At 38.7% G+C, this 144179-nt stretch overlaps 2 protein-coding genes, 1 long non-coding RNA gene and 1 other non-coding gene across 7 annotated transcripts; 2 read left to right on the plus strand and 2 right to left on the minus strand.

Annotated features, from left to right (window-relative positions):
• Positions 1 to 41732: 41732 nt before the first annotated feature.
• Positions 41733 to 41804, minus strand: TRNAD-GUC (transfer RNA aspartic acid (anticodon GUC)). The gene has a single exon. It is a non-coding gene; the product is annotated as a tRNA-Asp (tRNA).
• A 765-nt stretch (positions 41805 to 42569) lies between these two features.
• On the plus strand, positions 42570 to 77829 carry LOC104245106 (uncharacterized). Of its 2 annotated transcripts, XM_009800675.2 has the most exons (9): positions 42570 to 42997; positions 45227 to 45273; positions 46109 to 46211; positions 46451 to 46537; positions 47202 to 47285; positions 48007 to 48060; positions 77327 to 77407; positions 77494 to 77539; positions 77630 to 77829. In XM_009800675.2, exons 1-9 carry the CDS (start codon positions 42707 to 42709, stop codon positions 77686 to 77688), a joined length of 852 nt encoding a protein of 283 aa, XP_009798977.1. In that variant the 5' UTR covers positions 42570 to 42706; the 3' UTR covers positions 77689 to 77829. The 2 variants fall into 2 exon arrangements, with proteins under 2 accessions (XP_009798977.1, XP_070012638.1); XM_070156537.1 differs by lacking the exons at positions 77327 to 77407; positions 77494 to 77539; positions 77630 to 77829 and adding an exon at positions 53273 to 53420 and having other exon boundaries at positions 42607 to 42997.
• Positions 77830 to 79696: 1867 nt separating this feature from the next.
• Positions 79697 to 81241, plus strand: LOC138876952 (uncharacterized). 2 transcript variants are annotated; one of them, XR_011402268.1, is made up of 2 exons: positions 79697 to 80251; positions 80818 to 81241. It is a non-coding gene; the product is annotated as an uncharacterized lncRNA (long non-coding RNA). The 2 variants fall into 2 exon arrangements; XR_011402267.1 differs by having other exon boundaries at positions 80839 to 81241.
• A 26893-nt stretch (positions 81242 to 108134) lies between these two features.
• Positions 108135 to 113757, minus strand: LOC104245996 (14-3-3-like protein E). Of its 2 annotated transcripts, XM_009801716.2 has the most exons (5): positions 113583 to 113757; positions 110844 to 111340; positions 110626 to 110748; positions 108879 to 108995; positions 108135 to 108456 (listed from the first exon to the last, which is right to left on the minus strand). In XM_009801716.2, the coding sequence occupies exons 2-5, from the start codon at positions 111321 to 111323 to the stop codon at positions 108394 to 108396; spliced, it is 783 nt and encodes a 260-aa protein (XP_009800018.1). In that variant the 5' UTR covers positions 111324 to 111340; positions 113583 to 113757; the 3' UTR covers positions 108135 to 108393. The 2 variants fall into 2 exon arrangements, with proteins under 2 accessions (XP_009800018.1, XP_070012190.1); XM_070156089.1 differs by lacking the exon at positions 108135 to 108456 and having other exon boundaries at positions 108567 to 108995; positions 113583 to 113702.
• Between the last annotated feature and the right edge of the window lie 30422 nt (positions 113758 to 144179).

Consider the following 144179-nt stretch of genomic DNA (forward strand, 5'->3'; position numbering starts at 1 on the left):
ACCACCTGCTACCCAGCATCGTCCAAAACCACCGGCGTACACCACCAAACAGGTCCGTCAGTAGCCCCCCCCCCCCCCCCCCCCCGCATCGACTTTACTGCTGTCGACGTCGTTCCGTCTTTCGCGAGCAGTTGTGGGTTGCCGCGATCCCGCCTTGCCGAGTTTTCTGTTTTCCGTCGAGGTCGACTTTGGGTCGTCGAGGTCCGATACGTCGAGGTGCTTGGCCGAGGTTTCATCATTATTCCTCGTCGAGTGAGGTCCGGTTCGAGTTCCGTAGGAAGCACTGTTCGTCGTTCTAGGATTGTCGAGGTTCGAAGGTTGGTGTTCTTCGTCCTTTGTTTCATTTCATTCATTTTGCATATTATGGTTCAAGGCAATAAATGAAAATATTCGATATTTATGAATGTCAACAATGCAATTTTTGTTGTTGTGTTAAAAATGGTATTTTATGTTTAGTTACTGCATGCTTAAAGTAAATGTGAGCATATGAACGAGGTTATTCTATTTTTCATTTTTACCATGGATATTATTACCTGTTAGAATCGTTGTTTTTTTTTGTTTAATCTCGGATGGCTTCACTAGTAGGAAATCGTAGTTGTTTTAAGTTTGCCCTTAAATAGTAAAAATGAGACGAGCCTCGCAAAAAAAAAAAGAAAAAAAAAGAAAAAATGCACAAGCCGCGGGGCCCTCCAAATGTATATATTAGATACTTAGATTCCGGGACGGGCCGTTTAGCAAATTCCACGGCCCTACCCCAAAAATAATAATGCGCTAGTTGCTTTAGGCGCGCCTTTAATAATGTTATCTCCCTAAACTCGGGTGCACATTTATGTGACCCAAATCCAAATCTCAACAAAAATCGAAATGTGTCTCTAATCACGGGTACATTGACTGTGACGTGGTCTGAGATGCATTTCCATGACGTTGCAAATTCATTTTTAAAATAATAAATGGGACGAGCCTCGACAAACAAAAAATGCAAATTGCGGGGCCCTCAGTAAATACTTGTTTTAAATTTACTTAGAATACAGGAGGGCCGCTTAGCGAATTTCGTGGCCTTCCCAAAATAATAACACGATAGTCTCTTTAGGCACGTGTTTAATAATTACTTTCTTAAACTCGGGTGTGCATTTCATGCGACCCAAATCCAAATCCTAAAACATCAAATAAAATATGTTTCGGATTGTGGGTGCATTTCATGTGACACAGTCCAAAGATATGTTTTAAGCGATGTTCACATTCCTAAAAAATAATGATAATAAAGCGGTAAAAGATAAAATTTGCACATGGTTCATAATTGTATTAAAAATCAGATAAATAAGCCGAATATAACAGTTGAGCGACCGTGCTAGAACCACGGAACTCGGGAATGCCTAACACCTTCTCCCGGGTTAACAGAATTCCTTATCCAGATTTCTGGTACGCAGACTGTAATATAGAGTCATTCTTTTCCTCGATTCGGGATTAAAATTGGTGACTTGGGACACCCTAAATCTCCCAAGTGGCGACTCTGAAATAATTAAACCAATCCCGTCTCGATTGTCCTTTAATTGGAAAAAAACTCCCCTGCGCCCCCGCGGGTGCGGAAAAAGGAGGTGTGACAGCTCTGGCGACTCTGCTGGGGATGATACACCCAGAACCACTGGTTCAGGGTTAAGAATTCGAGCTTAGAATAATTGTTATTATTTGGCTTTATTTATTATCTAATTATTACATGTTTTGAGCCTAATGTGCTAAATGCTGCTTTTACCGCTTTGATATTATTTGAACTGTATATAAACTGTGCCGAAACCTTTCTCTTCTTACCTCCGGGGATGTGCTTACTGGTTGAGACTCCCTATTCTGTTAGTGTCATACCCTAAATAAAAGAGGCTCGGAAAGTTTCTAAGCCGGCTGGCCTTTTGGTTCCCGGAAAGGAGCTCCTTCCTCAGCTCGAGTTGTCCGCTCGGGTACACTGTCTAGAACACCGACCCAGGTTTTTGAACCTAGTATAACAAAGCCACATGCCGGATCCCTAGTAGGAACGTTTATTTGCATCATGTGCATTTGACTTAGGGGACTCAACATAGGGGTTGGGTCCGTCTAGGACAAGCAACCTGAAAATAATAGACAATCTTTCGGCATCCTATGTGCTACATGTTGTATTTAGTCAAGGGCGTATGGGTCATTTGGTCATTTCCAGCATGATGTTATTTTAATCAAAGCATGGGGAACATTTGTGGAATCCAAGAAGCCTTGGAATTCCCTATGTCCCCCACGCTTGCTTTTTGGGAAAGCACATGGGGAACATTTGTGGAATCCAAGAAGTCTTGGAATTCCCATATGTCCCCCACGCTTCATATGTTGGGAAAAGCGCATGGGGAGCATTTGCGGAATCCAAGAAGTCTTGAAAATCATTATGTCTCCCATGCCACATTTTTGAAAGAAATAATAAATATAAAAAAATAAAAATACAAATAAAAACAAAGCATGAAAATTCAAAAGATTTTGTATGTTGTCATCATTTTCCACATATAAGAAAATCGTGAAAAAAGGAGAAAATAACAGCATAGAAGTCCGAGTAGAGTCGAAACTCTGCCGAAATTTTTGAAAATGAAAAAATGTCTTATTAGTTTGTTATATTAAAAGCAAAGGAAAAATAGAGAAAAAATCATCATTGTTCTGTCTTGTTTTTAAAAAATATAGAAAAGAAAATAGTTTGTTTTGCCATAAAAATGAAAATAAAAAAAAGGGTTTTGTTTTAAAATGGGTTTTTATTTATTTATCTGTTTATGAAAATGTCAAAATAAAAATAGAATAATAAAATAAAAAGAGTTGGGCGTTGAAAGTAGTTTTACTATTTGTTGCAAATATATATATATATATATATATATATATATATATATATATATATATATATATATATATATATATATATAATCCAAAAAGTTTTTCTTTATTTCCAAAATATGTATATATATATCTTTATCTGTTGCAAGAACATTTGTCTTACCAAAAGTTTTTAGAATCCCAATTTTCAAAACAAATAATCCAAAAATATTTTCCATTATTGACTTCTTTAGAAAGTCTTTCTAGTTGTTTCTTTAAAAAATAAAATAAAAAAAATAAAAAAATATATATATATATATATAATATATAAAAAAAACAAATCCGAAAATATTTTGATTCTTCTTTCAAAAATTGAAAAGAAAATTCAAAATTCAAAAAAAAAACATTTTAGAAGCATTTCTTATATTAAAAGTAAAATTCCGAAAAATATTTTCTTCTTTTCTTTAGAATAAAAAAAAACGAAAATTCAAAAAAAATATTAGTCTTTCTTTTAAAAAGAAAAACAATCAAAAAATAATATTTCCTTGCTTCTTTTAAAGTAGTTCTTTTAAACGAAAATTCAAAAAAAAGTTAGTTCATCTGCTTATTATTATTTGCCTACTTATTCTTATTTGCCCGAACTACGTGGGATTGATCCTCACCGGATGTGAGATATGTAGGCAACCCTCATCGGGTCCAACCCCACCTTTTTAAAAAAAAATGTTTTGTGTTTTTCGCTAATTTGTTTGTTTGTTATGAATGAAAAATAATAGTTTATTTGATTGTTGTGAAAAAATAATAATAAAAAAAATTGGCAAGGGTCTTCTCGAAAAATAGTTCATTTGCCCGAACTACGTGGGTTTGATTCTCACCGGATGTGAGATACGTAGGCAACCCTCATCGGGTCCAACCCCACCTTTTGCTAAAATAGCTAAAAATCAAAAATTTTAATCTTGTCATAAATAAGTCGGGTGATGTCCAACCCACCTTTTGCTAAAATAGCCAAAAAACAAATAAATAAAAAATATATGTCAAATTTTAATTTTGTCATAAAGAAGTCAGGTGACGCTGTTTTATCAAGACATAGCCGAATGTTCCCGAAAGGGACGCCGGAAGGCTGACTTTGCATAAACAGCCACCTTTGGGTCATTTTTAAGATTTGGTCCAGTTGACCCACACAGCCTTAAAAATCTTCGTCCCCGAGACGTTGAAGGGTCGTGTTTGCAATATTGAGTTTCCTAATTTGAAAAACGATGAAAAGAGTCATAAATAAGCCAGGTGATTCTGCTTTGTCATAAATAGCCGAATGTTCCCGAAGGACGCCGGAAGGCTGACTTTGCATAAACAGCCACCTTTGGGTCATGATTAGGATTGTTGGTCCAGTTGACCCACACAGCCTTAAAAAGCTTCGTCCCCGAGACGTCGAAAGGCCGTGTTTATAATACAAGGTTTTTATCATAATTTGAAAAAAAACAAAGAGTCAACGGTCGGGTGAATGCCGTTTGGATGTTTAGTCAAAAAAATATGAAAAAATAAAATAAGCCGAGCCAGTTTCGGCCGCGTCTTAAACCGTTCTTGCCGAAATAGCCTTAGAGTATCTTTCAGTTGTCGAAAGGCTATTTTCGTAAAAGAATGGACAAGTTTGTAAAGTGTCATAAATAATCCTCCCCGGCCTCAAAATTCATGTGAAATTTGGAAGGGGCCACATTTGCAAAAAATAACCATTTGGTTGCATTTGTCGAACAGAGAAAGGGAGCTGGAATTTTGTTTTTGAGTCTACCAATCTTTTGATTAGAACATGCGGGTTGTTTGATTTTCAAGTTTGCGGGTCATCTTTAAATCCTTTGAAACCCAGTTCGTTTTAATATGAAAGTGAAAAGAAAAAATGTTCATTATTGTTTATTTTATTGGTCCGAACTACGCAAGGTCTGATTCACGCAGGGACGTGATACGTAGGCAATCTCCATAAGATTCGACCACCACTAAAATAAAAAATAAAAAAATATAGTAATAAATAAATAAAAGAGAGTGTGGAAGATTTTCAGGGGGCACAATTGTCTAACTGCTTAGGTACATTGTATCTCTGATATATGATTGTCTGTCCAATGCCCTAACACTAACGTGATGGCTTCCCTTTGATGTGTCCATATATAGAAAGTGGTTGGTTGTGGTAACTCCTCCCTGCAAAGCAAAATCAAAGGACAATGGCTCAGAACCGCAGAACCGAGTGGGTCGGTACTGATGACCGACAACAATTGATCGAACGGAACAGCGGGTTGGTAGAAGAAGTGAGAATGCTGAGACAGCATGTGGCAGACATGTATCAGGCATGGATAACGGGAAAAGCACCACCCCCTCCACCGCCAAGTCTCTTGAGCTCGGTCATTTCCCAAGCACCCAACACCATAATGGAAGATCCCCCATACTCTCCATCCCAACCCACTTATGGCAGCCTTCCCAGCTACCCGAGTAGCTCCATCACTCCTCAATGCTTCTCCGCTCCCCAACACCACTTCTTTCCCCGCCATACTTCACTTTCCAGGCACCCGGCTCCACAAAATGCCTACCCACCTACACAAGCCTACCAAAAGCCACCTGGATCAGGTTTCCGGCCCTGTCAACATGCAAGAATGAAGAGGTTGCTGAAACGAGGAAAGGCTCTCGCCCCCATCGGGGTATCTTATGCCAGTCTGTTTGAAAGGCTAAGGCATGCTGGTTCGATTGAGCCACTCCCCGCATGTACTATAAATCCGCTTGCAAGGAGCTTTGATCCGGCAGCACGATGCGCCTACCACTCCAATGTCATAGGGCACAACATTGAGAGCTGTCATAGCTGGAGAAGGGAAGTAGAGAAAATGATCCGAGAAGGGCGGGTTGCGATTAATAACAGTGACATGGAGCACTCGAACCTCCTCGAGAATTTGCCGACGGAGGTTGATGAGGTTGAAGCTGGTAATGGTCTCGGCAGTATTGATGCAAAGCTCAGTGGCTAAAATGCCAATTTTGATAAAGTGGGAGGACGTTTTGTTCCTGGGTCAGCAAGAGAGAAGCTTGTGGTGGCTCATTTTGTTGTCATTTCTGTTGTTCGGATTATTAGGGTTATGAGTCGGATGTTGTCTTGTCCAGTTTGTTTTTAGGATTTTGTTCTGGATTGTTTTGTTTGTTTTGTTATTTAAACCATTTCACCGGTAGTCTAATACAAAGTCCGGTCTTTTATTATTTCCAGTCATCTTTTGTTTAGTCCTTTTACCATTTTTTGTTCGATGCCGATTCTAGGGACATAACATGCGCACCCAGTTTGGGCCTAATCTTAAAAGTTAATCCAAACCCTGGAGAGGTGATCAGAACAGTTAAAGAAAAATAAGAACGGTTGAGATCATACAGAGCTCGAGTCATGTGGAACTGGGGCAAGTTAAACACAAAGAAAACCGTTAAAAGGCAAAGATTCGCCGAATTGGCATGAGGGTCGTTCATAATAATGAGAATGGGAGTGTCGCCAACGGTGCTTTAGAAGTGACAAATGAACAAACAGATGTTGAATATAATTGTCAAGTCCAGCACCATCAGAAGAGACTACAAATTTAAATCGTGTTGTTTGCATTTGGCATATTTTGAAGACTGGAATGACGAAGGCATTTTGTTCTGCTACCCAAACACTTTATCATTCGTTACCCCTTTTGAGTCTTATTTATTTTCTTTCATACCCCTCGTTCGGAATTAGTAGCAACGAATAGAATACGCAAGCATGGCAGGTAAGAGAAAAGAAAGAAAAGAAAATAACAAAACGGAAAAAGAAGAATAAAAGAAAAAAAAAGAGAAAGAAAAAAAAACGACAAAAAGAAAGGAGAAATGAGAAAAGAAAAAGAGAAAAGAAAACTCATAACAAATAAAAAAAAAGAAAGTCAAATGAAACAGAGGAATTGGGAACTACGTTTGACCTGATTCCTCAAAGAGGATACGTAGGCGCTTCACGGCTCGGTCATAGTTTTGAAAAATGAAAAAAAAAAACAATTAAGATATCCCCAAGCAAGAAACTGGGGCAGAGGTTGCAGTCGTTGTAAATAAATCTAATTCTGAAGGTTGTCACTAATAACCCAAAACTAATGCATTTTTGAGCGTTTAATACCCTTTTTTTAGCCCTATCCAAAAACCCACATTACGGTCCAAAGAAAGACCTTCTGATCAGTTTTCAAAAATGCCAAATCAGACAAATGAAGAGTCTTACCGGCGAACATAACATTCTGTTCCACAGCAGAAAGGACTCTAATCTCCAACAGAAAGAGTCATACCAGCAACAATCCAAATCCCCAGCTAGAGAGAGATATAAAACGAGAGAGTCTTATTGGTGAAACCTTCACAGGCACCATAAGGCGATGAAAGCTGAGAGAAAAACCCAAAAATGAGAGAGACTTGATAGTGAAAACCCTTCGGGCACTACAAGTCGAATAAGATTGAGAATCAGATGGGGAATCGCCAATTGAAGATCTTGAAAGATGATTGACGGTAGAGGATAGGCCACATACGCATGTCATGGCCATTAGAGTCGGTATCTGCATTTGATAGGGTTTTTATTTATAGTTTCTTTTGTTAAAGAGTCATGTTTTTTTCCTTTGTCTTTTTATTCTGTTCCCTTTTATCTTTTTCCTTTCATAGAAAAATCCCCAATAGAGTCTGTCTGGTCAGAACAAGTATGAAATGACTTCAAATAGGCCATCAGCTTTCCAAAATGAGATCTGACTAGTACATCCAAGTGGTATAGTCAGCAGGGAACAAACGCGAGGCCAGTGTCAAAAGATATCCCCAGCAAAGGGAATTGACAAAAGGATTGACGAGCGTCAAGAGAGATATCCTTGCCAAAACCAAGGTTATAAACCTCAAAGGCCAAGGCCCATGAACAGAGCAAGGAGAGCAGCGAGCATGATTTGGCGAAATCCATACTAGACTGAAAGGTCGGGGAAAATGCCAGTTTCCAAGCTATGCCACAAAAGAAGAGGGATATCCCCCAGCAGGAAGGGATTATCCCCAGCACATAATATCATCCCAACAAGTTGTTGAATGCAGAGCAAGGAAGGAGAAAGGGAAAGTCATCCCAGTAGGAGTATCACAACCAACCACCATGTTTTAAACTAACAAATTTTGTTTGATTTGAAACAGGTAAAGGAAATGGCATTGATGCAGAAACGCATGCCACAAGGGATATTATCAAACTGGGGCAGAAAATTTTCCTTCCATTTAGAAAATTTTCTGGAAGTCAGGTACCCCCAGCTGATAACATTTTACCCCCAACAGGTAAGTAAATAATTCCTCAACAGTGTTATCCCTAGCAGTTGCGAGGGGTCCAACACAAGGTTGGAAAGTCGGTATCCTCAGCGGTTAGACTTCAAAGGAGGAAGCTAATAATAATAATAAGGAATTAAAAAAAAAGAATAATAATAAAAATGGGGAAGGTAGAAAAGGAAAATTCATCCCAATCCCCAGCAAGTATTCGAGGTAAGACATTTTCAAGTCTTAAAGATATTTTGGGTTCATCCGCCCTCAAATAGGATCTGTTGTGTTCATCCGCCCTCAAATAGGATCTGTCGGGTTCATCCGCCCTCAAATAGGATATGTTGGGTTCATCCGCCCTCAAATAGGATATGTCGGGTTCATCCGCCCTCAAATAGGATATGTCGGGTTCATCCGCCCTCAAATAGGATATGTTGGGTTCATCCGCCCTCAAATAGGATATGTTGGGTTCATCCGCCCTCAAATAGGATATGTCGGGTTCATCCGCCCTCAAATAGGATATGTTGGGTTCATCCGCCCTCAAATAGGATATGTTGGGTTCATCCGCCCTCAAATAGGATATTTGGGTTCATCCGCCCTCAAATAGGATCTGTTGGGTTCATCCGCCCTCAAATAGGATATGTCGGGTTCATCCGCCCTCAAATAGGATCTGTCGGGTTCATCCGCCCTCAAATAGGATATGTTGGGTTCATCCGCCCTCAAATAGGATATGTCGGGTTCATCCGCCCTCAAATAGGATCTGTTGGGTTCATCCGCCCTCAAATAGGATATGTCGGGTTCATCCGCCCTCAAATAGGATATGTTGGGTTCATCCGCCCTCAAATAGGATATGTTGGGTTCATCCGCCCTCAAATAGGATATGTTGGTTTCAGTCTTTACTTTTAAGTGTTGAAGTTGGGAGCCCGCCCAGATAATAGAGGCATACATTCAGTCTTTTATTTTAAGTTTTGAAATTGGGAGCCCGCCCAGATAATAGAGGCATACATTCAGTCTTTTTATTTCAAGTGTTGAAGTTGGGAGCCCGCCCAGATAACAGAGGCATACATTCAGTCTTTTATTTCAAGTATTGAAATTGGGAGCCCGCCCAGATAACAGAGGCATACATTCCACGTCTTTACCTATAGGAGATGTATTTCCTCCTAAAATTTATTTTTACCCATAGGAGACGCACTTCCTAAATCCATTGTACCAGTAGGAGACGCACTTCCTAAAAAGTTTCACCAGTAGGAGACGCACTTCCTAAGTTGATTTCACCGATAGGAGACGCACTTGCTAAGTTAAGTTTTACCAATAGGAGACGCACTTCCTTGATCCATCGTACCAATAGGAGACGCACTTCCTAAAAAGTTTCACCCAGTAGGAGACGCACTTCCTAAGAACAGTTATCCCCAATAGGAGACACACTTCCTAAGTTTATTGTACCCATAGGAGACGCACTTCCTAAGTTTATTGTACCCACAGGAGACGCACTTCCTCAAAGTTAAGTTTTACCCATAGGAGATGCATTTCCTCCTAAGTTGTTTTTGAAGAAAAAAAACAAGAAAAGACCTAGTCTGATGAACCTTCTCCTAGGATCAAAATCTTAGTCCGACGAATTTTTCTCCTAAGATAGAGACCTAGTCTAACGAACCTTCTCCTAGGATCAAAATCTTAGTCTGATGAATCTTTCTCCTAAGATAACCAAAAACAAAAAAAAACCTAGTCTGATGAACCTTCTCCTAGGATCAAAATCTTAGTCTGACGAATTTTTCTCCTAAGATAGAGACCTAGTCTGACGAACCTTCTCCTAGGATCAAAATCTTAGTCTGATGAATCTTTCTCCTAAGATAACCAAAAACAAAAAATGACCTAGTCTGATGAACCTTCTCCTAGGATCAAAATCTTAGTCTGACGAATTTTCTCCTAAGATAGAGACCTAGTCTGACGAACCTTCTCCTAGGATCAAAATCTTAGTCTGATGAATCTTTCTCCTAAGATACCAAAAAGAAAAACCTAGTCTGACGAACCTTCTCCTAGGATCAAAATCTTAGTCTGATGAATCTTTCTCCTAAGATACCAAAAAAAAAGGGAAAAGAAAAAAAAAACGTTTGAAAAAAAGGAGTCATTTTCCTAAAACCAGGCGCCCACCTGTATAACGAGAGGAATACATTTTGTTGAATCCAGGCGCCCACCTGTATAACGAGAGGAATACATTTCAGTCTTTACTTTCAGGTGTTGAAATTGGGAGCCCGCCCATAATAACAGAGGCATACATTCAGTTTTTACTTTCAAGTATCGAAATTGGGAGCCCGCCCATAATAACAGAGGCATACATTCAGTTTTTACTTTCAAGTGTTGAAGTTGGGAGCCCGCCCATAAAACAGAGGAATACATTTCAGTCCTTACATTTCAAGCATTGAAGTTAGGCGCCCACCTGTATAACAAGGGAATACATCCCAATCTAGTGTTTAGTTCACTCTCAGCACTGCATCAGTAGTATCAGTGGGCTACAATTTTGCTAACGACTCACAAACATCCCCAGTGCAAACTGGGTTAGGAAATTTTGTTTATTTTGTTTGTTTTGATTGTCAGGGACCCGCCTGTAGAACGGAGTTTGTGGTATGTCAAAGATCGAAGAAGTCAGGAGTCCGCCTGTCGAAGATCAAGCAGTGACCCACTGGAAAGCAGAAGAATTACAACAGAAATCCCCAGCATTCAATCCAAGTTAGAAGCTCGCCTCAAGAACGCGAATCAATAGTCTGGGATGATCAACAGAAGCTGGTCACAAAAACAAAAAAAAAACAAGAAAAAAAAGAAGAAGAACAAGAAAAGAGAAAAACAAAAAAGAGAAAAATACGGAAGTGGAGAACAGATGTGGTCTGCTCAAGAACTAACACCTACAACTAGCAAGTATCAAGGTTCAAATCCAAAGTCTGTATGAAGCACCATTCAAGACTCAAGACCAAGTTTCAGAAGACTTAAGAGATAGGAATCCTTGTAACTAGTAGCTGATAGGCTTAGTTAGTCTTTTTCAGTTTTCATTTTTGTTGTAATGACAGGACCGCGGACCGGAACCTCAACGGAACGGCACCTCGATCGGCTCTTCACCTCGGTACACTCTACTCATTCCCGAACTACACGTGGCCTGATTCCTGTATAACCAAGGATATGTAGGCAGCTCAGATACCAGGGCTCGGTCACATTCCCTCCCTTTCCTTAAGTGTAGTCCGTCCAAGTAATGGTCGGGTCAAAAACACGTCTAGTCGTTCTTTGTCGGAAAACTCTTCGTGTTTCCAGTCAAAGAGGGGCAGCTGTAAGCACGTGATTTTTGACCCTCCCCGAGAATTTTCACATTTTTAGCGTGAATATGTGAAATTGGGTCTAGTATAGCTATTTTAACTATTTTTACTTTATTTCGTTGCAAAAAGAAAATTTCAAAAATATATATATATATAAATTTTAGTTTATGTATCTCTCATAAACTTGAAAAATACAAAAATTGCACTTTATTTTTGTACTTTATATAATTTCGAAAATTACAAAAAAAATAAAATAAAATATAGTTCTATTAAGGTTTTATAGTCATTATAATTTTGAAAAATACAAAAAATATTACTTCATATTTTTGTCTTTATTAAAGAACGAAAATTACAAAAAAAATATAGTTTTATTAATATTCTATAGTCATTTTAACTTTGAAAAATACAAAAAAACATTACTTCATATTTTATCTTAATATTTAAAAAAACGAAAATTACAAAAATAGTTTTATTAATATTTTGTAGCTATTTTAAATCTTGAAAAAATATTTAAAAAATATATAGTTTTGTTTGAATACTAGTCTTATTTTTGGTAGTTATTTTGCTTACATAGGACTAGTTAAGCAACGTTTTCCTATTTCTCGGGTCCGGGCAAAAGAATAATATTCGGGTTCAAACTACCCGGTTTTAGGCCTAATTTTCGGACCTAGCCCATAATAAACCGTGTCCAGGACACATGGGGAACCCCACCACGCGTGGGGGACACAAACCTTGAACCCCACCACGCGTGGGGCTCATTTTTCTTGGCCAAAGGGATCAAATACACGGACAAAACATTAAAGGAGGGAGGACTTGGAATTTTTTGGGGAAAAAGACTGTTCACGCTTCTTCTTCTTAAAGAAGAAGAAGCAGAAACCCTAAAGCCATCGTCAAACAACCACCCTCCTCCTCGCAGTGACCGACCCCTCTCCGTCAACCGCCATAACCATCCCATACCTCCAACCAGCAACCCCCGTCAGCGGCACCCCTCCCGTCGTAGCTAAAACTCAGTCGCAACACCTTCCCCGGCACCCCTCCCGTCGCAACTGCTTCCACCTCCAGTTACCAGCCTCACCATCGACCACCGTCCAAACTACTTGCCCAGCTCCGTCAAACCAGTCCGGCGTCCCTCCATTAAACCCGGTGTATACTTCTCGTCACCTTCCCCCAGCCTCACGTCCAAAACCACCAACAAAACCTTCGCGTCCAAAACCACCGGCAGCCCCCACGTACCAGCTCCGTCGAGTTGTTGCTCGCTGCATCGTCACTGCCCCCTTGACACCGTCCAAACACCAGCTCACGACCATCCCTCCTCCTCCTAGTTTCATCGTAGACCCCATTGCTACGTTGGTCGAGCAGCAGCCATTGTCGTTGTTGTTCGTTTTCAGCACATCCGTCAAACAGCAGCCCACGACCACCTGCTACCCAGCATCGTCCAAAACCACCGGCGTACACCACCAAACAGGTCCGTCAGTAGCCCCCCCCCCCCCGCGTCGACTTTACTGATGTCGACGTCGTTCCGTCTTTCGCGAGCAGTTGTGGGTTGCCGCGATCCCGCCTTGCCGAGTTTTCTGTTTTCCGTCGAGGTCGACTTTGGGTCGTCGAGGTCCGGTACGTCGAGGTGCTTGGCCGAGGTTTCATCATTATTCCTCGTCGAGTGAGGTCCGGTTCGAGTTCCGTAGGAAGCACTGTTCGTCGTTCTAGGATTGTCGAGGTTCGAAGGTTGGTGTTCTTCGTCCTTTGTTTCATTTCATTCATTTTGCATATTATGGTTCAAGGCAATAAATGAAAATATTCGATATTTATGAATGTCAACAATGCAATTTTTGTTGTTGTGTTAAAAATGGTATTTTATGTTTAGTTACTGCATGCTTAAAGTAAATGTGAGCATATGAACGAGGTTATTCTATTTTTCATTTTTACCATGGATATTATTACCTGTTAGAATCGTTGTTTTTTTTGTTTAATCTCGGATGGCTTCACTAGTAGGAAATCATAGTTGTTTTAAGTTTGCCCTTAAATAGTAAAAATGAGACGAGCCTCGCAAAAAAAAAAATGCACAAGCCGCGGGGCCCTCCAAATGTATATATTAGATACTTAGATTCCGGGACGGGCCGTTTAGCAAATTCCACGGCCCTACCCCAAAAATAATAATGCGCTAGTTGCTTTAGGCGCGCCTTTAATAATGTTATCTCCCTAAACTCGGGTGCACATTTATGTGACCCAAATCCAAATCTCAACAAAAATCGAAATGTGTCTCTAATCACGGGTACATTGACTGTGACGTGGTTCTGAGATGCATTTCCATGACGTTGCAAATTCATTTTTAAAATAATAAATGGGACGAGCCTCGACAAACAAAAAATGCAAATTGCGGGGCCCTCAGTAAATACTTGTTTTAAATTTACTTAGAATACAGGAGGGCCGCTTAGCGAATTTCGTGGCCTTCCCAAAATAATAACACGATAGTCTCTTTAGGCGCGTGTTTAATAATCTAATTTCTTAAAACTTGGGTGTGCATTTCATGCGACTCAAATCCAAATCTCCAAACATCAAATAAAATGCGTTCCGGATTGTGGGTGCATTTCATGTGACGCAGTCCAAAGACGTATTTTAAGTGATGTTCACGTTCTTGTAAAAACAATGATAATAAAGCGGTAAAAGATAAAATTTGCACATGGTTCATAATTGTATTAAAAACCAGATAAATAAGCCGAATATAACAGTTGAGCGACCGTGCTAGAACCACGGAACTCGGGAATGCCTAACACCTTCTCCCGGGTTAACAGAACTCCTTACCCAGATTTCTGGTACGCAAACTGTAATATAGAGTCATTCTTTTCCTTGATTCGGGATTAAAATTGGTGACTTGGGACACCCTAAATCTCCCAAGTGGCGACTCTGAAATAATTAAACCAATCCCGTCTCGATTGTCCTTTAATTGGAAAAAAACTCCCCTGCGCCCCCGCGGGTGCGGAAAAAGGAGGTGTGACAATCGTATCAGGGAGCGTAAGTATGATGACCCTCATTTGCTTGTCCTCAAGGACAAGGTTCATCATGGTGATGCCAGAGATGTGACTATTGGTGATGATGGGGTATTGAAGATGCAGTGTCGGATTTGTGTACCCAATGTTGATGGACTTCGGGAGTTGATTCTGGAGGAGGCTCATAGTTTGCGATATTCCATTCATCCGGGTTCCGCAAAGATGTATCAGGATTTGAGGCAGCACTATTGGTGGAAGCGATATAGTTCGATTTGTAGCTCAGCGCCTCAACTGTCAGCAGGTGAAGTATGAGCACTAGAGACCGGGTGGGTTGCTTCAGCAGATAGAGATTCCGAAGTGGAAGTGGGAGCGGATCACCATAGACTTTGTATTTGGGCTCCCACAGACTTTGAGAAAGTTCGATGCTATCTGGGTGATTGTGGATCGGCTGACCAAGACCTCGCACTTCAGTCCTGTGTGTACTACCTATTCTTCGGAGCGTATAGTAACTATACTAAATATCCGGGAGATTGTTCGTCTACATGGTATTCCAGTTTCCATCATTTCAGATAGAGGTACTCAATTCACATCATGGTTCTGGAGAGCGTTCAGCATGAGTTGGGTATTCAGGTGGAGTTGAGTACAGCATTTCACCCTTAGACAGAAAGACAATCCGAGCGCACTATTCAGATTCTTGAGGATATACTCCGTACGTGTGTGATTGAGTTTGGAGGGTCTTGGGATCAGTTCTTGACATTGGAGGAATTTGCCTACAATAACAGCTATCAGTCTAGCATTCAGATGGCACCGTATGAGGCTTTATATGGTAGGCGGTGTAGATCCCCGGTGGGTTGGTTCGAGTCGGGCGAGGCTAGATTGTTGGGCAGAGACTTGGTTCAGGATGCTTTGGATAAGGTCAAGGTGATTCAGGATAGACTCCATACAGCCCAGTTCCAACAGAAGAGTTACGCAGACCGGAAGGTTCGTGATGTTTCCTATATGGTTGGAGAGCGGGTTCTCTTTTGAGTTTCACCTATGAAGGGTGTTATGAGATTCAGGAAGAAAGGAAAGTTGAGTCCAAGGTTTATTGGTCCTTTTGAGATATTGCGGCATGTTGGGGAGGTTGCTTATGAGCTTGCCCTACTTCCCATCTTGGCAGGAGTTCATCCAGTATTTCATGTTTCGATGCTCCGGAGGTATCACGGTGATCCGTCGCACGTGTTGGATTTCAGTTAAGTCCAGTTGCACAAGGATCTATCTTATGTTTAGGAGCCAGTGGCAATATTGGACAGGCAGGTTAGAAAGTTAAGGTTGAAGAACATTGCATCAGTAAAGGTTCAGTGGCGGGGTCATCAGGTTAAGGAGGCAACCTCGGAGACCAAGCAGGATATGCACAACCATTACCCTCATCTTTTCACTACTTCAGTATGTCTCTATGCTCGTTCGAGGACGAACGAATGTTGAAGTGTAGGAGGATGTGATGACCCGGCCGGTCATCTTAAGAATTAATGCCTCGATCCCCTATTAACTGCTTTCCCCGTATTTATTTATGCTTTTGATTTGCCGGGATGTTCGATTTTGAGTTTCGGAGAGTTTTGGGACACTTAGTCTCTAAAAGAGAGCTTAAGTTTGGGAAATTTGACCGTAGTCGAAATAGTGTAAAGATGGCCTCGGAATGAAATTTCGATAGTTCCGTTAGCTCCGTTGGGTGATTTCGGGGTTAGGGGCATGATCGGATGGTATTTTGGAGGTCCATAGCTAATTTAGGCTTGAAATGCCGAAAGGTCGGATTTTGAAGTTTCCGGTTCGATAATCCGAGGGTCGAAATGGAATTCCGGAAGTTGTAGTAGCTCCGTAGTATTAAATGTGATGTGTGTGCACAATTTTAGGTCATTCAGATGAGGGTTGATAGACTTTTTGATTGAAAGCGTATTTTTAGAATTTTGGAGTTCTTAGGCTTGAATCCGTGGTTGATTCGTCGTTTCGAGGTTGTTTTAGGTGTTTTAAGGATTGGTATAAGTTTGGACAGTGGTATTAGAGTGCTTTTGGTTGAGGTCCCGAGGACCTCAGGATGATTTCGGATGGTTCTCGGAAGAATTGGAAGAGGTTTGATGCAGCTGAAGGTGTTGATATCTGTCATAACCGCCCCTGCGATTGGGTCCCGCAGGTTCAGATCCGCAGAAGCGGAATTGGGGAGGATCAGCAGGGTCCACAGATGCGGGAGACTTACGTAGAAATGGTACCGCATCTACGAATGGGTAATCGCAGGTGTGGAAGCTGGTCTTTAAGTGAAAGGTCGCAGATGCGACCATGTCCAAGCGGGACCGCAGATGCGGTCCCAGGGCCGCAAATGCGGAAATCACTAGGCAGAACATATAAATTCTTTCCTCCGCGAAATTTAGCCATTTTTCATCTTTTCAAAACGGGAAGAAGCTTGGGGAGCACTTTTCAAGAGGGATTTTCAGAGGAGTTCATTGGGGTAAGATCTTTGGTCCCAAAACTCGTTATTGGAATGATTTTTATCAATTTAAGCATGAAAAATTAAGGAAAATCAGTGGTAATTGGGAGTCTAGGGCTTGTATAATGAAACCTTTGAGTGATGATTTGAGGGACAAATTGAGGTTCGATTTTGGAACTTTTGATATGATTAAACTCGTAAGAGTTCGAGGTCTCTGGAAATATAAATTTTACCCGAATTCGAGACATGGGCCCGAGGGGCGTTTTGGTCATTTTACATAATTTCGCGTATTAGCTTAGAATTTAATTGTAGAATCAGTTAATTGAAGTGTTATTTACATTATGCAATTGAATTGAATAGATTTGGGCCATTTGGAGTTGAGTACTCGTGGCAAGAGCGTGGTTTCGGGTTGATTTTGAGTCGGTTCGAGGTAAGTGGCTTGCCTAACCTTGTGTGGGGGACCTTCCCCTTAGGATATGATATATTTGATGATTGAAATGCCTTGTACGTGAGGTGACGAGTGCGTACTTGAGCTAATTGTTGAAAATCCGATTTTTTTTAAGTATTTCAATTGAGTTCCTTTCTCCTGTTTTATTCTACTTGCGAATTTAGCCTGTTGTTAGTTTAGAAAAACATGTTTAGTTGACTTAATTGCCTATTTGCTTAAACTGCCTTAATTGCATTACGTGAAGTATGTTAGGCTAGAATTATTTGTTTACTTAGTACGAAATTTAGCATTTATTGAGTATTCTTGTGTTGCTGCTGTGTGTTTTTAATTTGGGACTACGAGACGGCATCCCGGGAGATCCCCTATACGTATTTAAAATCTGGACTGAGGTACGGGATACCAAGAGATCCCTGACACGTATATTGAGGATACCAAGAGATCCTCGGGATACAAGAGATCTCTAGCATATATTGAGGATACCAAGAGATCCTCGGGATACCAAGAGATCCCTTTGTATATATAGAGGATACCAAGAGATCCCCGGTTACCATCCTTGTTATGAGTAGTACTTCCTTGTGCTTTGCCTTTATCTCTGTTTCGGTTATTGTACCCTTATTATCATGTATAGATTCTTACTGTAGATTCTCAATTGAACTACTTATCTTATTCGGTTATCTTTATATTTATTTAATCTCAGTAGGGCCCTAACCTTCCTCGTCATTACCCGACCGAGGTTAGGCTTGGCACTTACTAAGTACCATTGTGGTGTACTCATGCCCTTTCTGCGCATGTTTTTCATGTGCAGATCCAGGAACCTTTGCTCAGACTCACTATCCTTGAGGCGAGGCGCTCTGCAGAGACTTCAAGGTATATCTGTCGCGTCCGCAGACCGAGGAGTCCCTTTCTATTCCTGCTTGTTAGTATTTAGCCTTCTGTATTTTTTTCTGTTCTATTTAGACATTCCGGAGTTAGAGCCATGTAGTACTTCTTAGCTTGTGATTCATGGGTTTTCGGGTCTTGGATTTATGTTTTGGTATTGAGAATTAACTATGGTGTATGTCGAGCGACACATTTAAACACTGTTATTACTTTATTACTGTTTTAAATTGTTTTACTTCCGCAAATTTTGGTTTTCTTCCGTAATTTAGGCTTACCTAGTCGTAGAGACTAGGTGCCGTTATAATGGTTCACCGAGGGCGAACGGGGTCGTGACATATCAATTAATCTGTTATAATTGATTAATCAACTTATAACCTAGTGATGAATGAATGTAATTCATTAACTCTGTTATAATACAAATAATGAATACTATTATATTAATTAATAGAATAATATTATATTGGTTTATCAATTCATTAATTATTCATACGTAGTAATGTATAAGATCGATCATCAATTACAATATAGTTTATGCGTGTGTATGAAATTACTCATATACTTAAATATAACTTAAAAAATTCCTTTACATACATGCTATTATAATCTATTAAAAGTAATTACCTAGTTAATATAATTTTTTTAAAGATTATGCTTATATTTTATAATTATTTATAATAATTATAGTTAAATAAAATAAATATTTATAGCTAATAAGAATTTTTTATAGATTATAATATTTAAAAACCAAAAAAGAAAAAAAAAATTAGAAATAGCGACCAACGTTGGTCAAACGGTCAAAACTTAATTACCTACCAAAAATAGCAACCAACGTTGGCCGCTTTTTCTAATAACATATTCTAAAATGAGCCCCCCCCCCCCACCACCACCACCATTTCTCTTATTTTCTTCCCCAAAATTTCTCCAACTTTCTCTCAACACCTTCCCCTCCCCGTCTTTATTTTCCTCACACAAATCCCATTCCCCCACCCCGCGCCACCACTGCGACCGTCGGACTGCCGTCGCCCACGCCACCACTATCGCCCCCTCTCTCTCCTTCTCCACCTAAAAAAAACCTAGGTTTGAATTATAACCTTGAATCTTTGTTATTTCTAGTTTTTGTTTCAATTATTTCAATATTGTAGTTTATTGTTTCAATTAGTGTTACAATTCTTTGAACATTGTATTTTATTGAGGATTAGGGTTTAGGTCTTATTTTAATTAGTTTTATTAATTAATTTTATTAACTAATTAGTTTAAGTAGTGTTTAATTTAGTTTAGTTAGATTTAAATTATTCTTTGTATTGTCTTGATAGTTTAGTTAGAATCTAGGGTTTAGGATATGAATTGAAATTTTAGGATATGAATTAAACTTTTAGGATATGTTGGACTTTTAGTTTATGTATTGGAATTTTAGTATATGAATTGGACTTGTAGTTTATTAATTTGTTCTTGTTTTATTTGTATAGATGGAACATCGTACTTGGATGTACAATAGAAATTATCCTATTCGGTGGGGATTGCGGGAGGATTTTGTAGTAGGGGTTGATGACTTTATTAGACATGCAATGTCACTTCCACCATACCGAAATGAAGGAGTAATTAGGTGCCTTTGTGTTAGGTGCGACTGTATGAATTTTGAAAAATCGGAGGAAGTTAAGATTCATCTTTATAGAAAGAGGTTTATAGAGAATTACTTTGTGCGGACTAATCATGGAGAGATCGATGGTAGCCATGGGATATTTCATAACATGGTTGTGGGTGAAAGTAGTAGGTCGGTGGATAATAGAAATCGTGATTCTAGAATTCATGATATGGTTGCGGATGCTTTTGGGATGCACTTAGGGGTGAGCCCAATGAAAATGTTGAGCAAACTCCTAATGATAACGCAAAATATTTTTATGAACAGTTAGAGGAAGCTAGTCGTCCACTACGTAAAGGAAGTCCGCACTCTGAGCTATCTGTTGCAGTTAGATTACTAAGTATCAAATCTGATTGGAATATTTCTCAAGCATCCATGGACTCTTTCATTGACCTTATGAGTGAACTAGTTGACCCTAATATCAAATTACCTGGTGATTTCTATAAGGCAAAGAGATTAGTTTCTAAGTTAGGACTTTCGTCAATGAGAATTGATTGTTGTGAAGATGGTTGCATGTTATATTATAATGATGATGCAACTTTAAACAGTTGTAAATTTTGCAAAATGCCTCGTTTCAAGAGACTTTCCAGCGGGAATATGGTCGCTATCATGTCGATGCATTATTTACCTCTTATACCTAGGTTAAAGAGGTTATATGCGTCGATGAGTTCTGCTCCTCATATGAGATGGCACTTTGAAAATAGAAGACCACCTAGTGTTATGTGTCATCCTTCAGATGGAGAAGCTTGGAAGCACTTTGATAGGACATATCTAGATTTTGCTAGTGAACCAAGGAACATTCGGTTAGGTCTATGTGTGTATGACTTCACGCCTTTTTCTATATCTACGACACCATATTCACGTTGGCCTGTCTTTCTTACACCTTATAATCTACCACCCGAGTTGTGCATGACTAGTCCATATATATTCTTAAATTGTATTATCCCCAGTCCACATAATCCGAAAAGTTTGATTGATGTATATTTGAAACCTTTGATTGATGAGCTAAAACAATTGTGGTACGATGGTGTTGAAACATATGACATATCAACCAAGCAGAATTTCAATTTGCATGCTAATTTAATGTAGACAATTAACGATTTTCCTTCGTATGGAATGTTGTCTAGATGGATGACTGCTGGGAAGCTAGCTTGTCCTTACTACATGGAAAATAGTAAAGTGTTCACTTTGAAACATGGCTGAAAGCAATCATGGTTTGATTGTCATCATCAATTCTTGCCTCCTAATCATGAGTTTAGGAGGATGAAAAAAGCATTCAAAAAGAATAAAATGGAATATGATTCTCCACCTCCGATACTTTTAGGTGCGGAAATTTGGGAGAGGTCCAGAACTTCAGTAAAGTTACTGAAGCTCCACCTTATAGATTCCCCGGATACGGTGTTACTCATAATTGGACGAAACATAGTATATTTTGGGAGTTGCCTTATTAGAAGGATAGTCTTTTCCGTCACAACCTTGATGTCATGCATATTGAGAAGAATTATTTTGACAATTTGTTCAACACAGTGATGGATGTTAAAGGTAAGACAAAGGATAATCCGAAGGCTAGAATGGACTTACAAGAATATTGCAGGCAGCCTGAATTATACTTCCAGACAGAAAACAGTGGTAAGATATTCAATCCAAAGCAAGTTACACATTCACTTTGGAGGAAAGACGGCAAATTTGTGATTGAGTAACGAAATTGAAGATGCCCGAGGGTTATGCGTCGAATCTTGGAAAAAAAGTTAATATGGAGGTAGGGAAGTTGAGCCATTTGAAAAGTCATGACTGTCATATTTTCATGGAGACCTTAGTGCCTATTGCATTTGTGGTTTGCCTGAAAGAATCTGGAAACCCATCACAGAGATTAGGTTATTTTTCAAAGACTTGTGTTCTTCCACATTAAGGGAAGAAAACCTACTCCGGATGGATTAGAACATTCGTGTAACTTCTACTAAGATGGAAAAGATATTTCCATGTGGTTTTTTTGATGTTATGAAACACCTTCCAATCCACCTTGTACACGAGGCACAACTTGGAGGGCATGTTCAATGCAGATGGATGTATCCCTTTGAGAGGTAATATTATAAGTTTGATGTAATTTTCTGTTTTATTTGAATGTTCTTGGCTAACCTGAAATTATGTAGGACAATTGGAAAATGCAAATAATTTGTTAAGCAGAGGAATAGGATTGAAGGATCTATATGCGAAGCTTATCTTGCAAAGGAAACTGCTCATTTTTGTTCTTGTTATTTTGAGAGTAATGTGCCATGTGATAGGAATAGGCCGAATAGGCACATAGTTGAATGTGTGAATGATCTATTATATCTGCCTATGTCATATTCAATCAACCAGGCCGATGTTCTAAGGATGTTAGAAAGAGAAGTTTGAGTGATATGGAGTACAAGTCAACTACACTTCATGTGTTGCTAAATTGTCCCGAAGTTGTACCATTTCTCAAGTAAGTATTGATTTAGTAGTTATCAAAATATATAATTTACTGTGACTACATCTCAATGCAACTACTAAAAATATTTGATGTGTCACAGCCACTTCGTGGGTCAATTTGGCCATGATGCTGTATATACGAGATTTGATACGTGGTTCAAACAATTTGTAAGTTTATCCTTATAATATTCTAACACTATGTAGGTAAACAATATTTGGAAGTTATGCTAAATTATGAATTTTTTTAAAAATATGTAGGTAAATGATCCAAATAATGGTGTAAATCAATTTTTGAAAGATATATCTTGGGGACCTGGGCTTCATGTCACAACAATGTCTAAGTACGTTGTGAATGGTTATAAGTTTCATACAGAGGATTGCTCTAAAAATAAAAATAGCAACAACAGCGGGGTGTGGGTTCAAGGTGGTGATGGCAACCAAGTTGGAGATATTAATTATTATGGTGTTCTCAAAGAAATAATAGAACTAGAATATACATGTTGGCCATTTAAGAAATTGATACTCTTTAGATGCAAGTGGTTTGACCCAAATCCAACAAGAGGTACAAGAGTACACAATCAATACAACATAATTGAGGTTAATCATACGAGGGAGTATGATCGCTATGCTCCTTATCCATTGCGGCGGAATAAGTCCGATTGGCAAGTTGTAATAAAAACTAAGCCTGTAGGTAGGGTGGAAGTCGAGAATGTGTTAGATGTTGCATATCAAAATGATATCTCCAGTGCTTACCAAATAGTGGACGAACTTTTAGAAAATGATTTGGAACATCCTAAACACATATTGGAAGAAGTTGATATAAATAAAGTAACAATTATAGAAAATGAGGAAGAAGAATCAACTGATGAAGCTCAAACTAGTGAGGAAGAAGAATTCTCGGACGAGGAACAATACGTCGATGAGCTTTAAAAAGTTGGTTTCTTTAATAACTCTCGTTTTATAGCTAGTTTCTTATATATTTCAATATAAATATGTATTATATTATGCAGATGACAGGAAAGGGTCGAGGTAACAATGACCCTACTAGTTCTCGGGGTCGAGAAAAGGCTAGGAAGGGAAGGAGGAGGGTAGAAGATAATACTCAATCTTTTCCACCCTCTTCAGAGATGCCTATGCCTATGTCTTATCCTCCACCCCAGGGCTATCCTGAGCTGCCACAACATCAAGAGCCCTACACCTTCATACAGACACCAGGTCTTTCATCACAGGGCCATAGGACTATACGCCCGACATACAATCTAGCTGCCTCACGACCACGTGAATCGCAACCATCTGCATCGCATTGATCACATCCATCCATGTCACATTCAAATGGATCACATCCATCCATGTCACAGCCACTCGGGTCACAATCACTTGGGTCACAGACATCAGTATCATAGCCACTTGCGGTCTATCAAGCTATGTCGTAGTCACAGGGATCACAACCATCTTCATCAGCGACTCCATCTATTTTAGGCCTTCGCCTGCGAGATAATAGCTCTGACCCCCCTACACCTTCCACACATGCCTCTGATATACATGCTTCGGACGGTGATACTGATGATGACGAGGAGGTGCATTATGATCAATATAGCAGGATCATCATAGTCCCTGAGGGTGATGGGTAAGAGTTATTTGTTATTTTTACGTTTATTGTTTTGTACAATTTGTACTAAGATATTAATGTGTTTTTTTTGTTAAATTGCAGGTTCATCCCGAGTAATATTACTACAAGGATAATCACCAAAGCCACCAGAAAGCTTTATGATAGCCCTTATGCGACTTGGAGTGAATTCCCATTCTCACTGAAAGAGCAAATTTTCAATAAATTTAAGGTATAAATGTTCTTTTAAGCAGTATAATTTTTTATATATATGATATTTCCATATAATATTTAACTTTTGAAATACAGAGCAAGTGTGTATGGGAACACCGCTATAGCGTGGAAGTGGCTGCAAATTTTCATCACAAAGCTCGCAAGCGGTTGTCACATAGTTTCTCTGAAGCTAAAAAGTTAAACTAGAAGCCTGACTGGTTGCTTCAGAATTTATGGGAGGATTTGCAAAGGCAATGGCTTACCACAAATTTCTTAGAGAAGATCGAAAAAGGAAAGAAAGCTCGTGCATCTGAGAAGGGAGGCTTCTTGCACACTAGAGGTGCGATCAACCTAGAGACAATAAAAAGAAGATTGGTACGTAATTGTTTAATTTATTTTAATTTTCAAAGTATATCTATTCTATTTATTAACTAAAATTTATGAGTTTTCAGGAAAAGAAGTTGGGGCGTCCAATGAAATAAGATGAGCTATTCCAGGAGACTCATATTGTAAAAAAAAAAAAAGAAATGGATCAAGAAAGGTGGGTCGAGGGCCGAGCCTCGACTATACATGTAAGTTTTTACTTTTCATTAAGTATTTTGATTTACTTTTATATAAATTTTGAAATACTAATTCAATGTAATTTTTCTTATAGGGTCACTTCACAGCTGACGTGGAGGAATTCATACGCAGTCAGCCACCTAATGAGTCGGGCGACCTAATCCAACCTTTGCACGAGGATGCTGAAAGAATGTGGATGGAGGCTGCTTGCGGTCCAAAATGGGGGAAGGTATACGGGCTTCTTACTAAGAAATTCCATCGCTATAAGTGCGGAATGCAAGGAATAGGGACTTCGTCGCAAGGCGAGAATCTTGATGGGGAGAGCCTCTCTGCTATGCGGGAGATTGTGACAAAGCTCACATCCGAGCTAGAAGCGGCCAAGGAAAGAGAAAGGCTTAGAGATGCTCGGTACATTGGCATGCAAGCTCAGTACCAAGGCATGCAAGAGCAGCTCAAATCTCTCCTAGCTTCTGGAGGTTTTCCGATTCCCCGATCTCGTGAGTCATCGCCAAAGGCTCGACATGAACATGAGCGTTCCATCCCCTCTCCCCGTGCTCCTTCCTCCCGTCCTTCCCGTGATCGTTCTTCCCATCCTCGACAAGTAGACCCTTCTTTATACCGTCTTGTTGATGAAAGTTCATCGGACGGTGATGATAATCATATTGTACAAAACACTCCTTGACTTTTATATACTTTGAACTAGACAAATAGAACCGATTTTGAACTAGGTGTAATAAGCGTTAACTTAGTTTTGTTAGTTTAATTAGTTAGTTCTATTGAACTTTAATTTGTTGGTTTTAATGTATTTTTTGAATTGTGTTGTTGTCGTTGTTGTGTTGTTGTTGTTGTTGTTGTTGTTGTGTTGTTGTTATTGGGTTGTTGTAGTGATTTTGATATTGAAATTTTAGTTTATGAATTGAATTATATTGTTATTTAGGGATTTTGGTATGCTGGCAGGTGGTATAGCTGCCAAAACAGGCATTTTATGCCAAAATTATTACCCATAAAAGCGACCAAAGTTGGTCGCTAACCTATTAAAAAAATTCTGGCGATTAGCGACCAAGGTTGGTCGCTTATTTCTAAAAAAAAAATTAAAAGATTAAAAATTGGCGACCAAGGTTGGTCGCTAATGAACCCAGATTTTATTTTTTTAAAAAAAAACTGGAGATTAGCAACCAAGGTTGGTCGCTAATTTATAAAAAAAATTAAAAACTTAAAAATAAGCGACCAAAGTTGGTCGCTTATGAACCCAGATTGTTAAATATATATTTTTAAAAATAATATATATTTTAATTTACAGACCAACGTTGGTCGCTAATTTTTGATATATAATAACTTAAAAATATCGTAATTTAAATGTACAAACCAACGTTGGTCGCTAAATTTATATTATTAAAATATTATACCGACCAAAGTTGGTCGGTATTTTGTTTACAATGAACATTTGGTCATTTTACCTAAGCGATCAAAGTTGGTTGCTAAGGTAAAGGGACCACCAATATAGCTATCAAGCCTATTTGAGCGCATTTTGGTCGGCATATTGAGATAAGCGACCAACGTTGATCGCTATATGTGGTCGCTTTTTATCGAATTTCTAGGAGTGTTATTTGCAAATATGAAAATTGCATCAATTTTCCAGACCCTACTTATGGAATATTGTCGTATGAAAATTACATCTCAAATATTAAGAAGCAAATATAATTAACATTTTAAAGAAGGAATCATACTTTTAATATTAATTATACAAGTAAAATCAATATTTTCACTAGGGAACAATATTTTTTTGTATGCTAAAAATAAATTTGCAAAAGTAAAATAAATTCTTTAACAAGGTAACTCCACCGATCATAATAAGAAAAAAAAAATATCTTCAATAGATAAATTATATCCCATAAGTAAATGCTGAATTAGATAAACTCAAAGATCTCAAAACTTAAAATCATAAATCTAATGCTTGTGAAATGTTCATCATAATTATTACTAAAGAGATTTAAATTGTATTTAACAATCATAGAATAACACGAATTTTTATGTTATAATAATAATAAACAATTATAAATTAATTTTGATCTCAATCTAAATATCAAGACCCAAGTTTTTTGATTTTGAAAGAAGAAAACTAAAAGATTTGAGATTAAGAGAAATGCCTATATTATGAATTTTTTAAATTTTGGAGGCTCTTTATTGAGTGTTCTTACTAAATATCACAGATAAAGTAATAAAATAAAGAAAAAAATAAAAATAACAAACGACAAATAGAAAATTGGGAGGTAGCCAAAAAGGAAAATGACTAGGAGAAAAGAAAAAAAAAAGCACAACGAAAAGGGAAAGTCAAACAAGGTTAAAGATAAATTCGAACTTGAATTTTACACACAAGAAAAGTTTTCAAAAAGGTCTACCAGTCATAGCACATTTGTCTAGTTTGCGGATGGGAGTGGCAGGATCATATATTTAACCTAGTTTAAATTTTTTTATACATAAATATATACTCCCTCTGTTCTAATTTATGTGAACATATTTGACTGGGCACGGAGTTTAAGAAAAAATAAAAACTTTTAAAATTTGTAGTCCTAAACAAGTCAAAAGGGGGTCTAGAGTATTTGTGTGGTTATAAAAACTTATCATTAATGGTAGAATTGTAAGTTTAAACTAAATTATTTTCAAATTTAGAAAGGGGTCATTCTTTTTTGAATGGATCAAAAAAGAAATAGGTTCACATAAATTGAAACGGAGGGAGTAATAATTTTACCAACCGATCGAGTGGGTGCCATACCACCCCCACCCATAAGGGTGAATCCGCCCCTAGTTATAGTTTATTGGTCGTTTAGCTATGTTCATTCGAACATGGTGATGTAGAGTTGAATGTTTGTTTATTTCGATAAACACGCAGATATATAGGTATAGATTGAGGTTGAGAAAAAAAGAAGCGTAAGTGTTTGACCAAAAAGTTTGAACCATTTTTGTTAAACCAATTTAATAAAGAGATGAGGGGTGAATTCAAGTTAAATGTAATAAATTCTAGATCCGAAATTAATCAACCTAGGCGGTACGAGTCTGAGTTCAAGTTGACAAATGCTGAGTTAATGCTCCATGATTAACAATCAATATAAGGATGGAAACATGCAATAAATATGATAAATGACATTAAATGTAATAAGAAAGAATTTATCACCCAAAGGTTGGATGAGATGGATGATTCCTTCCTCTGAGTACAACATGTGACAGCAAACAAGTGAAGTGGATTACGTGTTTTTGGATCTTGTAAACTACAGAGGAATGTATGTGATGGAACCAAACAAAAGAGACAAAACAAGCTTTTTGTATATTCCTGATAGTCAACTCTTTACAAGATGTTTTTTCACAAAAGTTCCAAATACCCCTTTTTGTTTCCTCTCTCTTCCTATTTATAAGGGATATTCCTAGAAAACCCTAGAAAAGTACAATGTGGGGAATATTCAACATAATATTCCTATTCACAGTCACAGGAACATTCTACCAATTGTAGCCATTGATCTGTACTCGACCTCGGCACTGGTCTCCCCCTTTGAGTGACTCCTCGCCATTAGATTGTACTTGATTTCAACCTCGGCCTCAGCTCATTAATTTTCATTTGCTACGCTAGACCTAATTTTGACCCATACAGTTAGTCCCTCCGCTTATTAAGATTGTCCTCTTGGGAGTCCTTGATGAGCGAATTTTATCTGTATCTAATCACAAAATGTTCTGCAATAGCGGATGGGCTAAATTGGTTGAGGTCACGTTGGTGACGGGTCGACTCAAAGGTTGTGGTTAGCGTGGCTAACACAGGATGACGTCATGACCATGCTCGTCATCGTTACCCATCTTCCCGATGCAATGCATCATTTCCAACGCCTTTATTGCTTCGATTTTAGTGTTAGTGACAGTTTCTTGCATCGATTTCAGCGCCATAGTGCCTTATAAATAGGGGAAGGGAGATTCAAAAATGAGACTTTTGAATTTCATACTTATCTGGTACTTTGCTTGTTCTTCTGATTCTTCTCTAACCTTTTCTTCGATTCTACTATACACACGTTTATTGCATAAATGACAAATCCCCCTCACACTTCTAATATAGTTTCTGATGCCACCTCTTTATCGGTAGCTATGCCTTCCGGTAGCGGCGAACCTACGATTGCGGAAGATGACAGTTTTCCTACCGTGGAGGAGATAATTCCTTGGACCCGTCGGTCAGAAATGACTTTCATAAAAAACCTTCCCCTGCTCCTGAGCAGGTGCTATCACTCATGGGGTCGAAGCAAATATTTGACCTTCGGTCTAAATTTTGCATTCCTGCCCATGTCGACTTTGTTCCGGCGGGGAATGATTCAATACAAGTCCACCGACCTGGGTATTGTGCCTTTTACCAATACCTGTTCTTGGTGGGTTACTCTCTTCCTCTACCCCCACTTGCTGAGGAATTTTGTCTCTTTTATAGCGTCTGCCCGGCACAGCTTTCCCCATACCTATATAAAGCCTTTTTTATGTTGGCGAAGTTCGCAGAGTTGGCCGGTTGTGAGGTCTCCATTCGTCATTTGATGCACCTCTTCACGCCTAGTTTCTATAGAGACACGCTGATTCATCTCCGCTATCATGGGACCAAAGGGTTGGTGACGGGGATGGATGATAAGGCGAACCGCCGGTTTGATGCAACTACTTCTTTGTCAGGACCGAGCATGTAGTGGCGGACCCAGTCGGGTTCCCTGAGTGATGGAACTTTAATAGTAAGGGCCTCTTACCGTTCGTAATGTGTTTGTTTATCCCTCCTCTTTTGTTTCTGACTTGCTCGTGCCTTTCTACTTTCGGTTGGTAAACGTCCACCTCCCCTAGTTCCTGACATTGGAGACTGGGTGGCTCGCGTCTTACCTCATACTGTGGGGATCCATGATTGGTTGTCATTTAACAGGAGGTTCGGCCCCAAGTCTTCGACTAGCGAGTCTGATTTCCTTTTCTATGACCCTTTTGTTCTGATTGTAGCTTATTACTGTCTTGTTGGCATTTTTTAAAAACAAAATTTCTTTTCGTGTCAGGTCGGTGGGCTTCCAAGAAGACGAAGGCTCAGGTTCCCATGTTTCTCCAAGCGATCGCATTGGCTTGAATGCAATTTGTACTAGATAAGTCTATAAGAGAGAATCAAACTCTAGCTCTGCCGTTGGGTGATTCCACCCCACAGGTAGCCGTCACATCGACTGAGACCTCTGATCACCACATCCTGCATCTAATTGACGATTTGTCTCATGACGAGGGGGAGACGGTATCAAGGAAAAGGCAGAGGGTGGAGACTGGAAGGGTTGATGTTGCTGATATTGAGTCGGAAAGGCCCATTGATTTGAGCACGGAGGCGGCACCTTTACTGGGCATTGAGGCTGCTCCTAAGACGGCTATCGTCACAGGAGGAGGGCCATCAAAGGTTGAAGGGACCTATGTCAGAGGGGAACCTGCACGAATATTCAGGGTCGGCCCATCATTCGCGGACGAGAGGGATAGAGCCGTCTTCGTGGAGGATGAAGAATCGGGCTCTGATACCGATGCTAAGGAGGTGCGGGCTTTTGAGGAAAGGTACACCCGAGTGGAGATAAGGATAGAGGGGCCTGATCGGCACATAGTCAATCCCCTGGATTACGATCTCTTAGTCAACTCGGAATGGGTGGTACCGTCCTTTGCTCCTCTATGTGCCAATTCTGAGAATAGGATGCTACAGTCGCTGAGGGATGTAGATTTGTCGTTGGGTATATCTGGCATGGCCTTGCGAGTGAGTTTGCTTTTCCCATTTTAGGTTAATTCATTTCGTATGTGTAATTTGCTTCCGCTGACCTATCTTTTTTTACATGTCAGACCCTCATCATGGAGATTGAGCGTGACTGGCGGGAAGAGTGAAGGATGACCCTCTTCAAGAAGATGGTGTCCAAGTATACAAGGTATCGTTCTAAGCATTGAATTCTAGTTGACTTTCTTAACCAGGATAGCCAATTCCATGCGCTCTGTGATGGGCTCAAGTAGAAATATGAGGAGTTGAGGGAGAAAGACGAAGAGCTTATAAGGGTCATCGACAGATGTAGTGTGCTCGAGGAGGCGTTGAAGGCTAATAAGGATGAGCTCGAGGTGAGCAAGGGAATTACGGCCAAAAATGTTGACCTTTAGGCGCAGGAGATGTCTTTAAAGGCCGAGCTTGAGCAGAGTAAAACAATGGTTGTCAATTTGCAGGATGAGTTGAGCACTAGGGTTGAAGATTTGGGTCGAGCCGAGAAAGAAAGAATGATCGTTGTGGTAGAGGCGACAGCCCTAGGGGACACCCTTCATGTTTGCATGTTTGAGCGAGCTACTGAGGTAGAAAGTTCGGCACTTAAGGAAGCAATATTTGAGAAACGGATTGGGGATTTGAAGGCAGAGCTGTCTCAGCTGAATGAGCAGGTTGTCACTCTAAGGGTCGAGAAGGCGCAGGTGCAGGCTCAGCCGCCCACTTCTCATACTTCTATTGCTCCCGGTGTGTCATAGGAGTTGTATGAAATATGGGTTCATGTTGAGGCTCAACTTGACATATATGGGTCTCTAAAGATGGTAGGGAAGATTTCGAGGTTGAATTTGAGTATGTTCGTGTTAAGGTGCGTGCAGCTCGTGATGCCTGTGGTTATGATCCCAGTACGCCCAGATGAGACAATGACGAAGACGTCTTGGATAGGTTTGCCTCCGACCCTTGGTACGACGATGAGTATGTTGGTGATGGGGGGGATGATGCAGTATGAAGTCTTTGTACTTAGTTTTAGCTTTTTGGTGTTTTGCTGTTTTTGTGGGGGCATCTTTCCATCCCTTTGTAAAAAATGTATTGGAATGGAATGATTGAAATGAAATAGTTTTCTTTTGTTGTGTATTTCTGGATGTTCTTTCTCCTCTCTTTTTTTGTTGCGAGTTCTTTTGTGAGAAAGTCCCTGACTTTTCGGTTCACTTCGAGCGAGGTCGTCGACTCGAATGAGGTCGAAGGTAAGTTAATTCGAGCGAGGTCGAATTTATATTGATTCGAACGAGGTCTAATGTAAGTTAATTCGAGCGAGGTCGAATGTATATTGATTCGAACGAGGTTGCATGCAAGTTAATACGAGTGAGGTCGAATGTAAGTTAATTCGAGCGAGGTCAAATAAAAGTTAATTCGAGCGAGGTCGAATGCATATTGATTCAAACGAGGTTGAATGTATATTGATTCGAACGAGGTCGAATGTAAGTTCATTTGAGCGAGGTCGAATGCATATTGATTCGAACGAGGTCGAATGTATATTGATTCGAACGAAGTCGAATGTATATTGCCTTTGTATTGGTGTGACGTGCAAATTTGGTAGATGTGTAAGAAATACTGCTTTGTTTATTCATTGGAGAATATTACATTCCTTTTCGGTCTGTACATACATTCAAGGAGTCCCAGTCTATCTAGCTCCTTCATCTCCCAGCCAAGAGAAATAATCGATAGGCGGGGTGATGAATAAAATACCTAAACTCCGAGATGCCCCCTTCGTAGCCTCATTAAAAGCCTCCCTGAGAAAACCCAATTGGGACAAAACTCAGGTGAGGGAAAAAGATTACGACTTGGAGGACGTCCATCTTCAGAAGTTGAAGTATTTGAGGTGCGCGACGTTCCAATTATTTGGTAGTAGTTTTCCCTCCATTGTTTCTAGTTGGAATGACCCTTTGTTTGTTGTTGCTATGATTTTGTATGGTCCGTCCCAATTAGTTCCCAATTTACCTTCTCATGGGTCTTTGCTCGCTTGTGTTTTGGCTTTGAGCACATAATCCCCTACCTTGAGTGGTCTAACTTTGGCTTTTTTGTTGTAGTACATTTCTGCTTGTTGTTTTTGAGCTATCATTCTTATGTAGGCCATGTCTCTTCGCTTATCTGTTTCGTCGAGGTCTTGCTTTCTACTTTTACCGTTACTTGGTCCGTTCTCGTTGGAGTATCTTAAACTTGGCTCCCCGACTTCGACTGGTATCACTGCGTCAGTCTCGTAGACTAGTGAATATGGCATTTCTCCTGTGCATGTTTTTGGCGTGGTGCGGTATGCCCATAGCACTTCCGGTAGCATTTCTGGCCATAGTCACTTGGCGTCCTCAAGCATCTTCTTCATGATGTTCAGTATTGTTTTGTTGGAGGATTCCTCCTGACCATTGTCGGCGGGGTGATATAGCATGGAGAGTATTCGCTTGATGTGCCATTTCTCGAAGAATTCGACGGTCTTTTTCTGGTGAACTGGGGTCCGTTATCACAACTGATTTCTTTGGGAATGCCGAAGCGACATATGATATTTCTCCATATGAATGTGATAACTTCCTGTTTGCGTATTTGGGCGAATGAACCTGTTTCTACCCACTTGGAAAAATAGTCAGTTAAAACCAAAAGAAATCGTATATTACCTCATCCCACTGGAAGGGGCCCAACGATGTTCATCCCTCACTTGATGAATGGCCAAGGTGATGTGATGGAGTGGAGGTACTCGCCCGCCTGGTGGATCATTAGAGCATATTTTGGCATTGTTCACACCTTCGAACGTAGTCGGCAGCTTCCTTTTTCATGCTGGGCCAGTAATAGCTGGCTCGTATGAGGCATCTAACGAGGGCTCAATTACCTATATGTGCTCCACAATGGCCTTCGTGTACTTCTTCGAGGACGCGCCTAGTTTGGTTTGGCCCTAGGCATTTTGCCAAGGGACCGTCGAATGTTCTTTTGTATAGCTCATGGTTGATGATGTTGTATCGGGCCACCTGGATTCGGAGCTTCTTGGCTTCTTTTTTGTCGGGTGGGAGCAGCCCGTCCTGCAAATATGACATAATGTGGTTGCGCCAGTCCCAAGTCAAGTTTATAGTACGTACCTCAACTTGGTCTATCAACGAACGGAGGAGGGTGACCATGTTTTCTTTTCCGCTTATGTTCTTGGTGGCCGATGCTAATTTGGAAAGGTCGCCAGCTTTGATTTTTTGTGCTTGAGGTATCTGGTTGAGTTGGCACTCGTCAAACTCGGGCAGTAGCTTATTAATTTCTGCCTACTATTTTTGTAGCCTTTATTCTTTTATTTGGAAAGTCCCTGTGACTTGGTTGACGACGAGTTGTGAGTCACATCCGAGGATGACTCGCCATGCTCCATACTTGAGAGCTAGTTTCAATCCTACAATTATGGCCTCATACTCGGCCTCATTGTTAGCCATGTCAGGACACCGTATAGACTGGCGAATGACTTCACCTGTTGGGACCTCGAGCATGAGTCCGAGTCCGGACCTTACCGCGTTGGAGGCACCATCGTTGTATAGGACCCATAGGTCGGGTAACTTGGGAGAGGTACGGGCGGCTTCCTGCTCGACCTCAGGTGATATTTTGGCGCTGAAGTCGGCGACAAAGTTGGCAAGTACTTGCGACTTTATCGTTGTTCGCGGCTGATATGTTATATCGTGCTCGCTTAATTCGATGGCCCACTTGGCCAGTCTACCTGACAGCTTGGGTTTATGTAAGATGCTTCTTAGCGGGAAAGTCGTGACCACCGAGATGGGGTGGCACTGAAAATAGGGTCTCAGCTTCGTGAAGTAACGACTAATGCTAGGGCTAGTTTTTCGAGGTGGGGGTACCTCATTTTGGCATTGACCAAGGTTTTGCTAATGTAATAGATTGGAGATTGCATACCTTTGTTTTCACGGACCAAGACTGCACTTACTGCAACGTCGGACATGGCCAGGTACATTAAGAGACATTCGTCTGGTTCTGCCTTTGCGAGTAATGGGGTGAGGACAAATATGCCTTTAGTTCTCTTAGGGCATTGAAGCATTAGGAATTTCACTGGAGACCATTGTCCTTTTTGAGAATGTTGAAGAATTTGTGGCATCTGTCAGAGGATTGTGAGTTGAACCTCGACAAGGTGGCTATACAACCAGTCAGCTTCTGCACTAGTTTCTTGTTGGTCAAAATTTCAGGTATTCCCTCTATAGCCTTGATTTTGTCGGGATTGACCTCGACGCCTCTCTGCGACACCAAACAACTGAGGAACTTTCCAGAGGTCACACCAAAAGCACACTTCTCAGGGTTCAGCTTGATGCTGCATCGTCTGAGTACGTCGAAGGCTTCCTCAGGTGGTCGATGTGGTCCTCTTTTCTTTTGGATTTGACTAACATGTCGTCTATATAGACTTCCATCGTTTTGCCGAGCTGCTCTTTGAACATTTTGGTGACCAACCTTTGGTAGGTCGCCCCTACATTTTTCAACCCTAACGCCATGACTCTGTAGCAATACATCCCTTGGTGGGTGATGAAGGCGGTTTTTTATTGGTCTTCCTCCTCCATAAAATTTGGTTGTATCCTGAATAGGCGTTCAAGAAGCTTAATAGCTTGTGTCCTGCTGTTGCATCGATGAGTTGATCGATGTGAGGCAACGAGAAGGAGACTTTCGGGTAGGCCTTGTTTAGGTCCTTGAAGTCTACGTACATGCGCCATTTCCTGTTTTTCTTTTTTACCATGACTACGTTAGCGACCCATTGGGGGTATTCTGACTCTCGAATGGAACCGTTGGCGCGCAATTTTTCCACCTCTTCGTGGATGGCCTCGTTGATTGCAGCATTGAACTTTCTTCTGATTTGTCGTACCAGTGGGTAGAGTGGATCAACATTCAACTTGTGTGTTGCAATATATTTCGGGATACCTGGCATATCTTCATGGGAGAAAGCAAACAGATCAGCGTTGTCAGTTAAAAATTTATGGAATTTACCTGGTTTTGTGAGTTTGTGGCCGATGTAGGCTTTTTTACTGTGGTCACTTTCGTTCAGCTGGATGGGATCGAGATATTCCACCGTTGACCCTGTGGCTTCCACGATGTCGGGGTCTCTGATGAGGTCTTTTTGTTGGTTGGACTCGGCCCCCGACTTTGGTAATTGCTACTCTCCTGACTGTTGAGTGTATGTGCAATATTGGGCGATGCGGTAGCATTCTTGAGCTGTGCGCTATTCACTACGGATGCTGAATATTCCCCATGGGGTAGGGAACTTGATGATCTGATATAAATTGAACGGGATTGCCCTCATGGCGTGTATCCAGGGTCATCCTATAATGGCGTTGTAGGCTGTGTCTTGGTTCATGACATGGAATGTTGTTTCCAGGGTGATGCTTCCGGCCAGAACGGGCAATATTATCTCTTCGAATGTTCATTCAACTGCATTGTTAAAACCTGTTAATGTTATACAGCATGGTACTATCTTATCCTCGAGTTTCATTTTCATGAAAACTCGGGGGTGGATAATACATGCGCTGCTCCCATCGTCTACCATGATTCTTTTTACATCTGTATCTGAATTCGTAAGGTAATAACAAGAGCGTCGAAATAAGGAAAGGTCAAACCGTGGGTATCTAACTTATTGAAGATGATACTATCTTCGAGGTCATCATACCGTTCATGGATGATCGACCGCTTCAATTTGTGTGTGATGGTGAACTTCATATGGTTGATTGTCGCTTCATCGCCTCCGTCGATGATCATTTGGATGGTGCGGGCGGGGGAGTGTGGCTTTGGGGGGCCTTGATGTGGTTCTTGTCCACGGGCAAAATTGCTTCTCCCTTGGTCGCTCATCAACTCCCTTAAATGTCCTTGGTGGAGCATGTTCACTACTTCTTGCCATAGGGCCATGTAATCTTCAGTCTTGTGGCACCGTTCCTGATGGAACTCGCAGAGGGCATTCGACTTTCTAGAATTTGGGTCCGACTTCATCTTTTGTGGCAATTTCACCTTGGGATCGAGCTTCTCCATGGCGTAAACTATTTCTGAAGGAGACACACAAAAGTTATGAGCAGATAATAGTGGACTTATATCTCTTTCATTTCAGTGAGTTCCCATTTGTGGTCGGGAAGCCCCTTCGGCTAGGCGGGGGATGGCGGGATGGTCGCTCTATTGTATGGTTGGTGCCTTTCCCGATTGAGGCGTAGGCCTGCTTGATCTCTTCGGCTGTCATTCTGACGATCTTTCCTTGATTCCATTTGGACTGTTGTTAGCCATTAGGTCGGACCATTGAGGTCATCTTCATTTGCCCTGACCTCAGCACAGTAAGCGTTGTGAATTTCTTCCCAAGTAGTAGGAGGGTATTTCATGAGTTTGCCCTTCACCCGTTCCTGTTTAACCCGTTTTGAAAGGCCACTACTGCCATCCCTTCTGACACATTCGAGAGGCTCATTCTCACTCTGTTGAATCGGGCGAGGAAGTCCCTGAGCCTTTCGCCGGGCGATTGTTTGACGGTGAATATGTCATTCACTCTCGCTTCTGCTTTCTTGGCCCCGACATGGGCGGTGACGAACTTGTCGGCCATTTCTTCAAACCTCATTATGGAACATGCTGGTAATTGTGAGTACCATGTTAAGGCTCTTCCTATTAGGGTTTTGCCAAACTTCTTCAGCAGCACCGGCGGCACCTACTCTTTTGAGAGGTCGTTGCCTTTTACCGTCATGACGTAATGAATGATATGGCCTTCAGGGTCCGTTGTGCTATCGTATATTTTCAGATATGGTGGCATTTTGAAAGTTTTGGGTATGGCATGTGGGGTTGCCTCCTCATTGTATGGCTATTCCAAGAACCGGCTGACGTCCCATTTTGGCAGGAGTTTCGGGGCGCCTGGTATCTTATCAACTCTTTCTTGGTGCTCCATCATCTGGTCGCGGAGCGCTTTATTCTCATTCTCCTTTTTTTCCATTTTCTTTAGAACAGCTACGAGGGCGTTCTTGCCTACATCAACAACGGTGTGAGGGTTACCTTTTGGGGGAGGAGCGTGTTGGTCGTTGATGGTTATTGGGTTGTCAACTCGCATGGTGCTCCTACTCGCCGCTTGAGCGGGTTTGTCGAGTATACTACTTAGGGTGCTTGTGATCCATGCTTCCAAAAACTTTCTTACTGCGGGCGATGCTTTTTCCGTCGTGGACGTGGATGCCCTCTTCTCATGTGAAACGGTTACACTCCCATGAGGAGGGGGTGAATCACTTTGCCTGGGTGAGGCGCTCGGCGTCGTATCCTCCTCGCCTTCCCTGTCCATCTCGTTAATGGTGCCTAGGATATTTGTAGTGACACACATCATTATTTTCAGTCTTTCCTCTCCTTTTCTTGCTATTGTTAGCTTGTGCAAACAAGAAAAAAGGGAGCTTTTCTTGTTGTTTTTTTAGATCTAGAAGAAACTAAACCTTTTAACTAGGACCTCCCCACAGACAGCGGCAAATTGTTTGACCAAAAAGTTTGAACCCTTTTTGTTAAACCAATTTAATAAAGAGATGAGGGGTGAATCCAAGTTAAAAGTAATAAATTCTAGATAAGAAATTAATCAACCTAGGCGGTACGAGTCCAAGTTCAAATTCACAAATACTGAGTTAATGCTCCATGACTAACAGTCAATACGAGGATGGAAACATGCAATAAATGTGATAAATGACACTAAATGTAATAAGAAAGAATTTGTCACCCAAAGGTTGGATGAGATGGATGATTCCTTCCTCTGACTACAACACGTGACAACAGACAAGTAAAGTGGATTATGTGTTCTTGGATCTTGTGAGCTAGAGAGGAATGTAATGTGATGGAACCAAACAAGATAGATAAAACAAGCTTTTTGTATATTCCTGATAGTCAACTCTTTACAAGATGTTTTTTTACAAAGGTTGACCCCCCCCCCCTTTTGTTTCCTCTCTCTTCTTATTTATAAAGGATATTCCTAGAAAACCTTAGAAAAGTACAATATGAGGGAATATTCTATTCACAGTCATAGGAACATTCTAACAATTGTAGTCGTTGCTCTGTACTCGACCTCAGCACTGTCCTCCCCCTTTGAGCGACTCCTCGCCACTAGACCGTACTTGGTTTTGACCTCGGCCTCAGCTCATCCATTTGCATTCGCTACACTAGACCTAATTTTGACCCATACAATAAGCTATTTCAGGTGGTGCCCTTTCACTTAGTTCCCTACCAAAAGAGAATAAGATGAAAACCTTTTCATACACGCAGTTCCTCAGCAGTCTGCCTGTTACCACAGGCTTCACATTTGAGTCAATTACTCAGATGGTCACTCAACTATCCGAAATTATTTATCAAAGTAATCTTTCTTTCGTTCGTAACAACAAAGTCACTTAACAGTGCCAATAATATTCAGAAGGGCACTCAACTAGATTTCTCAAATTTTTGATCACCAAATACCTATTTTACCCTCTAAATTATCAACTTTATCTTCTTCTTTTTTTTTTAGCTTTTTTATATAATAATTTTTCTCTTATTAATTTATATTATGGACTTACCTTAGGATAAATAAATTTTATTTATAAATTAAAAAAAATTAATATAGTATTGATGCATATACAATGTTGGAATAATAAAATATTGAGCATAGTAGAAGGTTAATTAGAATAATTTTTTCGTAATAATAATTTTGTTATTAACAAAAAAATTCAAAAAATTATTTACACAATTGAGAATGAAAGAAAAAAAAGTTTTAAAATATACGTTCGACGCACGTACTATAAAAAATAATTATTTAAAATAAAGGTAATTTTGTAATATATATTACATATTCTTGAATATTATGTAGAGTTATATTATTATTATTATTATTTCGACATTATACATACTAAAAAAATATTTTTTAAAATAAAATATTTTGTTCTATAGTAAGCCCTGTTGATTAAAAAGAGAAAAAATCATAATATTAAAAAAGCAACAAAAAAAAACAGAAGATAAAAGTTGATAATTTAGAGGGTGAAATAGGTATTTGGCGATCAAAAGTTTGATAAATCTAGTTGAGTGACCTTCTGAGTATTATGAGCATAGTTAAATGACTTTGTTGTTACAGACGAAAGAAAGATGACTTTGTTAAATAATTTCGGGAAGTTAATTGACTATCTGAGTAATGGACTCCTTCACATTTGCATTTTCACTAGCCTCTCTTTGCTTCTCTTTTACTTTGAACAAACTTATCATTGTTCCTGACATAAATTTCAAAAACAAACAAGGATACTCTGTCAGAAAAAATCAGGAGTTTACTTCTCCAACAATACAAATATACATTTGAAATTTAAAAACAAAGATGACTAAAAAAAAATCCTGTCCTTTTACAACAATTTTATCCATTTTTGCTATCAGCTCTATGTCTCAAAACACAAGGTGGCACTAGTGATCATTAATTTAAATATGACGTCAACTTAATCAAAAATCATTCCCATTCCACATGAAAAAAGCTGGCTTTGAGAAATCAGAGAGCCGAAAAAGTTGATACTTTGTTTGATATCAGATGAATGGATGGAAAAGGAAGATAACATTCATAGTTTTCATCTTTTCTTTTTTGTTATGCAAAATGGAGAAGGAGATATAGTATAATTCAGGAAAAAATATTTCTCTCCTATGGTCTAATTTATTCTCTCCAGAAACAAGGGCAAAAGATTCTCTCTTACTTTCAGAAATATGGGGGGTGGTAGGGTCCTTTCCGTTCAAATAACCCCAAGATGACATCCTTAATAAGCAAATAATTTGCCAATAATTCCTCGACTTAGTAGTTTAACAAGTTCAGGGAAAATATTAAATAAGTCTCCGATTCAAAGCTTTAACTAATTTATTACATTGATATATATTCTCCTTGCTAGCATGTACTAGAATGTGTCATTCTGCACCAACTAGTGATGAATAACTATTACCCACAATTAGGAGTGTACATAGGTCGGGTTGGTTCGGATTTTTCAATTACCAAACCAAATCAATTGTCTCGAATTTTTAAATTTATAAATCAAACCAAACCAATAAAAGTCGGATTTTTCAATCACGGTTTTTCTCGGATTTTTCGGTTTTCTCGGATTTTTCGGGGTTTTTTTCGACAAAATCTTCATAGCATAAAATTTATAATTTGTACTCAAATATTTCTTAGGTCCTAGTAGGATAAAACTATATAAGATGTTACCCAATAAAATAATACAAGATAAAAGAAGATAGCCACGATTATACAAAAATACTCTACAAATCGCATAAGATAAATATTGTTAATTAATAAGCCATAATAAAAATAAACATAATCTAAAAGTACTAAGGCATGTTAAAATAAGTACGACTAATAAGTACTAAGTATTAATTACATGACAAAATAATATTAAAAGTGAGTTATGCATTTTCACTATCTAAATCAATGCAAAACTAATAAAATAAATATCCAGTACTATTGTTATTTCTAGTATTAATTGAATTTTTTTTTGTTAGCATTAGTATTAATTTGATTTTGCTTTGGGCTTTATTTGAGTTACTAATTTTTTGGGCTATAAAACATATTTGACCATTCAAAAGTTCTAACAAGCTTGAAATAATACATTAAAAGAGAGAACTATTAAAGAGTTTAAATTATATTTATAAATTACATTACAATAATTATTTTTATGTATAAAATATTTTTAAAACTGGTATACATATAATGTCGGGTTGGTTTGGTTTGGTTTCGGTTTGACTTTTTTTAGTTAAAACCAAACCAAACCAATTATGGTCGGATTTTTTTTCCAACATCTAACCAAATCAAACCAAACCATAATCGGATTTTTTTTTCTCGATTTAACTCGGATTAACGGGTTGGTGCGGTTTATCGATTTCCTTTGCACGCCCCTACCCACAACTTTGATGAAAATGTGGTAATCTTCTGATTTTTTTTTATTGTGTATTTGTGTTGGCATGTAAATGTTCAAAGACTCTATTGCACCTACACTTTTTTTTTTGGTTGCTAATTCAAAGCCATTTATTTAAGAGAGAAACTTAAAAAAGTATTATTACAACCGAAGCCAATTCTAAACGAAACAGTCTCCAAATAGTCTTTGGCGAAATTGTAAACAAACGAAAGTAGATATACTTCAAGTTCGTATAGGTCCCTAATTTGCTCCTTTGTTGAAAAGGTAGATCCATCCAATTTGGGTAAAAAAGTAGACAATTTCACAAGAGTGGCAAATAATCTCGACAATAATTGAGATACGTTATGCTGGCAAAAATAATGAAACATCCAAGAGAAAAAATAGCATGACAATTGTTTTAAGTAACACATGAACAAGATGCGAAAGTAGAAATAAAAAGTAATTGCTGGAAAAGGCTCACCAAAATAAAATCGCCGTTGCCGGGGATCGAACCCGGGTCACCCGCGTGACAGGCGGGAATACTTACCACTATACTACAACGACTTGTTATTTTAGACGGTCATACACATTTTATTAAACCTTATAAATGCAGAATTCGTTAATGAATACATGGAGAAATAAGCTTGATAATATTTTTCAAATGTACAAAAAGGTTTTAACAATTGAATAAAGCTAGTTAAAGTTGAAATCATTAGCTTGCTCCTATTAGTTTACTAACTTGGTGCATATGTGTTAGAGTCAGCGCTACACAGATTAACTATTAATCTGCAATAATTTGCAAATGGTGAAATTTTTCTTTTAGAGATTTAATTAGGTAAAATTTTACATGTCCAAACATAATTTCAAATTTCAAATATCATTTTTCAACTTAATTCCAAATACTATGTTTTTTCAAAAATTATACTCTAATCCATAATAACTTAATAAGTGACCTTTTAGCCTTTTTATTTTGGTCCAAAATAAGTTTCTTTTTACATAATCAAAGAAGAAATTAAATTTATTTTTTCAAAATTTATTTACATATCCTAATGTGTCAATGCAACGATTAATTAAGGGTAGTAATATATCTTTTTCTTTAGGAGTTTATATTTTCTTAAGTAGTGTGTCAAAAATTAAAAAATCAGTTATTATAGACCGGAGGAATTAATTTCCTTAATCTTGGCTCACGTCTGCCAACCCTCTAATTAATTACAAGAGCCTTTTCATAGATTTTGTGGTCATAACTCACACTACTTCTACTACTACAACTAGTACCAAAAAAATTAAAGTGTGGTTATAAAAGAAATAGTAGTATATATTTTAAAGAAAGAGGAAAAATAAACTAGAAGTAGAAACAATGCCACATCATCATCATCCAAACATTTGGCGCTAGCTTTTTCTCTAGTACCAGTTACAGCCTCTTCTCCTCCAACTCATTATATCCTCTACCCAAAACTGTAGCAGCCATGGGAACTGGAGGAACCCTCTCATGTTCTCAGAGTTTTAGTTTTGTAGCCTGTAATTACACTCAAAAAATTCATGCCCAAAATAATAGAACTTTGGCATTGAAATCAGTACTTGTAAACAAATTGACCAGTTTTACTAATCAAGATTCAGTTTTGAGAAAACCCCAGAATCTTCCTGTTCTTCGACTTAAGGTTGTTACTAGAGCTGCTGATTCCTCACAGCCATCTTCCTCTGCTATTACTTCCTCCGACAAATCTATAGTCCCTGATGAAGAGTTTTCACTTGCCAAGGTACCTTCCTTTCTTTTCTTTGAATTTAACTTTTACTCCATCCATTTCATAGTTTGATTCGGCATAAACTTTAATAAATAAGAGAAGACTTATGAGATACATAATCTTAAATAATTCACAACATTTGTGTGGCCTTAAAAATTCTGAAATTTGTGGTCTTAAAACTGTGATAGCATTTGTGTGACTATAAATTCTTCCTATTAAGGAAATAATGAACGGTATTAATCTTTTGAAATAGACTAATAAAGAAATAGTGTTAATCTTTTTTTTTTGATTTGCACCGGGTGTCCGAGTCTCTAAGAGAGCCGACTAATCCCGGGGTGCACAGGCCCTCGGCAAGGAGTTTTCCGCAGGTGCACTACGGTTAATTCAGGTTTTACCCAGTCCAATGGCTCTCAGAAATTGTTTGCACCCAGTGAGTTTCGAACTTGAGACCTTAAAAGGGAGCAAACCCCAAGGCTCAAGTCAATTGCCACCGGGCAAACCCCCGAAGGTTATAGTGTTAATTTTTTTTTTAACTGAGAGAGTATATGCTAACACTGTAAAACGCATATTTAAAACTATTAAGCTATTTTAACCTGTTGTTATTTTTTATTTTACTAATTCCGGACGTTTACCTATAGTTATCTTTTAATTAGGTAATTTGACAGTGTTAAAATTACTGTTAGTTAAATGAAGTTAATTTAGTTTAATTGTTTTCATAAAAGACCTAAATGTAGCAAAATGATCATTGAAGATTCATATAGCGAGCCCATCTAGTTTGTGATCAAAACATGGTTGTTGATATTGTAATATATTTATTTTCAGACAAATTTAGCCCGCTTAGTTAACCGGAGACCGAATTTAAATGTGGAATAAAAAAGGTCATTTGTGCAAATGTCCATTTCAATTTATCTGATGTTCTTTCTATAATGGGAGGTTCCAAATGTTTGTTACTGTTTCACTAATAATAATATTACTTTATACAACTTCAAATGATTCACTATTCAAATTTTATTTTCTGTTGTGATGTTTTCTCTATCAAACTGACAATTATCCTGTTAATATTTTCTTCCACTACGACTAAGATATATATCTTAAGTCACATTAACAGCTGAATTTCGTTCTGTCATGTATTCTATAATAATGAAATTATGAAATGGAGGGAGCATATTAATTGTTAATAAAACATTAAGAAGGAATATGCTAGAGAGTAGCGATGGGAAATTGGAAACGTAATGTGAAAGACTTAGTTGGTCTCTGGATTTTTGTTTTAGAAATCTAAAACATTATCTTTGCTTTAGAAATTTAAGATGATTTTTTGGCTTGACTGATATTCATGTATTTAAATTGTAGTTTTCACATCCTTTACCTACATTACAATTGTTGTGTTTATAGTTTTTTACACTAATATAATTCATGTATTTAAATTGTAGTTTTCACATCCTTTACCTACATTACTATTGTTGTGTTTATAGTTTTTTACACTAATATAAATTACTTTCTTTTGTTCATGATGGATTTTTCTTTACTAAAATGCACAATTTAGTTCTACATTTTGACTTAAAGCTCATCTGAACTTGGACTATTGTTCACATTTCGCCGTCATTAAGAAAGATTGTGTGTCATTCCATACTCAATATTTTGGGTCTTATAATATTGGATTATTGGTTGATGTACTGAGATATTCCAATTTGACTAAAACCACCAGGGGCGGTTGCACGTATATTAAAGCGGGGTCACGTGACACCTCTTCGTCAAGTTTTTTTTACCAAATGTCATATAACTAATACAAAAATTTTGTCAACTGAGGGATATATAATAAAGAGTGACACCAGTTAACACAACTTGCTTCTTCGTCCGGTGGTCTAGCGCCAAATTCATGTTTTCTAGGTCTGGTGTTCGATTCTCTTTAATAACTATTTTTGGCATACTTTGAAGCTTATTTGTTTGATAAAAAGTAGGTTGAGCAGGATTTGTACTGCTGACCTCCTCTAAACCAAAATTTTCTTGTAACCGGCGGAGCAATGCCCATTCAGACTTATGGAACGGAAAAAATAAATAATATAGGAATTAGGCTATTTGTTCCCTTCTTAAAATATGACACCGCTTACAAAAAGTTTTGTGTACGCTAAAATGGACATACCACCTAAATATGCTTATAGGCTATTAATATCTTCTACTTCCTTTTGAAACTACTGGTCCGGAAGGAAATTATCAATAATGTTCTGTGGATGCTGTAATTTGCAGGTTTCTTTTGGTGTTATTGGACTTGGTCTTGGTGTTTCACTTCTCTCGTGAGTATAATTAATTGATCAAGCTTTATACTATTGATTTCCTGGTTGTCTTAATTGACAAAGAAATACTTCTATGGTAAGGGAGGGGGTGCAAGTCAATCTCTACTGTCCATACTCCATAGTTCGCCTCCCAAATTTTTTTACATTCACTGACAAATCTTTTAACAGATATAGTTTGCATATTTGTGCATATCACACAGTAATAATGAAGAAGGAGAGTCAAATTCTTTTTTTTTTAAATCAAAAATATATAATGAATGTCGAAATTTTGGTTAATAATGATTTTAAATAACAAAAACATATAATAACTATGTGTTATTCTTTCTTGGTGTCATGTTATTGAGTTGCTTTATTCTTCGCCGTCTTCTGATATCTACAATTTAAATCAATGATGCATTAGCCCGATGGTGTCCTGGGAAGGGCCGCATCCAAAGGGGTGTGATGTAGACAACCTAACCTAATGCAAGCATTAGTGGTTTCTTCCACGGGTTCAAACCCGTGACCTATGGTAATGTCTCAAAATCATTTTGAAGGATAACTGTTAAGTAGTTTAGGATTATATTAAAAGAGAGAATTTTATTCTAATATACTCTTCTCATAATTTTCTTAAATCAATAGCTCTACTTTTATCATATAGGGTTTTATTCTTGTCCTGTCCTTCTGATTCTTCAGAGCCCCATACTATTTAGTTTTATTTGTTTTTCTCTCCCCTTATAGTTTCATAGCAAAGAAAAGAGATTATTGGAGGTCACTTTTCCTTTCTTGCTTTCTCATTTTAGACACATTAAATTTGGCATAACCCTAGACTCTTCTATTGTTCAATTACACTCTACAGGTATGGATTTGGGGCATATTTTAACATCCTTCCTGGTTCCGAGTGGTCGGCATTGATGTTGACATATGGTTTCCCACTTACTATAATTGGCATGGCTCTTAAGGTGATCTACTTCTCCTTTTCTTGACCAGTTTGCTTGTATGGAGTTATAGAGCCTAGGTTTTTAGTATTGAATAACCGTGTTTCGAATTCAATGTCCTATCGACGATTATTTAATTCACTGATGGAAATATTTCTGTTATCAATACGTGAATGTGGGGACACACCTTTAGTGGGTCACCTTGATGATTCTGTTATAGAAATCTATTTCGTAGGGAAAACTTACTCTCCTTTACTTTTCAGTATGCAGAGCTCAAACCTGTGCCATGCATAACGTACTCAGATGCTCAACTACTAAGGGAAAAATGTGCTACTCCAATCCTTAAGCAGGTAATGTTCTTGTTGACTACCAGAAAGCCCTGCTGTTACTCTATGGTTTTCTTAAAGCATGTTAATCCATACCAAGAAGCTCCAATCTTTTTTCCAGAAAGCGTGTCATTTTACTATGGTTAATCTGCCAAAAGTTTGTGCTCAGAAGTCAAAGATAATAGTCTCTTCTCAAGTTAAGCATCCTCCATTCCTTTTTCGACAACCCGACAGTAGTGTTTAGTATTGTGCAAAATACAAAATTTATCAAACCTTAGGCTACACAAGAGTCCATCTTTACTTCTCTTAAATACAATATTTTCTTCTCTTCTATTACTAGAAGACCAAAGTAACTATAGTCCTTTATGTTCCCTGAATTAACACCAAATGATATATATGTGCTATACTTATGTTAATAACAATGAACAGCAAACTTGGACATGCATATTGAGATACTGTGAGTAACCTGTTGCATATCACTGGTCAAGTCAAGCTTTTATAATTCCTGATATGATTCTTGTACCAAGATAAATATGAAGACAAAATTGCATTGGATCCTAATATTGGTGATTTGCTACTGATACTTCATCTTATTGTAGTCTCAGATCTCAATTCAGCTATTTCATATCTGGTATCAGACATTCTTCACACTACTGACTAACTAGTGATAGGAATTTCTTTATGTAAGGTCAGGAGCGATGTGATAAGATACCGTTACGGGGATGAGCAGCATTTGGATGAGGCACTGAAGCGTATTTTCCAATTTGGACTGGTATTTCCCCTTATCTTTGTGTTGTGGAAACTGAGCTTTTATATTCGGATAAGCTTGTCTGTCTTTCTTGGCATGGAGATTTAACTTGAGGACTGAGAAATTCTCTGGAGAGGCCTTTGCTTTCATCGCTGTGGATTTCATCAAGAATGGAAGTAACCCCCCCCCCCCCCCCAAAAAAAAAAAAAGGAAGAAAAAAAGAAGAATGGAAATGGAAAACCGTTAAAAGGATGGAGAGATTAACTGAGAAGAAAACAGGAAGAATTTTCTGCTGAAAAGATAAACAAATAAATATGATAGGGCACTTTCTAATTACTTGAGCTTTTGGATGATGTGAGCTTTATAACTCAATAGAAAATAATAACAAAATGGGGTCTTAGATTGATGTTTCATCTCCACCTCAAAACATGATAGGGTCCTTCTTTCCGTTGGTTTATGCATGAGCTTGTCTTCCATCTACTTTTACCTTATAGCAAGTTCATATCACCCTCTCAATCACCGATTTATGCCCCAATTCTGACAGAGATGTACTTTTTAAGTGGAATAGACGCACAATATCTTTGGGAACTAGAATGAAATCACTTATTAAAAACTTGTATTATGTCTTTAAGTTATTCAATCCATTGACCTTAGGTCTCAGACATCAAGTGTTTCTCTTGATAAAATTTTCTGACTACTCCTTCTCTTTTCTCTTTTCTCTTACTCTTTTCTCTTTTCATTGCAGGGTGGAGGAATACCACGTAGAAGTGCTCCCGTCTTACAAATGATTCGAGAAGAAGTATGCTCCTTCAACTTGATTATGATTCTAATTAAGAATTTGCTTCCTCTTATGAAATGATATGCTGAATAGCTCCTTTATCTATGTTGCTTACGTTCTGCTTTCTCTTTTTGAATATTGCTTTTGTCCCCTATTAGACTATCTATATTCTCTAAATTTTATGAATTATCCTCCCTCCCTAAAATATGAAGTCGTGGATACCTTGGCAGATTCTTTTATTTTTATTTTATTTTGATAACCATGAAATCCCCAAGGGCCAACTAACACGGTTTAATAAGTGGATAATGAGTCTGCCTCTCTACCCTTCTCCACTTAAATACCAGGCTTTTATTTGTGATACAGTTTGGACTTGTGACGTGCAGCTAACCCACACATCACTCATTTTATTCTTACCACTAGACCAAAGCTCCAAGGGCTCAGTTGCTACTTGGCTTTCGCTAAATATATTTGTGGATTTTGGTCACTGTCCTGAGGAGCCATTGTTGCGGAAGCCAAATGTATATAGTGTGAATAAGTCACAACTACTATACCAAAAATTATGACAGCCACCAAATAATAAATAAGACAATAAAACAACAATAAAGGAAACACCAGAATTTACGAGGTTCGGCTAATTTTGCCTACTCCTCGGACACAACCAATATTTTATTCCACTCCAAAAATACAAGTGAAATAATACTAAAGAGAGAAGATACAAATGCCTTAAACAGATGAGAAGGCAAATGAGAGGTGTGTCTCAATCCTAAACATTAGGCCTTCTTTTATAGGGGAAAAATCCCCTCCAAACTTAACTCCCAACCAATGTGGGACTTTGGCATTTTGCCAAACTTCAACAAATCTCCACCTTGGCAAAATTCCACATTTTCAATTCTCTCTCAATAACAAATTTTGGTTGTGTCTTCATCTTCAATCTTCAGTGTTCAACAATGTTGATCAAATCCAAACAATGTTGAAACTTGACCGCAGTCACCACCTTTGTCAGCATATCAGCAGGATTCTCTGTAGTATGAATTTTCTTCACCGTGACTCCACCTTCTTCTATGATTTCTCGTACGAAATGATACCGAACATCAATGTGCTTCGTCCTTGCATGATAAACTTGGTTCTTCGCTAATTGAATAGCACTTTGACTATCACAAAAAATTGTGATACCTTTTTGTTCAACACCAAGCTCCTTTAGCAATCCTTGAAGCCAAATTGCCTCTTTCACAGCATCTGTAATAGCCATGTACTCTGCCTCTGTTGTAGACAAAGCAACTGTTGACTGCAAAGTAGACTTCCAACTAACTGGTGCCTTTGCAAAAGTAAACACATAACCAGTAGTTGATCTTCGTTTGTCCATATCACCCGCAAAATCTGAGTCACAATATCCAACTACAGACTGATTGTCTTCCTGCTCAAAAACTAACCCGACATCTACAGTATTATGAATATACCGTAGAATCCACTTCACAGCTTGCCAATGCTCCTTCCCTGGATTGTGCATATATCTGCTAATAACTCCAACAGCTTGTGAAATGTCAGGCCTTGTGCAAACCATTGCATACATCAAGCTACCAACAACATTTGTGTATGGTACCTTTGACATATACTCTCGTTCAGCTTCATCCATTGGCGACATAGTAGTACTTAGCTTAAAATGGGAAGCAAGTGGAGTACTAACTGGCTTAGTCTTGTCATCTATGCCAAAACGTTGAAGTACTCTCTTCAAATATTCCTTTTGAGATAAACAGAGTTTCTTTGAACGTCTATCTCTAATTATCTCCATGCCAAGAATTTTCTTTGCCTCACCCAAATCCTTCATCTCGAACTCCTTCTTCAGTTGAATCTTCAACTTATCAATTTCTTCCAAATTCTTGGAAGCTATCAACATATCATCAACATATAGGAGAAGATATACAAAGGAACCATCTTTAAGCTTGTGCAAATACACACAATGATCGTATTTGCTTCTCTTGTACCCTTGCCGCAACATAAACTCGTCAAATCGCTTGTACCATTGTCTAGAAGATTGTTTCAATCCGTACAACGATTTTTCAAGTTTGCACACCATATTTTCTTTTCCAGCAACTTTGAATCCTTCTGGCTGAGTCATGTAGATTTCCTCCTCCAAGTTTCCATGTAAAAACGCAGTTTTTACATCCATCTGAACTAGTTCCAAATCCAATTGTGCTACCAAAGCCAACATAATTCTAATGGAGGAATGTTTTACAACTGGAGAAAACACTTCATTGTAATCAATTCCCTCCTTTTGAGCATATCCTTTGGCCACCAATCTTGCTTTGTAGCGAACATCTAATTGGTTAGGAAATCCTTCTTTCTTTGCAAATACCCATTTGCACCCAATTGCTTTCTTTCCCTTCGGGAGATTGGCCAATCTCCATGTATGATTCTGATGAAGGGACTGTATTTCATCATTCATGGCAATCCTCCACTTATCTTCTTCTGAACTTTGGACAGCGTCTTTGTAAGTAGTAGGAACATCATCAGCTACAATTGAGGTTGCACAAGCAACCGTCTCTATGAGACGAACATGTTTCGTTATTGTTCTTTTTGGCCTGCTGGTTGCTATTGATTCAAGTTGTTGTTGAGATTCCTGAGTTGGAATCTCCTCTACTGGCTCTCCTTCCAGAGGGTAATCTTCATTTGTTTCCTCCTCTGCTTCTTGTGTAGGAAAAATAAATTTTCCCTCAAACTCCACCTGCTTAGAAGCACCTTCATTTTGTTTGGTATCTTCTGTTACCTTATTTACCATAGCAAATTCATCAAAGGTAACATCTCTGCTGAACATTACTTTCTTTGTCATAGGACACCATAAGCGATATCCTTTGACTCCAGAAGTAATTCCCATAAAAATAGCCTTCTTTGCCCTTGGATCCAATTTTGACTCCGTCACATGATAATATGCAGTTGAGCCAAACACGTGCAAAGAGTTATAATCTACAGCAGGTTTTCCGTACCATTTTTCAAATGGTGTTTTGCCATCAATAGCAGCAGATGGTAGACGATTAATGAGGTGGCATGCATATGTAATTGCCTCAGCCCAAAATTCTTTGCCCAAGCCAGCATTGGACAACATACACCGTACCTTCTCCAGCAAGGTCCGGTTCATACGTTCTGCCACTCCATTCTGTTGTGGTGTATGTCTAACAGTGAAGTGTCGGATGATGCCATCATTTTCACAGACCTTATTGAAATGATCATTTTTGTATTCACCTCCATTGTCTGTGCGAATACACTTGATTCTCCTGCCTGTCTGATTCTCCACCATCATCTTCCATTTGAGAAAAATTCTCAACACTTCATCTTTGCTCTTCATTGTATACACCCATACTCTTCGGGAAAAATCATCAACAAAGGTTACAAAATAGTGCTTCCCACCCAATGAAGGTGTTTTGGAAGGACCCCAAACATCAGAGTGTACATAATCCAAAATGCCTTTAGTATTATGGATCGCTGTACCAAATTTAACCCTTGTCTGTTTCCCTTTAACACAATGCTCACAAAACTCCAAGTTGCAAGCCTTTACTCCTTTTAACAATCCTTGATCTGATAGAGTTTTCAAGGATTTTCCTCCAGCATGTCCCAAGCGCATGTGCCATAGCTTGGTTGCTTCTGCCTCTTTGTCGTCACTGGATGTTACTGTCGCTGTCCCAATAACTGTACTGCCACGCCCCGAGGGGTTAGATGCGCGGGTGGAGTTTTTCCAATTTAAGTGACAATATTCGAAATGGGATTATTTATTTAATTCAGAGTCGCCACTTGGGAAAAGTTTGGCTTTTGGTGTCCCAAGTCACCGGTTTATCTTGAATCCCAAATCGAGGAAAATATTCGACTTTTCCAAATGAAGTCTGCGAACCAGAAATTCTAAGTAAGGAATTCTGTTGACCCGAGGGAAGGTGTTAGGCACCCTCGAATCCCGTGGTTCTAGCACGGTCGCTTAAATTGTTATAATGGCTAAATATCTGATTTAAATACATGTTATGACTTGCGTGCTCCCATTAAGTTTAAACCGCTTTTATCATTATCATTTATTTTTATAGAATTGCAACGTCGTGAAGATGCGTCTCGAACCACGTCACAATCAATGCACCCGTGATCGTCAACACATTTTGACTTCGCTGAGATTTGGATTTGGGTCACATCAATGTGCACCCGAATTTAAGAATATATTTTAACTTAAAGTCGCGCCTAAAGAGTCTAAACGCGTTATTATCTTTGGGGAAGGTAGTGGAATTCTCTAAACAGTCCCTCCCAAATTCTAAGTATTTATCGTGATCAATTATTGAGGGCCCCGCAGTTTGCATTTTTATTCGGCGAGGCTCGTCTCATTATTTAAGAAGGGTACCCTACAATGACTACATTTCTACTACATTTATCTTTAAAGAGAAGGATGATGCCGAATTTTGCGGGTTTGGACAAATACGGACTGAATCCTTATTATGTTTGCCGAAACTAAACTTGTTTGATTACCTGATTGATTGTTCATAAGGTGGGGGTTACCGCATGCTTTGTCTTCATCGAGTGGATAACTTATTAATTCGTTAAATGAGATTGCAAACAAACTAACAACATATATTGAGTTATGTTTAATGACCTCCAAGTTCTATTTTTTAACACTTTAACCTATTTGAAATTGATAAACGAAATCGACTGTTTTACCAGGGGAATTACTACTAAGTGAACTCAAAAAATGGTTATTAGTTTTTCTCAACAATCATCACATTATTTCGAGACAAACAATCTATACCGAAACTCAGTATCGAACCTGCATTGGGCGAATGAACTGACAGGAGAACTGGCATTCATAGCCAGACTCTTAATGTGACTGCATGGGAGTTTGTTTGGGATACATTTATCCCGGACCCAGTACCACAATTTTGTTGATTCAGTGGTCTAGGCAAAATACATACAAGTGCCTATGACTCTATGTTATACAGTCATAACTAAACCAAACAAGTGTTATACTGAACTGAATGTATACTAAATCAAAACATGTTGTCTATGTCATACTGTCATTACTATTGAACAATGCTATCTGACAATCCATCTCAAACAGAATGTATGCTAGTTTATACAAAGTATTTGCAGTTTGCAGTAAAATATACAATCCCAAATATCATTCGACCTATTTTTAACACCAATGTTATAACATGAACAACTGTTCTTTTCTCTATTTCTGCTTCAACTTCAAACTTTCAACCATACAAAGTTTCAGAGGTTGTGTACCTGGAAATATTTGACAATTGGAGGAAAGGGGGAAGTCAGCAGAGTATGATGACAACAAAATGCAGCAGCAATCACAGCACTATCAGTAGCAGCAGGGCAGAATAGCAGCAGACAAAGCAATACAGCAAGAAACAAGCTCGAGTGCAGTGATGCAACTATGGCCAATAGAAAACAATAGCCAAATAACAGCAGCACCCAGTGGAGTAGAATCAGAATTCCAGATAGATCAAAACAGTAGTAAACCAATGAAAGCACTCAACTAATAGACACAACTGGGATTTCAGAGGATCAGAATTGGTTTGAACAAATTGAAACAACTGAAAACCCAATAACAATAGGAGGAAGAAAGTTTCTGATTATTGGTTGTATCCCTTCTATCCCTTAATCTCCCTCTATCTATGTGTATCTATTTTGTATGTATTTCAGCTCTCCTTTTCAAACTCCTCACAGTATGTCTATATTCTTTTCCCTTATCTATTCAGCTCTCTTTCCCCAGAAATTCCTCACTGTGTGTGTTTATTTTCTTTTACAGCCCTCAAGGTCCAGTCCTCTCTCCCCCTTCTGTATATCTCCCCCCTCCTTTTATAAACCTCCCAACTATCTCTTTTAACAGCCTCTTTTCAGAATACCCCAGTCCCCGCCCATGTGCCTTCCATTTTCAGTTCCACTTTAGCTAATTAAGTATTAAACAAAACCCCCCCCCATGATATTCCCTGGCAGTCTTACCTTTTCATTTTATTATCTAAAAGCAAGTATGGGCAGTAGAATATATCTGACAGCATATACTGTCAGATTGTTTTAAAACTCAAAAAGCTTCTTAATGCAGAAAAACAGGTTGTGCACAAGGCACATGAGGTGCACTAGTGCACATGCTGTGCACGAGTGCCCATGCCTTCCGATTCAGAATTTAAACATAAACAATCCTTTTTACATTGACTGATCCAAATCAACAGCTATAAGTAAACAAAACTGGTTCTGAATTGATTTCAACAAATGTTCAAACAGAAGCAAATCGATTTGCTATGCTCAGACAGTTGAAATTAATTGACGACACATGTCGACTCGACTATATTAGTATTAACATACACAATCGTAGCCAAAAATCAGACATTTAAACAGTATTGATACATGGTTTGTACTATACTGACTAAGCAGGAATACACTCGAGGAGTCAAACTAGTCAGTCCAAACTCGAAAATCAGCTACTTGCACAAACAAATACATAATGCCTTATCAGAATAGGAGGGGGGAATTTAGACAAACAAACAGAGGTTCAGGCGAATTAGTTGAAGCACAGTTGATAGAGGTCAAAGACATAAACAGAAAACGAACAGACTCTTACAACAAACAAACAGACCAAAAACAACTAAGAAAAGAAAGAAAACTCACCTTTAAACCGCAAAAGATCGACACCTTAACTCGGACTTGGTCAGGCCTTTCTTAAGGCTGAATGGACTTTAAACGAAGTGTTTCTCAGACGAGAAACACTTTGATTAAAGTCCATTAGACCTTAAACTCTTCGGTTGAACCAGTGACGGGGGAACACCAAATTTCCAAAACTCAGATCTGGGATTCATGCCTCCCTGATCAGATTCGGACCGAACCAAGTATGGTTTGGTCACGATGGGGGTCTGGGGAGTGTCTGGTATGAAACTGGGTTTAAACTGAGTAGATCGAGTTTTGACTCGAATCTTCAAATGAAGATTCGAGGACCTGGGGGTGATTCGAACTAAACGGTTAACAGGTCTATGTTCAGGGTGGTGAGGGGGTTCTATGGTGTTCATGGCGAGGTCATCGGCGTTCATGCCGCCGGGATTAATGGCGAGGGATAAGGGGGCGGCTAGGGTTTTGTGGGGAAGGAGGTGAAGACGGAAGCTGGGGTATTGGATAGGGGGGCAGGGTGCGGTATGAGGCTTATATATGGAATGGGGGATTGATTACAACCGTCGGATGCGACGAGATGGACGGCTTGGATCTGAAGGCTTAAATGAAACGTCGTCGTTTGGCTCGGTAGGGGTCAGAATTGGTTCGGGTAACGGGTCGGGTAGTGGAATTACGGGTGAAAGATCTGGACCGTTGGATCGGCTTGATTTAAACGGTTGTGATGGGTTGGCATCGAAACGACGTAGCTTTGGTGTTAAGCTACGTCGTTTCATGGCCTGGGGGTGGGCTGTTTGGACTGGTGGCTTGGGCTGTCCGTTTGGGCTGAGTTCGTTGGGCCAATTTTAACAAATTGGCCCAAGTCCGGAAGGCCCTTTTCTTTCTTTTTTTTTTTTATTTTTTTTTATTTCTTTTCTTATTTATTTTAAAACAAAACTAAGCCAAAGAATCAAATTAAAATTAAATACACACTCAAATACAATTATTTGCACACATACTAAAACATTTCAAAACCGGTAAAGTCAAACCAAACAAAATCACGGACGAAAAATGCCTATTCACGATTTTCTATTTAACGACCGAATTACGGTTTGAATTACGCAGGACACATATATATTTTTTGAATTTTATTTTAATAAAGTAAATAAATAAGAATGGGCCAAAATCACAAATAAATCCACAAGGTGCCGCACAGAAATCCGAAATTGTACAGCGGGGCCAATTATATATTTTTTTTTTTTTTTTTTTTATTTCTTTTTGGAGCGATTGTCGTGTGAAGCAAAAATCACGTGCTCACAGCTGCCCCTCTTTGTTCGGAAACACGAAGGGTTTTCGTGCAAAGATCAAGTGAGCGTGTATGAGCGATTTTTGCCTATAGACCACTCCGTATGAAGCATTTTTGAAAGATCTGACCGAATCTTGCTTCAAAGATTTCCTACATATCCTGGGCTAAACAGGAATCAGGTCAATGTAGTTCGAGAAGTTTTGGTAGCTGGGGCTACCATGAGACTGCAATGCTTGCCGTTGCTGCTGCTGCTGTTGTCACTGCTATGTCACTGACCGCCTTATTACAACCAAGCGAAAATTGGAAACTGAACTAACTACTTTTATGCATGTCAACTGCTAGTTACAAGATTCCTATCTATGATTCTTTTACGACTTGATCTTGGGTCTTAGCTGATTCTGCTTGTAGACTCTGATCTGAATCTTGATGCTTGCGAGTTGCGGCGACTTGTTTTTTAATCTCCGGGATACCGAATAAAATGTGACCGGCAGAGGTCAGGACCTTAGTCAAATGTTGGAGTCGATCTGCTTCCCCTTTACTCTGATATCTCGGGATATCTCTTTTTGTCTTTTTCTTCTTTGATTCCGAACTGGGATTTATCTCGTGGGTCATTTCGATCCATGTGGCTCGAGGTCAGACCTGCGGGAGAAAAGAAACAAACAAACGAAATTTTCTGCCCCAGTTTCACTAGGAAAATTTCGTTACTTATTCACCAGGAAGTTCATAAAATTGATGAAAGAGGATATGCGTGCTCAGTTCAGGGTTGGAGCCCTGATATCGACTAGCTGGGGAAAGGTTCAGTGTAGGGTTTAAAACCCTAACGCCGAACAAAAGAAGAATTCAGTTTAGGGTTTAAAAACCCTAATGCTGCCTAAAAGGAAAAAAGTTCAGTTTAGGGTTTAAAACCCTAATGCTGACTAAAAGAAAAATTCAGTTTTAGGGTTTAAAACCCTGATGCTGATTGGCTGGAAAAGCTCAGTTTAGAGTTTAGAACTCTAATGCTGGCTGAAAGGAAAAAGTTCAGTTTAGGGTTTAAAACCCTAATGCTGATTGCATGGAAAAGCTCAGTTTAGAGTTTAAAACTCTAATGCTGGCTAAAAGGAAAAAGTTCAGTTTAGGGTTTAAAACCCTAATGCTGACTAAAAGGAAAATTCAGTTTAGGGTTTAAAACCCTAATGCTGATTGCATGAAAAAGCTCAGTTTAGAGTTTAAAACTCTAATGCTGGCTGAAAGGAAAAAGTTCAGTTTAGGGTTTAAAACCCTAATGCTGACTAAAGGAAAATTCAGTTTAGGGTTTAAAACCCTAATGCTGATTGCATGGAAGAGCTCAGTTTAGAGTTTAAAACTCTAATGCTGGCTGAAAGGAAAAGTTCAGTTTAGGGTTTAAAACCCTAATGCTGACTAAAAGGAAAATTCAGTTTAGGGTTTAAAACCCTAATGCTGATTGCATGAAAAAGCTCAGTTTAGAGTTTAAAACTCTAATGCTGGCTGAAAAGTTCAGTTTAGGGTTTAAAACCCTAATGCTGTCTAAAAGGAAAATTCAGTTTAGGGTTTAAAACCCTAATGCTGATTGCATGAAAAAGCTCAGTTTAGAGTTTAAAACTCTAATGCTGGCTGAAAAGTTCAGTTTAGGGTTTAAAACCCTAATGCTGACTAAAAGGAAAATTCAGTTTAGGGTTTAAAACCCTAATGCTGATTGCATGAAAAAGCTCAGTTTAGAGTTTAAAACTCTAATGCTGGCTGAAAAGTTCAGTTTAGGGTTTAAAACCCTAATGCTGACTAAAGGAAAATTCAGTTTAGGGTTTAAAACCCTAATGCTGACTAAAGGAAAATTCAGTTTAGGGTTTAAAACCCTAATGCTGATTGCATGGAAAAGCTCAGTTTAGAGTTTAAAACTCTAATGCTGGCTAAAAGGAAAAAGTTCAGTTTAGGGTTTAAAACCCTAATGCTGACTAAAGGAAAATTCAGTTTAGGGTTTAAAACCCTAATGCTGACTAAAGGAAAATTCAGTTTAGGGTTTAAAACCCTAATGCTGATTGCATGGAAAAGCTCAGTTTAGAGTTTAAAACTCTAATGCTGGCTAAAAGGAAAAAGTTCAGTTTAGGGTTTTAAAACCCTAATGCTGACTAAAGGAAAATTCAGTTTAGGGTTTAAAACCCTAATGCTGATTGCATTGGAAAAGCTCAGTTTAGAGTTTAAAACTCTAATGCTGGCTAAAAGGAAAAAGTTCAGTTTAGGGTTTAAAACCCTAATGCTGACTGGCTGGGGATAAAGCTCGAGAATACTACACGATCTATTTTTGAGTTTTCTTGTTTTAGATAAAAGGGAGTTTCGTGGAAGCTTACCTTTCGAGTGAATTCCTTATTGCCAAAATGTTTCTTGTACCTTCCTCTTTGGGCGACACCTGCTTCTTGCACGGTTGTCTTGGATTATACCTGTTTCAACTTTTCAGATAAAGAACAATTGTTAGTTCGGAAATGACGGTTGGTTCGGTGACCTTGATCGTTCCCAATTGCTTTGTTGCATCTCATATTTCTGTTGCGAAATCGCGCCATTGATTTGATTCGAATGGCGAAACCTTTAGACCGCTTAGGCTTGTATTTCCAGATTCTGTGATGATTTGCCTCGTAAGGCTCTTTTTTTTTTGTTGTCCCGTTTTGCTTGGAGGTCCTCAACGGGGATTTTATTGGAGGTATTTTGTGGGGATTTGTACAAAAGGGAAGCTTTGTGGGGAATATTTACAAAGTGGATTCTTTGTGGGGAATTTTGTACAATGGGCATGCTGGGGATTTATTTCAAAGTGGGATTTCTAGGATTTGTTGGGGTAAGCTTGTTGGGGATGTCTACAAAAGGACCCGCTGGGATGTGCTGGGGAGATTCCATTTTCTGGGATGTGCTGGGATTTCTAGGATTCTTTTTTTTTTTTTTTTTTTTCTTATAATTTTATAATTTGGGGAGATTCTGTGGGAGATTGTACAAGACTCTGTTGGGATTTGTACAGGGGGAGACTCTGTGGGGATTTGTCCGAAGGTGGACTTGCTGGGGAAGATTTCAAGATTTCTCTCTTTTCCTTTTCTCCGGAACACCATCAAACGTCATGATTCATCATGCTTGGGTAATCATATCAACGAGATGAGGTGCTTTCCTTCATGAGACGGGATTCCGTGTAAACAAACCATGCCACCTACCCTTTCCGGTGTGTCCTGAACTCGGGGTTAAAATGCAAAAGGGATTCGAAAAGAAACAAAGCAGGGGAAAACAAATCAGAAAAGAAATACCCTTTTCGGGGAGAGAAAGACTTATCTGAGGAAGATAGTGCTGGCTTTAAATGACATGACATGCCTTTTGGACTGGACGTCTGACCTTCTAAGAGCTTGCGTTTTCCTGAACCAGAAACGGACCTGTGATTCCAAACTGGTGGCATTCTGCCGAGACTTTCTTGGGGTGGCGTCATCCTTTTCGGCCGACAGCGCCCTTTGCGGGTTTTCGCTGGCTGACCTCTCTCATTTCTCTCCCTGTCGTTGCTCGATAGCACTCTTTGCGAGTTTTTACTAAACAAGCTCTCTCATTTTGGTTTCTCTTCTCCCGTCGCCTCGTGGTGCCCGAAGGTTTTCACCGCCGAGACTCTCTCATTTTATTTCTCTCAACTCAGGGTGTGCTGGTTTCCTTTGGTGATGCTTATTGGTTTCCCACCATCTTTGGTAATTGATTTGAAGGCTTGTGCCTGGTGAAGAGAGGTAGCTGATACTAAACTTCTCAAGTGTCTGACATGCCCCGGTTTTCAATTTCAGGGTGAATGGGATTTTGTTGTTGGTGTGACTGAACCTCAGGGAGAGGCTGCCTACGTATCCTTTCGGAATCAAGTCAAACGTAGTTCAGGCCTCAATCAAATTTTTTTTTTTTTTTTTTTTTTTTTTGAGAGGATTGGGTAGTGTTTAGGGAGTAGTGGGGAATAAAACCTTTGCCATTTTCAAATGTGTCAGGACCACCGGAGTATGATTTAGACGTAGTACCTCTTGACTGCATCTGCATTTACTGCTGTGTCGGGGTCATTTCCTTCGATATCACCTAAATACAATGCTCCCCGCGGCAGTATCTTCCTCACAATGTATGGGCCTTTCCAATTTGGGGCAAACTTTCCTTTTGCTTCTTCATGATGCGGCAGAATACGCCTCAGTACCAATTGTCCTACTTCGAAATTCCGGGGGCGGACTTTCTTGTTGTAGGCGCGGGCCATCCTTCGCTGGTATAACTGTCCATGACAAACTGCGGCCATCCGCTTTTCATCAATCAATGTCAATTGCTCCAGTCGAGTCTTAACCCACTCGCTGTCCTCGATTTCTGCTTCGACAATGATTCGAAGTGAAGGAATCTCTATCTCTGCCGGTATTACGGCCTCGGTTCCATAAACCAAAAGATAAGGAGTCGCTCCCACCGATGTGCGCACCGTAGTGCGATACCCCAATAACGCAAAAGGTAACTGCTCATGCCACTGTCGGGAACTTTGTATTGTTTTCCTCAAAATCTTCTTGATGTTTTTATTTGCAGCTTCTACAGCACCATTGGCTTTTGGCCGATAAGGAGTGGAATTCCTGTGTGTTATCTTGAATTGCTCGCACACATCTCCCATCAAGTGACTGTTCAAGTTTGCTGCATTATCTGTAATGATAGTCGCAGGAATACCGAAGCGACAGATAAGATTTGAGTGTACAAAATCCACTACAGCTTTCTTGGTGACCGACTTGAGAGTGACAGCCTCTACCCACTTTGTGAAGTAATCGATGGCAACCAGTATAAACCTGTGTCCATTCGAAGCCTTTGGTTCAATTGGTCCAATGACGTCCATGCCCCAAGCGACAAATGGCCAAGGTGCGGACATGGGATGCAGTTCTGTGGGAGGTGCATGAATCAAATTACCGTGCACCTGACACTGATGACACTTCCGGACAAAGCTAAAGCAATCCTTTTCCATGGTCATCCAGTAATAACCTGCTCTAAGGATCTTCTTCGCTAAGACATACCCGTTCATGTGAGGTCCACATACACCTGCGTGTACTTCGTGCATGATCTTTCTTGCTTCCTCGATATCGACACATCTTAAGAGATTGAGGTCCGGAGTCCTCTTATATAACAATTCACTGCTCAAAAAGAAACCACTTGCATGTCGCCTAATGGTCCTCTTTTGATCTCCAGTTGCATGCTCGGGGTATTCTTGTGTCTTCAAGAATTTCTTGATGTCATGGTACCAAGGCTGCGTATTTGATCCCGCCTCGATTACACTGCAGTAACCGTGTCTTTCCTTGATTTGGATTTCCAAAGGATCGACGTGGGCGTTGCCCGGGTAGGGTAGCATAGAAGCCAGAGTAGCAAGTGCATCTGCCAGTTCATTGTGAAACCTCGGAATATACCTGAATTCTATTGAGTTAAAGCGCTTGCTGAGGTCCTCCACATGTTGTCGGTATGGGATAAGTTTGACATCCCGAGTTTCCCATTCGCCTTGAACTTGCCGGATGATCAGGTCAGAGTCTCCCATAATCAGTAAGTCTTCGACATCCTGATCGATTGCCATATGTATGCCCATAATGCAGGCTTCATATTCAGCTGTATTATTTGTGCAGAAGAAACGAAGTCTAGCTGTGGCGGGATAGTGCTGACCGGCAGGTGAGATCAAAATTGCCCCGATCCCTATACCCTTGGCATTCACGGCTCCGTCAAAGAACATCTTCCAAACATGAGCTTCCTCCGAGATCGCTTCTACGGTGTTTACCTCTTCATCCGGAAAATAGGTATCCAATGGCTGGTATTCCTCATCGACCGGGTTTTCGGCCAAATGATCTGCTAACGCCTGGGCTTTCATTGCCGTGCGAGTGATATAAACTATGTCGAACTCCGTAAGCAAGATTTGCCATTTAGCCAGTCTCCCAGTAGGCATTGGTTTCTGAAATATATATTTCAAGGGATCCAACCTGCTTATGAGGAATGTAGTGTGGGCTTGGAGATAATGCCTCAGCTTTTGAGCAACCCATGTGAGAGCGCAGCATGTCTTCTCCAACAGAGTGTATTTGGCCTCGTAGCTGGTGAATTTCTTGCTCAGGTAGTAGATCGCCTGTTCCCTTTTCCCGGTCACGTCGTGTTGCCCCAGGACGCAGCCGAAGGAGTTCTCCAAGACTGTCAGATACAAGAAAAGTGGCCTTCCTGGTTCGGGAGGGACCAAGACTGGGGGATTCGAAAGGTACTCTTTGACTTTATCAAAGGCTTCTTGACACTCCGTTGTCCACTTAATCGCCGCATCCTTCCTTAACAACTTGAATATGGGCTCACACGTGCTTGTCAGCTGGGCAATAAACCGACTGATGTAGTTCAGCCTGCCTAAAAGACTCATCACGTCTTTCTTCGTTCTTGGGGGAGGTAGATCTTTGATAGATTTTATCTTAGTCGGATCTAGCTCGATACCTCTCCTGCTTACGATGAAACCCAAAAGTTTACCTGACGGAACTCCGAAAGCGCATTTGGCTGGATTTAGCTTCAAGTCATACTTCCTTAGCCTCTCGAAGAATTTCCTCAAGTCTTGGATGTGGTTATCCTGCGTCCTGGACTTGACTATAACATCGTCCACGTACACCTCTATTTCCTGATGCATCATGTCATGGAAAATGGCGGTCATGGCCCTCATGTAAGTAGCCCCAGCATTCTTTAAACCAAATGGCATGACCCGATAACAGTAGGTGCCCCAAGGCGTGGTGAAGGCAGTTTTCTCGGCATCCTCTTCATCCATCAATACCTGATGATACCCAGCGTAACAATCTACGAAAGACTGTATCTCGTGCTTGGCGCAATTGTCAACGAGGATGTGGATGTTGGGCAGCGGGAAATTATCTTTAGGACTTGCTCTGTTCAAATCTCGGTAATCTACACATACCCGAGTTTTCCCGTCCTTTTTCGGTACTGGAACCACATTCGCCAACCATGTTGTGTATTGGACTACCCGGATCACTCCTGTTTTCAGTTGCTTGGTGATCTCCTCTTTAATTTTGTCACTGACCTCGGTTTTGAACTTTCGTTGCTTTTGTTGAACCGGAGGACAATCAGGATGAATCGGCAATTTGTGAACCACTAGATCGACACCTAGTCCCGGCATGTCATCATATGACCAAGCAAACACGTCTTTAAATTCAAGAAGAAGTTGAATTATCGCCTCTCGCGTTTTCTTGTCCGTGTGAATGCTTATCTTGGTCTCCCGGATTTCTTCCGGGGTTCCTAAATTTACCGGTTCAGTGTCATTCAGATTCGGCTTAGGTTTATTCTCGAAATATTCCAACTCTCGGTTTATCTCCCTAAAAGCCTCTTCCGCATCATATTCTGGTTCTGGATTCATTAATTCGCAATTAAATAGCTCATTGTGACCTGGGCGTGAAGTCCGCAAGCATGTCATATTTAAAGCCGCATTATTAGGACTGAAAAGGAAGATAAGAGGAAAAGTAATAAAATCAGGACGAAAGAAAGAATAGGAAAGCAATGATGATTTTTTTTATTATTTTCTTTTGAAAATTGGAAGACAACAACGTTTACAACTAGGAATTCGGAATAACAAACGAAAAGAAGAAAACGTTCAAGTTATGTCCCGGAGATAACTTGTGATACAGGAAAGGTGGCAGGACAGGTCTACCCGGACTTCCGTCTAGTTGGGACTGGCGTGATCTCCCAGTTTTGGAGCTTGGCGTTTGGCCCCATGTATATCATCTCAGCAGTGCTCGTGCCTTCGCCTGGTTGAACCATGTGGACCTCGTAGAGCATTTCCCTCATTGCCCCACATATTTCCTCGATTTCCTCAACTGTGAAGACCTCATCTTCTTCTTCTTCAGTGTACCCTGGCCTGACAAAAGTCGCATGTAAATCCGGCAGTGGTCGAGGCAACTTCCAGCCCTCACTTCTCCTTTTCTTTGCCCATTTTTCGTCTGCTGGAGTAGGTTTGAAACCTAGTCCAAAAGGTTTCTTGACGACTGGTAAAGTAATGGGTTCCGTCGTTCCCTGAAGATTTCGTCCAAGCCCCTTCCCTGGCCTAAATCCGTGTCGGATCATTTCTTTGGCCACCATAACCGAAGCGTTAGACAAGAAAGGCTGGGGGCAAGGTACTCCCTCTTCGTGCTGCTCTGCCAATACCACCTCGAAAGCTTGATAGACCGTATGCTCACTCCCTTCTCTTGGTTCAAGATACGGGATAGATGGGTCCCGATAAATGGCATGTTCATCTTCTCCATGGACCACGATCTCTTGGTCTTCATACTCGAACTTCACCATCTGGTGAAGAGTAGAAGGCACGGCTCCTGCCGCATGGATCCAAGGCCTGCCAAGGAGGAAATTGTAAGATGTGTCCATGTCGATCACTTGGAAAGTGACTCGAGATTCGACTGGTCCTATGACCAGCAACAGGTCTATTTCTCCCATGGTGTCTCTCTTGATACCATCGAAAGCTCTCACGCAGACGTTGTTGGGTCGGATTCTTCCGGTCTCAATTTCCATTCTTTGCAGCGTGGAGAGCGGGCAGATGTCAACACCTGATCCCCCATCCAGCATCACCCGCTTGACATAGTAGTCCTCACATTTGACTGTTAAATGCAATGCCTTGTTGTGTGCGGCTCCTTCCGGGGGTAGATCGTTCTTGCTGAAGGAGATTTGGTTGATGGCGAAGAATCTTTCTGTCATCCGCTCTAGTTGCTCCACCGAGGTTTCGACCGGTACGTATGCTTCATTCAGGGTTTTCAACAGGATCTTTTGATGCTCGGTTGACCTCATTAATAGTGACAGCATGGACACTTGCTCAGGGTGCTTGCGCAGCTGGTCTATCACTTCGTAATCCGGCATCTTCATCTGTTTGAAGAATACTTCCGCTTCTTCAACACTCACAGGCTCCTTTGGAGGGAAGCGCCTTTGTGTGGCGTTGTTCAGTTCTTGGGTTTTTGAGTACCCTCCAACGAAAGTATTTTCTGGAAGTTCTTCCCTGACCTCCTTACCTTTATACGTTACCAAAGTCTTTTGATAATTCCACGGCACTGTGGATGGGTTGGTCATTGGCTTTTGTGGCACGCGTCCGATAACCACTGGCTCATTCAGCCGAGGTGGTTGAATCGTCCCCCGGACCACATAGGCCCCTTTTGGCACGTACATAGGTTTTGCCTTTTTGATCCCGAAGTTCTGCGTCTTCTTGGCTTGACCTCGTGGTATGTAAAGAACTCCACCCTTTGCTGGTACTACTTTCTTCTCCACCTTCTTTTCGGGCTTGCTTTCTGCAGCCTTGGCCTCCTCCCCCCTTTCTGATTTCTGGTCTGTTTCAGGCCTCCTTGCTGTGTCGACAATGGCAATTATGGCTTTCAAAGCAGGGTCGAACTCTTTGTCTTCACAAATCATGCCGATCAGCGGCCCGTTATTGTGAGCGGGCAATGGATTGTTAGTTACATTTGGGATCTCTTCGTCCCTTAGCACTATCTTCCCCTGCTCTATCAAATTTTCGACCACTCTTTTCAATGACCAGCAGTCGTTTGTATCATGCCCCTCGGCCCCTGAATGATAGGCGCATCTGACTCCGGCTTTGTAAGAAGGAGATGTCGGGTTTTGCCTTGTTTGAGGGATGGGTTGTAGGAAACCTAACTGAACCAACTTTGGGAACAAAGTCGAGTATGGCTCACCGATGGGCGTGAAAGTCCGCCGTCGAGGTGGCTCTTGGGGGCGGTAGTTATTTTGCGGGGGTTGTGGGTTATGGTGGTTGCGGTAAGGAGGCTGATTTCTGGGAGGTGGAGCTGGGCCTCGGTTGGCTTGTTGTGGTGAATGGTTATAAGGTTGGGCATTCATGACCATATAAGGTTGATGAGCATATGCCGCATTTGAGTGGGGGTAGTAGTGTTGTGAGGCCCTTTCCGGAAAATGGGGCCTGTGATGACGATACTCCCTTGCTTCAGAGGCTGCCATAGCCGTTTCTTCCTTCTTCTTCCCCCTTGTCGTCCCTCCAGACCCGCTTTGGATGGCCTGAGAGGTTGCCCTTAGGGCTGCTTGACTCAGAATCCGACCCGTTTTCAGCCCATTCTCTACCATTTCTCCTATCTTGATTGCTTCCGCGAATGGCTTACCCATGGCCGACATCATGTTTTGGAAATAGTCAGACTCTTGAGCCTGGAGAAAGGTAGTGACCATTTCCACTTCATCCATGGGAGGCTTCACTCTCGACGCCTGTTCACGCCACTTAATAGCATACTCTCTAAAACTTTCCGAAGGCTTCTTCTTCAAATTCGACAGAGAGTTTCGGTCTGGCGCAATGTCGATGTTATACTGGAATTGCTTTACAAAATCTCTGGCGAGATCATCCCATATATGCCATCGGGACATTTCCTGATCCATATACCATTCCGAAGCTATCCCTACTAAGCTTTCCCCAAAATACGCCATTAGCAGTTCTTCCTTTCCGCCGGCTCCCCGCAATTGGTTGCAGTATTTTTTAAGATGTGCAATGGGGTCACCGTGCCCATCGTATTTCTCGAACTTGGGGGTCTTGAAACCCGTCGGCAGGTGCACGTGAGGGAACATGCACAGGTCGGCGTAAGAGACGCTCTTTTGCCCGCTCAAACCTTGCATATTCTTCAAACTTTGTTCAAGGCTTCTCATTCTCTTAGCAATCTCATTTTGTTCTGCAATCCTGGGGTTCTGATCCTGTCCCGGTGCGAGTTCGCACTGAGGCGGTAGAGGATTATTGTTGGTAGCGAACCTGGTTGGTTCCATTGAGAACGATGGTGCTTGGAATGTAAAAGAGGATGAGTCAAAGCTTGGCTTGTATGTGGCAGGCTGTGCCGTAGCTGGGCAAGGCGATGCAGTAAAGATATTCATGCTTGCATCGGTGGCCGACATTCGGGGATGAGGCTCAGAAGGTGATCCGGCGGAGAAAACGGAGTTGGCTGGGTACCCGAATGGGGTAGCAGGGTAATTTATGGGGACATTAGAAGTCCCACCTGACCTGGAGAATAATTCAGGGAATCCGGGGACGACACTTGGCGGCTCTTTCCCATTGTTCCAATCATCCAGCATTTCCAACATGCGGAGCCGTAGGATTCTATTTTCTTCTGCAGTTGCGGATTCAGGCGTGAGGACGGCTGAGATTGAGCTCTCCTCAGAGACGGGGACTGTTTGCAATGGAATTTCCGAAGACATTTCCACACTTCCTTTTGACCTGGTGAAGTAGGTGTGAGTACTGTTTCTGGTCCTAACAATAGGTAGTTGAACACCTCTCCTTGACCTCGTGAAGTATGAGTGCGAGGCCAGACTTTCACCAAACCAACCGTCTTTTCAAAAACCCTGGAAACATGCATGCTCAATGACAAGCGCACGGTTAATTTGTAGCAGATAACAGATAGTTAATCTCACGTTGGGCATGATGTACCTATACAGTTAAGTGGATTACTATATGTCTGCTACGAGAGCATGCGTCATTCCGGTATTTTCCTCTTATTTCCCCCTCTTTTTTTCTTCTTTTTTTTTTTTTTTTTTATTTTATTTTCATTTATTTTTCTTTTATATATATATATTTTTTGTAGCAAAATAAAATGCGATCGGATCCGATGAGGATTGCCTACGTATCACGATACTCACGTGAATCAGATCATTACGTAGTTCGAAAACACGAATGAGCGTGAAAGAAGCAAACTCTTTATTATTGAAGTAGTCTATTACAAACTACATTTTGCAAAAGAAAAAGCAAACTTTGGAAATAAACCTAGACTCAAAAATAGACTAAAAATCACCCTGATGAAAAAAAACAGGCAGAAGATGCTAAGATACAGATTTGACCTATGAATGCATTATGGTTTTAAAAATTGGTTTCCGCGGGGCATCGTTCGGCCTCGCCGCGGTCCTAGGCGTGAGATCCCTCTCAAGTTGCTCTAGCTCGTGCATAGTCTGCTTGACATAACCCATTACTGCCGAGAGGACGGTAGCGCTGGACATGTTCTCACATCGTAGGCATCGTCTGGTGATGGCATGGGCAATGGCCTTGATCCTATCTCTGGTTTGCTTCTTCTCTACGAGCAGGCGTTTTGTCTGATCGCTGCATATCTTGAAAACTTGAGCATCTTGTACATGCTGATGCTTCAGTCGTCGTACTTCCAACTTCATCTGGGCTATTGAGTCATACCAGTATCTGCTCTCAATTTGGAAATCCTTGGCCTGATTAGCTGTTTTGATCTCAAGTGCAGCCATCTCTCTCTTTATCTTAGCAACAGTCTTCTCATGGTCGCTTTCCAATCGATTCAGGTACCTGCGATGCTTGTCTGTTCTTGTACCCCACTGTGCTTTGAGCTCTGCTATGATGTTTTCAGATTTCTCCAAACCATCTCGCCATTCCCTGATTTCACCTTTTAGCCCTTTTATCAACTGCTCGTCCGATCGACGCCTTGGTTGTCTATCTGCATCCAACCTTATCTGTTTGATCTGGGCTCTGAGCATTTCATTTTCTTGAATCAACCTGTTCCGTTCTCCCAGATCGGTAGCAACTTGCACGTTGTGTTCATATTTCAATTTTTCCACTTGTTGCTTTAACCCGCTGATTTCGGTGCAATAGCCTCTTTCTTTTGCTAACCAATCCCACTGCTTTTGTGATGATTCGGTAAAATTCCGGATGTGGGGTCTCTTAGCTGGCCTTTCATGCTCGAGTTCCCTTCTGTACCATGCAAGGTAACCTGGCGCCGTTTCTCCTTTGGCTTGATCCCGCACGCAAGTATCTGATTTCAAATATTGACCCTCATTCCAGATTTGGCGAATCTTTGCTTCTGGGAACTGTCCGCTAGGGCTTATCTCAATTGCTTGAGTGCTTAGATCTTCCTCATGAGGTACTGTCTGGCATTTTCCGAACTGTCTTAAAACTCGGCCGGGTGCGTAAGGTTGAATGCTCTTAAGCCCCATCAGCAAGAAATGAGTTTTAGCCGCTGACATATATAAGACCTCATCAACGGGCAACCATCCCAACTTCCATTGTATTTGGCTGGCAGTAAGAGCTTGAAAGAACGAGGTCCAAGCCAGGACTCCTTCGGGCAAACTGATCTCTTTGGCTCTCGCGTAAGATTCTTCTATGCGGGTCTTTCCCGGGGAACCATGGCTCAAAATCTCGGAATGATGGCAAAGGTGCTCGGTCATCCATATCTGCAGGAGCAAGTTACAACCTTCGAAGAAATTTCCCCCAGCTTTACAAGTTGTGAGAGCTCGAAAGATGTCGGATACCACCATAGGCGCGAGAGTACTGTCACTTTGCGTGAGTAAAGTGCTGACGACCCCCGATATCTTCAAATCAATGTTTCCATCTTTCCTGGGAAATACCAGAAGTCCCAGAAACGTTATCATGAACGCCACCCGTCTGTGCTCGTCCCACTTCTGACGAACTCCTTTGCTGCACAGTTTGTTGATTGGATTATTGAATCCCCCCTCGTGACCGTATCTATCATATATGAAGCATGGAGTACAGAATCCGGCTGCTAGATCCGGGTTGTGGACTGTTCTAGGTATTTTCAATGAATCCAGGAACCGATGTACCGTGACGACTCTTGGGGCGACCAAGTATTTTTCCCTCAACGGAAGTTCAGTATTCCCGATGTATCCGGCCATTTCTTCCAAAGTTGGGGTGAGCTCAAAATCAGGGAAATGGAAAACATTGTGCGCCGGGTCCCAATAGGTAACCAAAGCTCTTATGATATCTCCCCGAGGCTGGATTTCCAACAGACCCACAAGACCTTTCAGATTTTTCTTAACCTCATTTTGCCCTTCAACACCTAGATCATTCCACCATAGCCGTAACTTGATAGGGATTTTGGTCATTATTGAAAAATGTTCATTTTGCATCGTGCTCATCCTGCACATTTATTAAGGTGATTTTAACAAAAATGACTGACTCAAAATATTTTACAAAGGGGACCAAGCTTTGAATACGGCCTTTAAGCACTTCGGGGACGAAGATTTTAAGGCTGTGTGGGTCTAAAAACGCTAAGCAAAACCCAAAAGTGGCCATTTATGCAAAGTCAGCCTTCCGGCGTCCCTTTCGGGAACATTCGGCTATTCATGTCAAAACAGCATCACCTGACTTATTTATGACTCTTTAAAAATTTGAAACATATATTTTTTTGATTTTGGCTATTTTAGCAAAATGGGGGTTGAACCCGACGAGGGTTGCCTACGTATCTCACATCCGGTGAGAATCAAACCGGCGTAGTTCGGGGGTATCGTAAAATAGGGAAAAAATCGAATAAACCTAGAAATCAAGAATGCGTATTTTTTTTTACATTTTTGAAAAGAGATAAAGATTATATTGTATTTCTTTAAAAATAAATACCCTTTTTTTTGATTTTGAAAGTGATAAAAGAAGATTTTTATAAAATCTTTTTTTTTTAATGACTCTCAATAAACAAGACAGTTTTTTTTTCTTTTTTTTTTTTTTTTAAGAAAATTTCGGCAAGGTTTTGACACTACTTGGACATTGGTTTTATTTTCCCAAAATTAAGTAATTATCTCCCCTACGCTGTTACTTTCCCCTTTTTTTTTTTTTTTAGGAACCGGTCGACAATGCGGAATCGCAGCAAATAAATGCATAACACAGATAGGAATGCAGCATGATGGTCTTTCCATTTCAGGTTGCCTGTCCTAGACGGACCCAACCCCTGTGTTGAGTCCCCTAAGTCAAATGCAATGTGATGCAAATAAGCGTTCTTATTAGGGATCCGGCATGAAGTTTCGTTATACTAGGTTTAAACCTTGGTATTTGTTCTAGACTGTGTACCCGAGCGGACCAACTCGAGTCGAGGAGGGGCTACGTACCGGGGACCCGCGAGATCGTCCGGCTTTGTAACTTGTCCGTCCTCTTTCTTATTTTAGGTATTGACATTAACAGAATAGGGAGTCTCGACCAGCGAGCTTCTCCCCGGAGGTAAGAAGAGAAGGGTTTCGGCACAGTTTATATACAGTTCAGATAATATCAAAGCGGTAAAAGACAGCATTTAGCACATTATGCAAAAACATGTAATAAAGATCAGATAATAAAGCCAAATATAACAATTATTCTAAGCTCGAATTCTTGAACCCTGAACCAGTGGTTCTGGGTCCACAATCCCCAGCAGAGTCGCCAGAGCTGTCACACCTCCTTTTTGCGCGCCCCGCCCCGAGGGGTTAGATGCGCGGGTGGAGTTTTTCCAATTTAAGTGACAATATTCGAAATGGGATTATTTATTTAATTCAGAGTCGCCACTTGGGAAAAGTTTGGCTTTTGGTGTCCCAAGTCACCGGTTTATCTTGAATCCCAAATCGAGGAAAATATTCGACTTTTCCAAATGAAGTCTGCGAACCAGAAATTCTAAGTAAGGAATTCTGTTGACCCGAGGGAAGGTGTTAGGCACCCTCGAATCCCGTGGTTCTAGCACGGTCGCTTAAATTGTTATAATGGCTAAATATCTGATTTAAATACATGTTATGACTTGCGTGCTCCCATTAAGTTTAAACCGCTTTTATCATTATCATTTATTTTTATAGAATTGCAACGTCGTGAAGATGCGTCTCGAACCACGTCACAATCAATGCACCCGTGATCGTCAACACATTTTGACTTCGCTGAGATTTGGATTTGGGTCACATCAATGTGCACCCGAATTTAAGAATATATTTTAACTTAAAGTCGCGCCTAAAGAGTCTAAACGCGTTATTATCTTTGGGGAAGGTAGTGGAATTCTCTAAACAGTCCCTCCCAAATTCTAAGTATTTATCGTGATCAATTATTGAGGGCCCCGCAGTTTGCATTTTTATTCGGCGAGGCTCGTCTCATTATTTAAGAAGGGTACCCTACAATGACTACATTTCTACTACATTTATCTTTAAAGAGAAGGATGATGCCGAATTTTGCGGGTTTGGACAAATACGGACTGAATCCTTATTATGTTTGCCGAAACTAAACTTGTTTGATTACCTGATTGATTGTTCATAAGGTGGGGGTTACCGCATGCTTTGTCTTCATCGAGTGGATAACTTATTAATTCGTTAAATGAGATTGCAAACAAACTAACAACATATATTGAGTTATGTTTAATGACCTCCAAGTTCTATTTTTTAACACTTTAACCTATTTGAAATTGATAAACGAAATCGACTGTTTTACCAGGGGAATTACTACTAAGTGAACTCAAAAAATGGTTATTAGTTTTTCTCAACAATCATCACATTATTTCGAGACAAACAATCTATACCGAAACTCAGTATCGAACCTGCATTGGGCGAATGAACTGACAGGAGAACTGGCATTCATAGCCAGACTCTTAATGTGACTGCATGGGAGTTTGTTTGGGATACATTTATCCCGGACCCAGTACCACAATTTTGTTGATTCAGTGGTCTAGGCAAAATACATACAAGTGCCTATGACTCTATGTTATACAGTCATAACTAAACCAAACAAGTGTTATACTGAACTGAATGTATACTAAATCAAAACATGTTGTCTATGTCATACTGTCATTACTATTGAACAATGCTATCTGACAATCCATCTCAAACAGAATGTATGCTAGTTTATACAAAGTATTTGCAGTTTGCAGTAAAATATACAATCCCAAATATCATTCGACCTATTTTTAACACCAATGTTATAACATGAACAACTGTTCTTTTCTCTATTTCTGCTTCAACTTCAAACTTTCAACCATACAAAGTTTCAGAGGTTGTGTACCTGGAAATATTTGACAATTGGAGGAAAGGGGGAAGTCAGCAGAGTATGATGACAACAAAATGCAGCAGCAATCACAGCACTATCAGTAGCAGCAGGGCAGAATAGCAGCAGACAAAGCAATACAGCAAGAAACAAGCTCGAGTGCAGTGATGCAACTATGGCCAATAGAAAACAATAGCCAAATAACAGCAGCACCCAGTGGAGTAGAATCAGAATTCCAGATAGATCAAAACAGTAGTAAACCAATGAAAGCACTCAACTAATAGACACAACTGGGATTTCAGAGGATCAGAATTGGTTTGAACAAATTGAAACAACTGAAAACCCAATAACAATAGGAGGAAGAAAGTTTCTGATTATTGGTTGTATCCCTTCTATCCCTTAATCTCCCTCTATCTATGTGTATCTATTTTGTATGTATTTCAGCTCTCCTTTTCAAACTCCTCACAGTATGTCTATATTCTTTTCCCTTATCTATTCAGCTCTCTTTCCCCAGAAATTCCTCACTGTGTGTGTTTATTTTCTTTTACAGCCCTCAAGGTCCAGTCCTCTCTCCCCCTTCTGTATATCTCCCCCCTCCTTTTATAAACCTCCCAACTATCTCTTTTAACAGCCTCTTTTCAGAATACCCCAGTCCCCGCCCATGTGCCTTCCATTTTCAGTTCCACTTTAGCTAATTAAGTATTAAACAAAACCCCCCCCATGATATTCCCTGGCAGTCTTACCTTTTCATTTTATTATCTAAAAGCAAGTATGGGCAGTAGAATATATCTGACAGCATATACTGTCAGATTGTTTTAAAACTCAAAAAGCTTCTTAATGCAGAAAAACAGGTTGTGCACAAGGCACATGAGGTGCACTAGTGCACATGCTGTGCACGAGTGCCCATGCCTTCCGATTCAGAATTTAAACATAAACAATCCTTTTTACATTGACTGATCCAAATCAACAGCTATAAGTAAACAAAACTGGTTCTGAATTGATTTCAACAAATGTTCAAACAGAAGCAAATCGATTTGCTATGCTCAGACAGTTGAAATTAATTGACGACACATGTCGACTCGACTATATTAGTATTAACATACACAATCGTAGCCAAAAATCAGACATTTAAACAGTATTGATACATGGTTTGTACTATACTGACTAAGCAGGAATACACTCGAGGAGTCAAACTAGTCAGTCCAAACTCGAAAATCAGCTACTTGCACAAACAAATACATAATGCCTTATCAGAATAGGAGGGGGGAATTTAGACAAACAAACAGAGGTTCAGGCGAATTAGTTGAAGCACAGTTGATAGAGGTCAAAGACATAAACAGAAAACGAACAGACTCTTACAACAAACAAACAGACCAAAAACAACTAAGAAAAGAAAGAAAACTCACCTTTAAACCGCAAAAGATCGACACCTTAACTCGGACTTGGTCAGGCCTTTCTTAAGGCTGAATGGACTTTAAACGAAGTGTTTCTCAGACGAGAAACACTTTGATTAAAGTCCATTAGACCTTAAACTCTTCGGTTGAACCAGTGACGGGGGAACACCAAATTTCCAAAACTCAGATCTGGGATTCATGCCTCCCTGATCAGATTCGGACCGAACCAAGTATGGTTTGGTCACGATGGGGGTCTGGGGAGTGTCTGGTATGAAACTGGGTTTAAACTGAGTAGATCGAGTTTTGACTCGAATCTTCAAATGAAGATTCGAGGACCTGGGGGTGATTCGAACTAAACGGTTAACAGGTCTATGTTCAGGGTGGTGAGGGGGTTCTATGGTGTTCATGGCGAGGTCATCGGCGTTCATGCCGCCGGGATTAATGGCGAGGGATAAGGGGGCGGCTAGGGTTTTGTGGGGAAGGAGGTGAAGACGGAAGCTGGGGTATTGGATAGGGGGGCAGGGTGCGGTATGAGGCTTATATATGGAATGGGGGATTGATTACAACCGTCGGATGCGACGAGATGGACGGCTTGGATCTGAAGGCTTAAACGAAACGTCGTCGTTTGGCTCGGTAGGGGTCAGAATTGGTTCGGGTAACGGGTCGGGTAGTGGAATTACGGGTGAAAGATCTGGACCGTTGGATCGGCTTGATTTAAACGGTTGTGATGGGTTGGCATCGAAACGACGTAGCTTTGGTGTTAAGCTACGTCGTTTCATGGCCTGGGGGTGGGCTGTTTGGACTGGTGGCTTGGGCTGTCCGTTTGGGCTGAGTTCGTTGGGCCAATTTTAACAAATTGGCCCAAGTCCGGAAGGCCCTTTTCTTTCTTTTTTTTTTTTATTTTTTTTTATTTCTTTTCTTATTTATTTTAAAACAAAACTAAGCCAAAGAATCAAATTAAAATTAAATACACACTCAAATACAATTATTTGCACACATACTAAAACATTTCAAAACCGGTAAAGTCAAACCAAACAAAATCACGGACGAAAAATGCCTATTCACGATTTTCTATTTAACGACCGAATTACGGTTTGAATTACGCAGGACACATATATATTTTTTGAATTTTATTTTAATAAAGTAAATAAATAAGAATGGGCCAAAATCACAAATAAATCCACAAGGTGCCGCACAGAAATCCGAAATTGTACAGCGGGGCCAATTATATATTTTTTTTTTTTTTTTTTTATTTGCTTCTGCCTCTTTGTCGTCACTGGATGTTACTGTCGCTGTCCCAATAACTGTACTGCCACGATAGCGGTACATATTATTATTCTTCCGATTAGCCTTCATTACCACTAGTGCACCGGAGCATACTCTCATCACTCCATTTTCTGCAATGATTTTGAACCCTTTTGATTCTAGGGCTCCCACAGAGATGAGATTCTTCTTCAAATCCGGTACATATCGAACATCTATCAATGTTCTGATCATTCCATCATGGTTCCTTAATCGTATTGAACCAATGCCATATGAGGTAAGAGGGCTGTTATCCGCTGTGTGGATGACTCCATATTCTCCTTCTTGAAATTCCACGAACCAGTCCCTGTTGGGACACATATGATAGCTACAAGCCGAGTCCATCAACCATATGTCTGATGATGTTGATGACTCTGTTGTAACTAATGAGAAGTCTGAATCATCACAATCAGCTACATTTGAATCCATAATAGCCTTTCCATTGTTATGTTTGGCCTTATTCTTCAACTTCGGACAGTCTTTCTTCCAGTGCCCTTTTTCTCGACAAAAGGCACATTCATCTTTGCTGGGTCTGGATCTTGACTTGGATCTTCCCTTCTTTGTCCTCGTTTGATTTTGAGGACGACCCCTCACAAACAGTGCTTCTCCTTCTCCGCCCTTCTGTTTTTCTCGCTTTCTTTGTTCATAGCTGTACAAAGCTGAACAAACTTCTCTGAGAGAAATTTCGTCATTTCCATGGAGTAGAGTAGTTTCAAGGTGCTCGTACTCATCAGGAAGTGACGCCAACAACATTAAGGCCAAGTCACCATCATCATAAGTTGTATCCATATTTTGCAAATCTGTGACCAACTTATTGAAACTGGTGATATGTTCATTCATCGTGGTACCAGGAACATAGGTGAAGTGAAACAGTCTCTTCTTCATGTACAATTTATTTTGACTGTTTTTCTTCAAAAATTTATCCTCCAGTGCTTTCCATAATTTACTTGCAGAAGTTTCCTTTGTGTATGGATATTTCTGCTCTCTAGCAAGGTAGGATCGAATGGTACCGCAAGCAACACGGTTGATAATTCTCCAATCTTCTTCTCCAATAACATCTGGTTTCTTTTCTTCAATGGCCAGATCTAGCCCTTGTTGAAAAAGGACATCTAGAACCTCGCCTTGCCACATCCCAAAATGTCCGGACCCGTCAAAAATTTCTACCGCAAATTTCGCATTTGACACAATTCTTGTCATAAGCGAAGATGCCAATGATGACGTATTGTTGACACTTGATGTAGATTCTTCTTGTTTATTGTCTCCCATATTTGACACAAATATTATTTAATAGCTGACGACACAAATCAAGATTATTTCCTTTCTGATGTAGAAGATCAGACTAAGCTGCAACTACAGAGCATACTCAGACAGAACCTTGACTCAGTTACCAAGATAAATCTTTTCTGATGTGGAAGATCAGACTATGCTGCAACCACAGAGCATACTTAGACAGTACCTTGGCTCTGATACCAATTGTTGCGGAAGCCAAATGTATATAGTGTGAATAAGTCACAACTACTATACCAAAAATTATGACAGCCACCAAATAATAAATAAGACAATAAAACAACAATAAAGGAAACACCAGAATTTACGAGGTTCGGCTAATTTTGCCTACTCCTCGGACACAACCAATATTTTATTCCACTCCAAAAATACAAGTGAAATAATACTAAAGAGAGAAGATACAAATGCCTTAAACAGATGAGAAGGCAAATGAGAGGTGTGTCTCAATCCTAAACATTAGGCCTTCTTTTATAGGGGAAAAATCCCCTCCAAACTTAACTCCCAACCAATGTGGGACTTTGGCATTTTGCCAAACTTCAACAGCCATCACATAAACAAACTTAAGTAAATCGTGTCGCCTGCAAACGGCATTATGCTTATTGAGTATTGTCAAGCTCGTTTTCCTTTGAATTTTATTTTCAGCAGCTAATTTATCTGATATTTCCTCTGATTCAGGTGACGGAGGATGGTAAATACTGTCTAGTGCTAGTCTTTGAGGCAAAAGCTCTGCAGTTATCAGATCTTGAAAAACGACAGGTGACATAATGATTCTGTAAATACCTCCATCCCATCCATATGGTTTCAAAACTTATATTCTAATTAATCTGCTTAAATCTTGGTAGGCAAAATTTGCGTCCTTCTTTGGACCAGGAATATCGGCTGAAATTGGTTAGTTCTGAAATTTGATCTTTCTGTTGAACTTGTATGACTTCTAAATTGCACTGGTTTGCACTAACCTTCATAACTTTGTTCCTGCAGCAAAGGGAGAGAAAGATGCGCTATATGAAGTACGGCTAATTTCCAACACGACATTGTAGATTTTGAGAAATTTTGCAACTATGGTATAGTCTGTTGTTATATAGTTCATTCTGCCACATAAATATATTGATATTTCTTCAAAATTGCACTGTACATTGTTGAACCCATAGGAATATATAGAATGATGGAAATTAAAATCCCATATGGTGCCACATTGTATGAGACCTGCTTTTATTTACCTCTGCAGATCTTTAATATTTTGAAGAGGTGGTTGATATAATATATAAAAAGTTGCTTGCTCGAATTTCAGCTATAAGTTTCAATTTCATTTGGAAGTTGGAACAATTAAGTTGGCCTGCAAAGCTTGGCACACAAAATATGTCATCGACAGGCTTCGCTGAGAAAACTCACACAGAGGCATGCAAGCACACACGCGTGCGCACGCGCACGCGCACATCACTCTATTTTCTTTTAAAAATAATATGCATATATAAAATCGACAAATATCACTTGAAAATAACACAAAGTATACATTAATTTGGAACAAGAAATAAAGGTTTAAAATCTATAAGACCCCTATAAGACCCCAAAACCAAACATACGTACAAGTTGAGTTGGGAGAATAGATTGATATCACTTGCACAAAATTATATGTGCATACTGTCTAGGTGTGACAACTAGCGACGTGATTTGTTGCTAGATATGAGGTCATGCACCACATAATGAAGTTCAAAATGGAAGAATCATATAAGGCATTGGTATGTAAAAATTGATGGAGGTTACAACCTGAAGTAGCATTGTGAAATGTAACTCAATCAGTTCAGTTACCATAAATGTATGCAAGGTGTCGTACCTCCTTTTTACCACCAGAAAGGTATAAGAGAGTTTTTCTAATGAAAATGACATTAATCGAAATGAGATTATTTTATTTATTTCAGAGTCGCCACTTGAAATAATTTATGGTGTCTCAAGTCACCGATTTATTTTAAAATCTCAAATCGACGAAATTGACTTTATTTAAAAATCTGCGAAACCAGAAATTCCAGATAAGGAATTCTGTTAACCCGGGAGAAGGTGTTACGCACTCCCGGGTTCCGTGGTTCGAGCACGGTCGCTTAAACTATTAAATTGGCCTAATTATCTGATTTACTACATGTTTTAAACCTATTGTGCATTTTTAGCTTTATAACCGCTTTTTAATTATTTTAACCGCTTTTAGAATTTATGGAATTATTTCTTAAACAAGCTACGATTGTCGTACACTTGCCGTTTTGGGACACACCACCAACCACGCTACATGAAATGCACCCGTGATTCGCGATAAGTTTATTTTATTAATGTTCGAAGTTGTTATGTTCGGGTCACATGAAATACACACCCGAATTTTGGGATTAGGCATCGTAACTATGTCACGGGAACCGTACCCATAGTCACGATGATTTATTATAAACGCGCGTAAAGCAAACTACAAATGTTCAAAGTGTTTTCTATACTAATTATGAATGTTCCAAGTATTTTTCACATAGTTTTGGTATTAATATGAGGGCTGTAGACATGTAATTTTTGACCCTCTCCGAGGTTTTACACATTATCTTTCATAAAATTCAAAAATTCAAAAATAATTGTACTTTGTTTTCAGGAATATTATTTTAATTTTTTGCGATGATTTTAATCTAATCCAGTTTTTATTTTTAGGATTGATATTTGAAAAATAGATCATCATAAATGATCAAAGTGTGTCGTTCAGGATACATAAAATATTCAGACAGAGCTGCTCCTGTATAAGGAGCAAGGTATTGTAATGTAGCAGGGGAATCCGCCCTTTCGGGAAAATAGGTTTGTTTTAACGGTTAGTTTTATTTTAATAGTTATTTTACTTAAGTAGGATTAATTAGTAAATGGGTAGTATTTTTTGTCTTGTTCAAAGAGAAAAAAAATAAAATTTAGGCTCAAACAACCCATTTTAGGCCCAATTTTCGGCCTTAGTCCATAAATCCAAGCTCAATACTCATAAAACTCTAACACTTCACTCTTTTCTATATCTTCACAACCTAGAGCTAGCTAAGACAAAAAATTCCTACAACTCCAACTTTAGCGGCAGACCTAAGAGCTCCTCACGACTCTGAAACTTTTTTCTTCACATAGATACATTTTTTTTTAACTTTTTGTCATCTTTAATGGACATCATGTGAAGCTAAAAGAAGCAGCCATAGAGCACGCCTCTTCTGCCGTGTAAATATCATGAAAATACCACTTCAAACTCCAGTCAAAAAAAAAAAAAACTAGCGTCCAGCACCTTCTCTTCCTCCACCAAATAGCTGCGCAAACAGCCACCAAACTACTCCTAAATATCTACTAAAAACCACCCAAAACACAGCAATAAAATGACCACCAGTCAGCCACCGAAGCAGCCCCTTTTCTCCGTCTAAAACCAACCCAAACCAGCACCAAAAATCAGTACTGAAACCCAGCTGAAAACGTTCCAAAATCGCCCCAAAGTTCTGTCCGTCTCCGAGTTCGAGGTTGCGTATCCGAGTTCCGGTCGTGGTTTATTCATATTTCAATTGGATTTCATTGTTGCATTGACGGCTAGATCGGATTATGCGGTACATCTTGCTGGAGGTACAAGATCTACTTCTTTATTATTACTCAAAAAAGTTCTACTTCTTTATTAAGCATCCATAGGTTTTAACATTCATTGATCTTTGAAGAAATCAGCCATGTAAACTTGGTTCTTACTGTGTTTGTTGCTCTGGGGTATTTCATCAGGTTTGCCTGAAAACCTAAGAACTGGTACCAGATTGACTCTCAATTTCTAAATTGTAAAAATAAATTTGGGAGGGGAAATGACCTTTTTTGCTTTAGGCAAGGATGTATATTGCTCGCCATGCGTTGCATCTCATGTGCTATGTACGTCGCTAGTATTTTCGCTAAGGACAAAGTAATAGTGATTTAGTGGCATAGGTATTAAAAACAATGATATATAGCATGCATTATAATTTACGTTTTGGGATCCTTGTCAGAAGTAATAATAGTAATCAATAATGCAATTGCAACATTTAAACATCCATTCAAGCACCTATTTTTAATGCATAAGTGAGTTTTACCTACAAGCAGTATAAAGCATTCTTGAACTGGTCAAGCGTAGTTTCATCTGCTTGCTGTATTGGGAAAAATTGTATTTAAAGGTGATGTGTCGAGATATGTAGATTGGTCAAATGGTCAAAGAATTACAACTAGCCAAGAGGCACGAGTTGCAATAGATACGAGCAAATGACAGAGGAAGAGGCACGGGCAGTTATTCAAATAACTCAACGCTCGTACCTATCTAAGTCATTTATGTCCGAGAATCAAAAGGAATAAATTTGACAAGAGAAAAGAGTGCAGATACGGCATTTAATAGGCAATAAATGTGGAATACATTAGAGAATTTGTATTGAATGTAATGATTATGTAACGTAGCATTCAATGTCTTTAATTACTCATAATGGCCTCATTATGATTTGAGCAAAACGTATATCTCCAAGATATCCATAAAAGGGAGATATCTGATCATTGTAAGGACACGAAACACTATTGGAATAAACTTTGGTTTACTTGTTTTTCTCTTGATTACTCTCTTGCTACCTAAATTACTTCCTTTTATACATTCTTTTGATTATTAGTAACCCGTGTTCTTCTAAATTCTAGCTTTGACTAAAATTTCATTTTTTGGTAAAACAAATTGGTTCCGTTACCGGAAAACTGATAATCTATTTTCTTTTCACTTAACTTTCCTTGTTGCATCAATTATGTCGAACAACAATGACAACACTCAAGGAAACCAAGAGAACCAACAAAATCAGGGAGATCCACATAATATTAACACTCAAGTTCCTACTCCACGAGACTCTCCACGACAATCTCGTGAGGGTACTCCTGATGGGTCTCAAATAAACGAGCATGCTCAATTTGAAAATGTTGAAGCTGTTGATGAAGCTTTGCAGAAATTAATTGCTGCTCAGGTCAACAAAGTTGTTGAGGCACTTGTTAACCAGTTACTTGTTGCAACACTCACACCTACTCCAAATAATAACACTTTAGAAAGCCCTTGTTCCGGGCTTGTTAACTCAGACAGCGGTGGAACTCCCAGTGAATCACAGGAGAGAGAACCAGGTAATGTAATTAATTTTGATTTACAAAATTTAGTACTAACCTTGCAGAAACAGCTCAAGGAGTAAAGTAAGCGCATAAAGCATATACTCGGGGTGCCGCCCATAATCAAAGGGGTAGATATGGATAGATATTCACAACAACCCTGGAAGCCAAGTGCTGCTCCACTCCCAATTCCAAAAAAGTTCAAAATGCCTGATATTCCAAAATATGATGGAACAACAGACCCACGAGATCATGTGACTGCATTCACAACTGGCGTAAAAGGCAACGATTTGACTAAGCAGGAGATTGAATCAGTATTAGTCAAAAATTTGGTGAAACGCTTACCAAAGGAGCGCTAACATGGTATTCTCTTTTACCCGAAAATTCTATAAATTCTTTTGCTGAGCTTGCAGATTCTTTCATCAAAGCACACTCGAGTGCTCAAAAAGTAGAGAAAAGAATGGATGATATTTTCAAAATCAAGCAAGGGGACTCAGAACTGCTTAGAGAATTCGTGGACAGATTTTAACGTGAAAGAATAAGATTGCCACGTGTACCTGACAACTGGGCAGCTATAGCTTTCACAAGTAATTTGAATGAAAAAAGCTCGAAAGCTACGAGGAGACTCAAGGAAAGACTTCGAGAATTCCCAGCTACAACGTGGAATGATGTTTATAACAGGTATAGTATGAAGCTGAGGATACTGTTCCACGATTTCAAAAGGAAGAAAAGGTAAGTTCGAGACGTGCGGAGACCGAAAAAAGATCCGGTAAAAATAGGTACGAGCCTTACATGGGACCTGCGGAAAAGGACTCACGGTCAAAGCAGGATAATCAAATGTACGATCACAGATCAAGAAACAGAGAATCAGGTTCTTCATCAAGATTCAGGAATGAGCGAAACAACTATGAGTCCCAAGATAATGCTAGAAATTTAAAAGCGAGACTCGGTGGTTACAACTTCAACGTCAGCACCTCCGAGCTCATAGCTGTTTTGAGAAGCATGAGAGATAAGGTTCGATGGCCAAAGGAAATGAGATCGAATCCAAACAGGGGAAACCCTGACCATTGGTGCGAGTTTCATAATGACCACGGACATAAAACAACAGATTACAGATTTTTACAAAGTAAAGTTGATCATTTATTAAAACAAGGATATTTTACTGAGTTGTTCAGTAAGAAAGGCAAGCAAGCTCACATGAAGAACAGGCAGGAGCCTCCAAAACCACCTTTTCCCAAAAGAACTGTCAACGTTATAAGTGGTGGTGAAGACGTCAATGGTATATCATATACTGCAGCTAACAAAATTTCCAAAGTAACAATTACCCAAGGGAAATGGGTGCGGCATGTTTTAGAGGAAGACAACATTACATTCAATGACGCAGATGCAGATGGCGTATTAACCCCTCATAACGATGCACTGGTAATATCTTTAATTGTACATGATACTAATGTGAAACGAGTTTTGATTGATCCAGGTAGTTCCGTGAACATTATTTTGCTAAGAGTATTACGTGAGATGCAAGCTGAAGATAAAGTGATACCAAAGGCGCATAAAGTGATACCAAAGGCGCATACTCTATCTGGATTTGATAATTCTAGTGTCCTCACGAAAGGAGAGGTAACACTCACCACATTCGCAGAACGAGTCATCAAAGATACAAAGTTCTAGGTGGTAGATATGGAGATGGCTTACAACATGATTCTTGGGAGACTATGGATCTACGAAATGGATGTTGTTCCTTCAACCTAGCGTCAAGTTATTAAATTTCCATCGCCATGGGGAATATGTTAAATTCATGGAGATCAACATACAGCCAGGGCTATCAACTCTGTTGCAGATACAAGCATGAGAAATAAAGGTAAATAGCAATCACAGAAGGCAGTTAAGGACACCACAACACAAACCTCAACTGAACAAGAGCAAACAGATGTAGATTCAAGGCCTGATACCATTCAAGAACCAGAAGAGAACGAAAATATCAGAACAACAATAGATGAATTAGAGCCTGCCGTGTTATTTACTCAATGGCCTAATAAAAAAGTCTATGTTGGAGCCAATCTTAGCCAAGGTATGAGAGGTAAGTTAATTGAATTTTTAAAAACTAACGTGGACTGCTTTGCTTGGTCCCACTCTGACATGACAGGAATACCACCGAAGGTGATGAATCATAAACTAAATGAAGATCCATCATACCCTCCTGTCAAGCAAAAGAAAAAAAAGCAAGGAACTTTCAAGAATCAGGTGATTCAAGAAGAAGTCCAAAAATTGCCAAAAATTGGTTTCATTCGTGAGGTAAAGTATCCTAACTGGTTAACTAACACTGTTGTATTTCCAAAGAAGAACGGTAAGTGGCGGGTTTGTGTAAATTACACAGATCTTAATAAAACCTGCCCTAAAGATTCTTTTCTACTACCACACATAGATCAATTGATTGATGCAACTGCAGGTCATGAACTATTAAGTTTTTTAGATGCATATTCAGGTTATAATCAGATTGAAATGGATTTGGGAGATGAAGAAAAAACTTCATTCATAACAGACAGGGGGACTTACTGTTATAAAGTAATGCCCTTTGGTCTAAAGAATGCAGGTGCAACGTATCAGAGGTTAGTTACCAAAATGTTTCAAGAGCATTTAGGAAAGACTATGGAGGTATATATAGATGATATGCTTGTTAAAACTCAGTATTCAAAAGATCACATATCACACTTATCTGACACATTTTCAATTTTGCACAAATTTAATATGAAGTTAAATCCCGAAAAATGTGTATTTGGCGTTGCATCAGGTAAGTTTTTGGGTTTTCTTGTTTCTAACTGTGGTATTGAAGTGAATCATGCACATATTAAGGCCATTGAAGAAATCTCTGATATACTTTCAAACAAGAAAGAAGTTCAAAGATTAACAGGGAGAATTGTAGCCTTGGGAAGATTCATTTCTAAATCATCAGAGAAGTGTTTTAAATTCTTCTCAGCCCTTAAGAAGAAGGATCATTTTGAATGGAATGAGGAATGTCAACAGGCACTCAGGAATTTGAAAACGTACTTATCAAATCCACCTTTGCTGGCAAAACCAAAGGCTGGGGAAAGACTACTCATTTACCTTGCTGTTTCGGAAGTTGCGGTAAGCGTTGTTTTGGTCCGAGAAGAACAAGGTAAACAATCCCCTATCTATTGTGTTAGTAAATCTTTGTTAAATGCGGAGACGCAGTATTCTCAGTTAGAAAAACTTGCACTTGCATTAATCATGACATCTAGAAAGTTAAGACCTTACTTTTAGTGTCATCATATCGTTGTAGTAACTACCTACCCTTTACGTAATATATTACATAAGCATAAGTTATCAGGTAGGTTAGCTAAGTGGGCAATAGAGTTAAGTGAATACGAAATCACATACCAACCTAGAACTGTTATAAAATCACAAGTGTTAGCTGATTTTAGCCAGGGGATACAATTAGAAGTAGAAAAAGAATTACAGGTATTCAATGGAGCTAATCCGGGAACTTGGACTTTATTCACTGATGGCTCATCTAATGTAAAAGGTGCAGGTTTAGGGATTGTCTTAGTACCACCTATGGGTGAAACCATTCGACAAGCTATTAAATGTCACTCCATAACTAACAATGAAGCGGAGTATGAGGCTGTGATTGCAAGTCTAGAATTGGCACGAGAGCTTGGCATAAATCAGATTATAATCAAGAATGATTCGCAACTCGTGGTTAATCAAATGCTGGGGACTTATACAGCTAGGGAAGCAAGGATGCAACAATACTTAGAAAAGGTACGAGAATTGATAAAGTAATTTTAAACCTGGAAAGTTATACAAATACCAAGGGATGAAAATGTTGAAGCGGACACCCTAGCTAAACTCGCATCTGCAGCTGATGTGGCAAGCGATGCAAACACCTTAGTTATACATTTATTTCATTCAGTTCTCGATCCTGATAAGAATGAGGTAAATTTTAATAATTTAACTTGGGATTGGAGGAACGAGATTGTTGTTTTTTTGCACTATGGTATCGTCCCTGATGATAAGAAAAAAGCTCATGTACTTCGAAAGAAGGCTGCTCGGTATTGCTTAAAGCAAGGCAATTTATATCGTAAAATGTTCGGTGGTTCCTTAGCAAGATGCCTCGGACCTTCGCAAATGGAGTATGTAATGAAAGAAATACACGAGGAACATTGCGCGAATCACGCAGGATGAAGGTCATTGGTAAGAATCTTAATTAGGGCAGGTTAATACTGGCCTAAAATGGAAGAGAAGCAGAAAGTTTCGTGGCCAAATGTGATAAATGTCAAAGGTACGGTAACAATATGCATAGACCTGCGGAGTTATTATATCTAGTCATTGTTCCATGGCCATTTATAAAATGGGGAATGGATATCGTGGGTCCATTACCACAAGCAAAATGATAGGTAAAGTTTCTGCTCGTACTCACTGATTATTTTACTAAATGGGTGGAGGCAGGAGCATTTAAACAGGTGCGAGAAAAGGAAGTCAAAGATTTTATTTGGTGGAATATCATATGCCGATTCGGTGTACCAAAGGAGATCGTGTTTGATAATAGCCCTCATTTATTGGAGCTCAAATCACGGAATTCTTTCAAAGTTGGCAAATTAAAAGGATTACGTCTACACCTTATCATCTGGTGGGTAATGGGCAAGCAGAATCAAGGAATAAGGTTATTATCAATAATTTAAAGAAACGATTAGAGGAATCAAAAGGTAACTGGCCTGCAGTGTTACTTGGAGTTTTATGGGCATATCGCACAACTGCAAAAACAAGTACAGGAGAAACACCATTTTCATTGGTTTATGGAGCTAAGGCTTTAATTCTAGTTGAGATAGGGAAACCAAGGACACGGTTCACACAGGCGACACAAGAATCTAATGACGAGGAGATGCAGGTCAATCTAGATTTACTCGAGGGGAGGAGAGAAGATGCATTAATAAGAATGGCAGCACAAAAGCAAGTCATAGAACGATATTACAACCGAAAAGCACGCCTCAGATTCTTCAAAGTGGGGGACTTCGTGCTTAAAAAGGGTTTTCAATCTACAAAGGCAGCTAACACGGGTAAATTAAGTCCAACATGGGAAGGACCCTATAGAGTTCGTGATATTACAGGAAAGGGAGCATATGAACTGGAGACAATGGATGGCAAGATACTACCTTCACATTGGAATGCTGTTCATTTGAAGAGATACTATTTCTAAGGAATACCCACGGTCAGGTATCACCATTTTAAATTTAATTTTTGAATTGTTAAAATTTTACTAACGATTTTAGATGATAGGCAAAAAGCTAACCCGTACTAAATGATGAGTTACGACCTGTAAGACACACAGAATAACCTAAAATTCATGGCCTAGGGTTACAATTATTCTGATAGAAATTCAAACGGGTTAAGCAGTCTTCATCTATAATCGCACCTCCGAGTCTCGTATGTTTTTCCATTTTAGGAAAAGGACCAAATGAGAGAAACTATCAAGTGCTCGAGGCTTCATACTTCAACACTCAAACACTTGGGGACTACATAATATACACAGACATGTGTATAAAGAAGGAAAAGAAGATTGAGGAAAAATCAAGCCTAAAAGAGTCAAGTGCAGAGTAAAAGTCACAAAGTCATGAGATGGAGCCACGAGCTAAGGCCAAAGAAAAACCTTATTATAGTTAGGGTAAAGGCTATGTACTAAAACGGGTTATAAGGAAAAACCCCGTGTCTATTATTCTTCTTTTGTAAAAATCTATTACAAGAAAAACAGTTACGAAAAAGTTATAGATGCAATTCAAATACATGTAAAGTATTATTCAAAACTTGTCAAAGTTATTTCAAAGAAACATGTGTGTTCCTATTTCTTTTATCGTATGATAACACCATTATGAAGTTGAGACGTCTTCTTCATTAAGTGTTAAAATATAAAAGGGTCCTCTTTTATAAAACTCATGTTTAAATTAGTTAGTCATGAGATTAACAGAAGCATTTTCGAAGAACAAAAATGCAAATTATTCTATAAGTCCTTAAAAATAAAGGCAAGAATAAAGCAGACAGAAGTTTAAGATAATAACATGAAAAACTTCTTAATACTTAAAAACTGAAGACTAAGTACGAACTTAGTCATAAAACTATGAAATTGTTTATACAAATTGCCCCATAAAAGACTTGGGGACTTGCGTTTCCAAAACCAACCCTCAAATGAAGCTAAGGGTTTGATTATAATTTTCCAAAATAAAATCAAAAACAAAATCATTCAAATGATTAAAACGGGTCACTGAGAAGTTTGTGGAACTGAAGTAGGAGCATCAATAGCAGCGAGCTAAATTTGGGCAGGTGCATCAACAGATGCAGTTTCAACTTGGCTTGCAGCAACAGGCTCGATTGGACTTGAAAGAGTTGGGATACCCGTATCAGCTTTAACATTCACGGGAGCTTCAACCACGGGAGAAGGGAAGTCCTGTGTTTGCTGAGCTTTTTCAATGGTTTCATTGATCTTAGCTAACTCCGACTCCAGGTTGAAGTTTTCTTGACCAACTTCAATTAGGGTATCACGACGTGAATTCAAAATGCCCAACTTACTTTAACAGCGGATTTTTCTTTAAGGATCTCATAATCCTTTTCCCAATCAGCAATCTCATTCTTTAGCTCTTCATTTTCTGCCAAGGCGGAGTTATAAGAAGCTTTGAAGAGAGGCATGGGAGCTCTCTAAAGCACGCACCTTATCAGCAGAGACTCGAAGGTCTTCTTGTGCTTGAGTTAAGCTTTGCACGAGCTTCCCAGTGTAAACTTGTTTTTGACTCAAAAGAGTCTTCAACTCTTTGTTCTCTTCACTAGCCTTAGATAGTTGCTCGGAGAAGGAGGATTCGAGACGTTCTTTTTCTTTTTCTGCTTGGCTTGAGGAAGCTTTTACAACCGCTAACTCTGAAGTTAAAGCCCGCACCTGCTGCTCTAAGGTAATCTTGCTCTCCTGTAAATCTTCCATAGCAATTTGTGCACTCTCAAATTGTTCCTTCCAATTGATAGCCTCCAACTGAGAATCACGTGCTATCTTCTCTGAATCACGTGCTACCTTCTCCAAGAGGGGGATTCTGTTCATCATTTCTGTGTCGATAAGATTGGCCTAAAAAGGAAGGGAATTAAGAATCCCAAAGATAAAAAAATTTACAAAGTAAAGAAGGGAGAGAAGGAAAATACCTTCAAAGTGGCATGCACGATATCATTTATTAGAGTCAGGGAACTATGGCTCTCCAGCTTTGCTTTTTCAATTGGGCCAATTAAAGGCTCCAGCCATACATCTGCCTGACCTGACTTCCTCAAAAGGTTGTTATCAGCAGGAACTTCAATAGTTACCCTCCTCATAGCGGCACTTCTACTTGAAGAGCCCACTTCCGTATGATGAACGATAGGAGGGAGAAGTGTCAAAAGAGGAGCGGTAGAAGAAGTGAAAACAGTAGAAGAAGGAATAGAAACATTTGGGGCTGGTAAGGAAGGAATCACAGGCACGGGAGTTGAAAAAGAAGATAAGGGTATTTCATCTAAAACAGGCCCTAAATTTCCACTACCAAAACCACTAATGAAAAGTTGATCAATAAACTCACGGGTATCATGAGGAGTGACGTCATCGTCAGGAATTACTACTAGGGTTTCAACAAGTTCGGTAAGAGAAACAGAAAGATGAGGGGAAACTTCAGCTTCGTCATCAGAGACGATGCGTCTCCTAGCTCGTGGCCTCGTCACCAGGGAGCCCCCATCTTCCTCTTCTTCAGAGTCTTTCTCTTCAACAACTTTCCTTTTCGCAGAAGAAGAACCCAAGACTATTTCTCGGGCTCTTTCTAAAAAGATACGGGTCCCCGAAGGAGTAAGGGTTCCCGAAGAGACACGAGAGGCCGCAACTGCTTCAACAGTAACTCCTCGAATAGCAAATCCTGATAAAAAGAAGGATGGGAGTTAGAGCAATAAAGAAAAATATATATATGCGTGAAAGATGAAATAAAAACTCTTACCATGAGTCTTTACTTTCCAACTGTAACGGTTAGAAAGTGTTCTCCAAGACCTACCATCTATTGGTGCGGTCTTTAGCAATTTATCTACCCAACCACGGAAATTGGGAATATCCTCCACAACTCCCATGGTTGCTAAAAAAGGGGCAAAATTAGAGAAGTTAATAAACTTGAAGAAAAAAGGCACGAGAAGGATAAAAGACTTACGTGCAAAATTCCACTTCTTAGGGAAGGGAACGTTATCCTCTCCCACTAAGCCAACAATGGGGACACCAACAAACCGGGCATACCAGCCACGGTCCTTGTCATCTTCAGGGCTCACCAAAACCCTCTTACTCTTGGCCACTAGGGTAAAAACGCCGTTACAGAAAAACCTACGGGAGTAAATATGAATCAGGTGAGGGAAAGTAAAGGAAACATCAGCCATATTGGTTAAATGCCTCAAACAGGCAACAACCCTCCATATGATTGGGCCAATTTGACCCAAACAGACATTAAAGAAACGGCAAAATTCAAGAATGACTGGGTCAATAGCTGGTTTGAACCCTAAAGTGAAAGGGTATGTATAAACAAAAGAGAACCCAGTCAAGTAAGAAGTAATTCTCTGATTTGGATTAGAGATAATAATAGAAAAATCATTACTCTAATAGCAGTCTTTGCGAACTACATGAGTCAAAACTTCTGTAATTTGAGTGGGGTAAGCATCAACACGATCTAAAGCGGAAACCTGGTTTCTAAGAGCTTCCCTATCATGGTAAAAATATAGTTCTGCAGGGACTATCTCCTCTACTAAAGGCTCACGTAATGGTTCAGAAAGTTCTTTACCCCTAGAAGAAGATTTGTGAGAAAGGGAACCTCTGGTTCTAAAAGAAGGACCAGAACTAGGAGAAGGTATAAACGAACCACCACCACGAGTAGACCCTAAGCTACGAAGCATACCTCCCCTTATATGCCTAATGGGGGCATTGACTGAGATTTGAGGAATTAAGTGTTCAATAAGCTTTATGTGGTAAAAGACAAGGAAAGAAGTTATATTTATATTAATAAGCAACCGCCAAAGGTAAAAGTGCAGTGATGGAAGGATTATAATAATGATAACTAGCACTTCGTGAATAGTGGAGCCGTAAAAAAGCCTTGAAAAGGGCTGCAAAACTGCAGAACCAATAGAAAAATGACATGTGTACGGAGCATTAAATGGAAGCGATAATTGAAGCGTCAATTTTGTCATAGTATTAATGGTGACAAAAATTCTCTTTTAATGAAATCCACTTCCCAAATATTCAACTGATGAATAAATGGAAAGTGGGGGGACTATCTGTATTGGAAAAAATTGTATTTAAAGGTGACGTGTCGAGACACGTAGACTGGTCAAATGGTCAAAGAATTACAACTAGCCAAGAGGCACGAGTTGCAACAGATACGAGAAAATGGCAGAGGAAGAGGCACAGGCAGTTATTCAAATAACTCAGCGCCTGTACCTATCTAAGTCATTTATGTCCGAGAATCAAAAGGAATGAACCTGACAATAGAAAAGAGTACAGATATGGTATTTAATAGGCATTAAATGTGGAATACGTTAGAGAATTTGTATTGAATGTAATAATTATGTAACGTAGCATTCAATGTCTTTAATTACTCGTATAGCCTCATTATGATTTGGGCAAAACGTATATCTCCAAGATATCTATAAAAGGGAGATATCTGATCAATTGTAAGGACATGAAACACTATTGGAATAAACTTTGGTTTACTTGTTTTTCTCTTGATTACTCTCTTACTACCTAAATTACTTTCTTTTATACATTCTTTTGATTATCATCAACCTGTATTCTTGTAAATTCTAGCTTTGACTAAAATTTCATTTTTTGGTTAAACACTTGCCTATGAGAAGAAGTTTCATGAGACTTCTTATTTGTTGTAGATTTTCCGCCTAGTGGAACCAAATAATGAAACTTCTTATTAGTTACTAGCTTATTTCTTTGAGGTTTAAAGCAGAGCTTATTGTAATTCAACTTCTTTGTAGATATTAATTAGTGAACATCGTAGCTTGTTTTAGGCGCGATTAATAAATTATCGTTGTCATGGGTACGATTCTCGTGGCATGGTCATGATACGTAAATTCCATTCGGGTGTGCATTTCATGTAACCCGACCATAATTTCGAGCATTAATAATAAAAAAAATGTCGCAAATCATGGGTGCATTTCATGTAGCGTGATTTGCAATGTGTTCCAAAATGGCAAGTGTACGACAATCATGACTTGTTCCACAAATAATCCCCTAAATAATTAAAAGCGGCTTTAAAAGGTTAAAATGCACAATAGGTTTAAAACATATAATTAATCAGATAATTAGGCCAATTATTAATAGTTGAGCGACCGTGCTAAAACCACGGAACCCGGGAGTACCTAACACCTTCTCTGGGTTAACAAAATTCCTTACCCAAATTTCTGTGTTTGCAGACCATAAATAAGAGTCAATTTCCTCGATTTGGGATTTAAAATAAACCAGTGACTTGGGACACCATAAATATTCCAAGTGGCAACTCTGAAATTAAATAAATAATCCCTTTCAATTTATGTCACTTTAATTGGAAAAACTCCCTTATACCCTTTCGGGTGGAAAAAGGAAGTGTGACAGCTCTGGCAACTCTGCTGGGGATAAGAATCCAGAATCTCTGGTTCAGGGTTCAAGAATTCGAGCTTGGAATAATTGTTATAGTTGTCTTTCATTTATTATCTGATTTTTACGTGTTTGAGCCTAGTGTGCTAATTGCCGCTTTTTGCCGCTTTGATATTCTGTGAACTATTTATAAACTGCTACGAAACCCTCTTCTCTCTGAGTCTTCTAAATCTTTTGGGAGCGTGTGCTTCGCGTGGCTTCTTTTCTGCTAGAGTCATATCCTAATTTTAGAACGAGGTTCGGACAAGTTGCAAAGCCGGTAAAGCTTCTGTATTCCCGATACGCTCCCCCCCATTGGCTCGAGTTGTTCGATTGGGTAAGCCAGGTCTAGAACAATATACCCAGGTTTTAAACCTAGAATAACATAGCCTCATGCCAAATCCCTAGTAGGAACGCTTATTTGCATCACGTGACTTTGGGGACTCAACACAGGGGTTGAGTCCGTCTAGGACAAGTGTACCCAAATTAAAAGACCACACGGATGCATCTTACGTGCTACTTGCGTATCTATTTTGTTTCGGCTTCCATGTTGACTGACTTCTAGAATAGGGAAAGAAATGAAAAAAAAAAGAGAAAAAGAAAAAGAAAAAGAAAAAGAGAAAAAACAAGAGCGAGTAGTAGGTATTTGAAAAAATTTGAAAACAAGAAAGTAAGTCAATGTTTTCAAAAATCATGTTTCCTCTGTTCCGTCAAAACTGACCGAACTACGCGGGTCTGATTCTCATTGGATTTGAGATACGTATGCAAACCTCATTACTTCCTTCTTTAGAAAGTCTTTCTTTTAGACCCCAATTTTTAAAAATAAAAGAAAAATTCTTTTTACCTCTCTCAAAATCCAAAAATATTTTCATTGTTCTTTCGAAAATTCAAAAGAAAATTCAAGATTCAAAAAATATTTTCTCTTTTCTTTCGAAGTATTTCTTTCATAAATTCAAAGTAAAAATTCAAAAATCCAAAAATATTTTCTTTCTTCTTTAAAAGTTTTTCTTTCGAAATTTCAAAAGAAAAAATCAAAAATATTTTCTTTCTTCTTTGTAAGTCTTTCTTCTGAAAATTAATTAAAAAGGGAAAAAAAAGAAAATTCAAAATCCAAAAAAAAATTTAGTTTATTTCCTTTATCCCTAATCTTCCCGAACTACGCAAGATCTAATTCATGTTTCCACATGATACGTAGGCAACCCACATCAAGTTCGATCAACCATTAAAAAAATGATGATGATAATAAGGACCGACTGAGTCCATTCTAACACGTCTTTTATTATTAAATTGTGACGAAAGTTTAAGGTGGTCAGTTTATGGTAAGCTGGCAACACAAAATCCAAAGGAAAAATGACAACTCACATCGAAGTTGTTGCAAGCAGTCATAAGACTCAGGGTTAGAGGGTTCAACAAGAGTCTAATGTGGTTGAGGAAAATAGAGTACTGAAACAAAAAATGACTGAAATGTGTCAAGTGTGGGCCAATGGCCAAGGACCGCCCTTCTCTATTCCTGGTTTCCCAGAGTTCACACTCATCTCGACTACTACCATTCCGGTCTCATTATCTGATCAATCCTATCCACCTAGGTTCAGTCCTTATCCCAACTGTACGACTATAGTTGGAACTTCTGTTGCATGCTCTCAAAGTTTGCCATTTACAACCAATCAGACAACCACTACTATTATGCTTGTCTTCACCATCCCACAACTGACAGTGGTGTAGAGGAAAACTCATGAGTCACAGTTTGCTACCTAGCAAGAACAATCCCACTCTCCTGAGTACCATTCGTACCTATTTGATCTTCCTGCAAAGATTGAGAAGCCTGCCTGAAAGATGGCACAAAAATAAATGACCCAAAGAGTGAAAAGCTTAGAACAACAGTTGAAAAATATGCAAGGGTTGGCAGGTCAGAAGATATTGCCTTCAAGGTTCTATGTATGTTCCTCGATGTCCACTTGCCGCCTGGTTTCAAGAATCCCAAATTTGAAAAGTATGATGGACATGGAGACCCCATAGCCCACCTAAAAAGGTATTGCAATTAACTAAGAGGTGCAGGAAGAAATGAAGAATTGCTAATAGTTTATTTTGGAGAAAGCCTTACGGGTGTAACCTCCGAATGTTTTATGGATCAAGACATATCTCGCTGGTATATCTGGGATGACATGGCACAGGCCTTTGTCAAACAGTTCCAATACAACATTGACATCACCCCAGACCGCAATTCCCTTTCAAACCTGAAGAAGAAACCAACTGAGAGTTTCAAGGAATATGCCATTAAATGGATAGAGCAAGCGGCTAGAGTTAAGCTACCTATGGATGACCATGAGTTAATCACTGTCTTTCTTCAGGCTCAAGATCCAGATTATTTCTAAATCATAATGTCCACAGTGGGCAAATCCTTCTCGGAAGCAATCAAAATGGGGGAAATGGTTCATAATGGCCTTAAGACAGGAAGAATTATAAGTCAAGCAGTTCTCAAAGCCGCAACTCAGACTCTCCAGATTGAATATGATAATTTTTGTGACACGAATGAGAAGGATGAAGAAACTATAATGATATCAGGGTCGAGAAGAGGTCCTAGGAGAACATCTCGAAGGTTTGAGCAACTTCATCAGGTTTCCCCTGACTCCCCTGAGCACTATTATCCACCTCAGAACTCACAATACTCTGTTGCTCCACCTCAATATATTGTCCAGCCACCAAATCACCCAAGAAGGCGAGCACGAGCATAACAAAATCTCCACCAGCCTCCAAAAAAATTTTAAGTGCCCTATAACCCACATCTAAGCCAGGGGTATAAAGGGGAAAATAGATTGAAAGATAATTTTACACAAATAGGAGAGTCCGATACAAGCCTGTTTGATAAATTAAAGCATTATGACATGATTGCACCTATTCCTCCAAATCATGTGGACCCACGTGCAAGAATCTTTGACCCTTCTAAAAAGAGTGAATACAATTCCAATGCCTAGGGGCACAATGTTGAAAGCTATCGGGATTTGAAAAGAGAAATAGAAAGAATGATCCAGGAAAAACTGATTGTGATCCAAGACAGTGACACCCAGAATATCACGCAGAATCATTTACCTGCACATGATGATGCACACTTTGTGGGGATGGTGCCTGGTGACATGTAGTATGAGAATCCTCTCGGGAACTTGACGATTGAAATTGGATAAGGCCATGGTGATTGAGATGAGCAAATTTGTGGCTAAATGTCAAGTTTAGCAATTGAAAAGTCATTCTCTCCTCACTAGGAAGGAATCTTGGTAGCTTGTTTTGATGTTTTTTCTATTATCTGGGTTATTTCAAGGTTGTGATCCAGATTTTATTTGTTTCATTGAGTCAAACCCTTCTATCCCTCTATTTTATTTGTGTGAGTCTTGCCTGTCTATTTTGTTGCTATTTTCATTAGCTGGGTTATTTTAGGATTGTAACTCGGATTTTAGGTTGTTTGCCTTGTTGTTTACTCAATAAAATACAGTTGTTCTTTTGTGTCATTCCATTGTTAATTATTTTCCCGCTAGTTTTAGTGATATGACATGCATGCGAAATTTTTAGCCAGATATTAGAAAATTGATTTAAGCTTGAATTGGACAACTGAGAAAAATACACTTTTGAGGATGAAAAAGAGTTGAAATACCTTAGAATTAAGCACGAGTAAAATTCAAATGGAACTAGAATAGTCATACCCGTGGAGGTTAAGAATCTTTACCTTCAAAATTATTGTGAAGATCGGGTTGAGAAAGAATCAATTGAAGTTTGTTGGAAAGTTTGACATTAAGGGATGGAAAGTGTCTTGTGACCATGACACACCAAGAAGACAACATGTTCGTCAATGTTGTGATCGCGAATAGTTACTATATTTGGCATTCTTGAGGCTGGGAGCTCCTTTTTCTGCTATCCAAACACTTTATATCATTCGCTACCCCTTTTGAGCCCGTGTTATTTTCTTTGACCACCCTCTTTTGGAATCAAGTTTAGAGTCAAGAGTAAAAAAAAGAAAAAAAAAGTCCATGTCCCAAGAGTACAAACTGGGGCAATTCTTAAAAAGTTCAAGTAAAAAAAATGAAGAAGAAAAGAACTGGCAAAGGTCCATGCTCCCAGAAAATAGAAGCTGGGGCAACTTATTTTGAAAACAACAAAAAAAAAACAAAAAAAAAGAAAGAAAGATGAAAAAAAAAGTTAGGTCAGATGTTTGAACTACAATCGACCTAATTCTTTAAAAAAAGAATACGTAGGCAGCCTTACGGTTCGGTCCAACCAAATAAGAATTCAAAGAAAAAGAAAGAAAAAGTTCCAAAAAATCCCCAATAGTTGAAGCTGGGGAAAGATTTTATTTCATTTTTAAAAGAGTCGATCACAAGAGTTGTATGTATACAACCTCGTCATCTTTAGTCTATTTTGAGCCTTCATGTCGGCCTTTCTTCCTACCCATATCCAAAAGCCTTCCAAATAAAGACCTCCAAATCAACCTTCAAGAATGACAAGAGATGCATGCAATGAGCAACAGTTTTCATGGGACATAGACCACTGTCAGGTTGCTCACACAAGAAAGCAAAAGAAAAAGAAAATGAGAGTCTTACTAGTGAAAACCCTCACGGGCACTGTAAGGCGACGGTAAGCAGAGATGAATAAATGAGAGAGACTTGTTAGTGAAAACTTCTCGGTGCACCACTAGTCGAAAGTGAGTCATGAAGTCGATGCAAAGGATTGGCACGAACAAGCTCGACTTCAAAGGTCCTAGGAATGGTAAAAGGAAAGTTTGGTCAGTTTGATAGATCGGCAGTTAAGTCCAAAATGCATGTCATGATCATTAAGGCTAGTTATTGAAGAAAAAACTCTTTCTTCTGTCCTTCCGACAAGGGCATTTCTTGTTAATACTTGTTTCTTTGCATCATTGTGTCCTTCACTCTGAGTCAGTCCTGTCAAAACAAGCAAGAAAAAATTTTAAAATTTGCTAGCAACTTTTCAGTTGCACAAAGTAAATTTGGCCAGCACACTCAGTTGTTATAGTCAATATGCCTTGAGGATTCAGGCAAAGGCTCCCCCCAAAAGACCCTTGTCAGTCTACTTGGCGCAAGCAAAGATAACTTGTGGTTCTCTCTGACAGACAAATTGCTCAAAAGTAGGAAGTCATTCAAGATATTAGAAAAGGTCACCTGAGCAAAGATCTCCAGTTGGGATAAGGCTGATTGAGACACAAATACAAATGGTAATGGGTGTGAAACAATCAGGGTTGATGCAGAGTAAAAGTCTCTTGAAACCTACTCAAGTTGATTGAGCAAAAGTCAAAGCTGCCCAAGGACTCAAGGCCACAAACCGACCACCACTTTTAAAACTGACAAAATTTTTTGAACCAGAAATAAAGAAGTGCAAGGAAAGTGGTTCAAAACAAAAAAAAAAGAAAAAAAAGAAGAGAAGAGAAGAGCCGACAAAGGGAAGTTTCTTAAATCATGCATTTGTTTTGTTTTGCTAGTGTACATAAAATCTTATCATTGCTCCTCACATTTTTCCTCCTAAGATAAAAAGTCCTAGTCTAATGGATTTTCTCCCAATAAAAATCTTAGTCTGATGAATTTTTCTCCTAATATAGAAGACCTAGTCTGATGAACTTTCTCCTAGGATAGAAATCTTAGTCTGATGAATCTTTCTCCTAAGATAACAAAAAAAATACCAAGTCTGATGAATCTTTCTCCTAGGATAAACGTCTTAGTCTGATATATGTTTCTCCTAAGATAACAAAAAAAATACTTAGTCTGATGAATCTTTCTCCTAGAATCGAAATCTTAGTCCGATGAATCTTTCTCCTAGGACAAACATTTTAGTCTGATGAATCTTTCTCCTTAGATAGAAGACCTAGTCTGATAAACTTTCTTCTAGGATAGAAATCTTAGTCTAATGAATCTTTCTCCTAAGATAACAAAAAAAACTAGTCTGATGAATCTTTTTCCTAGAATCGAAATCTTAGTCTTACGAATCTTTCTCTTAAGATAAGAAACCTATTCTGATAAATCTTTTTCCTAGGATAAACATCTTAGTCTGATGAATCTTTCTCCTAAGATAAGAAATCTAGTCTGATAAATCTTTCTCCTAGGATAAACATCTTAGTCTGATGAATCTTTCTCCTAAGATAATAAATTAGAAAATCTAGTCTGATGAATTTTCTCTTAAGAAATTAAAAAAAAAAAAAAGAAGAAGAAAAGAGGATGTCTCGATTTAAAAAAAGTATTTGTTCATGCCTTTGAAAAAAAAAGCGTTGGGGCAATTTGTTTAAAAGAATGATTTTCTCAAAAGAAAAAAAAATGAAAATGAATGAAATTGATTTTTCTCAAAAAAAAAATCCTTCTTAGTTCATTTTAGCATAGGTACACAATTTAGTAGTCTAACTTTTCAAGATAGGGTCCCACTCCCTAGTGGATGCCAGCATAACTTGGTAATCTTTTCCAGCATAGGGTCCCACTCCCTAGTTGATGCCAGCATAACCTGGTAATTTTTTCCCTAACATAGGGTCCCACTCCTTAATTGATGTCAGCATAACCTGATAATCTTTTCAACTTAGGGCCTCCAATCCCTAGTTTATTTTATTTTAGATATAGGGTTTCCACTCCCTAATCTCTTTTTCCCAAGGATACACAATCCTGACTTTTATTGCTTTCAATAAAGAAGTAATTTAGAATTTTGTTAAAATAACTCACGAAATTTTCCTAGTAAAAATTGGAGCAGAAAAATTTTGTTTCGTTTGTTTGTTTTAGTGTCTGAGCAGGTTTTACCTCGAGGCACGGGGTTCGAGACGACCAAAAGAAGGAGTCTCAATCCAGAATAAAAGGAAAAAGAAAAAAGAAGAAAAAGAAAAAGAAGTGAACTCAAAGTGCAGAAGCGGAGAAAAGATGTGGACTGCTCAAGACATGATTGAAGTCACAAGCTTTGCATGTCCCGCCTTGATCCGAAAAGTTGAAAAAAGAATGAACTAACACCTGCAGCTAACAAGCATCAAGATTCAGATCAGAGTCCGCATGAAGAACCAACCAAGACTTAAGATCAAGCTTCAGAAGACTCATAGATAAGAATCTTGTAACTCGTAGCTGATAGGCTTAGTTAGTCTTTTTTTTTTATTTTGATTTTTGATGTAATAACAAGACCACGGACCGGAGCCTCGGACAGAATCTCACTCGACTCTCTCATCCTCTCCACACACTCCATCACCTCATTCACTTCTGAACTACACGTGGCCTGATTCCTTTATAGCCAAAATGTAGGCAGCTCGGATACCAGGGTTCGGTCACATTCTCCTTATTTTTTGTTTTTAGTCTCTCTAAATAAGGGTCGGGTCAAAAACCTGTCTCGTCGTTCTTTGTCTGAAAACTCTTCGTGTTTCCAGTCAAAGAGGGGCAGCTGTAGACATGTAACTTTTGATCATCCCCGAGGTTTTACACATTACCTTTCATAAAATTCAAAATACAAAAATAATTCTACTTTGTTTTCAGGAATATTAGTAGATTGGTAGGAATATTATTTTAATTTTTTGCGATGATTTTAATCTAATCCCATTTTTATTTTTAGGATTGATATTTGAAAAATACCAAAATAGGTTTATTTTAACGGTTAGTTTTATTTTAATAGTTATTTTACTTAAGTATGATTAATTAGTAAATGGGTAGTATTTTTAGTCTTGTTCAAAGAGAAAAAATAAAATTTGCACTCAAACAACCCATTTTTTAGGCCCACTTTTCAGACCCTTAGCCCGTAGATCCAAGCTCAATACTCATAAAACCCTTGCACTTTAAAAGAACTCTTCTTCTACATCTTCACAACCTAGACCCGGCTAAGACAAAAAATTCCTACAACTCCAACTTCAGCGGCAGACCTAAGAGCTCCTCACGACTGAAACCCTATGTTGCTTACTTTCTGCTTTTTCTTTTTGAATATTGCGTTTGTCCCCTATTAGACTATCTATATTCTCTAAATTTTATGAATTGTCCTCGCTCCCTAAAATATGAAATCTCTGTGGATCCTACAATTCCACTCTATTTGGACCTTGGCAGATTCTTTTCTTTTTTTCTAGTGGATAATGAGTGCATCTACTCTGCTCCACTTAAATGCCATGCTTTTGTCCGTGATAGAGTTTGGACTCGTGACGCGTGCCTAAGCTGCACATCACTCATTTTGTTCTCACCACTAGACCAAAACTCCAAGGGCTCAATTGCTATTTGGCTTTCACTAAAAATATTTGTGGATTTTGGTCACTGTCACGAGGAGCCATCACATAAACAAACTTAAGTCAATCATGTCGCTTGCAAATGGCCTTATGCTTATTGAGTATGCTCGTTTTCCTTTGAATTTTAATTTCAACAATTAATCTTATCTGGTATTTCCTCTGATTCAGGTGAACTTATATGACTTCTAAATTGCACTGATTTGCACTAACCTTCATAACTTTGTTCCTGCAGCAAAGGGAGAGAAAGATGCACTATATGAAGTACATCTAATTTCCAACACAACATTATAGATTGTGAGAAATTTTGCAACTATCAGTATAGTCTGTTGTTACATAATTCATCCTGCCACATCAATATATTGATACTTCTTCAGTTTTGCATTGTACATTGTTAAAACCATAGGAATATATAGAATGATGGAAATTAAAACCTCACATGGTGCCACATTGTATGAAACCTGTTTTTAGTTACCTTGTGCATATCTGTAATTTTTTTTGAAGAAGTGGTTGATATAATATATAAAATATTGCTTGCACTAATTTCAACTATAAGTTCCAATTTCATTTGAAAGTTGGAACAATTAAGTTGGCCTGCAAAGTTTGGCACACAAAAGATGTCATCGACAAGCTTCACTGAAAAAACTCACAAACAGACACATGCATACACGCGTGTGCCCGCACACACACATCACTCTATATTTTCTTTTAAAAAATAATATGTATATATAAAATAGACAAATATCACTTTAAAACTGATATGGTGTCCATCTCATTCAAATGATTTTGTAGCCAATTTTGTTGACTTGGTTTGGTTTGGTAGCCAACCTTGTTGAATTAATATAATTTGGTAGCCAATTTTATTGACTTGATTTAGTTTGGTAGTCAACCTTGTTGAAATTGTGAAAATGGTGTGTAAATTATCAAATATTATAGGCTTTAGAGAGTGAGGTTTTGGCTATAAAAGGAGAGCTTTAACTCTCATTTCATCACACCAACAAAGAGTGAAAGATAGAGAGCAAGGTATTCCATAAACTATAAGAAAATAGTTTGTGAAGAAAAATAGATTGTGAGAGATATTGTAGTGAGGTGGAAAAAAAAGCAAAAGAGTATTTATTCTTTTGAGAGTGTAGTGGTCTTAGGAGTATTTTTACTCGTTACTACACAGTGTAAAATTCCTCACTATAGTGATATCAGTTGCTCTTCTTGGCCGCGGTTTTTCCCTTATTCAGAAGGGTTTCCACGTAAAATCTTGGTGTCATTATTGTTGCATTTCTATTCTTGCTGATTTAACCATAACTTAGTGATCTGCGTTTATCATTAATACCGTGAATATTATTTTTACGGGTTTTATTCCCAACAAAAACAACACAAAAGTAGACATTGATTTGGAACAAGAAATAAAGCTTTAAAATCTCTACAACTCCAAAACCAAACATATGTACCGGTTGAGTTAAGAGAATAGATTGATGTCGCTTGCACAAAATAATATGTGCACCACTGCGTAGGTGTAACAACTAGCGACATGGTTTGTTGCTAAATATGAGGTCATGCACCACATAATGGAGTTCAAAATGGAAGAATCATATAACGCATTCGTAGGTAAAAACTAAAGGTGGCTATCGGACGAGTTGGATCGGGATGATGGTGGAAAAAATCAACCCGTTCGGTTATCACAACGGGCTGGTGTACCGGGCTGTTAGGGGGCTGGGATTTTTCAGGTTTTATTGGGACATCTAGGTTCGGGCCTATCCGGTTCAAACCAGGTCGTGCTATTTTTTTAACTTGTTTATTTATTTTGTTTAAAATCGGCTCCGTCCAGTACCAAACCCCTATACAATTTGTCCCACCACACTACATACCGGGCTGGATTGGATCAGATTTTTCCGGGTTAAACCTGGCCATTAACAGGTTAGCCTCGCCTAGGAGTGACAATTTGAGCTCAAACTCATCCAACCCAACCAACCCGCCTAGAGATTAATGGGTTGGGCTACAAATATTAGCTCATAGGTCTATTTGGGCTGAGCTCAAGTTAACCCATTATTTTTTAGCAATTTTTTCATTCTTATACACTATTGGAAACTTTATTACCCTAAATGTTCATATTTAGTAAATTACCCTACCTACACAATTTTTGTTTACAAAATATATACATTCCACCTTGAAAGGCTCCCAATCCATTATTAGTGTCTTCAATTAAGGGATTTAGTTACACCCTTTACCTTTTTTTCTCTTCTTGTCTTTCCTCACTATACTAATCTGTTCCTGATGCTGGACTTCACCAATGGTAATCACTGCTTCTTCAGCCTAAGATTTTGCTCATCTCCTTTATAATTTACAATTACAATTATTTTGTCAAATTATTATTGTTAGTTAAATACCTCAAGATTAATCGCATGACCAGCAAATTTCAACTCATCAACGTGAAGTTGTACAGTTAGCTGAAAGAGTAATATAAAGGATAATAAGAAAGCAGTTTAAGTCTTTTAATGGCTGGTCCATAGCTATAGATATTTTTTTTATGTTCAATGCACTCATTTTCTTTCATTAATTCAATTCATTTTAAGCTTTCTCTTTCTATTGCAAGCATTTGCAATTTTAAAAAAAATATACTTGGTAATTCATCACTAAGATCCTTAATGAAATGATCCTAGATAATCGTAGAAGAGCACAATCCCTAATTCAACGGTTAATCATGGTTAAATGATATGCATTTTCATTTAATTAATTATTTATCTACCATATTTAATCAATAATGACCCTAAAGTATTATTTCATTTATGTTGATTAAACTCTAATTTTAATATAATAACATTTATATAATCTCACCGTCTATCTGAATGAAACTTCTTCGATATTTAATCAATTGATACTGTTAGGGTGCCGCTTATGTATTTGGCAAATTATTTTAAAAATAGTTAAATAACATACAACTTAAATGCAAATTTTATACAAAATTTATATAATATGTCTTTTATATATTATGTATCTGATTTATACATAGTAAAAACAAATTTCATACAATTAATTATATATTATACAATTTATCTAAAACTTTCACACATTATTTCTACCCAGTTAAATACAACTACAATAACATACAACTTAAAATATAAATTTTATACAAAATTTATACAATATGTCTTTTGTATATTAGGTGTCTGATGTATACATAGTAAAAACAAATTTCATACAACTAATTATATATTATACAACTTATCTACAATTTTCATACATTATTTCTACTCAGTTATATACAACTACAATATCATACAACTTAAATATAATTTTTATACAATGTTGTTCAACTTTCATACAATAGTTAAGTAAATAAAAGAAAAATATATAAATAATAGAATACAATTTTTCTATAATTTTTCTATAATTTCATAAATATAATGTATATCATGACTTCTTCTTCTTCTTCTTCTTCTTCTTCTTCTTCTTCTTCTTCTTCTTCTTCTTCTTTCAATACTAAGTCTAATCTTCACCAAAACCCCTTAAAATTGAGATATAAACTCCAAACCATATTCCCAATTGTTTGCAACAATACCCAATCCAAACAAATAATGATTTTTGAAAATCCAAATTCGAATTCAAAGCTTTTTAATGGCTGTCAGTGGTGGAATTGCTGCTCTCTTTTCATTTGCTTTACATTACTGAAATTAGGGATTGAGAGATGGAGAGAGACGTAGAGAGAATTCATAATTCTTTGCAACAACATCCAATTCAAACAAATAATGTTTTTTGAAAACCCAAATTCGAATTCAAAGCTTCAAAGCCTTTTAATGGTTGTCAATGGTGTAATTGTTGCTCTCTTGTGCAAGATATGTGGGGGAAAGGGGATGGGATGTGGAGAGATAAAGGGGGGGGGGGGGGAGTGGAAGATACGTTAGAGTGATTATAGGACACTAATTATTATCATTAATTCCCTTAAAATGTACAAAAATGGTAATTGAGTATATTAAATATAATTATAGTAAAACTTGAGTAGAGAGGGTAATATAGTTTCATATAGTGTATAGGAATGTAAAAATTCCAATAAAAAATAGAAAATTAAAAATACAAAAAATAAAGTAAAAATTGTTTTTGAGGGGATTTGCGGAGGGGTAGGGTGTAGGGGATTTTCTTGAGTCGAGGGTCTCCTGGAAACAGCCTCTCTTCCCCTCGGGGTAGGGGTAAGGTCTGCATACATATTACCCTCCCAGACCCCACTTGTGGAATTATACCGGGTCGTCGTTGTTGTTGTTGTTGTTGTAGGGTGTAGGGGTGGGTGGGTGGTGCAGAAAAACAAAAAAAAATTAAAAATACAAATAAAAAGTAAAAAAATTTATTTTGAGGGGTTTTGTGAACGGGGCAGGGGGTAGGGGTGGTGCAGAAAAAAAATACAAAAATAAATAAATAAATAAATAAAAAGTAAATTGGGGCAACTAAGTAAATTTCTAGGTAAGTTGGGTGAGATCCCTTTGTTTTGGGTGAGCTTCATGGGTTGTATTTGGCCTGTTTGATGTGTCAGAATGGGCTATAATAGGAATTTTTACATTCCTATACACTATATGAAACTATATTACCCTCCCTACTCAAGTTCTACTATAATTATATTTTATATACTCAATTACCATTTATGTATATTTTAAGGGAAATAATGATAATAATTAGTGTCCTATAATCATTCCAACGTATCTTCCACTCCCCCCCCTCCCCGATTCTCTCTCCACATCCCACCCCCCTCTTCCCCACCTATCTTGTACAAGAGAGCAGCAATTCCACCATTGACAGCCATTAAAAAGCTTTGAAGCTTTGAATTCGAATATGGGTTTTCAAAAAACATTATTTGTTTGAATTGGATGTTGTTGCAAAGAATTGGGAATTCTCTCTAAGTCTCTCTCTATCTCTCAATCCCTAATTTTAGTAATGTAAAGCAAAGGAAAAGAGAGCAGCAATCCCACCATTGACAGCCATAAAAAGCTTTGAAGCTTTGAATTCGAATTTGGATTTTCAAAAATCATTATTTGTTTGGATTGGGTGTTGTTGCAAATAATTTGGAATATGGTTTGGAGTTTATATCTCAATTTTGAGGGGTTTTGGTGAAGATTAGACTTAGTATTAGAAGAAGAAGAAGAAGAAGAAGAAGAAGAAGAAGAAGAAGAAGAAGAAGAAGAAGAAGACATGATATACATTATATTTACAAAATTGTAGTAAAATTATAGAAAAATCGTATTCTATTATTTATATATATTTTGTAATTTATTTAACTATTCTATGAAAGTTCAATAACATTGTATAAAAATTATATTTAAGTTGTATGATATTGTAGTTGTATATAACTCAGTAGAAATAATGTATGAAAATTGAGTTGTAGATAAGTTGTATAATATATAATTAGTTGTATGAAATTTATTTTTACTATGTATAAATCAGACACCTAATATACAAAAGACATATTGTATAAATTTTGTATAAAATTTATATTTTAAGTTGTATGTTATTGTAATTGTATTTAACTGGGTAGAAATAATGTGTGAAAGTTTTAGATAAATTGTATAATATATAATTAGTTGTATGAAATTTATTTTTACTATGTATAAATCAGATACATAATATACAAAAGACATATTATATAAATTTTGTATACAATTTGCATTTAAGTTGTATGTTATTTAACTATTTTCAGAATAATTTGCCAAATACATAAGTGGCACCCTAACAGTGTCAATTGATTAAATATCAAAGAAGTTTCATTCAGATAGACGGTGAGATTATATGAATATTATTATAATAAAATTAGAGTTTAATCAGCATAAATGGAATAATACTTAAGTGTCATTATTGATTAAATATGGTAGAAGTTTGTAATATCACTTAGAATGACGGTGAGATTATTTGAATGTTATTATATAAAACTAGAGTTTGACCAAGATTAATTATATAATACTCAAGGATAGACAGATAATTAGAGCGAAGGACCAATACATTTTAGCAAAAAATTTAGTCGGCTAATATTTGGTCATTTTGACGATTGTAAATATTTATTCAGATCGAGTGTTTACATCTAATTAAAAAATTAATTAAATAAAAATGCATATCATTTAACCATGATTAGCCGTTGAATTAGGGATTTTGCTCTTCTACGAATATTTAGGATCATTTCATTAAGGATCTTAGTGATGAATTACCACGTATATTTTTTTAAAATTGCAAATGCTTGCAATAGAAATAGAAAGCTTAAAATGAATTGAATTAATGAAAGAAAATGAGTGCATTGAACATAAGAAAATAATATCTATAGCTATGGACCAGACATTAAGAGACTTAAACTACTTTCTTATTATCCTTTATATTGCTCTCTCAGCTAACTGTCCAACTTCACGTTGATGAGTTGAAATTTGTTGGTCATGCGATTAACCTTGAGGTATTTAACTAACAATAATAATTTGACAAAATAATTGTAATTGTAAATTACAAAGGAGATGAGCAAAATCTTAGGCTGAAGAAGCATTGATTACCATTGGTGAAGTCCAGCATCAGGAACAGATTAGTATAGTGAGGAAAGACAAGAAGAGAAAAAAAGGTAAAGGGTGTAACTAAATCCCTTAATTGAAGGCACTAATAATGGATTGGGAGCCTTTTAAGGTGGAATGTATATATTTTGTAAACAAAACTTGTGTAGGTAGGGTAATTTACTAAACAAGAACATTTAGGGTAATAAAGTTTCCAATAGTGTATAGGAATGAAAAAATCCTTTTTTTATTTTTCTGCACTCCACCCTATACCCCCCCCCCCTCCCGCGCAAATTCCCTCAATTATTTTTTTAAACTTTTTTTTGTATTTTTAATTTTCTATTTTTTCGTTTTTCTGCACCATCCACCCACCCCCACCCGCAAAATATTTTTCAACTTACACATTTTAAGGCAAAAGATTTTTTTATGCAAGATGAGCATGGTTCTAAAACATGGGTCAAGTTGGGCGGGTTGGGCTATGACTCATTGTTTAGCCCATCTTAGCCCAAGTATATTTTTGACTGGGTTGGGCAATGACCAATTTATTGGCCTAACCCATCTTGATCCGCCCAAATTCAACCCAACCTGCCTATTTGCCACCTAAGCCCGCCCTATAACAGGTTTAGTGAAAAGTGATGGAGGTTACAACCAGAAGGTAGCATTTTGAAACGTAACTCAAAATCAGTTCAGTTACTATAAATACATGCAAGGTGACTTTTTTCATTACATTTAGGACTGAACAGGTCTTCCTTCAAGAACGTCTTCTTCTCTGGTATTCCAGACAAGTCATGAGTGAGATAATAAGTACAACGACCAGTTCATAAGAGAAGCTGGCATTTCATTCAAGGAATTGCATCCAAATGAAAAGGAAAAGCTAAAAAGCAAATACAATTCAGAATTTTTAACATCTGATTAGAAATTGCTACTAGACCAATATTCAATGCCCTGGGGTTCAAGAAATGTAGCGCAGTCGAGGAGGTTGCAAGATAATTGATTTGGGAACTATTGAATGACTTGAAAATACAAAGCTCAACAGTCAACAACATATGCAATTGAAACTAGAAATACAAGCCAATACATCAATGGCATGACTATATTTCTCATCGTACTAAAACATGTTTTTATATCAAACCATTTCAGCAGTGATACGAAGAATCATAGAAATATCCATATCCAGTCTAGCTTTCACACAGTAGTCCTATATTAAATTCAAACAAAATAAAGAGTAAAAGACTATGATGCTATGTCGTTACTGCTCTCCTTCGCCTGATTCGCGTTTTGAAGCTTCCTTGATCTCATCCCCGGCATCATCCTGGAATCACATCATTTAACAACAGAAAAACCATTGCAGTGTCAGAATGACAATGGTCAAGGCAATAACAAACAGTCAATTTGACTAAATTGGATTAGTTCAACTCAATATTTTAAAATTATAATTTAGATATAAAAAATTATACAAAAAGTACTATAAGTTACAATTCTTCTCATGTCAATATGATTAAAATAATGTTAAAATGTTGGTCAAACTTCACAAAGTTTGAATCTCGAGAAGTAAAATGTGTCGCATAAATGAAACGGAGGGAGTGGCATTTAGCAATCAAGCTAGTCCATTTCCTGGGTGTACATGTACAAAGGTCATACACTTCCCAAAAAACTTTTGCTCGTGTGCACGGTATTGTTGGTGGGTGCATCTGCATTGGTGGGTGTGTATTTCTGAGAGAGAGAGAGAGAGACCGTGGTATCAGAAGTCCAAAGTGTAAGATTGTCTCGGAGAAGTTGCATAATCAATGTACTGTCCTTGTAAGATTCCTCACCCAGAGTATCCAGCTCCGCGATGGCATCGTCAAAGGCCTGAAAAGACACATCACTGTTTATAAATGTCACACTGATAGGCGCATCGTCTTGCCTTTATTTTTCTTTTGTTTGTGTTGCTTTGGCGGTTCCAAAACTACATACTACTACCAGCTACAAAGGTCAGTAGGGAAGAAAACTCCACCAAAAAAGTACAGACAAGCAGACCTGTATTTTAAACTCTGGAATACAAAATGCAACGACGACTATAAGGTTGAGATGTACAGCACATGGAACAAACAGAGGAGCTCAGAAAGTGAAACACTAATTACAACTTCAAGAGTTTATCTTAGCTCAACTTTTCAAACCATTTGTCTTAAAAAAATGCTCTTACAATCAGCTTCAGCTTCAAGTATTTGTAATTAAAAAGCACAAAGAAGGTTGACAGTTAAAACAACTTACACCAAAGTTCATAAAGTTATACAACAAGCATATAAAATATTCAACCATGCCAAATTAACTGCACAATTTGTTTTATCTGCTGACTGGAATGGTAAAATCATCCTTTCCTCAATGCCAGCCAGGTTATAGTATCATCCTTCTCTGATCCTCTTATCTCTTCTTATCCTAATGCCATCACATCCCTTCCCCCATTAAATCTTGGCGAAGGCTTATAACTTTAAGAGACAACTATATTATGGGAAAAAACAATCCAGTCCCATCCCATTTAACTCTAACAACAAACCACAGATTAAAACTATACATCTCTTTAAACATTCATATGTTTGAATATCTATACAGGCTAGATTCATCCATAAAGAATTGCCCCAATAAGGCATCTTTAAACAAAACTTGTAAGCCTAGGAGCTCGCGGTTTTTGGACAATCTTATTCCGTTCACTCTCCCTCAGCAGGAATGTGGGGAATCACAGAATGGCGTCTATGAGATTTGATATGTATCTACTCAAAAGATTATATGAAATAGTATAACTGCGATGTGATAAGTACATCACTTAATTCATAAAGATGTCAATTTCCTTCATCCTACAATTATGTAAACAGCAAAAAGATGCTCATTTGTAGTCCTCCGTTTTGTCTTAGCAATGTGTATATGACTGGACTTCTGGGTTGTCGTTTCCTTCGTGAACTCGCACGGGACAAGGGATTTATTCTTTGGGTTACCGAAAGCCAATTGCGAACTAAATGATGGTTGCTCATGCATAAGCAAAAAAAAATATTCAGATATTTCAATGTATTCTTACCTCCATGCTAACTAAAGAAAAGCAATCTCATTTTACAAACTAGCCCATGCAATTTCTTGTCTCGTCAATCTTTGTCATAATAATATTTGTGACCCTATAGTGAGGTTTAGAATAGATATACACTCCACAAACCCCACTTCGTCTAAAAGATTTACACTGCCCAAACCTCTGGAGTGGCAGCGCTGTTTTCTCTTTCCATCCTTATTTTCGAAAACTAAGTATTACGAATAAAACTCTCTTTCATGGAGCAGAATAGGCAAGTAAAGCCAACAATAACAAACATCAAAAGCTAAAGTTAATTCTTTATTCCCACATGCAATTTAAAATTAGAACAAATATCTCACTGTTTTATAGCCTAAGCACAATCGATCAATCAAACATAAGATGATAATCCAAGTTAAACGAATCGACTGAAGCTGAGAAAGGTACCTGCTTTGCAAGGTTACAAGCACGATCCGACGAGTTGAGAATTTCATAATAGAACACTGAAAAGTTAAGGGCAAGTCCCAGCCTGATTGGGTGAGTAGGAGCTAGTTCAGCCAAAGCAATATCCTAGATCACAAGACATAAATGATAAAACAACTCAAATCATTGTCATATGCAATTAAGCAGGTGAGGAATAAAGAGCTAATCTATGGATTACCAACCTGAGCAGACTTGTAGGCTAATAAAGTGTTCTCTGCGGCTTCTTTCCTTTCTGCCCCTGTCTTAAACTCAGCCAAGTACCTGTGATAATCACCTTTCATCTTCAAGTAAAACACTTTAGACTCGGCTGTTGAGGCAACTGGTATTAAATGGGACTCAAGGAGGTTCAAAATCCCATCACATATCTTGCTGAGTTCAGCCTCAATTTTGCCTCTGTATTCTTTAATGCTGCTAACATGGTCTTCATTTCCACGGCTTTCCTCTTTCTGCTCAATTGAAGAGATTATCCTCCATGAAGCCCTTCTTGCACCAATCACATTCTTGTAAGCCACAGAAAGAAGATTCCTTTCCTCCACGGTCAGTTCTTCAACATCTACTGTCTTTGCGACCTTCTCCATAAACTCAACCATTTCTTCATACCGCTCAGCCTGCTCAGCCAGCTTGGCCATGTACACATTTTCTTCACGTGTTGACTCGGCCATGTTTGTTGTCTAGTTATCTGATGCAACACAAAATCCAGGTAACTAAAATTGACAGATGGCAGAAAATACACATAGCTGGACTCACTTTGTGGGACTAAATAATGGCAATTCTCCTTTATTCCTTGAAATAATGGTGTTGGACTCTATGCCCATGCAATCTTTTGGGACATAAAAGAGCCCTAGAATCACGGATACTAGATTTATGGAACTTTGTAGTCCCAAACACCATGCAGCTAGAAGTTATAGATGAAATTCATGCTTTAATTTTTAGATTTTTACTAAATAAAGTGATAAATTTAATACTCCATTACTCCCTCCGTTTCAATTTATGTGAACTTATTTGACTGGGCACGGAATTTAAGAAGAAAAAAAAGACTTTTGAACTTGTGGTGTAAAATGAGGCACATATATTTTATATGGTTATAAATCATTAAATAAAGGTAAATTATTTCCAAATATGAAAATGAGTCATTCTTTTTGGGCACGGACTAAAAAAGAAATACGTTCACCTAAATTAAAACACAGGGAGTATCATTTATGTATTTGTTTGCGGTCCATAAGTATTTTCATCGTGGCATTGATAGCAAACTGTGACATAAATCCTCATGGGAAACTCATCCATTTGCTTGCTGAAACTCAAATTTAGCATCAATATTCTCAAAAAAAATTTGTCTCGCCAAATGAAATATGTACTTACCCAATCCCAAAACTATTTACTATTTAGTCAAACAATTTTTTCTTTAAACATTACTTTTTCAAACATTCTAAAGGTGTTTTAACTCAGGGACGGATCTATGTGTATGGGATGGGGTGGTACGCCACCAGCAATCTTTGGTAGAGACTATGCAATAGTATGTATACATGTATGTATATATAGAAGGAATGTGTACAAATAATATAAGTGGCACCCCCGTTAACAAAATGGTTCAAGGTGCCACTAGCAAGACACTACCTTTACCACCTTGGTTGCAGGGGATCGATTCCATCCTAGCACAATTGTTTTAAAAGTTTTTGTTTTACGCATTTAAGACCGCATAATTACTGGAGGAGGTTTACTCCTTTACTTCTTCTTTCTCTTTCCTTAATTACTCTTTTTTGTTTGTTAGTAGTTCCTAGTGAATTTTTTTAAATTTTATTAGTTTATTTTAAAAGTTCTTTTCTTCTTTTTAACATAAAATATAAAAATCTTTTCCTTGTCAAAAAAAAATCTCCACTATTGTGTTTTCCCAACTCCTTCATTATTTATGAATAAATGATAAAAAATTAATTTTTCTTCGGGAGCACAACCCCAGTAAATCTATTTGCAAAAGTAATAATAATAATAATAATAATAATAATAATAGAAATCCTTGAATAAGTTACTGTTCTAATCAAAGATGAAACTTTATTTTGTTGTCAAATTACTCTAAAGTAGGACAATTTTATATTATATTGAGTGAGTGAATTTTTATAAAAAATAGTAAACTGAATAATGTTCGTAAACTTACGTTTTTTCTAATGTTTAGAGTGCTTATTAGTATAAGTTTTGCTTAATAATGTTTAGAGTGCTTATTAGTAAATTGAATAATGTTAGTATAAGTTTTGCATTGAGTATCTAAATATAAATTGATAACGAGCTTTTTTCTTATACAAAATGTATACTCCAGTTGAATCTTCTGCTTTTTTTCCCATGTTGTCATAATTATTACATTTGTTTTTGCTCGATCGATTTGTCTATATTAACCTCAAAGACGAATAACCCGAAGCGAAACCCAAATAAACAAACAGATTAAATTTACACCCTATTTAAACAATGTAAAATGTAACATGACTACGTTCAAAATTTATGGCACCCGGAGCCTCTAAATCCTGGATCAGCCTCTGTTTTAACTACAAAGTTGTGATTTATAATTCTATGTAGTTCTTTTATAAAAAAAAAAAATCGAATTCATACCTAGAATTAAATGTGTTTTCCTCCGTCATCCTTTTCGAGACTTACAATACTTACTTCCACCAAGTTTACACCAAACCAAGCTATTTAAGCTTAAATTAAGAATTAAAGTGAAAATACATATCATTTAATTATAATTAAGTGATAAATGTGTGTTTGGATTGGCCTAAACACCGGGTGCCGGTAAGTTTATAGTGAGTGCTACTTAAAATAAGACTAGCACTACAAACAAGCAATATTTTAATGTAATAGCCCAAGCTCTACCTAAAATCTGAACAAATCAGTAACATTTTTAAATATAGGAACTGAAATATGGATTGAACAAGTACCTGATTGATGTATAGCTAATGGTCTCTGATTGTAGAGCTTTTTTGTGCAGTGGAGGAACAAGGAATAGCTAATGGGGTTATTTATAGTAAGGCGAGTTGAAGAGAAGCGGACTTTTGCAAATTTACACATTTCACGGGTTGACCCTGACCCGTCAAAAGATTCGCTGTGGCTGCCGGTTGGCGTCACGCTGGCTTTCACGGTTTTCATTTGGGGAAAAGCTCCCAATTGTCAAAAACTCCGCCTTTGACCGATGACCATTTTGGATTCGTTTTTATGTTTTGCTTCTAATCCGTTTGTACATAAGAATTTTTTTACTTTTTTCCCGAAATCAGTATTCACCATAAAATTTTAAATTTTCACTTGAAAATTTGAAAAAATTTCAAAAAGTGGTTTTTTAAAATTTTTACCCAGATCAGTCACAAAATTTCAAAAATAATTCAAAATTATATTCATTACCAAACACAACTCTAATTTTCAAATACCATTTTCACTTGAAATTTTTTCCACTTTTTTGGAATGTTACAATTCTTATGTCCAAACACCCACTAAGTTTATGTCATTTTTTCTTCCCAAAACCATTAGAAAGTATTTGTTTAGTTTTGCAGCAAATATTGCGAGATCCAAAATACAGATATGCTTATAAGTAGTTATGGAAGGATTATAATATCAAAGTCAAGTAACGTTGATATTGCTAATATATGTAATGTTATTCTACTTTTTATTTTGTATAAAACAACAAAATATATAATATCTCGTATAAGTTATGTTGGCCTTTAAGTTATAAAGAATTTTATATTAAAAAATCAAATATTGTACCACAAATGTTGATGACGCAAAAGTTTCAATTCATAAGCCAAACTTAATATTAATACAGAGTTTTATGTTGGAATTATTTTTTTAATTCTTGTACATGACCAAATTAAACTTCCTCCCAAGCAAGTCCCAACCCGAGTCGCTTTCACGTTTTCTTTTTCTTTTTAAGTTTGCTTTCTATTATTTCTATCCTGTTATGATTTTTTTCACATCATAGTATTTTAGTTTCATTTCTGCCGTTCATTCGTTCTAATTTAGACCGTCTAAATGAGAGACCAATTGCTTTTAGCAATTAGTCCTCTTTAGAACAATTGCAACGTAACGGTTATATCTATCACAATCCTTAGACAGCCCCATTTTGTTAAAAGACGATAACGTTTGCGTGTTTAAAGTTACAATTTAACACCATCACTGATCTCATGAGCTGCTCATTTATGTTAAAGAGATTGTTTAATTTCGTTTTTGTTGGCCAAGGATTGTTTTGAAGATTGACAAAGAAAGCTCAAACATGAACCAAGTTCTATCTCTCCGGTCCATCCTTTGTGCACATAGAAACGGGTAGATTCGAGCATGTGGGATGCACGTGAAGGAGATAAGCTTAACTTAGTATATTTGATATCTACTGATCGAAAAGGTTGCATAATTTATAAGGAGAAGGACTTCTTAATTAAAGATAACACTATTCAAGATAGAAAAGGAGTTAGAAGTTGAGATCAACTAGAGCTCTTCCACCAAGGAAGAGTAGCATTAAAACTCTAGTTATTTCTTCATCTACTAACTCTATAAATTGCAGAATGTTTTCACATTACAAGGGTTGCACAAACGCAGAAGTTAAACGTGAATTGAGAACAAAATAGCAAGGCAATTTTGCAAGCAGTTCGTGTGTGATTCAAGTGTGCAAACCTGGAGCTACATGAATCAGATAGAAGAATCATCTCCAAGTGTCTGTCTTTTATTCTAGTTCAATTGTAGTAGGTGTTTACCTTTCAGTTTTATCTAGAGGCAATTGTAATAGATACTCAGAGTATTCAAGTTAGAGTTAACTTGAAGTTGTCGCAACAGTTAGAGGCTGTGTGCTACAACGGGATTAGAGTTAGTCCTAAGTTTACAAAAGAGTTTTTGTAAATGCAGTTTTTGGCTCAGTGATTTTAATGGAGAGTTTGGGAAAATCCTACTGGAAAGTAGGTAGTGGTTTTTTTTAACCTTTTGAGCCAGATATTTTTCACATAAAAATACTTGTGTTCTTTACTTTCCGCATTTACTATTTTTGCAATAGTAGGTTAAGGAACACTTAGAAGAATCAGGTCTTTCCATAATCAGTTTAAGCGAAAAATTGGTCACCACCCAAATCAGAAAAAACTTACTCGCACCGGATGTTTACACAAAATCAATAGATACATGACATGTGTCTTGCATATGGACTTCAATCATTTAACCATGGTAAATCATATGCATTCTCATCTAATTCAATTAGGTAACCATAGTGAGTTAATATAGTTTGGTGTAAACACCCGGTGTGGGTAAGTATTTACCCACAAATCATCCCCTTCCCCCTCCTCCTTGTGTGGTATTGAAGTTAAAACATCAGCTTTTGTGATGGAAAATTTGTGATCTGACTTATAGCATGTTTGGCCAAGCTGGAATTTTTTTTTTTTAGAGAAAAGTAGTTTGTGTTTGGTTAATCAATTTGAAAAGCACTTTTGAACAATAATTTGTGTTTGGCTAAACTTTTTCAAAAAATACTTTTAAGTGTCAAATTACAAATAAGGACATAAAAAGATTTGCTTAATAGTTAATATTATATAAGTAGATAAATAAGTATAAATATTTATTATTAAAGATAATAATCAAGTTTTTTATTTTATTTAAGTAAAATATAATAATTAAATTTAAAAATACTTTATTCTTTCAAAATAATTTAAATATATCAAAAAATCATTCAATAAATATGAAAGTTCATCTCAAAAGTCATTTTATATTACTTAATAGTTTAAACTAAGTAAGGTTATTTTGGTATATATAAGATTTTGCAAAGGGTATTTTTGCTAGGAAGAAAAGTCAAAACTACTTCTACTTATGCTTCTAGGAAGAAGTTATTTTTTTCTGCTTTTTCAAAATTGCTTCTGTTTCGAGCCAAAAGAAATTTAATTCAAAAACAGCTTGGCCAAATACCTCAAATTTGGCCAAAAAGCACTTTTTTGAAAAAAAAAACACTTTTGGCTGGGGAGAAGCTTGGCCAAACAGGCTATTAGCTTATTTTAGTGGGCATTTGGACATAAGAACTATAAATTTTCGGAAAAAAAATTCAAGTGAAAATGGTATTTGAAAATTAGTGTTGTGTTTGGACATAAATATAATTTTGGATTTTTTTTTTGAATTTTTGTGAGTGATGAGTGAAAATTTTGAAAAACAGTTTTTGGAGTTTTTTAATTTTTCGAAAAAATCCAAAATTCATCTTCAAGTGAAAATTAAAAATTTTATGGCCAAATACTGATTTCGAAAAAAAAAATTAGATAAAGTGAAAAACTTTTCATGGGCAAACGGGCTCTTGAAGAGGCTACTTCCTGCTTTGTGACGCCTTTATAATAAAATTTATTAAAATGGATGGAATTTGTGATGGATACGAAGATCCTTTTACAATCCTTAATAAGAAAAGACCTTATGACAAAAATGAGGGTTGTTGTTGGAACGCGATTAATCTAAATAAATTAGATTGTGGTGTAAATTATAAATATAGAACTTGTTTTTGTAGCGGAAGCGAAAACTAAATGAACTGTGGCTGGTCGGCGGTGGTTGTCACGGTGTGTTGGAGCAACCCCCAATTTCACAATCTAAACCCTTTGGATTGAGGGAGAGAGAGAGTTTGCGTGGAAAAATACTGTAGAGAATCTATTTTATTGTATACTGTAAATATACTTATATAGGGAATCTAGGGTTAACTAATAACCCTATTGGGCCTTAAAGCACCCCTTATGGGTGGACCCAAAATTTCTTACATCTCCCGCTCACACATAATGGGAGTGTTCATCTAGTCTAAGAAACATATTCTCTTCTCATCTCCTCGATCATTCATCATTCATACAGGGAAATAGACTATGTGACCAGCATACTGTAAGAGCTAAGTGATATACATATATTAGGAGTATATAACCTCTCGTCGAGTGCAAAACTGAAAGTAGATCATAAAGTATGCAATACCCTAGATCATACGAATCATATTTTGACATAATTTCAAAATCTCATATATCATTGAGTGTGTTTGGTATGAAGGAAAATATTTTTCAATTTTCTCATGTTTGGTTGGCTTAAATGTTTTGGAGAACATTTTCTTTATGAACTCATTTTCCTCCAATTGGAGGAAAATGTATTCCTTATCAAGAGAAGGGAAAACATTTTCCAAAACTCCTTCTCAACCTTCCCCACCCTCACCAACCCACCCCACCCCCTCTCCAAAAAAGGCTTTTTCTTTTTTTTCAAATTTCAGTTTTTCCGTTACCACCCACTCTCGTACCCCTCGACCCTACCACACACCCCTACCCTCCCTCCCTCGCAAAAAAAATTTAATTTTTTTTGTAATTTACAATTTCTATTTTTTGCTTTACTGCTCCCCCCGGCCCCGGCCCCGCCCCAAAAAAATATTTTTTAAATATATTTTTCAGTTTTAGTTTTTTTATTTATCGGTTTAAAGGTTCAAAATTTTACAAGTTCCAAAGTTATGTGTTTAGAAGTTTACGGGTTCGAAATTCCGTGATTTCGAAGTTTAGCGGTTCGAAAGTTTATGAAATTTGTGGGTTCAGAAGGTTGTTGGTTTGAAAGTTTATGGCTTCATGTTTATTATATCTAAATTATTTATGAATACTCTTGAAAAGTCATTTTCCTTAATTTGCGTACCAAACACCGGAAAATGAATAAGATTACTACTTGTTTTCCAAAAAAATATTTTCCGTTATACCAAACACACCCATTATTTCTTGTATTCACAATCATAACTCATAAGTTTTTAGGTGCACCAGTGAACACAAATAAATGAGATTCTATCAATGATTTTTCTCTTATCATGATCCCCTTAACATTAGTATGATTGCTTTTCTAGATATGCTCCGCTAGACCGAATTTGTGTTCATGGTCCTTTAGAAACACACTAAGATAGCCAATATCACACAGTCTTAAGTATCTGATTGGAGTCTTTGAGGGTACAAAATCTTAAGCAACCATAAAAGCTCTGGGTCTCGCACAATAATAAGTTGATAATGGACTTATGTTAACCCAATTGGTCGACATTAGCACACATGGCATGAAACACGTGTTACAACATTCTCTCCTTTTTCCAGGAGCGTATGTCTTTATCTCATAAAGAATATTGTATAGATGATATTTAGACACCATAAGTATCTTTGAGTTCCTTGATCTATAAAATCATATTTAACTCACATCTGACTCACAAAGTAGACTAAGTGAACGTTTTTCACCCTAATGACCATATGTCATTGTTTAAGCGATAATCTGAATTTAAGATAATAGCTCTCAAATTATCCTTATGATAATTTTGCTTAGAATCATGTTGTCGAAGCCCCTTTTTTCTAAGAGTCGAAATCGGGTATACGACATTGGGAGGATAACTCTATTCCCTTTCGAGAATTGGGTCTTAAAAGTTGAAGAGTCTCCACCTAATGATTATAGTGCATTAGGACACTTTTAAGAAAGGTTTGAGATGAAGAGACCAGAGATTAGGGTAAGGGCTAGAAATTATCCCGAGGGGAAGGTGTTAGGCACTCCTTAGGATCCACAAGTGTGGTTCCCGGCCATGCTACAATTGTGACTTTAAGAAGACAAGTAGAAAAATAAAGCAAAGGGTTTCACATAGTTTTTACAAACACGTTTAAGAGTTGAAGAAGTAGAGAGTTTAGAAAATTAGTTTAAAAGAAAACTTAAAAATTAACAAGTAAAAGGGAAAGGGGTCCTAGGTTTACCGATAATATGGATCACATCAATGCAATATCCAGCAATCACTCCTCAGAAGAGGGGTCGCACGTGATATTAGCGCACCGGTCATCATATCCATATTCTACCCTTCCCACCCTGTTAAGGTATTAAAACGCGGAAAGTTTCGTTACTTATTACATGCTAGTACCCGTCCCAATCCTATCAATTCCGGAGGCATTTAGGACTACTAATCCTAGAGGGAAAGGGATTTGGGGCCTTTTGAGAGTTTCAAAGGACAAAATACTAAGACGTCAATCAAAACACATAATACAAGTAAAAGTGGAAGCAGATAAGCAAGTAAGGCTCAAGTAAACCTCCTTAAATCAGATAAGCCAAAGAGTTTAGCATGTCTTGCATGTACTGGTTTGGTCTTTAAAAATTAAAGCGATAAGCGGACTGATTCAACACATACTTTTAGACAGGAAGTCCGCATTAGGCTCACTCGAATGCAGTTGTCAAAGACTGAGCCACTTTAATTAGTCAACTTTACCTTAAGTGTGGGACAGAACTACTGATTGTAAAGGAATTGCAGAATAAGATAAGTTTCAGAAAAGATTGCAGACTTAATACAAAGAAAATGGTTTAAAACGAGTTTCAGAAAACATACTTGTTTAAGAAAAAGAGTTGCCGAGTTTTAACAAAAGAACTGAATTGCAGACTGATTCAAAAGGTTTATTAGATAAGTATAAAGAAGTGAATTCAGATTGATTTGAAAAAAATGTTTTTCAAATTATTAGGAAAGTAGTAAGTTTTCAGAAAATATGCACTGATTTGAGAATATTTATCAAGAAGGAAAAAAGATGCACTGATTTGGTTGCAAGAAAAGTTTTAAGGGTTAAGAAAACGTGTAGAAAGTCACTTATTTTAGCAAAAAGGGTCAGTACTATTTTAGATGAGTGAAACAATTCTGATTTGAAGTTCCTATAGGTATGATCTCTATGAGTTACTAATTTTAATACCTTTCAAACGTTAACAGCCTTATAAACATGATATCTATATGTTGATTTATCATTAAACCTAACGATTTGCCTAATGCCATTACAAATGTAGAAATGCAAATCCCTATAGGCATGGTATCTATATGCATAGTTGCAGAAATCAGAAAGTTAGATCCTATAGGCATGGTTTCTCCTTGTGAGATTGCATAGATTAACAGTAAAAGTCCTATAGGCATGGTTTCTACCCTTTTGTGCATAAAAGTAAATCCCCTCCCCCTTTCACTAAAATCCTATGAGTTTATACAAATTATTACATACTAGTAAAAAATAAGACAGAAATAAAAAAACATCAGAAATTACAACTACATCCAAGCAGCCTAATTCAGACTTAGTATCTAACAATATGAGATTGAACCACTTCCGAGATCCATATTTCCAAAGCCTTCTCTTATCTAGGGTGTTTCAGAGATCCAAAGAGTTTCAAGAACTCCGGGTAGTGCTTACACCTAAGATATTAATTAGAAAGAGTTATAGTGCAGTGTGGAAGGGCCAGCCCTCAGGTGTCCAAGTTCAGAGGGAGCTCAGGGGGTCCCAAGGAAAGGCTCACAAGAGAGGGGCAGAACTTAGTTTCTAAGAATGAGTGTAAGTGCAAGAGGGGGTTAGGGAGTGCCATGGCAGGCTGGTGGTCATGCCTAGCCATGGGATAGGCTGGCACACCCCTGACTAGGCCTGTTCAGCTAACAAAGAAGAGCACAGACCTATTGAAGGTCAGACTATGGTCTGGACAGTGATTAGGACACTGCCAGACCAAAGTCTCAGGCTCAGAATACACATAAAGGGAAAGGGGAATGGGAATTGAAAGAGTTTAGGACTCAGGGAGTCCAGTCCATATACATGAACAACAATATCAAGTGTTGTCATGTTTTCTGAACCATAACTCAACATACAAAGGGTTTAGGGATGGGGATTCATATAGGAGCAGGAATAAACTTGCAAAAAGCAGTAAAATAAACAAAGAGAAGACTGAAGCATAAACACATAAGAGAGAGGCAGAATTTAAACAAGAAGAGACATACCAGTTGCAGAAAAGTAAGCAGGAAGAAAAGCAGAATACTTGCAGCCAAAGCACAATCAGAGAAGAGGACTCTAGCTTATGAGTTCAGAAAAAAACTCGAATGCTTTTAAGAAAAACTAAGAGTATTTGAGAGAAGAAGTAGTGACTTATGCTGTGTGTGTTCGTGATATGCAATATGTTAGTGAGTGTCATGCAAAAGAGAAGGGGGGGGGGTACTTATAGTACTGAAGACGAGTAAGAATAAGGTAACAAGTATAGCTTTAACACAATCAGAATCAATTAACACAAGACTTCCCTTTAATCAATGGATTATTGTTCAAACGGATACTAACAGGATCAAAAATAAGGGAAGAAAATTAGTCCGTAAGCAAAATGGTTGTTGCCATAAAAGGAGCAGTAAAATCATACAATAGGTATTTAAGTCCAAGTACATGATTGTACTTATTTTTGGAAAGGGTTTAGTAAGGCCAAACCAAGAAAGAGAATCAATTAACCCTTAACAGGCGAGTAAGAGGGAAAAGTTTTGAAATCAGTTATGAGTTTGAAAATCAATCACAGAAGGGACTCAGTATATAAAGGAATGCACAAGTAATAGACATGTGAGGCCAAGCTATGGCAAAAGAAACAACATACAGTAGTAGCATAGAGCAAGCATTCGAAGCATGATAGTCAGGTTTCAGTGGTTTAGTAATAGAGAAAAGGATCAGAGGTATGCAAAGAGTCGAGTGAAAATCATAGTCGAGTTTGACAGGTAGCAAGAACTCAGAACCAAAAGAGTCACATAATGAAAAAAGAGAGTTGAAGTAAAGGAATCACATTGAGCAATTTCAACAGATGAAGAACTTCAGGAACTCAAATAGACCCCTAAAGAACTAGGGTCTTCAAAATTAGTCAGGTTTAGATGCGATAAACAAGTGAAACAAGCAAACAAATTCAGAATCTCAAATAAACCCCAAAAATTAGGGTCTTCAACATGCTAACTCAGAGAGAAAAACAAGGTAAACGAATGTTAACAAACAAACTAAGAAACTCAAACAAAATCTCAAGAATTAGGGTTTTAAACATGCTAACTCAGATAGAAAACAACACAAGAAAAACACAGTAAAACATGTCGAGAATCAGAGAAGAGATTTGAAATACCTTAACATAAAACCCTAATTAAAGAATAAAGAGTTTTGAAAGCAAAAAATTGAAGAAACTTTGAGAAAGATGCTTAGAAAGTTCAAACACATATAGATCCGGGGCAGATCTGAAATAAAATCGAAGGAACCTTAAAGATTAGGATTTCGTAAGAAACCCAGGCGATGAGAAAGGCTTTGAAAACCATCGATCTAAGCAGGAAAGTCGAGGATCGAACTCAAATAGCCATGGCTGGCCTGGACAAAGGTTGAAGACGACCGGAGAACAGTCATCAAGCGAAGGCTTGGTCGAAACCCCTTCAAGATCTGGTCATAGGACCTCAGAGACGAGCACGTAGAGGCCATGAGAGGCTGGTACAGGTCTCCGATGAGCCTAGGAAGCCATGGATTAGGGTTTCAGTGAGAGGCGACGTCTAGGGTTTGAGGTGGGTTGAGAGAGAGAGTTGAGAGAAAGAAGGGATTCAAAGGCGGCATCTTTGAAGGAATGGGGTAGGTTTAGGGGTCGTTTGAAATTAAAAAGGAAAGAATCAATGGTGGCCGTTGATCTAAATGATCAACGGCCGAGATTAAATGGGGTTATGGGCTGGGTCGGTTGAGTAGGTGCTGGGTCGGGTTAAAGGTAATTGGGATGGGTAGTTTGGGCTCGAATTTGGGGCTGAGTTGGGTTAATTAGGGGTGCCAAATTGGCTGAAATTGAAATACAATTGAGGCTAGATTGTAAATAGCCACTTTTCCCATTTTGTTTTATAAAAAATAGCAATAACAATTTTAAGAACAAATTAAAAATACCGGGTAAACAAATATCATATAAATATTAATCAAAAAATGCTGGGGTTAATTTTATAATTATAAGATGCTATCAATTACAAAATAGGCTATAATTACAATTATATGCAATTTAGCTTTTAAAAATGTCAAACGAATTTGTAAAAATGTGCAAAAATCACTTTAATTGTATTTTGGTGTAAATATAAGGATAAAATAAGTTATTCACCAAAAATAATAATTTTGGGAACAATTATTGGATTTATGGTATTAAAATAGGCAATAACTTGGTTTTAAAAATCATTAAAAATACCAAAACTCTTAGGGCATGCTTATATATGCACATATATGCTATTTTGGAAAAATTTGGGTATAAAATTACCTAGGAAAAAATTGGGTATCAACACATGTCTCATCTCCTCACATCACTAAGATAAGGAGGCAGTTGCTTGTGTGAGAAAGTCAACCTCTTGTCTACTTGATATACTTATCAAGAAAATGAACAAATAATGTACATAATATTCAACAATAAAATATGCATGTATGTAAATCAACTTTATTGATAATCAAAGAACATTATTTTTGTGAACAAGGGAAAATAATAACAAAATAAAGTATATCAAAGTCTACGCAAGCTTTGAGACCTTATATGTCTCACAAATGCATCTCTAGACAAAGGCTTGGTCAATGGATCTGCTAACATATTTTTTGTAGACACATATTTCACATTCACTACCTTGCATCTAACCATGTCTCCCGCATAGTTATACTTGATATCTATGTGTTGGTTTTACAATGAAACTTAGGGTCTTTGGTAGAAAATATTACAGCTTCACTATCACAATAGACTAATACGGGTTCATCATTTTCTGCGATATCCAACAAGTGTTCCAAGAACTTTTTCAACCAAACAGATTCTTGTGTTGCTGATGCGAGAGCCACATATTCGGTTTCCATTGTAGATAGTGATACACATGATTGTTTCTTACTACTTCATGATATGGCGCCATTACTGAGTAAGAAAACATACCTTGAGGTAGACTTCATTTCGTCTAGATCTCCTCCATAGTCAGCATAACTGTATCCAACTAATCATAGATCCTTGCCACTTTGATAACAAAGGGCATAATCAGCAGTTCACTTCAGATATCTCATGATCCTCTTTACTGCTTGCCAATATGCTAAACTTGGGTTGGTTTTATATATACTTACCAAGCTAACTACTTGATAAATATCAGGTCTAGTGCACACCATAGCATACATTAGACTTCTGATTGCGCTCTTATAAGGAACTCAGCTCATTATTTATGTCTCTTCAGGAGTCTTAGGACACATCAGACTTCCTAAGGCATGGCCTTTACTGATAGGAGTGTCAACTAGGCTACTATTTTGCATATTGAATCGTTCAAGAACTTTTCTAATGTAATTCTCTTGTGAGAGATACAATAGTTTTTTTGGATGATCTCTTGAAATCTTAACTCCAAGAATATATGCAGCTTAACCAATATCTTTCATCTCAGATATGGATGATAACTATGACTTTATCTCGGTTATAAACTCATTATCATTTCCAACTATAAGTATGTCATCTACATACAATGTTAAAATCACAAGCTTGTTTCTTGATCTCTTGGTATAAACGTAATGGTTTTCATCCATCATGGTAAAACCATTGGATACAAGAACATTCTGAAAGCGTATATACCACTTCCTTGAAGATTATTTGAGGCCATAAATAGACTTCAAAAGTCTACAAACCTTTTGTTCGTGGCCCTTTTCAATGAAACACTCAGGTTGTTCCATATGGATTTTTTCATCTAGTTCTCCATTGAGAAAGGCAGTCTTTACATCCATCTAATGTAATTCAAGATCCAAGCTTGCAACAATAGCTAGAACTAGGTGAGCAGAGGTAAATCATACAGTAGGCGAGAAAGTCTCTTCGTAATCTATTCCTTTCTACTGTGTATACCCTTTCGCCACCAGTCGAGCCTTATATCTCTCAACTGTGGCATCATCCTTGAGTTTAATTTTGAGAACCCATTTTCTCCCAATTACTTTGCGTCCTTCAGGGAGGACAACTAATTCCCAAACTTTGTTGACTCTCATAAACTCCAATTTATCTTCCATTGCTTTTTTCCATTTATCCTTAGAAGGGTATGAGAAAGCCTCTTTTACATATTTAGGCTTGTTTTCTTCTTGTAGGAGCATCATAAATAGTTCACCGCCTTCAACATCAAATCGACAATTGGGTATCTTTTTACGAGAACCATATCTTATTTGTGATTCATCACTGTTACCATTTGGATCAATGTTGCTCCCACTCGGATCAAGAACATTCATCCTGCTCCCACTTGGAACAAGATCTATGACCATCTCGCTCCTACTTGGAACAAGATCCATTTGGTCACTTCCACTAAATGTAGAAGGATTACTTTCATTCGCATCTGATGAAGGAGGTCGTTGATGAGAAACTAATTCATCATCTGCTAAAATTCTCCCACTCGAATGAAGTGATCCATGTACTTCTTGATCCATTATCTCAAATAAGGTTAGATCTTGACTTACCTATCCTTTCTTAGGGAACTCATCCTCTAAGAATGTGACATTTCATGATCCAAACTCAGCTACACTCCCACTATCTTGCTGACCGATAAACACATAACCCTTTGAGGTTTTAGAGTATCTTATAAAGATACTTTTCTTTCCCCTGGGGCCCAATTTGCCATATTTGTGAGAGGAATCATGTGTATAGGTAGCATAAACCCAAGGTCTTAATACACTTTGGTCGGGTTATTTTTCGGTCCATAACTTATATGGAGTAGAGGTAATAGATTTTGTAGGCACTCGATTAAGTACATATGTGGCAGTAAGCAGCGGATCACCCCAACAACTAATTGGGAGGTTAGCTTGTGCCATCATTGACCTAACTATTTCTACGAGTGTTCTATTTCTTCTCTCTACAACACCATTTTGTTGTGGAGTATTTGGGATAGTCAACTGACGAACTATTCCCTTTTCATCACATAAATTATTAAACTAGGTTGGTAAGTATTCATAACCATGGTCAGTACGAAGAGCTTCTATCTTCTTGTCTAATTGATTTTCCACTAAGCTCATATAATGTTTGAAGCAACTTATTGCTTCTGATTTGTGGGAAATTAAATAGACATAACTGAAATGGATAAAATTATCAGTAAATGTGATGAAATAACTTGTTACATGCCTAGAGCTAACATTCATAGGCTCGTAGATGTCCGAATGGACTAATTGCAAAGGATATTCAGCTATAGTCGTCTGATCAAAAGGTTTTCTTGCAGATTTTTCAGCTAGACAATTTTCACAAGTGGACAATTCTACATGTTCTATATTGGAAATCAAACCTTGTTTTGCTAACCTTTGCATTCTTTGTTGGCCAATATGACCAAGTTCATGCTATATGTTTACATCATTATCATATTTATGTGAAGAAACAAACATAGAAAAACTAGAATTATTATTAAATGAATCATAATCCAAATCCATAATAATTAAACCTATGGTCACATGACCAAAACCAAATAAAGTTGAACCACAAGTCAACTTGGAAGAATTGTCATGATAAAACAAGTCAAATCCTAGCTTAAGCAAAACTGAAACTGAAATAGTATTTCGGTGAATTGTTGGTGCAAAGAAAACATCATGTAGTATTAGGTCTCGACCACCACGCAGGACTAACTTGCATGTACTGTCCCTTCAACAAGAACTTTATTGTTGTTGCCCACATATATCCACTTTGCTCCACGTGGAACTCACCAACATTTAACAAAGGCACTGCATTCCCAGACTATGTGGTCTGTTGCTCCTGAGTCTACACTACATAAAGGATTAGATTCAGTTAGAAAAACAAAACTAGAAACACAAAGTTCACTAATTCGAGAATCGTGAAATACCTTTCTAGGAGGCTCAGAGCAATCTCTAGCATAATGACCCTTTTTGTCACAATTATAAAAATTTGACTTTAGCAACTTTGATACGTTTGGGATGTATGTTCTTGACTTTTTCAGTCTTTTCCCTTTTAGCAGGTTGAGCTGGCGAGCTTGAGGTGACCCTCTCTTCTTTACCCAGTTCCTTTTCTTTGAATCACTCTTGGTTTTGGAGGTCGTTTCCATGTGCAACTCAGTTGTTGGCTTTGCAGTCTCAAGTCGTTCCTTCTCTAACTCAATATGCCTCCAGACATCTTCTATAGTTGTGATTTGCTCATTATGGGTCAGATGCATTTTTATATGATCCCAAGAACTAGGTAAAGAGCGTATGACATCTTGGTTTTATTATTCATCAGTCAACACATAACTTGTATCTTTCAACTCCCCAATCATATTTGTCATTTGCCTTAGATGTATTTTCATTAAATGTTCTGGGTGTTTCTTATATGAATCAAATTTGATCATTAAGAATCGCAGCCTTGTAGTGGAACATGTACCAAACCTTTTCCTCAAAACATTCTAATAAAGGGTGAAAAGTGCATATTTTGAGTGTGGTTATGTGTTAGTTCTTGTGTGAGTTGTAGGAGTTCACACCACTTTTGAAGGGAAAATATACGCATTATGTGTTTCTTATGTATAGGAACAAACTTATGCAGAAAATGATCAAATAGGAGAACAATTGGTGAAAAACAGCTAAAGAGAAAAGTTCCGGACAACGAAGCGAGGTTCACTTCACCAAACCATGACCAGAGGAGAAGAAACCAGAAAAGTCCCGGACAGCGTAGCGATGACTGGGACTGAAGCATAAAAAATCAATTTTTCTGATCCAAGTTATGAGAAGCCAATTTTGCCCCAACTCAACCCTAAACCGTATAAATATGAGAGTTAGCCACTTTTTGAAGGGAGAAAACTTTGGAGAGGTAAGAACACGCTTGGAGCAAGGATAAGGATTCAACTTCACGTTTTTCCTATTTTTCATTGTTATGAATATTAATCTTATATATGTGCAAACAATTATGAGTAACTAAATTCTCACCTAGGGTTTGATGGAATCTATTGAAGGATCATTTTCCACTTTGTTTAATATAAATTTGCCATTTACTTTTCTTTAGTTATTCAACTATATTTTTATTGTTGTTGGTTGAAGGGCCCTCAATTGACTGTGCCTATTTAGTGTGTACTGCTCGAGATAGAGTATGCATTTAGGTAGTTATTGAACAATATTACTCCTAACATATTTGAGAAATCAATATGGAGGGTTAAAGGTGTGATTAAAGATAACGAACCCTTGGTGCGATCGTAGTGAGCAGGAAATTAGTGGCAGCTAGCGTAGTTCAAGAGAATATGTCTATTAAATTGTGGTAGTTGCTCGAGAGAGAACTACTATACCCAATTACTCATGATTGGTAGAGAATACTTAGGCGAATTTATAGGAAATGTAGTGGGAGAGATTCCGACAATTGGAGAAATTGTAACCCTAGACCTTTCCAATCTTATCTACAACATTTGCTTTGTTAGTAATAAAATTACAACTTTTTAATTACCATTCTTTTAGTTAGTAAACACTCAGATCATTATTCAATATTTCTGAAACTTGATTACTTCAATTCTTGTGAAACTAACAGTTGTGATTAGTAGGTTAATTCCATGTGGGATTCGACTCCGGACTTATAAACCGAATTATATTTGCAATGACTGTTTCGTCCTTTTTATAAGGCATAATTGGGCATGATCAAATTTTAGCGTCGTTGCTAGGGAATTAACGGTGTTATTAATTACAACAACCTAAATAATTTAACCTCATCCACCTAATTAATTTTGTTAGTAGTAGACATGCTAAGATAAAAATATGGAAAGTGAACAGATTATCAGATTTCCGGTAACGAAACCAATTTATTTAACCTCAAAGTAGTTTTTGTAGTCAAAGTCAATATTAAAGAAAATCAGATTTCTAATAATCAGGTTTACTTCACTTTTCCAAAAATAAGAGAATAAAATAAGAAATTGAAATGATAAGCGTAGGAAAGAAATCTTATTGATGGTCGTTGTTTTTTTCAAAAGTTGTGAATAAGAGTCTTCTATCAATTATGATATAGAAGTAAAAAATTGATTGAATATATTCGTGGATATTCAGATGATCTTATAAAATAAGGTAAGGACCTTTATATAAGGATATAAATATATAACTATTTTCCCTCGCTTAATTCCTACTCGTCATTAATATTAACTACATTAATTTCCCGTTACTGAAATTACTCACAACTGTTATGGTAATAATAAGTGATCACGCATAATTAGGGATAAAGATGATTCCCTTTCCATATTCGTACATGTAACGACCTGACCGGTCATTTCGCTTTCTAGATCTCTTTCCCCTAAATAAGACTCCTCGTATGTGCTTTTACTGTTTTATGACTTGCAGGGATGGTTAGTTCGGGTTTGGAATGGTTTGGGTTGAAAATGGAACACTCAGTTCCTTAATATTGGCTATAATGGGCTAAGTTTGACTTGAATCAATATTTTGAGTAAATGACCTTGGAACAGGTATTTGACGGCCCCGATAGGTTTGTATGATTATTTTGGACTTGGGCGTATGCTCAGATCGGGTTTTGGGTGACCCAAGAGCGTTTCGGCACTTAATATTGAAAGTTAGCACGTTGAAGATTTTAGCGTTCTTTAATTTTGGTTTGAAGTAGGATTAGGCATTATCGAGATCCGTTTGGGATTCTGGGCCTATGAATAGTTCCATATGGTGAATTAAGATTTGCACGAAAAATTTGGTGTCATTCCGAGTAGTCTAAATATGATTCAGCGCGTTCGGAGCATATTGGAAACTTGAAGTTCATGATTTGATTCAATTTAGTTTTGGGGTGCGATTCTCAGTTTCGTTGTTGTTTTACGTGTTTCGTGAGTTCGAGCAGGTTCGTTTTATGTTTATGGACCTGTTGGTGTATTTGGACGGGGTCTCGAGTGGCTCGGGTGTATTTCGGACCACCCGGAGCCAAGTTGAAAACACCAGATTTTAAAGTTCTAGTTTCCTTCTTCGCGAAGGTGGAAGGACCCTCACGTTTGCAATGAATGATTTGGGGTACTGGAGGCTGGGGGATTTTTTCCCTTCACATTTTCGTATGCAGTACCGCGTTTGCGGAGGCCTGGGCCCTTTAGCCTTCGCGTTCGCATTTGGTAGCCCGCGTTCTCGTATAAGCCCGGGCCTAGGCCTGGGCAACCCAATTTCCGTACGCATTCGCATGTTGGGCCCCGCATTCGCATAGAGCCTTTTTCCTAGGCTCCTCAGCTTTGCTTTTGTGATCGTGAGAGATTGGCCGCGATCGTGTATAAGGACCCCTAGGTAGAAACATCTTTTAAAAACTGGACTTAGGCTATTTTGGCTCATTTTCTTTCATTTCCTGGGCGATTTTGGAGCTCTTGGAGAGGGGTTTTCACCTAGCACTTTGAGGTAAGTAATTTCTATATAAGATGAGTTTAATGCATAGATTATGGGTAGATTTTAACATGTAAAATGGTGGAAATTAAGGATTTAGTTAGAAAACCTAGGTTTTGACAAAAATGAGATTTAACCACAAAATTGATTATGGAATTGGGTGAGAATTATATATTTGAGTTCGCGAGGTTATGGGTAACATTTATCTTCAATAATTTCCGGAATCCGAGCAAGTGGGCTAGGGGGTGAATTTTAGGAATCTTCCAATTTGGGTTGGGAAATTACTCTAATAGTTAAATTATGAACTTTTGAACATGTATTGATTAATTTATGTAACATTTGACTAGTTTCGAATTGTTCGGCACTAAGTTGAGGCTTTAGAACGAATTTGTAGGCCAAAAAGTAAGCTTTGAGATGAGGTAAGTCTCTTGCCTAACGTTGTAAGACGGAATTTACCCCATAGGTGATTTAAATTACTATTTGCTTCTAATTGTGGGGGCTACGCACGTACGAGGTGATGGGAGTCCGTGCATAGCGATTAATTATGCTATGTCCGAGTAGTTTAGGAACCAAATCATGAAATACTTGCGATGTCTGTGCCATACATGTTAATTAAAGTGCTTAATTTATATTGAAACTTGATAAAAGATTTGTAAGAGGGCGGATTTTCCTTACTTGAGTTTTGGTGGGTTACTTGACCGTTAATAGAAATTGTGCTTCTTTGTGTATTATCCTTGTAAGAGCTTGTAAATCAAGTGTTTATAAAGTATACTCTCTTCTTGTGGAGCGGGCCGAATGCCTCGACAGTAGAATAGATGCATCTATGGTTCGTGCCGCTCGACCCTCGGCACTGTACACATTATTCTGGATCAAGTTGTACAACCTCGGCATAAATCGTGATTAATAATACTCGGAGCCTAAGTATACTTGATATTATTTTATGGCTTGTGAGGTTGAAATTTTTAAATGACAGAAATTGACTTGGAATTTACTATTTGTGAAAGGATTATTTATTCACTTCCTATTACTGAGTTACTGTTGTTAATTAATAATTCAATGCTTATTTAGAATTTCTATATTTTATTGTTAACCCATAGTAAGTGTCGATGTCGACCCCTCGTCACTACTTCTTCGAGGTTAGACTAGATACTTACTGGTTATATGTTGTTTATGTACTCATGCTATACTTCTGCACTAACCGTGCAGGATTTGAGGCAGGTGCATCTGACAATCATATCGGCGCGCACCCCCGTTACCTTGAGGCCTAGTGGTGAGCTGCTTCTTGAGCCATTTTACAGCACCTAGAGTCTCTCTTTTGTATTTATATTCCGTCTACTTTATTTTAGACAGCAATTAGAGTTTTGTATATTCTACTAGTTACTCATATACTTGTGACACTAGGTTTTGGCACACATACTAATAGACTTTATGGTTTTAGATTAATCATTTCACTGCATTTGTGCCTTCATTAGTCTTTATTTTTCTTATTAAATTTGTCTACTCCTTATCTTCTAAAAAAATGGAACTTAAGCTACTTGGAAATTTATCAAAAAGGGAAATTTGCATGATTAGCTCACTAAGGGCTTGCCTAGCGGTAACGTTGGGCGCCATCGCAACATATAGAGAAATGTGGTCGTGACAACATGGTATTAGCGCACTAGGTTCACGTAGGTCTCACAAGTTATGAGCAGCCGTAATAGAGTCTTGCGGATCGGTGCTGAAACGTCTGTACTTATCTTCGAGAGGCTATAGGGTGTTAGGAACTACTCTTTCTTCATCTCCTATCGTGCAGTTGATGTTATACTAAGTATCTTTGTTTTATTCACTCACAGATGGTGAGAACGCGTGCAGCCGACGTACCTGATCATGGAGGGGTTGCTCCCACTATTGCTAGAGGCCGAGGCTGAGGGAGGGCTCCAACTTGTGGCAAAGGATGAGGTCGTCCTAGAGTTGCTCCAGTGGTACCACTAGTGGATCTAGTAGAGGATCCTATCATTGAGGATCAGGGCGAGGTGCCTGCGGCGGGGCTAGACCTAGTGGATTTCATGTCCGCACCAGTTTTCTAGGAGATCATAGGCTGTATGTTGTGGTTCATGAATTTTATAACTCGGGCTGGTTTATTTCCAACGGACCCAGCCACATCTCAGGCGGGAAGGGGATCATGGACCCCTACCGCTCAGGCTCCAGGGCATGCAACTATCATATACCAAACCTCGGGCGCACTACCTGTGGTTGGAGCCTAGCCAGTTACAACGGCTATAACTAAGTCCAGACCAATTGCGACCGGCGAGCCGCAGAAGCTCTTGGATAGGTGGACCAGACTACATTCTCCTATCTTTTAAGGTGAGCGACATGAGGACCCTTAGGACTTTATTGATCGGTGCAGGGATAGACTGCATAACATGAAGATATTGGAGTCCCACAGGGTCGACTTTACCACCTTTTAGCTGGAGGGCAGGGCCCATAGGTGGTGGAAGTCCTATCTTCTTGGCAGACCAACAGGTTTTCCTCCTTTAACGTGGGACCAGTTCACACGTGTCTTTCTGGATAGGTATATTCCACCCTCTAAGAGGAAAGAGATGTGGTTTTAGTTTGAGCAGCTCCAGTAGGGTCAGATGTCAGTGACCGACTATGAGGAGAGATTCTCTGAGTTGTCTCGCCATGCACTTATGATACTTCCTACTAATGCAGAGAGAGTGTAGAGGTTCATTGTGGGTTTGCATTCAGGTATCCAGGACACTATGGACCGAGAGGTTGAGATAGGGACTACTTACGAGCTAGTTGTAGAGATAGCTCAAAGGATCGAGAGTGTCCGTTAACGAAGCCAAGAGAAGATGCCGCAGGACAAGCGGTTTTGTTATTTTGGAGGGTTCAGTAGTGCTCCATCTGGGGGCAGAGGTCAGTTCGTGAGGGGTCAGTCTACCAGGCCTACATATCCAGCATTGCCACCTCCTCGGGATGCTCCAGTCTAGCCCTATTTCTTTACCATTCCAGAGAGCTCCTATCGTCCCCTAGCTATTCAGGCTTCCTCTAGTCAGTATTCAGATCATTAGGGTCAGACTTCAAGTCAGCAATCCGCCATTCCGAGAGGTTGTTTCGAGTGCAGATATCTTGGTAACTTAAGGGGGTTTTGCTCCAGGCTTCGGGGTAAGGCAATACAGTAGGGTTCTCAACCTATGATTACAGTGCCAGTTGCCACACTAGTTATTTGACCGCCTAGAGGTGGAGAGAATGTGGGTAGGGGTCATCCTAAAGGTGGAGGCCAGATAGGTGGAGGCCCTCCAGGTGTGAGCTAGTTAGATGGAGACTAGCCAGTCGACGCTTTAACTAGGTTCTATGCTTTCCCATCCATACCAGATGTAGTGGCCTCGGATATCGTGATCACACGTATTATTTCTATCTGCAGTAGGGATGCTTTAGTACAATTTGATCCAAGGTTTATGTATTCATATGTGTCATATCTATTTGCTCATTTTCTGGTGTTCCTCGCGAGTCCTTGGGTATTCCTGTATATGTGTCCATGCTAGTAGGCGATTCTATTGTTGTGGATCAGATCAATCGATCCTATATCGTGAATTTATGTGGTTATGAGACTACACCGGATCTTCTATTGCTTGATATGACCAACATTGAGGTCATCCTAGGCATGGATTGGTTGTCTCTATATCATGCCATCCTTGATTGCCATGCCAAGACTGTTACCTTGATGATGCTAGAGTTGCCTAGATTGGAGTGGAAGGGTTAGTCTGTCAGTGCACCTAGTCAGATTATCTCTTTTATGAAGGCTGATAACTAGGGATTCTAGCCTATTTTATGCTCCTTTTTACTTAAGTTTTGGATTAAAATTATGTACAAGTATTTCCGAAAGCTATTTTATTGCACTTGTTTGCTGTGTTTGGTTAAAAAGAGACAAGGAAGTCATAATCAGCTCAAAAAGGAGTGAAACCTGCACAAGTTCAAAGTTGAAATCAAAAGGCGGTGACAACGAGAAATAGTAGCAGATGCGGAGGGTCTAATGCTGAGGCGGTCCTAATGCCGTGGTGGAATTGCACGGCAGGGGTATCATCTAACACGGCCGTGGTCCAGTTCTCGCCCTCAGCTAAATGAAGAATCAGATAACATTAGTTGGGAGCTCAAATTGAAAGGCATGGTCCATGATCATATTTTGCGGCCGCGGTTGAAGGAGCGCTGAAAATCGTTCTTGTTCTGTGATTCTTAGGCTTCCATTTCTTGTTTCTGTTCAAGATTTTTTTGGGTTTTGCTTATCATTACAGTTCGTTTCTGTAAAAAGGATCTGGTTTTCTGGAACCCATAACAGCCACCCGCCGCTATACGTTTTGAAAAGAGCAATATTTGTTCTCTGTTTCCGTTGAAATTGAAAGAGAGCAACCTTTATGCAGTGGTGCATCTGTTTCAATTGAAAAAGAGCAATTGTTTTGCTCTGCTTCTTTGCTTACCAGTGGTAGCGGTGATAGCTCCTTCTAGTTTTTGGGTCGTGGTATTTTTTGTGTTTTCAGAAATTCTCGGAGTATTGGAGACAAGTTGGGCGCACGAGTACTGGCAAAGGAGAGCAACCTGGGCGAGTGTCAGCAAGGGTGGTAGGAAGTGGGCGGGAGTGTACAACGACATCGAGCACAGCAAATCAGCCACAGGTTTGGTTATCAAGAGTTGGTACCTCCTGTTTTACTGTTTCCTTTTTTGGTGTTAGTAAATTACTGTTACTTTACTTCGCAATAGTTAAACCTTTCAACTAGGATACTAGTTACCACGTGTTTTCCTTCTAGTTTGACTTGTGTACGTTATGCACTAGCGAGTCTTCTCTAGGTTGTTGTAGGTGTAGTGGCTGCAGTCTGGGATGATAGAATAAGGGCATGTCCTAGGGTGGGGCAGAGTGTGGGGAGGGGTTCGGGGGGTGGGTCGGGTAGCAGGGGAGGTAGAGGGGGCAAGGGAGCCTATAGGTTGAGAATCGGGTCATGGAACATAGGTTCACTAACGAGTAAATCCATAGAGCTGGCGAAAATTCTGCAGAAGAGGAAGATTAATATAGCGTGTGTCCAGGAGACTAGGTGGGTCAGATCGAGGGCGAAAAATGTGGATGGGTATAAGTTGTGGTACTCTGGTGTCCTGAGGGGTAAGAATGGAGTGGGTATCCTGGTAGATAGCCATCTTAGGGAGTCCGTGGTAGAGGTCAGGCGGGTGAATAATAGGCTAATGACTATTAAGTTGGTGGTGGGTGAGGGTACTTTAAATGTCGTTAGCGCGTACGCACCACAAACAGGCTTGGAAGAGGATATTAAAAGGCAATTTTGGGAGGGGTTGGATGAGATTGTTCGTAGTATACCGCCTTCCGAGAGGTTATTCATAGGAGGAGATTTCAATGGTCATATTGGGTTATCTGCAGGTGGGTACACTGAGGTGCATGGCGGATGTGGTATCGGAGAGCGGAACGGAGGGGGCATTGCGTTGTTGGACTTTGCCAAGGCTTTCGATCTAGTCATTGCAAACTCGAGTTTTACGAAGCGGGATGAACATTTGGTTACTTACCAAAAGTTCGGTGGCGAAGACTCAGATTGACTATCTCCTCCTCAGGAGATGCGACAGAAGGTTGTGCGAGGACTGCAAGGTTATCCCAGGTGAGACCCTCTCAACGCAGCATAGGCTTTTGGTGATGGACATTTGTATTAGGATAAGGAGGAAGAAGAGGTCAGTACAAGGACGCCCCAGGATTAGGTGGGGCGCCTTAACTAAGGATAAAGCTAAAGAGTTGGAAGGAAGGTTATCGGCAATGGGTGCTTGGAGAAGTAGTGGGGACGCAAACACAATGTGGTCGACGATGGAAGACTGTATAAGAGAGGCGGCAAGAGAGGTGTTAGGGATATCTACGGGCCACTATAGTGGACACAAAGGAGATTGGTGGTGGAATGCAGTTGTCCAAGGTAAAGTGGAAGCAAAGAAGGCGGCTTACCTAAGGTTAGTAGGGAGCACTGACGAGGAGGAGAAGAGAGAGAATAGTCAAAGGTATAAGGTAGCTAGGAAGGAGGCGAAGATGGCAGTGACGGAGGCTAAGACGACAGCTTTTGCTCGTCTGTATGAGGAACTAAGGAACAAAGGTGGGGAGAAGAAGTTATTCCGACTCGCTAAGGCGAGAGAGAGGACAACTCGGGATCTGGACCAAGTGAGGTGCATAAAAGATGATGACGGCAAAGTTTTGATGGGAGATGACCAGATTAAGAGGAGGTGGCAGACCTACTTTCATAAACTTCTAAGTGAAGAAGGGGATCAGGATATTATACTTGGGGAATCGAGGAATGCCGACAGTCACCATGAAGTAAGTAATTGTAGGGACATTGAGATCGATGAAGTCATGGAGGCAATGCGTAAGATGAGAAGGGGCAGAGCTACCGGGCCAGACGAAATTCCGGTTGAACTGTGGAGGTGTGTGGGTAGAGCAGGCTTGGAATGGCTTACTGCATTGTTTAGTGTTATATTCAAGACTAATAGAATGCCTGAAGAGTGGAGGTGGAGTACAATGGTCCCGTTGTATAAGAACAAAGGTGATGTCCAGAGCTGTAACAACTATAGGGGCATCAAATTACTAAGTCATACCATGAAAGTTTGGGAGAGAGTGGTAGAAATGAGAGTGCGAAGGACGGTGTCTATTTCAGACAACCAGTTCGGGTTCATGCCGGGACGATCTACCACAGAAGCTATCCACCTTATTAGGAGGATGGTGGAACAGTACAGAGATAAGAAGAAGGATCTCCACATGGTGTTTATTGATCTGGAGAAAGCGTACGATAAGGTTCCTAGGAAGGTCTTATGGAGCTGCTTAGAGGATAAAGGGGTCCCGAGTAACTATATTAGGGTGATTAAAGACATGTATGATGGAGCTAAGACTCGGGTTAGGACAGTAGGAGGCGACTCTGAACACTTTCCAGTTATTACGGGGTTGCACCAAGGGTCTGCGCTCAGCCCATTCCTATTTGCCCTGGTGATGGATGCACTGACTCATCATATTCAAGGGGAGGTTCCATGGTGCATGCTATTTGCTGATGACATTATTCTAATTGACGAGACAAGAGGCGGCGTCAACGAGAGGCTAGAGATTTGGAGACATGCTCTTGAGTCTAAAGGTTTCAAGTTGAGCAGGACGAAGACGGAATACCTCGAGTGCAAATTTGGAGTTGAGCCGACGGAAGCGGGAGTTGAAGTGAGGCTTGACTCTCAAGTCATTCCCAAGAGGGGTAGTTTCAAGTACCTTGGATCGGTTATTCAGGGGATCGGGGAGATTGACGAGGATGTCACACACCGTATAGGGGTGGGGTGGATGAAGTGGAGGTTAGCGTCGGGAGTCTTGTGTGACAAGAAAGTGCCACCGTTACTAAAAGGTAAGTTTTATAGAGCAGTGGTTAGGCCTGCCATGTTGTATGGAACTGAATGTTGGCCGGTAAAGAACTCACACATCCAGAAGATGAAAGTAGCAGAGATGAGGATGTTGAGGTGGATGTGCGGGCATACAAGGATGGATAAGATTAGGAATGAAGATATTCGAGAGAAGGTGGGTGTGGCCCCCATGGAGGACAAGATGCGGGAAGTAAGACTCAGATGGTTCGGGCACATTCAGAGGAGGAGCACTGATGCACCGGTGAGGAGGTGTGAGCGACTGGCTGTAGTGGGCACGCGGAGAGGTAGAGGAAGACCTAAGAAGTATTGGGGAGAGGTGATCAGACAGGACATGGCGCGACTTAGGATTACTGAGGACATGGCCCTTGATAGGGAATTATGGAGGTCGAGCATTAAGGTTGTAGGTTAGGGGAGAGTGTGAATATTTCTACAGCACAATAGAGTGAGACTATCCAGTTAGGAGTTAGACTAGGAATGTCATTGGTCGTCTATTGATGCAGGGCTTTACCTTCTAGTTGTACTATACCAGCCATCTATTTCGTATTTCGTATTATGTATTTCATATTTCATATCTCTTATATATTGTTGTTATTTTTATTACGCATTTTTATGGTACTAATATATCATCTCCTATTGCTTTTTTGAGCAGAGGGTCTCCTGGAAACAGCCTCTCTACCCTTCGGGGTAGAGGTAAGGTCTGCGTACATATTACCCTCCCCAGACCCCACTTGTGGGATTATACTGGGTCGTTGTTGTTGTTGTTGTTGGTTGAAGGAGCGCTGAGGCGGGTGTTTTTCTGCTCCCAGCGGACTCAAGTTCAGAACCAGCTAAAAAGAGAGGAACCGCGATCCACACTTGCGTTTGTGCGGCAGCGGTATTCATGGTGCTGAGGCGACTTATTTTCCGATGTCAGCGAAATCTCCGTAGGGACAATTTTGTTCTAAAAATTTAGCTGTGTATAAATAGTTCTTTTTCAGATTTTACGGTCATCTTTTGTATTGTGGAGCTCGTGAACAACCGTTTTTTGCTTTTTAGAGTAACTTTAGAACATCTTTAGCAATTAATCTTAGATTTTACTCTTGTAATTACTTTTTATGGCTTATATTTCATCTCCATCTTTGATTTCTACCTTTATTATGAGTAGCTAAACCCATTATCTAGGGTTGTGGCCCAACCCTAGTGTGGGTATTTAATGGGTCTTCTATTTTAGGGTTTAATTGTTTATGGGTTAGTGATATTTAGCTTGTTTCATGCTATAATTGTAGAATTGGTGGTTGCAAACACTGATTTGTGCCTTTTTTGACTTAGGCTCTTCTTGAGAAAGAGAGACTAAGTCTAGGAAATTCAGGCTAACAAGGAATTGGGGTGCATTCAAGAGATTGATAACCCCAATTAAAGGGTTAAACCTAGAGATAGTAATACCCGACTTGAGCTAATTTTTCTTGCATTGTGTAAACACCCAATTGGGCTTGAGAAAGCCAATCAGGGCAAAGTCACTCAAACTACCGAGAGGTATAGAGTGAGTAACTATGTGCAATGGTTATATCATGATCCCAATTTCAACAAGTTTTCCCTAAGTTTTAGACCCCGTTAGATACCCACCTAGGTGTAAGTCACTTCCCTAGTATTTTTACCAATTGAGAAAACCCTTACAAAAATATCATACTTAGCTTATATTCATTCTTTATTAGTGTTAAAAGTAGAATAGTAACCAAAATAAATCATGATTGGAAGTGCAATTAAGAACAATCCGCACAGCTAGATTAGATATACACTCAATTCCAATATTAACTCTTTGTGGATTCGATCCCGACCTTTCGGGTAAAAGCTGCATCGACCACTCTTTCCATTCTATAGTGGTATAAGGTTAGAGCCGATCACTTTTTGGCGCCGTTGCCGGGGAGTTAAACAGTGTTTGGCTATCTATCTGACTAGTTGTGTGTTTTGTTTTTCTTTCCTTCTGTTTTACTAATTGTGTAAGTTAATCAATTCAGGTTCAAAATGGCAGCAAACAATGATCCTCTCAGAAATGTTCTCCCGGGGGAGGAGGTGGATGATAATGGTGAGGATGAGGTGCCTCTTGTACCTCAAGCTCAAAGAAGAGGCCACCAGGCCAATGAAAATATTCCAGACCCTCCCCACCTCCTCCGCGAGTGGCTCCTCGGATGCTTCCAAATGAAGGGTACGCAAGTGCAATTGTCCCACCTAGGATCCAGGCGGGCAATTTCCAGATTACAAATGTCATGCTGACTTTATTAGAGCAAAGAGGATATTTCACAGGTGCTCCCCATCAAAATGCATATAAACATCTAAAGAGCTTCATGGATACCTGCTAGGGTAGCAAACAGACTAATGTGTCGGAGGATGCATTGAGATTGAGATTGTTTCCTTTTTCACTTAAAGGGAAAGCTTTGGACTGGCTCGAAAAACTCCCTAACCATTCCATCACTACTTGGGATGAGTTGAATGATAAGTTTATAGCCAAGTTGTTCTCACCAGGGCATATGGCTACACTGAGAGACGAGATCCTTTCCTTCAAACAGGAACCAAATGAACCGTTGCATGAAATTTGGGAGAGGTATAGGACGATGGTGAAGGAATGTCCAAACAATGACATGACTGAAGCAATAATCCAACAAACATTCTACCGTGGCATCAACACTACCAACCAGTGTGTAGTCAACCAATTAGCCGGAGGAAACTTTATGAACACCCCTTATGCTGAGACGTGTGACATACTTTATGAGATGGCCGATACTTCCTCGGCATGGCAAAGTCGAACTAATGTTCCAAAAGGTGATCCTAATGTTATTCATTTGCACAAGGAGCTCTATGACCACTGCCAAGCTATAGCTGAGTTGACTACAACCATGAACCAGCTGGCTAAGGCACAGTTGTAACAAGTACAAGGGCCCAAGCAAGTGAACGCCATAGAAGGAGTGAACATGATGAGAAGGCAAAGAGGTCAACAGAATCAGGGAAATCCGGATCAGTATGAGCAAGGTAGTAGTGACTATAACCAAGATGATGGGTACAATGATCAAAGTGAAGAGGTTCAGTATGTGAACAACTACCAAGGACAATGGGGCAATGCTCCGAATCAACAACAACAGTGGAGATCCTAAGGTAATTGGGGAAATCAAAATCAACAAGGCAACTGGAAGAGTGGAAACAACAACAACCAAAACAACTGGGGAAACAATAATCAGAACTGGAACAATAATAACAACAACTCCAACAATTGGGGGAACAACAACTAGAATTGGGGTAACAACAACAACCGGGGTGGCAAGAACAACTAAGGGAGTTGGAATAATAACAAGGGAACTGGGGGCCGGTCTCTCAAAGGCCTCCAATATGTGAACAACCAAACAACCCGCCTTCATTTCCGTCTCCAGGCCCTAGCTCATCCAACAATGTGATGGGAAGGATTGAGTCAATGTTTGAGTAAATGATAAAGAAAACGCCGACTCCAATGCCCAATTGACGTCCCATAATACTTCTATCCGTAATCTAGAGGTACAATTTGGCTAGATTTCGCAAACTTTAAACACTCTCCCTAAAGGGGCACTACCTAGTGACACGGTAGTAAACCCAAAGGGTGGGAACAATACAGGCCATGCAATGGTGGTGACCACAAGGAGTGGTAGAGGTGGTGAAGTAAGTACCTCCAAGCAAAAGGAAGTTGTGAGTGATGATATTGAGTGCAAAATGATGATGATCAAATGGTTGATGAGCAAGTGAGTGAAGAAAAGTTGAATGATGAGGTGAGAATTTACGTTCATGACAATGAGGAGGAGACTCAAAATGACGTAAACCCGTCTAGGGAACACGTGATAGACATACCGGAAAGGTAGTACCCAAGGCCAAGGCTCATTTGCCAAGGCCTCCTCCACCATATCCTTAGAGGCTAGCTAAAAAGAACAATAAGAATCAGTTTAAGAAGTTCATTGACATGATGAAGAGTTTGTCCATCAATGTGCCTTTAGTTGAAGCTTTAGAGCAAATGCCGGAGTATGCTAAGTTCATGAAGGACTTAGTGACAAAGAAGTGATCGATGAACTGTGAGATTATTAAGATGACGCACCAAGTGAGTTCCATTGTAAATTCCATGGCTCCAAAGCTTAAAGATCCCGGTGCTTTTATTATTCCATATACCATTGGGAGTGCGGATTTTGAAAAGGCTTTATGTGATTTGGGTGCAAGTATAAATTTGATGCCATATTCTATATTTAAAACATTGGGGATAGGGCAACCTAGACCTACTTCTATGAGATTGCAAATGGCGGATAGAATAATGAAGAGGTCGCTTGATATTATTGATGATGTTCTTGTCCGAGTTGACAAGTTTATTTTGCCTGCTGATTTTGTAATTCTAGACTACGAGGTTGACTAAGAGGTGTCGATCATATTGGGGAGACCTTTCCTAGCTACAGGGAAGGCTTTGGTTTATGTGGAAGCAGGGGATCTCACCTTCAAAGTGGGTGATGAAAAAGTTGTGTTTCATGTCTACAAATCAATGAGGCAGCCCAATAGCAACGAAGTATGTTCCTTTGTTGATCTTGTGACCGAGGTGATTGTTGAAGATACCAGTGCTATGATAAATGTGGAGGATCCTTTGGAAGTTGTGTTGTTGAACCATGACGTGGATGAGAATAAAGGTTTGGTTGAATATGTCAATGCTTTGAAAGGAATGGGTTCATACACATACGAGCCCCGAAAACTTTCCTTGGATCTTGAGAACCGGAAGACTCCACCAGCAAAGCCCTCAATCGAGGAGCCTCCCATATTGGAGTTGAAGCCTTTACCTTCCCACCTCACGTATGAGTTCTTAGGCCCTTGTTTTACTTTGCCTGTTATTCTTTCCGCTTGCTTAACTAACGTGTAGGTAGATGCTACTCTTGTGGTGCTTCAAATAAGAAAGAAGGCAATTGGATGGACTCTAGCTGATATTCGGGGGATAAGCCCCGCTTTCTGCATGCACAAGATTATACTTGAAGAAGATGCCAAGCCCTCCGTGGAATATCAAAGGAGGTTGAATGATGCCATGCAAGAGGTTGTCAATAAGGAGATTATCAAGTGACTAGATGCAGGGTTTGTGTACCCCATCTCAGACAGTTCATGGACTTCGCCGGTACAATGTGTGCCAAAGAAAGAAGGTATGACTGTGATCACAAATGACAAAAATGAGTTGATCCCCACTAGGACTATTACAGGATGGAGGGTGTGCATGGATTACCGGAAGCTGAACAAAGTGACCTGCAAAGATCATTTTCCATTGCCCTTTCTTGATCAAATGTTGGATAGACTTGCTGGGCATTTCTACTATTGCTTTTTGGATGGGTACTCAGGTTACAACCAAATTCTGATTACTCCGGAGGAACAAGAGAAAACCACTTTCACATGCTCGTATGGCACTTTTGCATTTGCAAGGATGCCATTTGGTCTTTGTAATGCACCGGCTACTTTTTAGCGGTGCATGATGGAAATTTTTACAGTTATGGTAGAAGACTTTCTTGAAGTGTTCGTGGATGATTTCAGTGTGGTAGGTGTCACACCTCCTTTTTCCGCCCCTGCGAGGGGTGAAAGAGTTTTTCCAATTAAAGGACAATCGAAACGTGATTTATTTATTTATGTGAGAGTCACCACTTGGGAGATTTAGGGTGTCCCAAGTCACCAATTTAATCCTGAATCGAGGAAAAGAATGACTCTGTATTACAGTTCGTGAACCAGAAATCCGGATAAGGAATTCTGTTAACCCGGGAGAAGGTGTTAGGCATTCTCGAGTTCCGTGGTTCTAGCACGGTCGCTCAACTGTCATATTCGGCTTGTTTATCTGATTTTATACAATTATGAGCTCATGTGCAAATTTTAACTCTTTACCGCTTTTATTATATTTTTAAAGAATGTGAACATAGTTTAAAACATGTCTTTGGATTACTTCACATGAAATGCACCCGCAATCTGGAACATATTTTTTATTCAATGTTTTGGGATTTGGATTTGGGTCGCATGAAATGCACACCCGAGTTTAAGAAGGTAAGATTATTAAAATACGCGCCTAAAGCGATTAGC

The sequence above is a fragment of the Nicotiana sylvestris genome, chromosome 9, assembly GCF_000393655.2.
Source record: "Nicotiana sylvestris chromosome 9, ASM39365v2, whole genome shotgun sequence".
Lineage (NCBI taxonomy): Eukaryota > Viridiplantae > Streptophyta > Magnoliopsida > Solanales > Solanaceae > Nicotiana > Nicotiana sylvestris.

Bases quoted from the DNA above. Each gene is read 5' to 3' on its own strand.
- LOC104245106 (XM_009800675.2), top strand. From the start codon at position 42,707: ATGGGAACTGGAGGAACCCTCTCATGTTCTCAGAGTTTTAGTTTTGTA. The intron at 47,286-48,006 runs GTATTTCCCCTT...TTTTCATTGCAG, and splicing joins GTATTTTCCAATTTGGACTG to GGTGGAGGAATACCACGTAG. The intron at 48,061-77,326 runs GTATGCTCCTTC...CCTCTGATTCAG, and splicing joins TACAAATGATTCGAGAAGAA to GTGACGGAGGATGGTAAATA.
- LOC104245996 (XM_070156089.1), bottom strand. From the start codon at position 111,323: ATGGCCGAGTCAACACGTGAAGAAAATGTGTACATGGCCAAGCTGGCT. The intron at 110,749-110,843 runs GTTGGTAATCCA...CTTGTGATCTAG, and splicing joins TAGCCTACAAGTCTGCTCAG to GATATTGCTTTGGCTGAACT. The intron at 108,996-110,625 runs GTACCTTTCTCA...GTGTCTTTTCAG, and splicing joins CTTGTAACCTTGCAAAGCAG to GCCTTTGACGATGCCATCGC.